The 144179-nt window shown below is 45.3% G+C and overlaps 2 protein-coding genes and 1 long non-coding RNA gene across 7 annotated transcripts; 1 reads left to right on the plus strand and 2 right to left on the minus strand.

The window, feature by feature from the left end:
• Positions 1-5708: 5708 nt before the first annotated feature.
• CDH17 (cadherin 17) lies at positions 5709-87622 on the minus strand. Of its 2 annotated transcripts, XM_002710691.5 has the most exons (18): positions 87467-87622; positions 69803-69873; positions 62474-62572; positions 53075-53209; positions 51679-51817; positions 48969-49127; positions 48664-48863; positions 45484-45615; positions 45018-45168; positions 43373-43588; positions 39548-39624; positions 36999-37190; positions 23513-23757; positions 21200-21330; positions 19030-19269; positions 8538-8654; positions 8289-8402; positions 5709-6655 (listed from the first exon to the last, which is right to left on the minus strand). In XM_002710691.5, the coding sequence occupies exons 2-18, from the start codon at positions 69863-69865 to the stop codon at positions 6555-6557; spliced, it is 2511 nt and encodes an 836-aa protein (XP_002710737.4). In that variant the 5' UTR covers positions 69866-69873; positions 87467-87622; the 3' UTR covers positions 5709-6554. The 2 variants fall into 2 exon arrangements, with proteins under 2 accessions (XP_002710737.4, XP_069931391.1); XM_070075290.1 differs by lacking the exons at positions 48664-48863; positions 51679-51817; positions 53075-53209; ... (1 more) ...; positions 69803-69873; positions 87467-87622 and having other exon boundaries at positions 48969-49025.
• On the plus strand, positions 38698-46515 carry LOC138849938 (uncharacterized). Its single transcript, XR_011389235.1, has 3 exons — positions 38698-40635; positions 43852-44035; positions 45431-46515. It is a non-coding gene; the product is annotated as an uncharacterized lncRNA (long non-coding RNA).
• A 39456-nt stretch (positions 87623-127078) lies between the features above and the next one.
• On the minus strand, positions 127079-141328 carry GEM (GTP binding protein overexpressed in skeletal muscle). Of its 4 annotated transcripts, none has more exons than XM_008255749.4 (5): positions 141147-141328; positions 139470-139809; positions 132428-132504; positions 130033-130237; positions 127079-128428 (listed from the first exon to the last, which is right to left on the minus strand). In XM_008255749.4, the coding sequence occupies exons 2-5, from the start codon at positions 139798-139800 to the stop codon at positions 128151-128153; spliced, it is 891 nt and encodes a 296-aa protein (XP_008253971.1). In that variant the 5' UTR covers positions 139801-139809; positions 141147-141328; the 3' UTR covers positions 127079-128150. The 4 variants fall into 4 exon arrangements, with proteins under 4 accessions (XP_008253971.1, XP_069931953.1, XP_069931954.1 ...); XM_070075852.1 differs by lacking the exon at positions 141147-141328 and adding an exon at positions 140711-141047; XM_070075853.1 differs by lacking the exon at positions 141147-141328 and adding an exon at positions 140436-140662.
• Between the last annotated feature and the right edge of the window lie 2851 nt (positions 141329-144179).

Raw genomic sequence — 144179 nt, forward strand, 5'->3', positions numbered from 1 at the left:
TTAAAACTATCTTTCTCTAGACTAGAGCAGTAAGCTCCCTCCTTATTCCACCATCTCAGAATCCTCCTTTGTACTCTAAATCATTAGTATTTTGATAGGGATTTCTCATTATGGCTTCAATTTGCTTTTCTCTGATGGCTAGTGATAGAGTATTTCTTCATATATCATTTGCTATTTGTGTTTCTTCTTTTGTGAAGTATCCAGCTTCTTCCTCCACTTTACTGTATTATCTTTGTTCTTATGTTTTTGGGTTCCTTTTCTATTCTAGATAGTAATCCTTTGTCAGATGAATAGTTTCTCCTATTCTCAGTTTTTTTGCTCGATTGTTTCCTTTACCTTGCAGAAGTTTGATATAACTCCTTTTGTCATATTTTGCTTCTGTTGCCTATGTTTTTGAGATCTTATCCAAAGAAGGTGTTGCCTATACTAATGTCTTCAAGTATTCCCCCCATGTTTTCTTCTAATACTTTTAAGTCTTGCATTTAGGTCTTTGATCAATTTGGAGTTGATTTTTGTACAGGGTGAGTCAAGCTTGGGTGGGGAGCAGAGGTGTCAAATTTCAATCCTGCACATAGACATCCATTTTTCCCACCACCATTTATGGAAGAGAATATCTTCCTCCAATGTACATTTTTGGTATCTTTGTCAAGAATTGATTGGCTGTAGATGTATGAATTCATTTTGGGATCTACATATTGTTCCATAACTCTATACATCTGTTTTTATCCCAATACCATGCTGTTTTAGTTGCTATAGATCTGTAATATGTCTTGAAATCAAGTATTGCTCCAGTTTTATTCTTTTTGTTCAAGTTTACTTTGGCTCTTCTGGACTTCTATATGAGTTTAAGATTGCTATTTATTTATTTATTTATTTTAGCTATGAAGAATGCCCTTGGTAATTTGATGGGGATTATGCTGTATCTATTAATTGCTTTGGATAATATGGATATTTTAATGATAGTAATTCCTCCAAACCATGAACTTAGGAAGTCTTTCCACTTTTGTGTGTGTCATCTTCAACTGTTTTCATTGGTGTTTTGTAGTTTTCATTATAGAAATCTTTTCATATCCTTGCTTAGATTTGTTCTAAGGCAGGCTTTGGTGTTGCTGTAAGCTATCCTAAATGGTACTACTCTTATCATGTCTTTCTCAGAAAGTTTATCATTGGGATATAAAAATGACACGGATTTCTGCATGTTGATTTTATACCTTCCTACTTTACTGACTCTGTTTATCAGTTCTGTTAGGTTTTTGGTGGAATCTTTAGGTTTTTCTATATATAAAGTCATGTCATCTGTACACAGGGATAATTTGACATCCTCTTTTCCTCCTTGTATGTCTCTTTCTGTTGCCTAGTTGTTCTGCACAAAATTCCTAGCACTATATTGAGTAACAGATGAAAAAAAACCTAAAATTCCTTTTCAGGTTACAGATAATAGAGGAAATGCTTTCAGCTTTTCATCATTTATGATGATGGTGGCTATGTGATTGTCATATATAGGCTTTACTATATTGAGATATCTCCCTTCCATACCTAAAGTATTCAGGATTTTTATTATGAATGGATATTAAATTTTATTATACATTTTTTCCTATTGAGATGATATGATTTTTATACTTCATTTTGTTGATGATGTATTGAATTTATTTATTTTTGTGTGTTGACCCATCCCTGCCTCCTTGAGATAAAAAAGATCACTCACTAATCAAGTGGGATTTATGTGATGTTTGATTCAGTTTTTCAGTATTGTTAAATATCTTTGCATCTGTGTTCATCAGGGATATAGTGTAGAATTTTCTTTTTTCTGTCTTGGTCTATTCTGTTTTCAGGGTAACGCTGGATTCATAGAATGAGTTTGGGAACCCTTTTTATTATTTATTATTATTTATTATTATTTGAATAGTTTGAGAAGAATTGGTGTTAATCTTTCCTTAATAGGGAGAATTTGGCAGTGAAACTATCTGAATCTGTGCTATATTGGGAGACTTTACTTATTTGAATGGCAGAGACAGAGATCTCCCATCCACTCCCCCAATTCCCACAACAGACAGGTCTGTGCCCAGCCAAAGCCATGAGTCCAGAATTTCATCCAGGTCTCCTAAATAAGTGATAGGGACCCAGGTACCTGAGCCATCACCTGCTGCCTCCCAGGGTGTACATTAGCAAGCAGCTGGATTTGAAACAGAGTGAGGATTCACACCCAAGCAGTCCAATATGGGATGTGGACGTCTCAAGCATGTTAATAACTGTACCATAAAGCCCTCACCTTTTGTATTTTTTTGTCTCCATTTATTTCTTCTCTAATCTGTTATTTCTTTCCTTCCAGTAACTTTGGTTCTTGCTTTTCTATGTCCTTGAGATGCTGCACTGCTACAATGTTTATTGGAAGTGCTTATTGCTATTAAATGTCTCTCTTCATACTGCCTTTTGCTCTATCCCATGGGTTTTGGTATGTTCTGTTTCCATTTTTGTTTCCAAGAAATTTAAAAAATTTGCCTTTTGATTTCTTCAATGACCTATTGTTCAGCCTTCATGTGTTTTTGTTATTTCCAAAGTTTGCTTTGTTCTAATTTTAGTCTGTTGTGGTCATAAAAGATATATTCTATTACTTTGGTTTTAATTTATTGGGACTTATAGCTTAATATATATGGTCTTTGATAGTGCTCCATGTACTGATGAAAAGAATGTATTTTGCAGCTACTGGATGAAATGTGCCGTATATGTCTGTCAGGTACATTTGGTCTTCACTGTAGTTTGACTTTTTTGGTTTTTTTTTTTTTTTTTGGTCTGTCCATTGATGAAAGGAGTGGAGGTCATTTTGGCGTTTTCTCTCCATTTAGATCTAATAATGTTTATTCTGTAAAGTTCTGTGCTCCAGCATTAGGTGCATACACATTTATAATCATTATATCTTCTTATTGAATTAATCCCTTAATTATTATAGTAACTTTGTCTGTCTTTACAATTGTTGTCTTAAAGTCTATTTTAAGTCTGCCTACTTTGTTTTCCTTTGCATGGAATTTCTGTATTCTTTCACTTGGAGATTCTGTGTATCTTTATAGTGAAATGAATTTCTTGCAGACAGCATATATCGTTAGGTCTTGTTTTCTTTATATCTATTCAGCCAATCTTAAAATGGCTTTTTAAAGTTGATATTATAAGGTATTATGTCCTTTCAGGTAAATGTTAAGGTTTCCAGTTTACCAAGCTCCCATGATTCCTGTCACATTGCACAGCACCCTGCAAGCAACCATTCCTCTCTTGTATTATCTATTTCAGAGGTAATCTCATCATTCTGCTTGTGAATTTTCGGTACCATGATCCTTCAGCACACCTCCACTCTCCATCTATGGCTCCACAGAAACCCCTTAGACTTCTACACAGCTGCTCATGATCTCCACTTTCATCCCCACCCTACCCCCAGCCCCTTTTTCTCTCACAGCTATTTCCTGACCACCCAGAAATTCTCATTTACCACGATAGCCTACTCCAAGGAAGTTTGAAGAGAGTGTCAGGGTTTGTGTGTGGGGAAAAGGAGTGGGAATTTAAGGGATCTTTGAGAATAAGTAAACACAAAGGATAAGTGGTATGCCATTTCCTTTAGATTTTATCAAATGGGTGGCACTGAAGTGATAGCATAAGTGGCCAAAATGAATTAGCTATTTCATCTATTCTTTCTAAAAATTATGGAAAAGCCATTAGAGGAGCCAGAACTTGCATTCACACAGCAGCATTGAGAGATTCTGAGAAATCCAAGACTCACTGGGAAGTGTATGAGCCAGCCTTTTGGTAACACAACTAAAGTTCCTGAGAGGAGCTTCCTAGGAAAGGAAGCAGGTTTATTTCAGCTTAGAGTTTTGGGGGTTCATAGGCCGAGATGGGTGACTCCGTTAGTTGGAATCTGACGGGGATGTGGAGGGATGATCCCATGGTGAGCCAGGAAGCAGAGAGACACAGAGCAGGCTCGTCTTCTGTGTCCTTCAGGGGCTCCACCCGGCAACCTAGTTCAACTGAACTGTTTCCCAAAAGCCCACTTTCAGATACAGCAGTTGGATGAAGCCTGCACTCTTAATCCCTCAAGTATTAATATTCATCCATTAACTGCTCACATAAGACATTAGGATTTAAACATCTGCATGAGTCTGAGTCGTCGAATTCTGCTCAAACCATACCGGGAATCAGACAGACTGTGGACTGTTCACTGTGGAATAGGAGAAAGGCCAAACATGAGGCAAAAATATCTACTCTTTTGATCGCAAGGGGCAGACATTCCTTGTTTTTTAAGTTCAAAAAATGTATTGGCTGACAGGATAGAAAAGTCCAGGATGAGTTTGCCTTCAGACTCAGCTGGACCCAGGTACTGAACATCTTGAAAAATTTATCCTCTCATCTCTGGAATCTCTGTGGTCTTCGTTCTGGGGAAGACTGATCTCTTACGGTAACCAGAATGTCACAAGTTTACTTCTAGTTAGCTTAGAATTTCCAAGTGATAAATAAAGCTCTTTTCTAAGAATTTCAATGAGCTCAACTCCAGATCAGAGGAAAAACAGAAACACAAGAGGTTGGCTCTACCCAAACCGTACAGACTATGTGTGGGGTCTTGCTCAGATGTTGTCCCAGTGGGAAATCCAACTTCTTTTCCCAGAGAGGGAATGGATCCTGGCTGAGGAAATCATTTTCCTCACCAGAGTGTAGAAATTTAGATAATGCAGTATCCTGATGATCTGGTAGAAATCAGGATGTTTCCCTGAGGGACCAGTACTTAAACCTGTTTGAGCTTTTAAGAAGGATATGATCTGGCCAGAGAAGGATGAGAAAGTTGAGAGAGAGGGGAGACCTATCTGGGGAGGAAACAGAATGAGTAGTGTGAATCCTAATCAGTGATTCTACACGGTTCTGCACGGTCAGCCTGCTGCCAGGTGATACCAGCACCTGCACAGTGTGGAATGGAGCCCAGAGAGATGCCATGAGTCCACCACGGCTGAGCAGCCTCAGGACTGCCTCTGTCTTAGCAATGCTATAAGCAGGACAAGCAATAATGCGAATTGAATTGGTCTAAATGTCCTACCACAGTTCCCCACTGGTTAAAAACATACAAGTAAAACACTTGCAGAGCTGATGAGAAAGTTGCACTACTGCTCAGCTTAGGGCACAATCTGCAAAGTAAATTTGCTTTGGTACTCTTGGATTTTTTTTTTTAGTCTTTGAATGTGAGCTAAGATAGGAGATACCTTTACCATTAAGCTTCCCATAAGCCCTGTGTGAAAAGTCAGGTTAGAGTTTGAAGCACAGTATAATAGAAGAAAGTGATCCTGAGCACTTCAAAACAGACTCTGGATATTTACTTATCTTGCCTTTTAAAAATACAGATCATGAAGAAGATTATTTGTGAAAAGTCCAGCCCTTAGCCTGCTTGAACATCTTTCACAGTTGGGTTCATCATGGTTTAAATTCCATGTTCAAATCAGGAGCTGGAGGATAGCTCCAAGTCCAGAATGCTTTGACATTTCTAAGGTTCTTGGATTTAAAACTTCTGGCATACTTCCCTAGAACACCTGGATCCATTATCAAGGAATTTTATTTTACTGTGGGGCTCTCCACATGTGCTAATTCTACAGGGGAGGCAGTTTTGATAAACAGTAGGTAACCGTTGTTAGGCAGTCCATCCCCTAAACAGATGAAAAGAACCAGAAAACACAGCCAAAGAGACTGAGCAGGGCCACAAAAACCACCACAACCAACATTTATTCTTGACTTTTGTCACTGCTCCTTTCATGCTTCCTCATTTTCTTCCACATGTTAAATATATAATAACCAAAGTTTTATTAATACACAAATAGAGACGACACATGCAGCATATAGCATGATGGGTAGTGAGTAGACTTGAGCCACCTGTTGGCTCCAGTACCGAGGTTTGGGAAGGAGGCCTCTGTGGAAACAATAACTTTGTTCCATACATCCCCAATCCCCAAGTTGATGAACTTCAGTCAAAGAGCACCCATCAGCCATGCGGGGTTAAAGACAGTTAATAACAACACAGAAGAGTTCCTGTTGGTACTAAGGGACAAGGATGCTCTTTTATTTTTTCCTCCTGAGGCCGCTCTTTTTTCTTTTCTCTGACAAATGTTATAAATTCAGTGAGCTCTACCAAAGGAGATATTGATGAAGGGAACACAGGTTGGAATGAGAAAAAGCATAAATGGAATCCAGGAAGTTCTGTAGTAGACAACTGATAAATCTTCGTGATGAAGAAAAAAAAAAATGTACAGGGAATTTAATCAGCACATCCTTCCCCAAAGGAGAAAACCACAGACATTTCTGGTTTGGGGGTTTGCAGAAGGGAAAAATGTCATGGGAAAATGGAAAATCTCTCTAATGTCCATGGCACATGAAACATATAAGTAGTATAAAATTAAATGGCAAGAAGGAATATCTGTAAATATTCCTCTGCTGTAAATATTCATCTGCTGGATGAAAAGTAAAATTATGAGACTAACTGCTGTGTTATTGAAATAGCACTTGATGTATAAACTTAAACATTGCTTTCAAAATCAGCTTCTCAGGGGTCTGGCTTCAGGTGCCTGAGCATTTTCAACATTATCTTTGCTGTTATTCTTCTTCATGCGGATAAACACGACTGCTAAAATTATCCCTAAAAGAGAGAAGCCAAGGTCAAATTGATGGAATCTTAAAATGTACTGTCACATTCATTGCTGAAGCAGTATCTTGGTAGGAAAAAATGACTCATGTAACTTCGTTTTGTTTGTAGTTAAACAAAGTCTCATTGTCTTAATGAATGAGGGACTCGGGCACTGGCTTTTTTGGGTAAGTAAGTATACCACCGTAACTATGAGTGTGCATCAAGTTCAAAATCATTCCTAACCTGAGTCTAAGCATGAGTATAAGCATCTTACAGAGCTCCTGAACATATAGACCCTCAATAAATATTGATGCCTGTCCTTCTTCCCCTTCTTTATGGATCCAGGCTATGCTACTGAGTAGAAAACCTAAAATACCTAAGCTTTCTGGTTTCTCCCATCTCAGCAGTAAATATGTACTGTCAGTCAGGGCCCATGGTGAAAAAAGAGGGTTCTTCAGTTCATTTGTTTTAAAGAAATTGAGTCTGTCAGTAGGTTTACAGGAAGAATCATGGCAGAAAAGACTATGTGCTCAGAAACTCATTCGGAATCTTGCAATAATTCATTCCCTGTTTTGAAAAGAATGGGGTCTGACACTTAAAGTCCTATTGTTTCTATATATCCCCCAAATCATGCAATCTTTACTAGTGGTAATATTATGAGATTAAATGGATAAGAAAATTGGTCCAGAAATTCAATCCATTCAAGATGCGAGAACAAATACTGTAAGAAAAAGCATAGAAGTAGAGCTCCATTGGTATGAAAGGTACACAGTAGTGCATAGGGAGACACGATGGTACCATGCACATGTTAGGGTGGGTCACGGCCATGTCATAAGGACTTTGTACTTAAGAATATAAGGAAATAAGATCCCTGTTAGACCCATAATCAAGAGTTCACATTGGCAGGTTAAGGTTAGAAAAGGCCAGAGGTAGAGAACAACCAGGAATATTTACAATTATCCCAGTTCTTCATTCAAGAGAGAAAGGACATGAAACTGTGCTTATAAATTAATGGAATATATATTTCTAATACATTTGTTTTGAAGACAACAGTTGAAAGAGGGTAGTTACTGTAGTGAGCACTGAGTTGTTTCTAGGGGGAAGGGAGGGAGCGCCAGTGTGAGACAGAAGAGGGGACTCTGCTTTGTGGCCAGGGGCCATAGCAGTCAAGGCTGTGATACAGTAGAGTTATTCTGGGTCATAAAGAACAGGGTCCACAGTCATGAAGATATACAAAGGGAAGTTCTACAGCATTTCAGGTACATTAGCATTTCCATGGGAAAGCTAATGTGTCTCTGTTGCAACAATGACGAACACTGTAAGATCTGGGTATGTCTTAGCCATTGGTTTTTGCAAGCATGGTGCCTGACACATAGCAGGGACACAGCTACTGCATTCCTCTCCCATCATGAAAGTTTGCTAACCAGACATAATAAACTTATGCTTTAAAGCTTTTCCTGTTTCCTAAACTAACCAATGATGCAGTGATAGGTAGAGGGTGGTACTAATGCACTGTCTTCCAACCTGGAAAATATGATGTGGTCAACTCAGGCACTAGGCAGGAATATAAATCACCAGTGGACGTCTGAGCAGCCACCAGACCAGCGCAGGACAGAAATCCTTAACTGTGAGAAGTTATACTCACCAATGATCAGAAAGGTGGTCAGGAGGATTCCAACTGCCATGCCCACAGTGGGTATTCCCGACTGTTTCGGTGCTGGCCGGAAACACCTTTCTTCCACACATGAACAGAAAGTAACTGAAAGCAGAACAGTGTTTGGTAGAGCAAATGTTCAAGTGAAAAGTGGCAGAATCCCATGTGAAACACAAGAATTCCTTCAAACTGCCCATGCTTACAGATACTATCCTAAGTTGCCCATGGCTAAATACCTACCTGGTAAAGTGACAGTCCCTTCCAAGGGTGGCCGGCCCATATCACTGATGCGGACTGAGATGTTATAAACCCTCTCCTCAAAATTTGTGTGCTTTGTAGAGAGTCTGGCATGGGTACCTACCAAAACAGAGCAAAATGAACGTCAGGAAAATGCAACTTCAGACCCCTGGATGGGCAGGAAGAAAACTCATCCTTTGCATGATATACTCAGGTTGCCTGCGAGGTATCACCTATATCCCTCCACAAATATCTTCTCATAGTGGAAAAAGAGCTAAATCTTACCGTAAGTTACAAATTCATGAGTTCTTTGTAGAAATGGATTCTAAGTACAGTTGGTCCTCATGACTTCCAATAATTATGTTGGGTTATTACAGGGTTAGGTTACTGTGAGATGCTGCTCACCTTTTCATCAACTGATCCATACATCACCTCATTTTCTGTGTATTTGTTTAAAGACACCTTATTTAATAATAATGTTGACTCACTATTAAACTCATAACCAACAGGACTGGAATTCATACCTGAGCAAAGCTTATTTAAATTATGTATTTTCTTGTAGGGTGCATACATCATAGCCTCTTGCACACGGGGATAACTAGGCTTTAGCCCCATGCTTTGGAGCCATTTTAAACAACAAAATCACAAGCATGCAAAACGTTGGGTAAAAAGAACCTCTGTTAAAAGAATGACAGCTAAAACAAAAAGGCAGAGTGTCATGTTGGTCTATCTCAGCTGGGAACTTTTGTGTCTGGTAAATCAGATTTTCACTATCCATTAGTGTCCATAATGCTAAAAGCACTTTTAAGTATTGATCTTTGGATTATAAATTTTACTAAGTACTTGAATTTGTAAATATAAAATGTAAGTAATATAGATTGACTGCAAAACAATATAGCATGGGATTTGCAGAATACAGGACAGAGCATCTGTAGACCAAATCCTGAGTCTCAAATCCGCCTCTGGTTAGTTATATAACCTTGGGAAAGTTAGAACATCTGTATGTCTGAGAATCCCTTCCACTGCCAAAACAGGGAATGCATAATTTTTACTTCCTTTTTTTTTTTTTTTTAACAGAAAATTAGTGCAAGGTAACACAAAATTTCAAATTTCTGAAGATAATCTTGATCTTGTTGCAATTCTTTTTTTGTACCATTCCCAAATTTTCCAGAACTTGGGAAGAGGTTTTTATACCTAAAGATCATTGTGGCAGACATTTCCAGTCCTAGCCCAGATGGAGTAACAGAGCCCAGATTTACCATCCCACCAAAAACAACCAAAATAGGTGAAACCACTGGATTTTAGACAATGAAGGATAAGGATCCCTGAAAGCAAATGATAGAAGTCCTACAATTGGCCCAGCTTACTACACAGAGAGAATATCCAGGTGTAGTGCAGGGAGAGAAAACCCAGGCCAAGCCCAGTGATGTCCCTAAGTGGAGGTAATGGAGCTGGAATAAGAGCAGATCAGGACAACCAAAAGTTCACAAAGAAGAATTCAGGGGGAGAGTGAGCCACGGAAAGTGGCCGAGGGGACCCCTCACCCCAACTTGCCTCCAGTCTTTATTTTTATTTTTTTGACAGGCGGAGTTAGAGAGAGAGAACCAGAGCAAAAGGTCTTCCTTTTTCCCTTGGTTCACCCCCGCAAATGGCTGCTACGGCCAGTGCTACACCGATCTGAAGCCAGGAGCCAGGTGCTTCTCCTGGTCTCCCATGTGGGTGCAGGGTCCAAGCACTTGGGCCATCCTCCACTGCCTTCCTGGGCCACAGCAGAGAGCTGGCCTGGAAGAGGGGCAACCTGGACAGAATCTGGCGCCCCGACCAGGACTAGAACCCGGTGTGCCAGCGCTGCAGGCGGAGAATTAGCCTAGTGAGCCGCAGCGCCAGCCCCCAGTCTTTATTTTTTTGAGATTTATTTATTTGAAAAACAAACAGAAGGGACATCTTCCCTCTGCTGGTTCACTCCCTAAATGGCTACATCGGTTAGGGCTGGACCAGACCAGACCTAGGAGCCTGGAACTCCGTCTTGGTCATCTGCATGAGTGGCAGGTGCCCAAGAACTTGAGTTATCTCCTGCTTTTCCCACGTCATTAGCAGGGAGTTGGATTGGTAGTGGAACAAGCCCAGCTCTTGAATTCCTGCTGTGCCACCATGCTGTCGCCATAGTGCCGACGAGAATATGTATATATGAAAACTACCCATAAGTGGGGAAAGCAGCACCCAACAAGACTAGAGAGAACAATCTTTGGAATCATAAAGGACCAGGAATAGCTTCTGTTCCCAAGAGCCACAGTAGAAAAATCTCAGAATTGCTGGGGCAGAGGGTAGAGCACACCAAAGGTTTTTACTTTAGCACATAGGAAAAAATGAGCCTTTAAATAAATATTGCTCTGATCTTGTCTAACAAAATGTAACTGCATTTCAGAATTGGGCTCAAGAAGGTTTCTGGGAATACAAAAATTTTGGCATCCAATATCTGGCATTTAACACTTTTTTAAAAAGCCAGACACGCAATGAAAGGAGAAAATATAATCCTAACAAAGAGAAAACTCAACCAATGGAAACCTACCCAGAAATGACACAGGGCAAGTACAAAAAAGCAGTCAAAAATATATCTTATATATTCAAGAAGTGAGAAGATTGACAGACATGGAAGATATGAAGAAGACCCAAATCTAAAAGGTTTGATTATGACAAATTCACTAGGTAGGGTTAATGGTAAATTGGGCATATAAGAAGGAGAATCAGTGAACTCAAAGATTTTAAATAGAAACTATCAAATTTAATAAAGAAAAACAGATAAAGTGAACATAGCATCAGTGAGTTTGAGACAACCTCAAGTAGCCTAATGTATATGTGACTGGAACCCTGGAAGGCAGGACAGTTGCCATGTGTATTTGGACGGGCAGGAGTGGGACAGATAACATAAGAGCTAATGTTTTTTTCTGAAAACTCTAAATCCTCAGACTCAAGATGAACAAACCTGAGGAATGAGAAAAATGAACAAAACTATAGCAAGGAACATAATTATCAAATTAGAGATAGGATACTTTAAGGCATCCAGAGGAAAACGGATACATATTCAAGAGAACAAAGAAGAAATATTACAAACCAGAACACAATGGAAAAATACCTTTAAAGTCTCGATAAATTTAAAAGTATCCCAGTCTAAAGTTCTCTGGCCATGAAAGAATAAAATTAGAAGTGTGTGATTTGGTTTCCAAATATTTGGAGAATTATTTTCTGTGTCTTTATGGTCTCTAAGTAACCCATGAGTCAAATATAAAGGAAAATAATAAAGTATTTTGAACTAATGAGAATGCATACACATCAAACTTTGTGGAAAGCAGCTAAATTAACAACTAAGATATAAATTTTCAGCACCAAATACTTATATAAAAGGTATCAAATTTATTCCTTCAACTTTCACCTTAAAAAAAGAGAATAAAACAAAACCTGAGAAGAATAAAGGAAATAATAAAGATCTGATAAGTGGAATACAAAACAGAAAATCAATGAAACAAAAAGCTAGTTCTTCAAGAATATTAATAAAATTAATAAACTTGCTAGATTTATGAGGAGAAACCCATAATTTGACAATGAGGTAGTATAACTACATATCTGCAGATAACAAAAGGATAAAAACAACATGCCAATAAACTAGGCAAATAATGAAATACATTATTGGAAAGATAATTAACAAGTGCAACCAAGAATAAATAACTTGAATGTCTACATCTATTAAAGAAACTGAATTTGGGATTGAAACTTCTCCCACAAAAAAAATTCGAGGCTGAAATGGCTTCACTGGTAGTTCTCTCAAACTTTGAGGAAATAACACCAATTTTACACAAACTCTTCCAGATCACTTAAGAGGTGGGACACTTCTGAGTCAATCTACTAGTTTAGCAGCACTCTGATTAAAAAATAAATAAATAAAAAGACACTATCAGCCGGCGCCGCGGCTCACTAGGCTAATCCTCCGCCTTGCGGCGCAGGCACACCAGGTTCTAGTCCCGGTCGGGGCGACGGATTCTGTTCCGGTTGCCCCTCTTCCAGGCCAGCTCTCTGCTGTGGCCCGGGAGTGCAGTGGAGGATGGCCCAAGGACTTGGGCCCTGCACCCCATGGGAGACCAGGATAAGCACCTGGCTCCTGCCTTCGGATCAGTGCGGTGCGCCAGCCGCGGTGGCCATTGGAGGGTGAACCAACGGCAAAGGAAGACCTTTCTCTCTGTCTCTCTCTCTCACTGTCCACTCTGCCTGTCAAAAAAGAAAAAAAAAACACTATCAACCAATAACCTCCATAAATACAAATGCAAAAAAGCTTAAAATTGTAGCAGTTTATTTTAAAATAACAATATTTCATCACTAATTGGGCTTTATCCTGGAAGTGGATGGCTGGTTTGAGATTCAATTGATGAATTACATTGTTCTACTTTTAACAGACAAAAAAGCACAAGCCACCATAAAATTATCTCATTAAATGCAAAAAAAAAAAAATCACTTTAAATAGTATACTATCCATTCCTAACTAAGAAAAAAACAACTCTCAGGAACAGAAGGAAAATCATTAGTTAATATCATAATTTAATGGTGAAAAAAAGGTTTTCTCCCTAAGATCATGAGCAAGTAAAATATTTCTGTTCTCACATGTCTATTTAACATTAGACTGAATATTTTAGCCAATAATTAGGAAAAATAAACTTGCCAGTATTCAGACAACATGATTGACTACGTAGAAAAATCTATGGAATCTAAAATAAGTGATGTCAGCAAAGTTATAGAATACAAGACCAATAGCCACAAGTCATCAGTTACAGTGTCATATTCTAGAAATATTTAAAAATTAAAATTTTAAGATAGCATCAAATATATGAAATGCTGAGGGCAAGCTTAGTAAGAACTATACAATGAAAACTGAAAAACATTGCGGAGAGAAATGAAAGATCTGCATCAATGGAGATGTACACCACCTTCACGAGTAGAAACATTCAATTGTGTTAAGATATCAGTTCTCCCCAAACTCCCCTGGAGATACAACTCAATCCAGTCATGATCTCAACAGGCCTCTCTTGGCCGAAATGGAAGCAACATTCTAACACTTGTTTAGGAACACAGAAGACCTAGAATAGATAAACTAATGTTGAAAAAGAACAAAGCTGGGAAAATTACACTGATTTCAATTCTTCATATGAGCCACAGAGGGGCCAGTGCTGTGGCACAGCAGGCTAAGCCTCTGCCTGCAATGCTGGCATCCCATACAGGTGCAGCTTTGTGTCCTGGCGGCTCCTCTTCTGATCCAGCTCTCTGCTATGTCCTGGGAAAGCAGTAGAAGATGGCCCAAGTCCTTGGGGCCTCATACCCACATGGGAGACCCAGAGGAAACTCCTGGCTCCTGGTTTTAGATCAGCCCAGCTCTGGCCGTTGCAAGCCATTTGGGGAGTGAACCAGCAGATGGAAGACCTTTCTCTCTCCCTCGGCCTCTCAATTAGATCAAAATACATTAAAAAAAAAATAGCCACAGTAATTAAGATCATATGGTTTAGGCTGGCATTGTGGCACAGCAGGTTAAGCCACCTCCTGTTATACAGGCATCCCATATGAGTACTAATTCAAGTCCAGGCTGCTTCACTTCTGATCCATTTCCCTGTTGATCAGCCTGAGAAAGCAGAGGAAGGCGGCCCAAGTACTGGAGTCCCTATCACCCACACGGGAGACCTAGATGAAGTTCCAGGCTCCTGGCTTTGGCCTGGCCCAGCCTCAGCCATTTGGGGAGTACACCAGCAGATGGAAGAAATCTCTCTAATTCTGCCTTTTGAATAAATTTAAAAAAAAAGATATTAAGACATTTGTTTATTTGACAGAGAGAGCAAGATCTTCCATCTGCTGGTTAACTCCCCAGATGGCAGCAATGGCGGGAACCGTGCCAATCTGAAGCCAAGAGCTTCTTCTGGATCTCCCACGTGGGCGCAGGGGCCCAAGGACTTGGGCCATCTTCTACTGCTTTCCCAGGCCATAGCAGACAGCTGGATGGGAAGTGGAGCATCTGGGACTATAGAACCAGTGCCCATATCAGATGCTGGCACTGTAGGCAGCGGCCCAATAAAATATATTTTTTTAATCATATGGGATTAAACAGAAAAGAATGTTTAGAAATAGTACGTGTGTGTGTGTGTGGTCACTTGATTTTTGTAAGGTTAACAATATAATGTGAAAAGGACAATGTTTGAAATTAATGGCATTGGAACAACTAGACATATTAAAAGAAATGTACTGGGGCCTGCGCTGTGGCATAGCGGGTAAAGCTGCTGCCTGCAGTGCCGACATCCCATATGGGTGCCAGTTTGAGTCCCGGCTGCTCCACTTCCGATCCAGCTCGCTCTGAGCCAGGTGAAGTAGTACTGTACCCCAGCCAGCATCCCCAGGGTCAGACATAGGGAAGCTAGCCCACCTCAGCAACAGACAACAGCAGGGTGAGCACTGCCCAACCCCCAGGCTGCATTAGATGTGGTGGTCTGAGGGCTCCCAATGCGATCCAGCATCATGGCATTTTCAGACACAGGGAAAGGAGTCCAAGCCTACCACAGGTCCAGGAAGTAGCTTGTAAGATGGACTACCCATTTTTAGGCACTTCCCTAGTTCATACAAATATTTCAACTGTAGATCTGGGACAAATTCACTTTTGGAAGTATTGCTAAGACCGAGTAAAAACACATCAACAGCAAACCTGGGGGCAAACCACAACTTACGGTGATATCTAGTACTAAAATAACAGAAGTATCACAGGCTCAGAGAAATTTCTGGGACGATCATTGAGTAAAACTGAAAGTAGATCTTTGTGACAATCAAGAGTGGGGATGGGAGAAGGAAGAGGGAGTGTTTCAGCATGGGCAGGAGGGAGGGTAGAGTGGGGAGTATCACTATGTTCCTAAATCTATATATATGAACTACATGGAGCTTGTATAGCTTATAAAAATTTAAATAAAATGTCTAGGACAGCCACTGTCACTATAATAAATCCTTCAATGCTCAGACAATGCTGTATACCAAGAAGCATCAGAAATTTCCAGGGAACCATGGCCTCTCCTAAAGAGTGAAAGAAGGTGCCAGAAACTAGCCATCTAGGAATTTAAACCCACAAATGCCCACATGAATATTTCAAAATAGCTGTTTTAAAGAAATCCAACAAAACTTGAGAGCATACAGGAATTCTTCAATATTCTAACAGATTTGACAGATGGAAGTAACTATATAAGTCGCAGAAATCCTGCAGATGCAAAGTACACTAAGTGAAATCTGAAAATGCTACAGAAGGCGTCAATAACAGAATAGATCAAGCAAAAGAAAGAATACAAACTTGAAAATAAGCTATTTGAAAATACACAATGAAGGAGAAAAAAAGAAGGAATGAAGAAAGCTCATGGGAAATATGGGATAGCATGAAAAGAACAAATATTCAAGTTATTGAGATCCAAGGCAGATTTGGCAACACCAAAGGGGTCAAAAGCATATTCAATAATACCAGAAAACTTCCAAAACCTAGAGAAAGATACAAGGATCCAGGCACAGGACAGTCAAAGGTCACCAGTCAGATTCAATCCAACCATATCCCCCCCCCCAGACATATTATTATCAAGTCCTCCAATGATAAAGATTAAGAGGGGATTCTCAGAGTTGCGAGAGAAAAGAAGCAAATAGCACCATAAAGGGTATTAACTTGCCTGACTGCAGATTTCTCAGCAAAAACCTTATAAATCAAGAGGGAATGAGAAGAGACTTTCATAGCACTGAAGGAAAAAAATTGTCAACTAAGAATACTGAATCCAGAAGTTTCCTTCAGATATGAGGAAGACGTAAAGATACTCCCTGACAAACAAAAGCTGAGAGAATTTATCTCCACCGGACCTGTTCTTCAAACTGGAAAAAAGAGAGGTTAACAAATAAGAAAATATCAGAAGGTAGAGAAGTCATAGGTAACAGTAACTATTGCAAACAAATTCAGAAGGCTCTAACATTGTAAACATGGTATATAAATCATTTATACCTTTAATATGAATACTAAAAATCACTACACTAAGATGTAAAAACACAAGCAATATTGAAAGAGATCAAGTGCAACATAAAATTTAAAATGTAGAGAGGAATGGATCACAAATGTACACATCTTTATTAAGATTTCTTATCTTTGCTTTTTGTTTGTCTTTTTGCCTACCTCTATAAATCAACATTAAGTTATCATTTCAAGATGGCTCATTATAGCCAGAGGAAAATTTTTGGTAAACTTCTTGGCAACCATAAAACAAGAACCTTAACACATTTACCAAAAAATAATAGTATACACTTAGAGGAAATCACTCAACCACAAAGGAAGAGTGTAGAAGAAGGAGAAGGGAACTACGATCAAAATATAGAACAAGTACCAAATTGCAATACTAAAACCTTACATATCAGTAAGTGGCACAGCAGAAGAGGCAGCCACTGTGACTACTGCATCCCATACTGGAGTGCCTGGTTGAAACAGCTGCTCTACTTCTGACCCAACTTTTTTCGAATGCCCCTGGGAAGGCAGCAGAGGATGGTCCAAGTACTCGGGCCTCTCCCACTCATGGGAGACCCAGATAGAGTTCCTGTCTCCCGGTTTGTGGGCATTTGGGGCAGGAACTAGCAGATGAAGGATCTCTCTTTCTCTCACTCTGACCTCCCCCTGCCATTCAAAAAAATGAGTAAATAAATCTTAAAGACACAGGATGACTGAATGGATTAAAAATTGGACCCAAATATTTGATACTTGTAAGAAATGTACTTTACCTCTAAGGACACACATATACTGAAAGTAAAAGCATGGAGCAAGATACTCGTTGCAAATGGAGCCCAAAAGAAAGCAGGAGTAGCCACACTTCTAATACAAATAGATTTTAAATCAAAAGCAGTAAAAAAGAGAAAAGGTCATAAAATAATAAAGGTTCAATCCAGCAAGGAGAAATAAGAATTGCAAACATATATACACCCAATATTAGAGCATACAAATATATAAGGCAAATATTTATGGGCCTAAAGGGAGTTTAACACCTCACTTTCAGAAATAGATCATCTGGACAGAAATTCAAACAAAGAAACACAGTTAAAGTGTACCCTATATCAACTGGACCTAACAGATATCCACAGAACTTTTCATCCAACAGCTGCAGGATATACGGTCTTCTAAACAGCACATAGAACATTTTCCAGGATAGATTTTATGGTAGGTCACAGAGTAAGTCTGAACGAATTTAAAGGAATAGAAATTATATCAAGTACCGTTTCTGATCATAATACAATAAAATTAGACATCAATAACAAGAGTAACCTTGGAAACAACACAATTACATGATAGCTAACCAACTTACTCTTAAACAGTCAAGGAAGAAATCCAGTGGAAAATTTTAAAAATTCATGAAATTAATGAAAATAAAAATACAACTTACCAAAAGCTATGAGAAATAGTAAAAGCAACACTAAGAGGGAAGTTTTTAACAATCAATGCCTGCATCAAAAAAAAAAAAAAAAAAAAAACCAAAAATGTTCTCAAACAATTTATCAGTGCACTTCACGGAACTAGAAAAACAAGAATAACCCAAATCCAAAATTGGTAGAGGGGAAGAGATAATAAAAGAGTACAAGTAAACGACATAAAGACTTAAAAAATAAATACAAAAAGCAATGAATTGAACAACTGGTTCTTGGAAGACATAAACCAAATTGACCCCTAGCTAGACTAATCAAGAAAAAAAGAGGCAAGATTCAAATACATAGAATGATAGGTGAACATGGTGGCATTACAACAGACACCATAGAAATACTTCATCCCAGGGGTTCTACTTTCAATCCAGCTCCCTGCTGATGGCCTGGGAAAGCAGTGGAAGATGAACCAAGCCCTTGGGCCCCTGCACTCACGTGGGAGACCTGGAAGAAGCTCCTGGCTTCCAATCAGCTCACCTCCAGCCATTGCAGCCATTTGGGGAGAAAACCAGTGGATGGAAGATCTCTCTCTCTCCCTATCCCTCAAATAAATAAATCTAAAAAAATTCAAAACTAATAAAAACCATGCCCATATTTCAAAACTTGCATACCAAAATAAGCTCTGAATTCTATTTCCCACCAACTTTTTGAAGTACCTTTACATATAAATATATGTTATTATAAAACTGTTAATTTTATCTTCAAAGTCCTTTTTAAAAATGATGATGAAGTCTGTTTTCAGCATTCATTGGAAATCTTGCAAATGACGCTCAGTTATCTAAGCCAAGGGGCCCCTGTGCAGTTACAATCCCTCCTCCCTCCAAAGCTGGGGGCTTTGTCGCCTTGGAAACCTTCTGTAGGAGAGTTTGCAAAGCATGACCTCCCTTCCTGGAACAGGGAAGCAAGCTCAAGCTCTGTGTTGAGTTCTGCAAACCCCCCAAGGCAAGTAAGTTCATCATCCATCATTGTTTCTCCAGATGCAGTTTTGACAACTCACCATTGATTCTGGAAACTTCCCAGTCTGTCTTTAGGCTTTCACTGCCAAGGGAAAATATGAACTGGTGACCCCGGAATGACAGCTGATCATCATCAGTGGCCTCGAAAATGAGACTTCCAGGTGCACTGAGGGGATGGCAGAAGAACAAGCCTGTGTATTCCTTGGCGAGCCGCGGGGGGTTGTCATTCACATCCTGAAGGATCAGTAGGAAATCCGTGGTGGAGCTCAAGGAGGACCTGCCTGAGGAGTTGAATGATTGAAACGTGGTGTCAGCGTGCTCACTCTCCCCTTAGATTGAGGTAGTACAAAGATGACAAGCTTGAATCATTGCTGGTTTAAAAGTCTTAGTAACAGTACCTAATATCTACGTGCTAATATTTTCCATGCATCACATCAAAACAACTCCGATGTCCATTTGCAGATGAGAATGCTGAGGCTCAAGAAGTGTGTGTGACTTGCCCAGGGTCACCCAGCTACTGAGCAGTAGACGGGTTTCTAATCCAGGAGGTCTAATCCTAGCACTCACACCTTGAGAAAACAGTAAAGAATTGCACGAATGTTCTGTGCTATGCTATAGTGTTGAAGAATACGGGTTCTGCCGCATGATCAGTTGGTAACTGTGCAATCTTGGGGAAGTTTTTCGATTTCTCAGTGTCTGGGTTTCTTTGCTCATAAAATACGTTCAGTGATGGTGCCTGCCCTGTCGTGTGGTGTGAGGAGTAAGTTACTACACTAAGTGCTGACTAGGGGCTGTCAGCAAGTTGTAAGCGCTGCTATTTTCCAGTATCTAATAGAGACTGTTTCTGCACTTTCTGATTGACCTGCGTCCGTTCCAGTGACACCTGCTTTCTTGCTTTTCTTGTCCACTGTCTTCTGTGTCCTGCCTACACCTAACTCAAGGAAGAAAAAAAAAAACCATTGCGCTCTTGAAGTCCTTTCATTTATTCACATTATCTCATTGCCGACAACTGAAAGTTAGTAGAACAGGGTGTGAGACCCCGATTTTGATCTGTGAAACTTCTAAAATGCAAGAAACCCTTAGGGCACATCCAAAGAGAAGTGTTGATCCCCGCGGGATGAGGTAGGGGAGTGCATGGCATAAAGGCTCAGCCAGAAGTCTGCTGCTGATGAACTGGGAGCTTTTAAATCAAGAGTTAAACGTACACAGCGTGACAGTGGAATGCACTCGGAGCAAGTGACAGAGACAGGGAGCCTGTGGCTGACGCCCCTCTGGAAGGCCCGTCCACTTACACCCAGGCCTCCCAGAGTCGGCGCACGGTCTGCCCTTCCACCACTGGGCTTTCATCTCACAACAGGGCTTCTGTTTTTCTGAATCTTGTAATGTGCAGGGACTGGTTTAATGATTTCCTTCTCTGTTCCTCTTCCTGGGCTTCCCATTTTCAAAGCTTATTTTAGGGATCTGCAAACTTTATTTAGTAATAATTTGCTCAACTTTTTTTTTTTTTTTTTTTTTGGTAAATCAAGCAGACATATCACTGGTAGGCATACTATTCCTGTGAGTTTATTTTTAATTTTAAAAAACTCCCTGCAATTCCAAGTTCAGAGCCAGGGAAAGACATAGCATTTCCACAACTGAATTTAAGGGGCTGCAAGGATTCTAAAGAGTGCAAGGATGGCTCAGACATCCTGAATTATCTGTAGAACAGTGTTTCCTTTCCAAAGTTCTCCCTATTTTACAAAAACACAAATACAGTTTCACCCAAATCTCCTGCAGTCCCAAGATTTCTATTCTGCAGGCTCCAGCAAAGTGGATAACACGGCACCAAGCCTCTTCTGTTACGAACAGGATGCAACCTGAGGAGCTGTCATCTGAGGCTGGAGGACCAAGTACTGGTCTAGATCAATAGGGCACTGATTTGACCTTGCTCCCAGGAGAAACCCAAACCCCACAGCCCCTCTGAAAGAAGGAAGGTGATTCAGCCAGAAATGCAGGAACTTTCCTAGAAAAAGCTGTAACCCCTACAGGACACCACCGAGCAGGGGGCATCCCTGTAGCCTGCCTGGAAGAAGCTCTGTTTAGGGGCACATCTTCAATAATAACAGGAAGGCAAGGACACTCCCCTACACGCTTGTATCCTCCTCGTCCTTCCACCTTGATGACATTTGCACCATCCCACTTCCTGATAATCGATTTTTTCTTTTTGCTTACCTTTCTCCGTGGCCACTACTTGTACCTGATACGCACTCTCAGCTTCTCTGTCCAGCGGAGCCACTGTAAAGATATCCCCGGTGGCGGAGTCGATTCTAAGCCACCCTCTCTTGTCGTTTCTCAGTGAATAACTTCATAAAGTAAAAACAGTGGAAAAGCAGCCCACGTTACTTTCCATGAAAACGTGAGCATAGTTCACGCATCAACATAGTATTCTATCATCAGCGTTCACAACATATTAAAACAATCACTCTTTCATTGAATGCTTTATTTGCATAGTGTCTGTCTTCACAAAGAAGAATCATTTGCCCTCACGATGACGTGTTTGACAGGTTTTGTTAGGAGAGGTCCAGTCACAAACTCTGGAAGAAAAGTTAAGCTTTTCTGGCTATTAAAGAAGTCAAAGTAAAACAAGCTAGAAGTAGCATTCAAACCCTCCTCACAGACCTGCCCCTCGCAGGAGCTGGAGCAGCCAGTGGTGGAGACGTTGGGAGGACGCTCTTGGACTTCTGTTGACAGAGAGTCCTTCATGGATCAACAAACAGCCATGGAGTACTTAACAGAATTGGGTTGTGGACCAAGGGAAAGGTTTACAAAGAGGGGCTCTTAAGCCAGTGGGGGAAATGAGACATAAAAGCAGACAATTCCAAGTAAGTGTGGTCAATAAATTGGAAGGGCACTTCTGGAATCCCAGAGAAGTTTATGGGAATCAGACAAGTCTGTCTGCAGGAGCAGATTTTAACAAAGGCAAGAAGAAAGATGACTCAAGCAGAAGGAAGGGCATGAGCTGGAGTAGAGAGGCAAGGAGGAACTTGGTGGGTGTTAAGCAGTCCAGACACTTCAGCAGTGATGGCGAAGGATAAAGCTGCAGAGACCTGAAGATCAGATCCATGGGCAGTTGTCAAATGGTGTTAGACAGGAAGGTGACTCAGCCATGTTTGTGATTCAAAAGGGCTCATCAGTGATGAATTTGAGAGACAAGACAAAGAACCACAGGAGACCCCACCTGTATGCCCACCTGCCAATCAGGCTACGTAACCACTCCCCTTTGGAAGTGGATAAAAGGCCTGGAGCAGAGTGGGCCTTTCCCTTGTTTGGGATTTTATCCTGAAGCAGACAGGAGCCCTTTGGGAAGTTTTGAAAGAGGACAGACTGTATGGTTTACTTTTCCAAAGGACCATTCTCACTGTGGTGCAGGGAACAGGCTCAAGGAATATGGGACTGGCAGGTGCAAGGCTGGACCAGCCCAGAGATGGTAGTACCTTGGACCATGGTAGAAGCAGTGAAAAACATTTGGATTCTGGATATTTTTCAGTGAAAGAATCTGTATTTGCTGATGAATTGCATTAGCATTCATTGAATGCTGGTGGATTCTGTTTGTACGCAGGTCAAAACTTTGGTGTCATCCTCAATTCTCAACTGACTTATTATTGGCATCTGAGCTACTGATTATTCCTCATTCTACAGACCTTTTTCTCATTTATCTTCCAGAACTGTGTCTTAGAGGACCCCCTCTCAGTCTCCTGTACACATAAGGGTACTTCAGAAAGTTGGTTGCAATGTGTATTATGAAAAAAATTATGCATGAATTTTTAAAACCTCTGCAACAACACAATTTTCTGTTAATTCTATTTCCCACTGAGTTGCTGAAGTGCCTTTGTATCTGTCTTGAGCCAACTACTCATCATTGCATCATTTCAAGGTTAATACGTGTGGGTCATATTACACTGTAAAAAACAATGGCTGTGAAATAATTACATTTTCTCAGCCACCTCAGCCTGAGCATGAGCCACTCCGGGGTAGCCTATGGAATGAGTCTTGCTGTTTCAGACCAGCTCTCTAAGTAACTTAAGCATCCTACTTCAAGAGAATCTCTTTAACCCTATAATAGGCGGCCTAGTGTGTGTGGTTGGGCTGTTGCTTTATTCTCTCTGTCCAGAATGGAACCCTCCCCAAACCCTAGCTCATGTGACTGGTTCAGATCCAAGGCCTGGCTCTGGTTTGCTCAGTGTCTGGGAGGTGACCCTCTTCCTGAACTTGCCAGTGCTTAGCCGGAATCTGCAACAAGTGTGCTGGGAAGGGGCCTATGCATTCTCAATGTCTCAGCCTGGATTCCCAATGATGAGCCACCATCCCTTGGAATGTCGCCCAGGGCATTGACCCCTGCCTGAGCCAAGGCCAAGGACACTGCTACAGATTGCTGATGGCCTTGGAGTCCGTGCAAGGCAGCTCCTCTGTCCTCACCCCTTCCACCTTCCCTCTGACCTTGGTTGCAGTGTACAGCTGGGCCTGCCCAGCACTAGTCTCCTTTACCTTACGTCCAGGCCTTCTGGATCCTTGGCAGTCACATTGCCCACTTTGGTGCCAACAGGTGCATCCTCACTGACTGTGGCTTGGAAAGCATACTGGGAAAACTGGGGTGCTTCATTCACATCTGTCACAGTGAGCTGGAATCTGGCTTGGGAGCTCGCGTTGTATGAAACACCAGACACCAGAGGTTCCGGATTTTCTGCTTGGACCACAATGTTGGAAACGGGTGCCGTTTCAAAATCAAGAGGCTGTATAGAGGGAAAAAAGAGGGGAAATTAACAGGGGGAGGTGACCAGCTTCCTTGAAAGATTGATTCCCTAAAGCACCTCAAAAAACTTGCATGCAGAGCAGCAGTTCTTAATCCAGAGTCAGCAAAAACCTGCCTCTCTGAAAGCTAACAGACCTTTGTGTCAGACCTTTAATATGCTAATGTGCATTGTCACTCTCCTGCCGAAACACTCCTCAAATCTCTTCTAACCCTGGGATATTTTCATCCAGCAGAGACTGATTGAGACACTCTAGACAGTTCTCAGAAGACAGCTTAGGAAATATTTACACTGTCGAGATATTTCCAATTGTTTTGTGGAGAATTATTTCCCAGTGGCCCGAAGGCCCAAGTGCCCAAATAAGACTCTAAACTCAGGGAGGGTGGGAGGGGTGAAGAGAAATGATGGAAAGAGAGGTCATCTGCTCTTTTTTCAGGTCATTGAGAGGCCAGACCGGGAATGAAGATCAAGAAGCCAACTTTGGTTTGGTTGGCGAGAGGATTTAATAGTTAGGGTTACCCAAGACACAAATAGAGTAAAGTGCTCGCTCTCGCGCGTGCGCTCTCTCTCTCTGAAAGTTTTTAAGCATAGGCTTAAGGCAACACGTGATGGGCCACCATAGGAAGGACTTACAGATGATAAAAGCAATTCGTTCCATGTGACTCTTCAGATCCCTTCAAGGTGGAGTCTAGGATTTTATGTGGGAACGCTTCCTAATACTGGACACCTGGAAAGTGGAGCAACCTCTACGGCGACCTTCCTACCTGAGACTGACACACTTCAGAGGATCCCTGAAACCTTAGGAAGAAAAAATCTAAATATGGTATATTTAAGGGACCTCCAAAAGTTCATGGAAAATGGAATTAAAAGATAATTTTATTTTAGTGCAAAAATTGTGAAGTCTTGGGTGGGTATTTGGCACAGTGGTTAAGATGCCACTTGGGACACCTGCGTCCCATATATGCGAGTGTCTTGGTTTGAGTTTTGGCTCTACTTCAGATTCCAACTTCCTGGTAACGCACACCCTGGGAGACAGCAGGTGACGGCTCAAGTAGCTGGGTCCGTGCCACCCACGTGGGAGACCTGGCTTGAGTTCTGGGCTCCTGGCTTCAGACTGGCCCAGGCCCAGATGTTGCAGGCATTTGGGGAGAGAACCAAAAGATGGAAGATCTGTCTATCTTTCAACCAAAATGAAAATAAAATTTTTAGAAGCCATTTTTGAAATTTACAGTTATGAATACATATTTGCTATGAACCTTTTGAAAACCCCTAATATTTATGATTTCAAACTTTTAGTTCCATTCTCCATGAACTTTTTAAAGTACCATGCTATTCATCACGTAAGCTGATACAGGCTGTTCAAGCAACAATTCCTCTTCTGCACACAACTGCCTTGAAAGGTCAAGCCTAGTGATTTAGCTTCACTCTGGAAGCACAGATAAAGTGCTGAGGGAAAGAGTATAAGACTGGGGGTATTTAACATTTTCACCAATGATCAGTGATGGGGAAAAGTATGCACATTCATTTTCCAGCTGACGTTCATGCTGGGTAAAAAGACTCATGATCCGAGAATTCAACAGGAGCAGATACAGTGGAAAGGGACACAATTTGCATTTTTCATAAAGCTGAAACCACAACAAACCCCAAAGAGCAAGAAAGTGGATCCCAGGAGAGATACTGATGAGCCACAGGGCTCAAGGGAATGACTTTGCTGCTCATGACCCTCGCTCGGCCCCAAGGGCCCCAAGACTGTGATGATCCATACCCTGCACCTGCAGAGCAGCAGTAGGAGGGCAGCACTGCTCAAACTTGTTTCACCTGCAGCTTTGCTCCGGGCGCACACACGCCACAATTCCTGACCTCCAGGCCTGCCCCTGGAGAGGCCGAGGCAGCAGTCACCAGTGTGTGTAATCCACTATTGAGTTAGGCCAAGTTTGGCTTCCTTGGGTAAGAGATGAAAGGATACCTACCCATAGGCAGAATCCTGACTCCAATAATTAAGGTAATGTCAGACATGCATTGAGTGCTAAGAACTCTATGTGTATTTCCCACTCAATTCTCCAGTATCCTTATTAGAAAGCTGCTACCATTTGGCCAATTTTAACAGACTGGGAAACTAGGACCTGAGTGGTTTCTTCATTTGGTCAAGGTCACAGAGCTAGTAAGTGATGAGGCCAACCTCCACAGAAATCATTTCCTGAGAGGAACCAGGGACTGGGTTCAAATTCCCAGTTCTGGCATTGCTGGGCAGCCTGGTGGCATCATGCTGTGGACTTGAACCCTTGACTGTATGTGGGGGGTTACTTCTGCCTCTCTCACGGTCAGTGTGAGAAGTAATGAGAGGCTGTGCAGAAGTGCCTCATCCTTATCCAAATAATGGCATTCTTCACAGAAATCGGTGAAAGGATCACAGATTTCACATGGATCCACCAGAGACCTTGAAGAGCCATGGCAACCTTAAAGAAAAGAACAAAGCTGAAGACAGCACAGTACCTGATCTCAAGACATACTGCAGAGCTATTGTAACCCAAACAGAATGACACCAGCATGAAAACAGACTCAAAGACCAATGGAACAGAATAGAAACACCAGAAATTAATCCACAGACCTATAGCAGACTTTTTTTTTTTTTGACAAAAATGCCAAGAACATATATTGGACAGAGTACAGTCTGTTCAATAAACAGTGATTGGAGAGTATATATATATTTTTTTGACATGCAGAGTTAGACAGTGAGAGAGAGACAGAGAGAAAGGTCTTCCTTCTGTTGGGTCATTCCCCAAATAGCCGCTACGGCCAAAGCTACGCCGATCCGAAACCAAGAGCCAGGTGCCTCCTGCTGGTCTCCCATGGGGTGCAGGGCCCAAGCACTTGGGCCATCCTCCACTGCCTTCCCGGGCCCCAGCAGAGAGCTGGACTGGAAGAGGAGCAACTGGGACAGAATCCGGTGCCCCAACCGGGACTAGAACCTGGGGTACCAGCACCACAGGCGCAGGATTAGCCTAGTGAGCTGTGGCAACAGCCGGGAGAGTGTATTCTTATCTCTCATTATGTATAAGAATCAACTCAAAATAGGTTATTGACCTAAATGTAACTCCTGAAACTATTAAATTACTAGGAGAAAACATAGGGGAAACACTTCAAGACATTGGTGTAGGCAAGGATATTTTAGATAAGACCCAAAAACTACAAGCAACAAGGGCAAACCCAGACAAATGGGATTAGATTATAAGAGACTAAGAAGCTGTGTATCTCACTTCCCATGTTGGATCATTCTCTCCCTTTTTTATTCTATCAGTATTTGCAGACACTATTCTTGTTTATGTGATCCCTTTGGTTCTTAGTCCTATCATTACGATCAATTGTGAACAGAAATTGATCACTGGGACTAGTGAGATGGCATTGGTACATGCCACCTTGATGGGATTGAATTGGAATCCCCTGGTATGTTTCTAACTCTACCGTTTGAGGTAAGTCAGCTTGAGCATGTCCCAAATTGCACATCTCTTCCCTCTCTTATTCCCACTCATATTTAACAGCAATCACTTTTCAATTAAGTTTCAGCACTTAAGAAGAATTGTGTATTGATTACAGTATTCAACCAAAAGTATTAAGTAGAACAAACAAAAAAAATACTAAGAGGGATAACATATTAAGCTGCTCATCAACAGTCAGGGTGAGGGCTGATCAAGTCACCGTTTCTCATAGTGTTCATTTCACTTTAACAGGTTTCCTTTTTGGTGCTCAGTTAGTTGTCACCTATCAAGGAGAACAAGTGGTATTTATCCCTTTGGGATTGGCTTATTTCACTCAACATAATGTTTTCCAAATTCCTAACAGGGATCACTTTTCAGTTAAAATTTAAACACCTAAGTATAATTGTGTGTTAACTACAGAGTTCAACCAATGGTACTAGAACAAAAAAAAAATACTAAAATGGATAAAGTATTACATCGTACATCAACTGTCAGGACAAGAGATACACAGCAGACCCATAGAATGGCAAATGTCCTAACAGCACTCTGGCCTCATAATCAGCCCTTAAGGCATGTGGATCCGGCTGAAATGCCCATGAGAGTATTTCAGGCATGGAAATCCAAGACACTCTGGGGGGAAAAAAAAAAAACCTAAATGAAAGATCTCCACGAGTGAGATCCCAGTGGAAAGAATGGGTCATCAAAGAAGGAGGTACCTTTCTCTGAAGGGAGGAGAGAACTTCTACTTTGACCATGGCCTTGTCTAAATATGATCAGAGTCAGTGAACTCAGGGGGCTTCCATAGCCTTGGCAGCTCATGACAAGAGCCTAGGGTGATTACTGAGGCCATAACAAGAGTGTCAATTTGTTAAGTCAACTTACTCCTCATGTAGGATCTTTATCCTTAGTGTGCTGTACATTGAGATTTAATGCTATAACTAGTACTCAAACAGTATTTTTCACTTTATGTTTCTGTGTGGGAGCAAACTGTTGAAATCTTTACTTAATGTATGCTAAACTGATCTTCTGTATATAAAGAGAATCGAAAATGAATCTTGATGTGAATGGAAGGGGAGAGGGAGTGGATAAGGGGAGGGTTGCGGGTGGGAGGGACGTTATGGGGGGGGAAGCCATTGTAATCCATATTCTGTACTTTGGAAATTTATATTCATTAAATAAAAGTTAAAAAAAAAAAGAGACTAAGAAGCTTCTACATAGCAGAGGAGTAAAGCAGCAGAAGGGGAGAAAATATTTGCAAACTTCTCATCTGGCAAAGATTACTATCCAGAAAATACAAGAAATTCAAACAGCAAAAATAATCTGGTTTAAAAATGGACAAATTATCTGAACAATTCACAAAAGATATGCAAATGGCCAAAAATATATGAAAAAATTATGATTATTATTAATTATCAAGGAAATGCAAATCATTACTACAATGAGACATCGTCTCACACCAGTTAAGATTATTAAAAAGACATAAATGGAGCCAGCGCTGTGGCACAACAGGTGAAGCTGCTACTTGCAGTGCAGCACCACATATGGGCACGGATTTGTGCCTAGGAAGGCAGCAGAGGATGGTCTAAGCTTGGATCCCTGCACCCATGAGGGAGACCTGGAAGAAGCTCCTGACTCCTGGCTTCAGATCAGCGCAGCTCCAGCCATTGCGGCCATTTGGGGAGTGAACCAGCAGATGGAAGACCTCTCTGTAACTCTGCTTTCAAATAAAAAAAAAATAAATCTTTTTTTTAAGATGACATAAATACTGGCAAGGATGTAGCAAGAGGGGAACTCTCATACATTGATGTGGGAATGTAAATTAGTACAACCACTATGGAAAACACTATGGAGATTCCTTTAAAAACTAAAAGAACCACCATGTGATCCAGTTATCCCACTATTGATTATATATATCCAGCAAGTGAAATTATCAAAGAAATACCTTCACTTTCATGTTGACAGTAGCACTATTCTCAATAGCTGAGATATAGAATTAACTAAGGTGTCCACCAACAGAAGAGTAGATAAAGAAAATGTGGTGTAAGTACACAATAGAATATTGTTCAGCCATAAAAAAATGGAATCCTGTACTTTGCATCAAAGTACATGGAAATGGAGGGTATCAGATTAACTGAAATAAGCCAGGCACAGAAGATTGATAGTGCATATCCTCACTCACTGAAGACCACAATGGTTGAGTGATTACTAATGACTGGGAAGCATGGGAGGGAAGAGTAAAGAGGTGAGATAAGAGACATCAAAACACAGAAAGGAGGTATTCGTTCTGGTGTTCTATAGCTTAGTAGGGTAACTATCATCTGGGATAATCTGTGATCTATTTTAAAACACCTAGAAAAGAGTCCAAAGGTTCTTTGGTTCCCAACACGTAGAAATGATCAGTGTTTGAAGAGATGGAGATGCTCTATTACTCTGATTTGATAATAAGCCCTTGTATACATCTGTGGAATTATCACACTGTATCCCATAAATATGTACGAATAATACAGAAAAACCAGTTGAAATAAGAAACATCTCCAAGGGCCACCTTACACTTTTTTCTCTTTGTAGATCATAAATAACTGTGTAGATTACTTGTTGCTATCCTAATTCTTCCCATCTTCAGAGAGCAACAGAAAACTCTGAAAATTTAACTTTAAAATTGTTTTTTTAACTTTGTTTATTTTTAAATTTACACATAGTAAACTTCACGTTTTGGTGTATAGTTCTAAAATACAAACTTAATCACTTAAAATCATTAATACAACCTTGGAACAATTGTGACTTCATAGGCAGGGACTCAGAAGTTTGGCTAAGCCATACATAAGAAACCACATTGTGGGGGCTGGCACTGTGGTATAATGGGCTTAGCCTCTGCCTGTGGCACCAGCATCCCATATGGGCACTGGTTTGTCTCCCAGCTGCTCCTCTTCCAGTCCAGCTCTCTGCTATGGCCTGGGAAGTAGAAGATGGCCCAAGTGCTTGGGTCCCTGCACTTGTGTGGTAGACCCAAATGAAGCTCCTGGCTCCTGGCTTTGGATCAGTCCGGCTCTGGCCATTGTAGCCATTTGGGGAGTGAACCAGCAATGGAAGACCTCTCTCCCTCTCCCCCTCTTTCCCCCCCTTCTCTTTCTTTGTATCTCTGCCTTTCAAATAAATAAATATTTAAAAAAATCCTTATCATTATTCCCTAAATGATAAAGTATAACAAATATCTACATAGCATTTACACTGTGTTAGGCCTTATACATAATCCAGAGGTTCAAGTATAGGAGATGTAAAGATTCATGGAAACATTACATGATTTTCTATAAGGGACCTGAGTATCCAGATTTTGGTGTTGCAGAGAGTTATTCCTGGAACCAATCTCCTGTGGATACTTGGGGATGAGTGTGGTAAGCGTCTGGTGGGGCCAGCAGCTGTGCCTTTCAAAGTTCCAGGGTTTAGTCTCTGTTCTGTCAAATGTTACCTTCCTACGGATGGTCAAACAAATCCTCTCACTTGAGAACTGTTATCACGATGCCCAAGGGACAGTGATCTGGGACTTCATGGGCCTAAAGCACGAGTTGCGTTATGATTTTTATGCCACTGGTTAATAATTGTCTATGGTACAGCATTCAATTATCCACTCAGTCAAGCAATATTAATTGAACTGCTATATGCCAGGCAATATTCTAGACACTTGGGATATGAACACATTCAAAATAAGGATGTGACAGAGAGTTTGGTCAGAGGCCTACTCTATTGTAACACACTTCCTCATGTCAACGTTGTGTGGGGGAACATACCTACTGCTCCTGGCTACTGTTAATCTTGAGGTTACTAACATCTTCCTCAAAGTGCCTGCTCACCACAAATGGCCACCTTAACTTATATTGGTTTGTAGTGCAGCCGCCAGCACACTGTACTCAGATCCTTCAGCAGCTAACTCTATTGGTAGAGTTTCTATTGCTCTACTTCCGGTCCTTTGTAACTGGGAAGCTTCACTCTTCTCTAGGAAGGCATTTTAACTTTAATTGGATGACACTGAGTGCTGCTTCCAACTGACTCAGTTAATAAATCCTTTTCATACTCAGATAAGGCAGCTACAGAGCAAAGGGTCAAGATTAAGGTGTATGTGGCAGGGGACAGGAGTAGGTCGAGAGGGAGTTGGGAAATCCTATATGAAGAAATAGGAGCTAAGTAGATTTTCAATATGGCTAAGCAGAGATGCCTGGCTGTCCTCCGCAGAGAAGAACCACAGATAAGAAATCCAGGTGCTGATTTTTGAAGTGAGTGCCCGAGGCAGAATGCTGGAATTCTTCCAGGCAAGTGTGCAGGACACAGAGACCTGGGGTGGCAGCACAGGAGAGGAACTAAGTGCCCCCTGACTGCAGCCTGACAGGCATCCCCCTGCATAGGGGAAGGTAAATAGAAGAGCTTTACTAGTGTCCATCCCCATGGATGCCTTACACTGGCAATTCTTGGGACAGGAGTCCACGGTCATTGCCAGCCTGGAGCCCAGTACAGGAGCTACCTGGCATATACAAAGTAGCTTTGCTTCAGAGAAGGAACTCATTCTGTCTCCTCAACAGCTCCCAGGGCAGTTGTGGCACTGACTTGGCAAAGGAGACACAGAATCCATACTGTCCTAGAGGTTGGAAACCTCTACAAGTCCCGACCCATGGGGCTCCACTGACACCCCACCATCCTAGCAAAAGGAACCACAGCCTCACAACCTCGACTACAACTAGCAGAGCAACTTGGACCCCAGTGCCCCGGTCCAGGCAGCACTCAGCACTGCAGGGGACAGGGGCATTCTGCGCCTAGGACCTAGAAGCAGGGACACCTGCCCTACCAGATTTCCGCCCCAACACCCTTGCTGACTGTGGGACCCTGCAAGGACTACCAGCCCGAGACTTCAGCCACTTGGACCACTGCTGTGTCTTCTCACTTCACCCAGACTGCTTGCTAACAGCATCCTGTGACCTGGGACGATGAGCCATCCCGCCCCCAACACGCCCCATCAGGACTACAGGCCAACGCTCCTGGGACCCTGTCCTTTCCACTCTGGACCACAACCAGGACCATTCTCTCAGTCCCAACTGTGGTCTAAAGCTCCTACAGTCCCAGCCACCACCCTGCTAAGAGCAAGCCATGGTCAGAAGCACAGCATCTCACAAGGATAATAGGCTGGTGTTCCTGTGAACCCAGCTGCACAGCCAAAGCCTGAAATGCTTGCCCCACTCAGATCGTCTGCCAAGAGCATTTCTAAAACCATGGCCCTGACCCATGGGCTACCACAGACCCATCTCTACCCTCTTGGGCAGCTGCCAGGACCCAGCAACCCACCAATACTACAGATAAGTGCTTCTGCAGCTCCACCACTGGACACAATGACACCACTGGGACTGAAGAGCACCCCAGGGCCCCACCGCTGTAGCCGTCAATTGCAGCAGAGGAAAGTATAGGGAGAAGACACTGTGTGCTCCCTCTGGAACTAAAGCCAAAGAAGCAGACCAAACTGACACCTGAAAACACATCTTTAGAAAAAAAGCCTTCTACCACAAAAGCCACACTTAAAAAGCAGTAGAGCAAGTGATCTACCCAATGCGCAAATATCACTGCATGGACACAGCAAATATGAAAAAGCTAGGCATTCTGATGCCTCTAAAGGAAAACAATAATACTTTAGTGACAGACATCAAAGAGGAGGAAACTGTGAAATGCCTGACAAAGGATGGTTACAATGATACTCAAAAAGAGGAGAGAGTAGAGGATATTCTTTTGTACAAATATAAGGAATAAAGAAATTAGTAAAACAATGCATGGCATGAATGAGAAATTAAACGATAGAGATCTTGAAAAAGGATCGGACAGAAATCTTAGAAATGAAAAACTCTTGGGCCCTGCACCTGCATGGGAGACCAGGAGGAAATACCTGGCTCCTGGCTTTGGATCGGCACAGTGCGCCGGCCACAGCAGCCACTTGGAGGGTGAACCAACGGAAAAGGAAGACCTTTCTCTCTGTCTCTCTCTCTCACTAACTCTGCCTGTCAAAAAAAAAAAAAAAAAGAAGAAAAAATGAAAAACTCTAAGAAAATTTAAAAATGCTGTTGAAAACCTCAATAAGACTAGATCAAGCAGAAGACAGAACATCTGAACTCCAAGACAGACCTGTGAAATGTCCCAGTCAGGCACAGGCACAGTGACAAAGAAGGAAGACAGCAACTGAGACCTTCACAAGGAAGTGAAAAACCTTCCAAATTTTTGGGAATCCCTGAGAAGGAAGAGAGGACTAAGGGCATGTAAACCTATTCAATGAATAGTTGAAAATGTTCCCAACCAGCCAGCGCCGTGGCTCACTAGGCTAATCCTCCGCCTGCGGTGCCGGCACACTGGGTTCTAGTCCCGGTCAGGGCACCAGGTTCTAGTCCTGGTTGCCCCTCTTCCAGTCCAGCTCTCTGCTGTGGCCCGGGAGTGCAGTGGAGGATGGCCCAGGTCCTTGGGCCCTGCACCCCATGGGAGACCAGGAGAAGCATCTGGCTCCTGGCTTCGGATCAGCGCAGTGCGCCAGCCACAGCACACTGGCCGTGGTGGCCATTGGAGGGTGAACCAACGGCAAAGGAAGACCTTTCTCTCTGTCTCTCTCTCACTGTCCACTCTGCCTGTCAAAAAAAAAAAAAATGTTCCCAACCTATAGGACTATAGGATACCAAATACATATGACCAGAGAAGTAACTGGGGTTCACAAAGGAATTTAAAATACCAGAAGGGTAAAAATATATTCAAAGAGGTAATAACAGAAAACTTGCCAGACCTAGAAAAAGATACAATTCTCTAGGTGTAAGAAGGTCACAGGTCATCAGATTCAATTCAACCACATCTGCCCCAAGAGACAGAATAATCAAGCTCTCCAAGGCTAAAGACAGGATTCTCAAAGCTGCAAGAGAGAAGAAACAAAAACACAAAGAGGTCCCAGTTCATCTGACTTCAGACTTCTTCCTTCAGAAGGAGGGATTAGAATGAAGGGAAAAAAAACCTGACCCCCAAAAACGCTGTACCCGGCAAAGCTACCCTTCAGACATGAAGCTGACATAAAGACATTCCCAAACAAAAACAGAGACTAGACTGCCACCAGACCTGCCTTACAATAAATGCTAAAGGGAGAGTTTTTCCAAATTAAAAGAAAGAGATGCTAAGAAGAAAATATCAGAAGGTATAAAACTTACTGGTAAGAGTAGCTGCATGGACAAATTCAGAATGCTTCTAATACAGTAAATATGGTACATAAGCTAGAAAAGCAAAGCAACTGAAAATAAAAACTACATTAATATGTTGAGAGTCAGGTATTTCTATCAAGATGTAAAATGAGACATCAAAAATCCAAAATATGGGAAGGGATAGAATGTACATGTAAGAGTTCTTAATGTGTATTTCTTAGCTCTTGTTTCTTTCTGTACATTTGTAATCAATGTCAAGTAGATATCATTTCAAAACACCTTGTTTTAAACAAAATAAGGTTTTTTAAGCTTTGTGGTAACCACAGAGCAAAAATCCCATAATAAACTTACCAAAATTAACGAACAGTGAGTCAAAGTACACTACTAGAGAAACTCATTTAACAACAAATGAAAGAGAGAAAGAAACTACAATGAAACTAGAAAACAAGTCTCAAAAAGCAGGAATAAGACCTTACCATCATAATTACCTTATTAAATTTTCCAAGTAAAAGATATATCGTGACTGAATGGATAAAGCAAGATCCAGCTATATGCTACTTAGAAGAAATTCACTTCACCTTTAAAGACACATATAGAAAGTGAATAGGGGCCGGCGCCGTGGCTCACTTGGTTAATCTTCTGCCTGTGGCGCCAGCATCCCATATGGGCACTGGGTTCTAGTCCCGGTTGCTCCTCTTCCAGTCCAGCTCTCTGCTGAGGCCTGCGAGGGCAGTGGAGGATGGCCCAAGCGCTTGGGCCCTGCACCCTCATGGGAGACCAGGAGGGGGCACCTGGCTCCTGGCCTCAGATCGGCGTAGCTCCGACCGTAGCGGCCATTTGGGGAGTGAACCACCGGAAGAAGACCTCTCTCTCTCACTCACTAACTCTGTCAAATAAATTAAAAAAAAAAAAAAAAAAAAAAAAACCTCATTGTGGTTTAAAAAAAAAAAGTGAATAGACAGAATAATATATCTCAGGCAAGGGAACACAAAAACAAGCAAGACTAATATACTTCTATCAGATAAAGTAGATTTCAGATCAAAAGCAGTAAAGAGAGACAAGTAAGGTCATTATATAGTGATAAAGGATTTAATCCAGAAAGAGGAAATAATTGTGATATATATGTACCCAAATCAGAGTATTCAAATAAAGCAAATATTAATATATTTATATCAGATAAACTCTAATGAAATAATAGAAGGGAACTTTAACACTCACTTTCAGAAATCAACAGATCATTCAGGTAGAAAATCAACAAAGAAATACTGAAGTGTACCCTATGGACATGCACAGAATTTTCCATCCAACAGCTGCAGAATATACGGTCTTCTCAGAAGCACAAGGAACATTTTCCAGGATAGATCAAAACAATCTCAACAAATTTCTAAGTCATATTAGCTACATATTCTGATCCCAATGCAATAAACTTAAAAATCAATAACAAGAAAACTTTGGCAATTAAATACATGGAAATTAAGGAATTTACTCCTGAAAAATCAATAGATCAAGGAAGAAATTAAGAAGGAAATTTAAAGAAATTTTTCTTGAAACAAGTGAAAATGAAAACACAACATCTCCAGACTTATGAAATTCAGCAATAACAGGACTAAGAGGGAAATTTATAGCAATCATTGCCTACATCAAAAAGCAGAAAGATCTCAAACAACTCACTATTGCATCTCAATGAAAAAGAAAAGAACTAAAACCAAAATTTAATATAAGGAAAGAAATAAAGCTCAGAGCAGAAATAAATGACATAGAAACAAAAAAATACAAAAAAAAAAATCAATGAAACAGAGTGGTACTTTGAAAAGATAAACAAAACTGACAAACCCTTAGCTAGTCTAAGAAAAAAAGAGAAAAGATTCAAATAAAATCAGAGTCAAGAAGGGAGGCATTACAAGTGAGAACACAGAAATGAAAAGCATTATTATGGACAATTATATGGCAACAGATTTGATAACCTAGAAGAAAGGGATAACTTCACAGACATATATGTACACTTTACCAAGGATGGGGATGAAAGGATGAACTTGTCTTTAGCCTTGAACGAAGAACTACCAATGAAGACTCAAGACCTGGCACTTTAGAAGTATCTGTAGCCTAAAGGACCCACAGGGCTCATCCATCCAAACTCACGTCTGCAAAGGGGCAAGTGAAGTCCTGAGTGCCACTCCCCACCCCTCACAGTTGCTGGAGTTAGCAAATAATAGAGCATTGCTAAGGAAATATGGTGTCAGATAAGCAAGTTTTTAGGGTATGTCCCAAATATTGCATGGAACATACTGATGCTAAAAAATTGTATCATGTTTTATATATTTTACTTGGGAATATTACTTCCCTATAAAAGTCACTTAGCCAGTTAGTGACAGAGCCAAGACTAGAATCCTTACTTTCTGTCTGGCAGGAGGGCAGACATGACAAGTATTCTGGGCGCCCATTGCCATGACCTGAGTGGTCACCGTTAATGTTACCTCTGCTTGCAGGTCTTCACACAATCATAAGTAAATTAATCCACCAAGAAGGACAAATGCAAATGGCTACTCACCTTTTTGATCTTGACATAGCCCACACTGGTTTGGGGATCCGTGTCAACCTCCAGTCGTCCCTCACTGTCTCCCTCTATAATCCGATAGAGGATTTTAGAACTCCCAGTAAACGGCTCATCAGCATCGGTGGCTCGGATGGTTAAGATGACGGACCCCACACCTGTGTCTTCAGCAAGAGTCAGGTTTCCATACTGAGGAAGAACAGGCGAAGAAAAGAATGAGAACATCCATTGTTATCAAATAGAACCATCTCTTTGGTTTCACAATGGACACAAGTCATAGTTTTATTAATATTGATGGGGTAGGTTTTTCCTGTTGATGGATAAATTGCAGTTGATTTTCACATCAGCCATATTCATGAACCAATATCCATGGCACCAAGGAAAACAACATTTCAGAGAACAACTACTAGAATTCTAAAACACATTCCTCCTCCTCTATCCAAGCATGTTTAATCAACTGTAACTATTATTATAGTAATTGTATCAATAAACAGTTGGGATATTTTGAGTACCTACAATGTGGCAGGCACTATTCCTATACTTTTTACATTGATTCTTAAATCAACCAAGGAACAGAGGTTAAAAGCTTGAATTCTGGGACCACATGGCCCAATTATGAGTCCTAAACTTGTTGTTTATTAGTTGGGTGACTTGTAGCAAGTTACCTCACTTTTTAAGGGTCAGTTTCACCATCTGTGTTATGGAGATAATAGGAGCTACCCTACTTCATGCTTGCTGTGTAGGATAAGAGAGATAATACATGGAAAGTCCCTGAATGCCTGGTACACAGTACGTGCTCAATGAAGGCAAGCAATAAAACACCTTATATTATCTCCATTTTTTAAAGAAAACTTTAATAAATATAAATTTCAAAAGTACAACTTTTGGATTATAGCGGTTTTCCCCCCATAACCACCTTTCCACCTGCAAACCATCCCATCTCCTACTCCCTCTCCCATCCCATTCTTCATTAAGATTCATTTTTAATTATCTTTACATACAGAAGATCAACTTAGTATGTACTAAGTAAAGATTTCAACAGATTGCACCCACACAGACACACAAAGTATAAAGTACTGTTTGAAGGCTAGCTTTACCGTTAATTCACATATATTATCTCCCTTTAAAAAAGGAGCAAAGAATTGGAGAGGTTAAACCCAGGATCACACAGCCAGTGAATCAGAGAGTTGGAATTCAATGTCATCATTGTTCAACTCCTAAACCCCTGGCATAGAACATCTCCCACTCCCCCTGCAAGTTCCCCAGGTCAGCTCTCTTGGCATCACATCTTAAAGATGGCAACAGGGAGGCTCGAGAGAGGACCATGGTAGTGACAAAGGCAAGCTCACCCTCTCTATAGCCAGATTTGCACTTCTCATTACGTCTAAGACTCCCAAAGCAAGCTTCCAGCCCTCAATCTAAAAAGTGCCATCTAGATGAAACACAGGGAGATTATGACACTAGGAAGAGATGAGGTGCCCACAAAAACGGGGGCTAAGAAGAAACAAGTCCTTTAAGTCCTGCTTGCTTACTCACAGTCACCTTTTAAAAAATTTTATTTAAGTTGTACAAGTTTCATGTATTTCATATATACAAATTTAGTAACATAGTGATACTTCTCACCCTACCCTCCCTCCCTTTTTCCTCCTCCCTCTCCTATCCCCACTCTTAATTTTTACAAAGATCTACTTTCAGTGACTGTTATACAAGGTAACATCCAGTCACACCTCTTACCTCCCCGAGCCTCCTCAGAAATCAATTCCCTTCTTTGTCACAGCCTTGTCCCTGCTTAGATTTACGAACAGCATCACAGGGCTCTGGCTGCCCCGTAACTGCTTCTAACGTGACCTAACAACCCAGTCAAACGGGTTTCTCTCTCCTTGCAAATAAACAGAGCCATCTCTATCCAGGGAAGCAGTGACAATGCCATCATCAAGTCTTAAGCCCATTTCACCAACAAGGAAAGAGTAACCTGCATTTTTCTTGATGTTCTAAATTAACCTTCTTCTCATTATGCCCACTTCTCCCGATTCTTGCAAACGTCACAGCACATTTTTTTTCCCTTTGGCTCAAGCCACAGATTCATTTATTTCTTCTCTTTTGCTCTTACTCCATTATTACAAAATAACTTTCAGTTGCTGATATTCCAAATACTAAATTTTTGGCCAAAAAATGCTGTTTAAGACTTAGCAGTAATCTATTATCCTAACACACACAAAATAGGTAGTGACAAACTACAAGTAGCTATTCAACTCCCTTCCATTTGACAAAGATTGTGGCTGTAGCTTTTAAGCAGCCCTTGGAATAAATGAAGGCTGGCAGGAATTTATAAACAGTTGCTCCCAGATACAGTAACAGTAAATATTACTGTTCCCTGGAGATTTGCACTGAAGATGGTATCTGGGTTTGTTATTGGTGTACTAAGCAAGGCTGTGTGTTAAGTCTGGCATTTTCCCCCTGGAAATTTATCTGTCTTTATCCCAGAAGTCAGGGTCAAGTATAATATAAACAAAGGAAAGGAAAAATGAACAGTGACAACTACTCACATCTGACTTTTCAAAGATGGGGATCTGATCATTGATATCAATAACGTTGATTTGCACAAGACAGAGGGTCTTGAAATCTGAAAACCAAAGTCACATCACAGAAATTTTCACTGAAAATAATGCATTAAGATCAGAAATCTACAAGAAAAAAAATGACAAGTGAAATAACAGCTATTGCCACAATTTTTGCAACTGACTTGTAATTTACATGGAAAGAGATTTCTCTACTCCTCACCTGCACAAGCAGGTCACCAAGGTGGAGGCGGAAGAAAGAATGGAGAGAAGTTTCCCCGGGCTCCCCATTGCTCTCCACCTGTCTGCATCCCAGGGAAGGGTTGTTCCTGAGCGGGATGGCCCCTTTTTTGTGCAGGAGTCTCTCTCCTTCTGACTAGTGCAACGCATATAGTCTTCAAAATCCACTACAAAACTATCCTGCTGGAAATGCTTCCCTGGGCATTCCAGCGAATGTTTTTTCTTTTCTGAATACAGCCATCCTACATCTGGTCTGGGCTCTCTGATGGGGAGATTCAGGGTTACTAGCCCCCCCGCCCTTAAGAAGAGAGAAAGTGGAACAATTACCTTCCCCTACAGGAGGCTAACGGGCCACCACGGGACCCTGGGAAACAGCCCAGGCTTTTAGGGGCAGGTTTGACCATTCAAAGACCTACTCAGATACAGCAGGTCAACCCCAGACCTGAGAAGAGCATGGAGGCCAGGTGGGCATGCAATGCCTGGGGAGAGAGCCAGCACAAGCAAGAAAATGGCAGGTTCTCGGTTGTGGTTGCCACTGTTATGACCACAGCAAACTGTACTGCATGATGGCCAGGACTCTGGGCTTGGGGATTCTGGCTAGCAGATATGTGAGAGCTTGGATGTGCTACAAAGTGTCTGTGTACCTCAGTTTGTCTATAAAATGTAGACAATAACAGAATCGAGGCTCTCCTCATAACAATGATGAGTGGCATCTATGTGCCAGGCCCTGGATTGAGTGCTTTACCTGTGTTGTTTACCTTCATAGTCGTGTCCTGACCAAGATACTGTTATCATTCCACTTAGGTGACAGATGGAGCCTCCAGGAGATGAAGAAGGTAAGTAACTGCCTAAGGTCACACAGCTAGCGAGGGCGCCAGGACTCAAACCCTGTGCACTTTCCACCACTGCCACTCCTCGCCCTGCTCTGTGCCCCAGGAGGCTGACCTCACCACCTGCATCAACGGATGCCATCCCTCTGGGTAACAGTTGGGTTCTGCCATCAGGAAGCTCTGGCAGGAGACTAAGGAAGGGCAGGAGTCAAGTGGCGGGGGGTCCCCCTCTCCCATGGCTACAGACACGTCTTGCTCCCTTCCCTTGACACCATGGGCTGTCCACCCTGCCTCATACCTCCTGTTGGTTTCCCTTAACCCTGCCTAGAACCTTACAACCTTAACAAATAATCCTTTCTTCAGATTCTTTTTGGTACCCTTTGCAAAGCCCATCACACTCCTGCAGGGATCTGAGATGCTCAGATAGTCTAACCTGAGACCTTGTGATCCATACATCAGATATGATGCTGGGCACTGATCAAATGATCAGCAAGCAGCTACTGATTCAAGTTGGGTCCAGCTTCCAGAATATGTGGAGACACACATGTGATTGAAGACTGGGGTGGTTACAGGCCCTGAACTCATGGACTCAATGCTCCGCTCAAACCTTGTTTGGGCCAACAGCACACTTCTTAGATAACAGGCCCTCCTTGATTTTTATGTAAAGCCATGTTAATGATAGCCTAATCTCTAGTTTTCTGTAGTGTACAATTAAGTGTTTCATTCCATCAACATATACACTATATGTAAGTTTTATAATCTGGTCCATATTTTCTATAGTAGCACTTATGAACACAAGCAATTTATAATCTAATTTCTATTTTATGCTCTTATCACTTTAAACTGCTTCAGGTCTCCCAGCATTAGCATGTGGGATTGTTGCTCTCACAATAAGCCCTACACAGCTTTGTCACTTGTCACACATCTTCCAAGACTCAGCAGTGACACCTTCCAGAAAACCATAGCGCTCTCCCTCCACTGAGTTCCTCATTTTCTTCATGGGCTACATAGGATGTGTCCCTTGAAATGTATTGATTCACATGTCCCTCTCCTCCATCAGAATGACCCTTCTTTCCTGAGGGTCCTTCAGGACCAACCTTGGGTCCTACTCATCTGTATATCCCAATATCCTGCCTGGTGCCTCACAGTAAAAGCTCAATGGCTGTTTGCTGAAAGAATGCATGGCTAATGTGTGAAATTCTTAGTTCATCATAGAGAAGAGCGATTTCTTATAGTAACTTCTGCTGTACCTCAACACAATGTGAGACAAACATTGGAACCTCAGTATTTGTCAGACTGCTGGCTTTCAAATGTTCTACTCTGGGGGCCTGCTAAACACTGGTTCTCCCAGCATAGGAACATCCATGCAAAGGAGATAAGTGTGAAGCCCAGTGTGAAATCATGTTCTTTTCTTTTCTTCTCTATCTCTACACAATCTGTGACTCCCAGTACAACAATTACTACATTATTTGGTAATCTTTGATCTAGTGCTAGTTAACTCAAGGAAGGGTTCTTGACCATCTACACTCATCTGAGTGCCCTGTAAATGACTCACTCACCCTCTCTCACTCTCGCTCTCTCTAGATAAGTGTATTTTTGTGTATCCATGCACTTTTGTCTAACACAGTGAGCAACTATTTGAGAAAACATAGTTTTCATCAGATTCTTAAAGGGTCTTGTGACCCAACCAATATTAAAAACCACCTGCTCTGAAGTGAGGAATTAAGTCTGGTGATGTCATCAAATTGCCAACTGGAAGCACATAGGAGAAGGCAGAACTTCCCCAAAAGATGCATTACTACTCCACCTTCATACAGCGGTCCCAAAGGAAAAACTGGGAAATCTTATGAGCATGAAATGTGCAGGGGGCCGACGCTGTGCTGCAGGTTAATCCTCTGCCTGTGGTGCCAGCATCCCATACGGCCACTGGTTCAAGTTGCGGCTGCTCTACTTCTGATCCAGCTCTCTGCTATGGCCTGGGAAAGCAGTAGAAGATGGCCAAATGCCTGGGCCCCTGCACCCGCATGGGAGACCTGGAAGAAGCTCCTGGCTCTGGATCAGCACAGCTCTGGCCATTTTGGCCATTTGGGGAGTGAACCAGTGGAAAGAAGACCTTACTATCTCCCTCTGTCTGTAACTCTACCTCTCAGAACAAAAGAATGTGCAGACTTCTACAACTGGAATATGAACTGATGACAGCCCCATGGCTGTGCTCTGAAATCCAACGCTGCAGTTGCACTGGGACCTCACTTCCCTGGGACACCCACAGCCAGCGGCTGAGCACAGCAGTGGTACCACGGTAGGCCCATTCGCAGAGATAACAGACTCCTGTGATGGCCTGTGTTGGACTCCCTGACCACCATGATAAACTCTCGATAGACTTCCCAGGGGTCCAGGGCATTCCCCCCAACTCCCATCCCCACTCTCTCCTTCGCTCAGGGTCAGGCTTGTATTATGGTCTATGGGCTCACCCAGCCTTCGCTGTGTACCCGCCTCCCCAGTTGTTCTCAAAAGCATCTGCCTAGTAAAATCCTTATAACTCCAACGCCCTCTTGGCCACATCACTGACCTGTATGGAACAGAACTGGCTGCCTCTGCATGCATGTGTTTCACAAGGAAAGCAAAGAACTGGAGTTGGCCTCCTCCTCTAAGACTCACATATCCAGGGATCAGAGCATCCTAACAGAGAAGAACTAGAAGGGAAGCAGTTTTGTGTACTCACGGCAGCAGCTCCAATACTAACCTTGGTCGGATACTTCTACTGTTAAATTGTACTGAGGGGTATCTTGCTTCTTCAAGGACTGTTTACCCAACTGGAACTTCCCCTCAAATTTTTCAACCAGGAAGAGTTCATCTGCAGGAATTTTGGGGACTTGCTCCACAATCCGGTACATTAACAAGCTGCTGGGGGTGTTTTCCTTATCCCTGTCTTGGGCAGTCAGTGTCCCAATATTGCTGCCTGTGGAGAACAAGAGAGAGAATGCACCCATTACAGGCTCCATGCAATCTTTTACTTTTTAAAAGGCTTTGCTGGATAAATAAGTTCCTAGAAAATCCCATAAATAACTCCAAGGAGCAGGCACAGGCTCTCAGATTTACTTCGGCCCTGTGACCCCTTCCATGGTGTCATGGGTCAAACACTGTAGCATATCACTTTGCTAAGGCTGCCATAAAGTGTCATGAACTGAGTGACTTCAACCATGGAAATTCATTTTCTTCCAGTTCTGCAGGCTGACAGTCTGAGGTCAAGGTGTTGCTTGGGTTCGTGTCTTCGGAAGCCTCTCTCCTTGGCTCGAAGCTGGCTCTCTTCTCTTCCCAGGGCTTCATATCCTCTTCCCTCTGCACCTCGCTGGGTCCACATCTCCCCTTCTATGAGGACACTCGTCATTTTGGATTACGGCCCCTGGTAAGGACCTCATTTTACCTTAGTCACCTCTTTAAAAACCCTATACCCAAATACAGGCATGTTTCAATAAAAATTTTAAAAGACTAAGAGGAGTAACGGGTGAAAGGAGAGGAGAGGGAGGAAGAGGAAGGAGGAGGAGGAAGAGGAGGAAGACAGACAGGAGTTAGGTTTAGTGATTAAGATGCAGTTGATAGGCTAATCCTCCGCCTAGCGGCGCCGGCACACCGGGTTCTAGTCCCGGTTGGGGCGCCGGATTCTGTCCCGGTTGCCCCTCTTCCAGGCCAGCCCTCTGCTGTGGCCAGGGAGTGCAGTGGAGGATGGTCCAGGTGCTTGGGCCCTGCACCCCAGGGGAGACCAGGAAAAGCACCTGGCTCCTGGTTCCTGCCATCGGATCAGCGCGGTGCGCCGGCTGCAGCGCGCCGGCCGCGGCGGCCATTGGAGGGTGAACCAACGGCAAGGGAAGACCTTTCTCTCTGTCTCTCTCTCACTGTCCACTCTGCCTGTCAAAAAAAAAAAAAAAAAAAGATGCAGTTGATACACCTGTATCCTAAATCAGAGTACCTGGGTTCCAGCCCTGGCTCCACTCCCTTTTCCAGCTTCCTGCTAATGTGCCTTGGAGACAGCATACGATGGTCCCTGCCATCTGCATGGGAGACCCTGATTATATTTCAGGCTCCTGATTTCGACCTGGCCAGCCCTGGATATTGAGTATTTGCAGAGTGAACTAAAAGATGGGAGATCTCTCTCTCTCTCTCTCTCTCTGCCTTTCAAATAAATAAATAAATACAAACTTTTTAAAAAAGACTTCTACCCAAGTACTTTTTGATCCAAAATACTGTACCTCCATGACTCCTAAGTTGGGTTCAACATTTTCTATGACCCCAATTAGGTTTACCTACCCACGTTTTAGCCAACAGAGAGAAGGGGTTGCAAAGTTAACACAGGGAGGAAGTTACACGGCACTGAACAGCTCATTTCTTACCCAATCTTTCATTCTCCTGGACCTCAAATACAGTCAGTGCAGATGGACACATAGGTGGATTATCATTGATGTCTTCAACAGTCACATAAATTTCCAGTGGGTATGCAAGTGGTTTTCCAACCTCATCCTTTGCAACTGCATAAAAAACATACTGAAACAGGAAGGCCGGGGTTAAGAGAAGACTCCTTCACTAGCCCCTTTAAAAGGCAGAGAAAAGAGTCGTTTCATTTCTATATCATGAGATCCCTTATTTTCAATTTAGTTACAAATAGGAAATAAGACTAAAGTGAAATGGGTTGGATTTGTGGGGAAATTGCCAAACGATTGTGCCTCTGAGAGCCAATGATATGACGGGGTGTAGAAAACAGATTTTTTTCTTTCTATTTTTAATTTTTATTTTCTCTCAAGTGCAGGTGGCCACTGGACTTTTCCTCGTCGCCTTTGCAACTCTTCCTCTGTTACTCACCGAGTCCTTTTCTTCTCGGTCCAAGGGCTGCGTCACGTAAATGTTTCCTTCCTGGTCGATGGAAAACGGGAACCTCGGCAGCTTCTCTTTCTCCACTAGGGAATACTGTGCACCTGGCTCATTCCACTGCACCTGTGGGGCCGAAAATGGATGGAATGAGAGGCATTTGGATCAAGAACACTGGGAAGGAAGGGAACAGTCTTCTGGTTCTCCATTTGCAGCTCTGACAACCTGGTTTAGAAGTTGGCGGTTTCTTGAAACAAAAAAACCACGTTTTTCACTTTCAACCTAAAAATAAGCCCTTAAAAAATTACAGTACTCAAGAAAACCACAGCAACGGGATTTGTCTTCTATCAAACAATTCAAATCCTCTCAGGAGTCTGTGGGTTGTTTGCATTTGGAAGTCTGACCCTGAAGGATCCCTATCCATGAAATGTCAGTTTAGGAAACAAAATGGACTTTGTAGCAAGCACTGGCTGAGAAAGAAGCTGTGATGTATGATGAGCTTTGAAATTCACCAATGAAGAGGAATAAGAGGAGGGACTTTTGAACTCTCCATACTAGTATCTAAATTAGGACAAATGGCACACAAGGAAGGCCCATCCTGTCCCCGGAATCTTCAGTGTTAAAAACTCCAGGGATGGGACCAGCGCTGTGGCATAGTGGGTAAAGCCACTGCCTGCAGTGCCAGCATCCCATTTGGATGCCAGTTCGAGTCCCAGCTGCTCCACTTCTAATCCAGCTCTCTGTTATGGTCTGGGAAAGCAGTAGAAAATGGCCAAGTCCTTGGGCCCCCACATACACATTGCAGACCCGGAAGAAGCTCCTGGCTTTGGATGGGCGCAGCTCTGGCCTTTGCAGCCAACTGGGGAATGAACCAGTGGATGGAAGACAGACCGACAGACTGACCGACTGACCGACCAACTGACCAACTGACCGACCAGCCGCCCTCCTTCTCTCTCTCTTTCCCTCCCTCCCTCTTCTTCTGTGTAACTCTTTCAAATATATAATAAATAAATCTTAAAAAACTTACTGAAAATGTGTATTATAAAAAATCTATATATGGATTTAAAGTTTAAAAAAATCTTCAGGGATAAGAAAAACTGCAAACTCCTAGAGTTGTTTGGCAAAAAACTTGATAAAAATAAATAAATAATCTCAGTTTTAAGACCAGTCTACTGGCTGTACAGAGTCTGATGTCTCTGATATTCTAATACTAATATTAACTTTTATTAAGAGTTTACCACATGCCAAACATAATTCTAAACATGTTGATATTTTATCTCATGTAATTCTTGCACAGTCCTATACAGATTACTATTATTCCCATTTCACAGGTGAGGAAACTAGGGCGTGTACACACACACACACACACACAAACAAATGCAATCGATCTGCCCAAGGCCCTAGAGCTAGTCGAGGTTTCCATACTAAACGTTCTCTCATGGAGTGTGTGTTGTGGCACAGAGTTAAGCTGCCACTCGGGGTGCCTGCATCCTATATTGTAATGCCTGGCTTCAGGTTCCAGCCACACTGCTCTCAATCCAGCTTCCTGCTAATGCACACCCTGAGAGTCAGCAAATGATGGCTCAAGTACTTGAGTCTCTGCTACCCATGGGAGAGACCCAGATGGAATCTCTGGCTCTTGGCCTCCGCCTGGCCCAGCCCTGACTATTACACTGTTACAGCCATTTGGTGAGTGAACCAGCAGATGGGAGATCTTTCTCTCTCTCCCTCTGGTGCTCTGCCTTTCAAGTAAATAAACATCAAGAAAAAAACATTCTCTCAGAGTAGCTTGGGAAAGTAGCAAGGGAACCACTTTTTGTCCATTGCTAGTTATTGCAGCACCACCCACTGTCCATGCCAAAGACTATGCTCTTCCTTCTAAAGTGAGCACCCCTTGTGTCCTAAAAACTCAGCCTGCACTGGGCTTTCTTGAACTGTGCCTCTCCACCCTTCTTCATGGCTTCAGGGCACACAAAGCACTTTCTCCAGCCCTGAAAACGGCAGGTGGCATCCCCAGAGTTTCTCTTCTTTGACAGTCCCCAAATCAACTAAGCCTGGAGTTCTTTCTAGCACTTATACATTTCTATGGGCATAACCTGAATAATAAGTAGGAAAACTCTAATTCAGGCCCCAATCTAAAATTCTCATGGTAACAATTGTTGACTTGCTCTCTTTTAAAATAAATATAAATGTAAATTCAATTAATTCAAATTCAGTAAGTAAAAGTCCTTTAAGTTAGGCAAAAGATATGACTGGGGCCATTCCAGAGTGCTTTCACAATAGCATCATTGTTTTCATCTTAGGGGAACCATAGACTGGTATCTGTTTATATTATTATAATACTTTTTATCTATTTTCACAGATACTACCTCATTGAGTCTTCACAACAAACATGAGAAGTGTTATTATTCCCATTTTACTGATGAGAAATTATGATTCAGAATGTTACACTACTTGTTTGTAATCGACCATTAAAATAATGGACAAAGAACATGGTTTTGATCATCTTCTTCCAAATCCAGGGCTCTCCCACTAACCCACAGCTTTTCATGCCCAAAAGCCTCCTGAGCTTCCAGAAAATATTAGCTCTGTGTGAAGTCCAGAGTGGATTTCTGGAAGCTAAGGTTAGGAAGGGAGTAAGGAAGAGAATTTGAATGGAAATGGGGAGAGGTACACACAGGAGATGGAACAAGGGTGTCTGCAAGGTAAAGGCTGCCTACTGTGACTCCTTTAACCCTTGGTAAGTGCCATCTCTATCTCTCAGCCTCCAATGGGGTGTGTCTATTGATGAATATTTTTCCCACAAAACTGATAAGCAGGCCTTCAAAAACATTTGCAATCCCAAATTCAAACCATGTGCATGTATATGATGTGTGCACCATACACAACCTGCTCCAAGAGAATCACATCCCACAGTACTGTCTGGGAACAACAAATATCTCTATTACCAATTTTAAGGCGACAGTGAGTGAAATTCTCTCTGTAAGCTGAATCCAAGTTTTCTGTCCATGATGGTGAACTTCAGAGACTCAGGACCAGAGACTATTGAACTTGCTTTATGATTATGTCATGCAAAAAGATGTCTAATAAATGTATCAATGAAGACCATGAGGGTGAATCTCTACAAAGTAAGGCCATTTATCTAATAGGTTCTAGCTGTGATTTTGGTACTACCTGAGTGATTTTGAAGAAGTGAGGCTCCGTGGAGTTTTCTACAATCGTCACGGGTGGTGGTGCTTTCCAGATATTCTCCTTCACCAGAATGTCCACAGATGTGGTGTCACTGAAGGAATTGTCACTCTGGCCTCCCATGTCCTTCACTGAGACCACCAGACTGTAGGAAGGATTCTTAGCAGGATCCAGTTCCTTAGCTCCTACGGGAAGTAGAGGGGAAGAAAACAGAAAATGTCTCTGAAGGCCACAGCTCCAAGCCCCATTCTATGACCCTGACAGTCCTGCGAGAGCCTCGCTTGCCTTACCTTGCAGGGTAAGTGATATCGCCCCCGTTTTGTTGTTGATCTGAAAGTACATGACATCATTGACTTTGGGAAGCTGGATGGCAATCTGATAGAAAAGCTGACCATTGAGAGTAGCAGGATCATCCAGGTCTGTAGCATTGACATACATGAAGGGCTTTCCTGATGAACAAAACATACCCAGAAAGAACACAGAGAGTAATTAAAACCCAAACCAACCACAGCCACTTCTGCCTCTAAGAAGCAGGTATAAAATGGGGTAAAGTTCCATAATTCATGTCAGTGGGAAAATTAACCTTTATTCTACTCCCCTCATCTGGGATAGGATTCCTCAAAGTGTGGCCCAGGGTCCCGTGGGAATCCCTGAGACTATTTCAAGGGGCTTATGGAATTAAAAAACATGCATGCACAAAAGACCCACTCAAAGTGCAAGATAATTTAATGGTTGTTAGTATAAAGGAGTACAAAATACGTCATGGATACATTTTCAGATTTCACATTGCAACTGATCATTAGGAAACTACTACTTGATGAGTTTTGGTGTAGTATCAAAGAATGTTCACAGTTACCAGAAACCCTATCAAAATAGTTCCCTCTTTCTCAACTGTACAGCGTGTCTGCTCCATGAGGCTAATTTTTCTTCATATGCTTCAACCGAAGTAGCATGTGGCACAGAATGCATGCAGAAAAGATATGAGAAGCCAATTGTTTTCTATTAATCCAAACATTAAAGAAATTTGCAAAGATTAAAACAATGCCATTCTTTTTACAAAAATAGTGATTGTCCGGCGCCGCGGCTCAATAGGCTAATCCTCCACCTAGCGGCGCCGGCACACCAGGGTTCCAGTCCCGGTCGGGGCGCCGGATTCTGTCCCAGTTGCCCCTATTCCAGGCCAGCTCTCTGCTGTGGCCAGGGAGTGCAGTGGAGGATGGCCCAAGTGCTTGGGCCCTGCACCCCATAGGAGACCAGGAAAAGCACCTGGCTCCTGCCTTCGGATCAGCGAGGTGCGCCAGCTGCAGCATGCCAGCCGTGGCAGCCATTGGAGGGTGAACCAACGGCAAAGGAAGACCTTTCTCTCTGTCTCTCTCTCTCTCACTATCCACTCTGCCTGTCAAAAAAAAAGTGATTGTTTATTAATACTCTTAAAGGATTTAATAAATATTAAATTTCTAATACAGTAAATATTGATAGATACAACCAGCAGGTACTGGGATCAGCTCATCAGAGCTAACTATTGACTTTTCAGAAATTTTGTGAGTGAATTTTTAACATATTGGTAGTAGAATGGGTAGTGGGATGGTTTATATGATGCAAAGAGCACAAATCAGGGCTTCCCCGTTCCCAGAAGGGCAACTATTAAACATTTACCAGAGTACCACTGGATATAATCTCTCTAAGAGCCCTGGGCAGAACTTGATAATTTTCAGAGAAAATTATATATTTTCTCACACAAAAAGTGTGAGAACCATTTCTCAAGAAGACCTCGTTGGTAAGGAGACAGAGGGAAAGCCTGGAGGATTTCTGTACAAAAGACCCTGTGTAGGAGACTTTTGCAAGCAAATTCAGGGACCTGGATGGGGAAATTATTCCGTGTAATAAAGTGGGAGGATTCGTTTCCCCCTCCACTACTGCAGATGGACACTGAAAGCTGAGAGCAGGAAAATAGGAAGTAGCAGAAAGAGATTCTTGATGGTGAGCTGACGGAAATGATCAGCACTCTGAGAACTCAAGAAGTCTAACGTTCATTCTCGTTGTGTGCTCTGTGTGATGTGCTGCTCCTGTACAGGTGCCTACTGCATTATGCCCTGACAGAGGGCTTTTGTAGAAGTGATGAGTGGAAGGCCGACGTAGCACAGAGAAGGGATGAGCCAGGGCTGGGGGATGGATGCAAGCAAAGAAAAGTCATGGGTACCAGTAGAGACATGGTTATATATGTTCCTTGGAGAATATGGGAGAGTGAGTTCACCTTCCAAGAGTGGTCTGGAGCTCTAGGTTGTCTCAAAACTCAACCTTGGGGGCTGGTGTTGTGGTATAGCGGGTAAAGCTACTACCTGCAGTGCCAGCATCCCATATGGGTGCTGGTTGGAGTCCTGGATGCTCCACTTCTGATCCAGCTCTCTGCTATAGCCTGGGAAAGCAGTAGAAGATGGGAGACCCAGAAGAAGTTCCTGGCTCCTGGCTTTGGATCAGTGCAGCTCCAGCCATTGCGGCCAGTTGGGGAGTGAACCAGCACATGGAAGACCTCTCTCTCTACCTCTCCTTCTCTCTCTGTGCAACTCTGACTTTCAAATAAATAAATAAATCTTTTTTTAAAAAAATATCAACCTAAAACAAACTTTCTCAACTGTGGATGATTTTGTGCTTCTCCAACCCCCACTCAAAGACATGACTGGAGACTTTCTTGTTGTTGCTACTGGCATGTAGTGGGTAGAGGTCAGAGATGCTGATAAATATCCTACAAGATACCCATGCACCAGACAGCGCCAAAGAAAAGAAAAAGTATCAAGCCTAAGATGTCAACGGTGCCAAGGCTGAAAAACCCTGCTCTAGAGCAATAGTGATAATAAAACAACTCCCAGAAGATCTCTGTGAAATTTAAATGATAGAAAGGCTTTGATGAGCAATAGCTGTGCTGTTAGTCACAAAAATCGGACCCTTCTACTCAATACCCTTCCATTTTTCCATTAATATCTCCAGGCACCTGCCTATTACCTGGGCGAGAGTTCTCCCTCACTGAGCCTTCGTACTTTGACTGGAGAAACATGGGCCGATTGTCGTTGATGTCCTTCACCTCTATGGTGATGGGGACTGGGCCCTCCACAATGGTTCCGTGACTGTCCAGGGCTGCAACCTGACGTGGAGGAAAAGCAAACAACCTTGGTGAGACTCGACTCCAGAGCACAGGCCCGAAAGCCGCTTGAAGGAGAGTAGAGCTTAAAGAACCAGTGGTCAGGTGACTTCAGGGCGAAAAGAACCCACAAAAGCCCAGATTGGGAACTGGTAAGACAGGGGCCCTATCAGTTAAGCCTGGCTGTTCATGGCAGTGGCTCTCCAGCCGTCGGGCGTGCTGGACACTGGACGTGCTGCTCTTCCCAGTGTCTGGAGTGAGGGACCTGACAGCACTCTGACCCTGAGACTGTGAAGCACCCCAGCCTCTTACAGAGCCATGATGCTGGTCCCCCTGCCGCGCCCACAGCAGAAGGTGCCTCAGAGAAGCAGACAGCTGTGGACTCGCCCTTTCCCACAGGCAGCTCCCTCCATTCCTAGGTATCCAGATGGAAACCATGAAAACAAATGGGAAAAGAGAGGGAGAAGGATCTCCTTTGTCGGCCTGTGACCACTGGCTCCTCCTGCTTCTCCCAAAGCCCAAAGGAGCCCAATGCCTCTGTTGTGGGTCCAGAGCCCACACAGGAGCTGGAGGCATGCCCTAGTGAAGTATCGGTGAAGTGTTGGCTTGGTTTTGACCCAGGTACCCAAGTATAAGGACAGCATTTCTGAGTAATGCCATCTGAGGGTTATGGCAATGTAAATTAGGTTATTGGGGGGGCAGGCAATGTGGCATAGTGAATTAAGCTGATGCCTGGGACACCCCTATTCCATATCAGAGTGCCAGTGTCAGTCTCAACTGCTCTGCTTCTGATCCAGTTCCCTGTTATTGTGCCAAAGAAGCAGAGGGTGATGGCTCAAATACCCGAATTCCTGCCACCCACATGGAAGACTTGGATGAGGTTCCTGGCTTCTGGCTTCAGCCTGGCCCAACCTCAGCTATTGAAGTTATTCAGGCACTGAACAAGCAGATGAAGAAATTTTGATCTGTGTATGTATATCTGTCTCTCTCCTTCCCATTCTGCCTTCCAAATAAATAACTAAATAACTAATTAACTAAATAAATAAGATTTTAAAGTTAGGTTATTCTGTTCAAAAAGCCTAAAGAAGAGGGTGCTTTGCCATGCCCTCTGTAATTGGTAAGAAACAAACACAATTGGCAAGGCAACCCATTACTGTTAGGAGCATTGCAACGGGATGCAGGGATGAAGGCGCCAGTGCACAGAGGCCCAGGGTGCAGAGAGAGGATGGAGTCAGATGCTTCTGTCTGGTCCCGGCTCACCTGGAGATTGTGGACAGCCCTCGCTTCCCTGTCCAGGGCCTGGACACAATACAGAAGTCCATCTGGTTGTATCTGAAACACGCCATCTGTCTCCCCAGTTAGTTCAAAAGTCACAGCAGGAGGATTGGCCTTAAACTGGGAAAAAGCAAAAAAATTTATTAGGTTGTAAGGAAAAACAGTGCTGTGGAATTTACAGAAGTCACCAACTCCAGGCAAAGTTTTACCTTTGCACAACCACTAAATAAGAAAACCTCCACTTGTAAAGCGGCACATTCTAAAAGCTTGCTTGTGCCTCAACCATGTGACATTCAAGATACTTTCCTCAAAAAAATCAGTGTGTAATCCAACTTATCAACAAAAGCCATTAATGCTTTAAATTGTAGCCGGGATTAAGGGGGGTTTCTCTGGAGTCACCTGAAAGATATGCTATTAGTAGCTTCTAAGAAATTGAAAAAGTAGCTTTGTTGCTGGAATAACAAAAGATATCCCTCTGTTCTTCTAAAAATTGTGGCAGAGATCAAGAGACATGTTAATATTAAGGAAGAAAATTCATAAATGACTTCAACTTGATATAATTCTGTATAACAATCTCATTGTTTCAGATGTGAAAAAATACCAACCACTATTCATGGGACAGCTCTAGCAGTTTTTAAGGCCATTAGAATGGATGATCCACATTAAACTGGAAGAAGACATAAAAGTGATTCAATCTCATTAATAATTTTTAAATATTTTATTAGCTAATTTAAAAATAATGCCAATGTGAATAGTGATATAAATAAGTACATATATTATTAAAATATAAACTCATGCAATTCTTTTGGAAGTAACTGAAGCATAACATCTTTGTGGCTTTGATAGAAAGCCTTATCAAACAGAATTTATCCTAAGGAAATATTTTCTTGAAGAAAGAATAAACTACATATTGGTAGTATAAATAACATTATTCATAGTACTGTAAACTTGGAAACTCCTATATGGTCAAAACAAGAAGATGGTGAAATTATTATGCCATATAAACTTTATAGAATATTAATCAAAAAATGTTGAGTGTGGAACAGCCAATGTTGTGGCACAGTAGGTTAAGCCGCACTCAGGACCCCTACATCCCATTTCAGAGTGTTGGGTCAAGTCCCAGCTACTCTGCTTCTGATCCAGCTCCCTGCCAACGTACCTGGGAAGCAGTGGATAATGGGTCAAGTACTTGAGTTGCTGCCACCCATGTGAGAGACTTAGATGGTGTTCCCGACTCTTGGCTTCAGCCTGGCCCAGCCCTAGCTGATGCAACCATTTGGGGAGTGAATCAGCAGACGAAAGGACAGATCTATTCTTCCCCTGTCCCCATTTCTCCCTCACTCTGTCACTCTGCCTTTGAAATAAATAAATAAATCTTTATAAAGGAGTTCATTGTGGGGGTGAATATTTCGCACAGCACCTAAACCTCTGCTTGGGACGCCCGCATCCCATATCAGAGTACCTGGTTCCAGTTCTGGCTGCTCTGTTGCCACCCAGCTTCCTGCTAGTGCACGTCCTGGGAGGCGGCAGATAACGGTGTAATGACTTAGGTCTCTGCCTCCCGCATGGGAGACCCGCATGGAGTTCCTTGCTGCTGGCTTTGGCCTGGCCCCGCCTTGGCTGTTACAGTCATGTGGGAAGTGAGCTAGTGGATAGAGGAAACTTCTCTCTCTGCTTTTCAAAACAAAAACAAAAGGATAGGAGAATAAATCTAGCCTATGATTGTGACAGTACCAAAATTATTCATAGCAATGGAACAGAACATGAAATTTTTATAAAAACAAGAGAAATTGTGGAAGACATCATGTTGAGTGAAATAATCCAGGCACAGAAAGACAAATACTGCATGTTTTCTCTTATATGGGAGAGCGAACATTTACAAAAAGAAATGCCTGTGTGTATCTGTTCTAAATATTTGCCAAATTGGTAGGAATTCTATACTACCACATTTTTAATGATTTTGCGACTATTTTTAAATTTACTGTATGTGAGTGAAGTTGAACTCTGTTCCTTCAGTGACTGTGCACAGCCCATGCCATATTCCTGCTGGACTGTGGCCTCTTTAACTTTGTGGTTGTTGAATTCTTCACTTATTTAGTAGAGCCAATAAGTCCTTGATGAAAATGTAAATGAAAAGTTATCTCAAAAAATGTTAATGTGTTAGGTGAATAAGACTATCAACAGAATTCCTGTGCGTGTGTGTTTGGTGGGATTATGTTGTTTGAATAATAAATGAAAAATGTTGCTGTTTGTTTCAAGGAAAAGGCTGAGCATCAATGGAAAAGGTAGAGTGAGGGCCTGCACACAATCACTTCTCCATAAAGCCATGAAAACATGAGTAAGCTGTAAATATCAACTTTTTCCCAACTTGGGAAGTTAACCAAATGCTTACAAAAGCCAAGAAATGTTTATCATTTTTAAAACTACTGAACATCTGAAAAAACAAACTTTGTGGTGTTTCTGCTTGCCCTAACCCCATCATTCCTTCCAAAGATCTGCAGTAGTCTTGAAAATCCACAGCTTTGCAACCATACAAGGGGTAGAGGGGGCATGGAGCTTCCCAAAGGCCCTGCCGCCAGAGGACTATTGCTATCTGACTTGCCCGGGAACATCTCCTCACAGGCCTGCCTTTATTTGGCCCGGCTCAGAACTCACTATAAACAACAGTGCACTGGGGCATCTGATGGAAAAAGTCAGCAGTGACTGTTTAAATTGGTAGATGCTTAAGGCTGTGATTATCGTTGAAGCAAATAAGAAGCTGACCACAATACTTAAAAGAAAAGGCTGGGGAATGGGATGTCCTCAGGAGGCGCTGAAAACCTCTGACTGATAGATTTCTGGGACTCTGGAAAGCCACATGCGTGAGCAAGACTGTGCCCCTGTTCAGGAAGGGCTTGAGAAGGGCTGACCTCAGCGCTCTCTACAAGAAGTGAGCCCTAAGGCAAGGCTGTACATTCCTGCCACACTGTTGAAGGTGTGCTCAAACCTACACAGAGTGGCCTCCAGTAAGGGCTCGGAGATGGACTGGCTCCAGACAGTTCAAGAAATTCCCATCTAGTGCTTAGCTGAATACCAAGCTGAGCAGGGTACTTCGACGACTACGCATGACAGAGAATACATATTTTACAGAATTAGTTTCGGAAAGCCACTGAACAAATCACCAGCAATAAACTCTGGGGGAAGGAAAGGATGTGAGTTCTAGAGTTGCCACATTCTATTACTTTAAATGTCCACTTTCAACAAATCACCATGAAACGTACAACTCAGTTTAAAAATAAAAAGCAGTCAATATAAAATATAAACTATCCCCGAGAAGGTCCGACCCTTGTACTTACTAGATAACTATGTAAATCACTGATGAGGGTACTTTAAAAGGTTCATGGGGAATAGAATTACAAGGTAAGTTTATTTTGGTGCAAAAAAGATTTTTAAACTATGCATGAGGAGCATTCAAAAAGTTCATGAAAATTCCTTTATGACAAAACTACACACCTATTTCAAAAATTTTATGCTCAGAAATAAACACCTTTTAATTCCATTTTCTACAACCTTTTGGGAGTACCCCCATAACTTAATAGGTTAAAAAACTAAAGGAAACTATTTCTAATAAACTAAAGTATGAAAACAGTGTCTTACCAGATAGAGAACATTAGTAAGCCAGTGGAAATTGTTTTTTTTTTTTTTAATAAGAATTCTGGAGTTGAAAAGTACAATAACTAAATGAAAAATCCATTTAGTGGGCTAAAAAGCAGATTTGAAAAAAGAATAAAAAAACTAAGTCAATTGAGATTATTCAGTCTAAAGTACAGAGAGAAAAAGGAATAAAAATGAACTGAACCTCAAAGACAATGGAACACCATTCAACAAACCCATATAGTGAGATTACTTGAAGCCATCATGACGAGAAGTTCCCAAATTAAAAGACACTATGGGCCAGTGTTTTGGTGCAGCAGGTTAATCCTCCACTGTGATGTGGCCATCCCACTAGAGAGGGTCAGTTCAAGTTCTGGCTACTCCACTTCCAATCCAGCTTCCTGCTCACACCCCTGAAAAGGCAGTGGAGCATGGCCTGAGTACTTGTGCCCCTGCCACTCAGGTGGGAGACCAGGATGGAATTTCTGGTTTTGGCCTGGCCTAGTCCTGACTGTTGAAGCTATTTGGGGGAGTGAACCAACAGATGGAAGCTACCTCTCTCTCTGCCTTTCAAATAAATAAATCTTTAAAAAAGGGAAAAAAGGAAAAAAAAAAAAACATACACAAATCTATACATCCAAAGTACTGAACTCCAGGCAGGACAAACTCAAAGAAACTGAAACTTGGACACACCATAAGCAAACATCTGAAAGACAAAGCGAATCTTCAAAGCAGCAGGAAAGAACCTAGGAATCGCACACACTCATCACGTACAAGGAGTCCTCAGTGAAATTAACAGCTGATTCCTCAGAGACTAGAAGGCAGTAAAATGACACCTTTAAAGGGATTAAAAAGAAAACTTTCCAAGTAAGAATTATAACTCCAACAAACTCTCCACCAAAATGAGGGTGAAATTACACTATACTATTATCAAACAAAACATACTTTAAGATAGAATTGTTAGAGACTAAAAAGGTTATTCTGAAATTATACACAGACCAATCAAAGAAAACTTAATTATAAACATATAGGCATCTGACAACAGATGCCAAAATACATGAAGATTGATCGAATTGAAGCAAATATATAGTTTAACAGTAATAGGTACAGATTTCAAGACAGAAAGTGGACAAGGAAATAGAAGACTCAACACTGTGAAACTGACTAGAAACTAACAGACACCTATGGAACACTTACCAACAAAAATCAACCACATGGTACATTGTCTGTGATAGATTACACCTCAGGCAATAAACAGGTCTCTTTCACTCCAGCTTCCAGCTAAGATGTACTCTGGGAGGCAGCAAGTTTCGGCTCAAGTGCTTGGGTCCCTGCCACCGACAGGGTAACCACATGGATTTCCAGGCGCCTGCTTTGGCCTGGCCCAGCCCCAACTATTGCAGGCCTTTGAGGAGTGAACCAGCACATAAAAGTGCTTTCTTTCTTTTCTCTCTTCTCTCTCTCCTCTCCTCTCTCTCCCCTTTCCACCCTCCCCCTTTCAAATAAATGCAAATGTAAAAGGTTTGAAGTAGTCATGTAAGGGAAGGCATTTGCATAGCAATTAAGCAGTCAGCTGAGATACCTCCATCCATATCTCCCATACTGAAGTGCGGAGGTGTTCGAGGTGTTCGTACTGGCTCCACTCCCTACTCAGCTTCCTGCTGTGTGCACCTTAGGAGGCAACAAATGATGGCTCAAGTACTTGGACCCCTGCCACCTATGTTGGTGACTTGGATTGTCCTGGCCCAGCCCCATTTATTGCAGTCATTTGGATAGTAAACCAGTGGATGGGTGTGCTCACTCAGTCTCTCTTTCTGACTCTGTATTGCTCCCCCTTCTCTTTCTCAAATAAATTTTAAAATAATTTTTTATTTTTAAAAAGTCATATAAAGTATCTTCTCTTACAACAATGGAATGAAATCAGCAAACAATAATAGGTGGAAATTTGGAGGGTTCATAAATACATGGAAATAACAACACACTCTAATAACCAACAGGTTTTTAGAACTGTAACAAGAAGTTAAATTAGCAGTTAAAAATTCCCATAAAACAAAGCCCTGGACCAGATGGCTTCACTGGTAAAGTCTACCTAACATACAGAGTAATTACCACCAAAGCTTCACAAATTCTTTTTTTTTTTTTTTTTTTTTTTTTTTTTTTTTTTTTTTTTTTTTTTTTTTTTGACAGGCAGAGTGGATAGTGAGAGACAGAGAGAAAGGTCTTCCTTTGCCGTTGGTTCACCCTCCAATGGCTGCCGCGGCCGGCGCACCACGCTGATCCAATGGCAGGAGCCAGGTGCTTCTCCTGATCTCCCATGCGGATGCAGGGCCCAAGCACTTGGGCCATCCTCCACTGCACTCCCTGGCCACAGCAGAGAGCTGGCCTGGAAGAGGGGCAACCGAGACAGAATCCAGCGCCCCGACCCGGACTAGAACCCGGTGTGCGGGCTCCGCAAGGGGGAGGATTAGCCTAGTGAGCCGCGGCAGCGGCCCACAAATTCTTTCTAAACCTAGAAGAATAAGGGATACTTCCTAACCCATTCTGTGAGTCCAATAGTATCCTGGTACCCAGACCAAAAAAACAGACCAATATCTCTTATGCATAGAGATACAAACATTTCAGTGAAATACTACCAAATTGAATCCAGCAATATATAAAAAGTATTACATGTCATTATCAAGTAGCATTTATCCCAGAATGAAAGGCCAGTTGAATATATGAAAATCAGTTAATGTTATTATTATTAATAGAATAAAGGACAAAACCCATATGAGTATCTCAAAAGAGGCAGAAAATTATTTGACAAAATCCAACATCCTTTTCAGATTAAAAATATATACTGGGAACAGGAGGTAAGTTCTCAGCCTGATAAACAGCATCGAAGAAAGCCCTACAGCTAACATCATACTAAATAAAGGAGGTCCCATCAAAGGGAAATAGACAGAGGAAATAAATAAAAGCCATCCAGATTGGAAAGAGAAAAGTAAAACTACCCCTGTTCTCAGAGAACATCATTCTATATATGGAAAATCCTAAAAGAAACCCCCCAAAAATCATAACAGTTAATAAACAAGTCTTTTAAGGTTGCAAGAAAAAGATTAGTTACAAAAAATAACTGCATTTTGATGTACTATCAAAGAACAACCTAAAGATAAAAAATAACCTACTTCAGAATAAATTTAACCAAATAAATACAAGATTTATAAAGTGGAAATTATAAAACATGGTCGAAAGAAATTAAAGAATATCTAAATAAATTCTCCATAGTTATGGATCTAAAACTTAATACTGTCAAGGTGACAATGCTCCCTAAACTGATCAACAAATTCAACACATTTCCTATCAAAATTCCTGTTGCCTTGTAGACTGATCCTAAAATTCATATAGGAATGCAAAAGAGATTCAGAATAGCTGAAACACTCTTGAAAAGGGAGGAAAGAATTGCAGGACTTAACACTGATTTCAGATTTACCACAGGGGTGGGCATTTATCCCAGCACTCAGGACTTTCTGTTGATCAGAGTTTCCACAGGCATCTGTTTCTCATCAGTTGCACAGTGTTGTCTGAGTCTTCTATGTCCTTGTCCACTTTCTGTCTTGAAATCTCTAACTATTACCGTTAAATTACGTATTCTCTTCACACCAGGGAGGACCACCATGTTCTACATCAGAGTAGGTGGGTTCAACGCCCAGTTCCAGCTCCTAGCTGCAGCTTCATGCCGACACAGACCTTGGAAGGTAGTGGTGATGGTGCAGGCAAGTAGGTGCCTGACCTCACAGGTGTGGGGACTTCTGTGCATTGTCTCCGGAGGAGACTCGGGACCACCTGCCGTCTGCCATTTTCTCACTAAATGCACACCCCCACCCATGCCTACCCCTCTGCTGTGCTCGGAGCCTGCTTCCTGTTTGGGAGCAAGCACTTATCTCTGAATATTCAGGTTAGGAGCTGTTGAAAACTTTTCTGTCCACCCACTACCATCCTCATGGAAACATTAGTAACTCTTAGATTTTACTTACCATTAAAAAAAAAATGTGACGTAACGCATGTGGTTAATTGGCTCGATTTAGCCAGCCCACAGTCTACACAGAGTTCCAAGCAACATGTTGTACATGATAGATCCAATTTTCACTCATCAATTTTTCAAAATAAATTTTAAAAATCAGTCACTCTCTTGCCACCTAAGCTTGCCCTTCTGCATCCCACCAGACGTGCTCCAGCACCTTCGGGGCACGCACCTGTGTCCTTGTCACTTGTCACTTGCCTGCCCACTGGGGCAGGCACAGCACCTGGGTCATCCGTATCCCTGGTACCCAGCTTAGCGTCTGCTTTAACAGTAGGCACTCTATACATGGTCAATTAAAAAAAAAAAGTGTACTAGGCACATAAAGTTCTTACCAGCTTGTGAAGCATAATGCACAAACGAAAGGAATTTTAAAAAGAGTGAATCTGCACCCATGGGTTCCCGGGTTGAGCAGAGAAGTAAGCAAACAAGGAGACCGCTCTGGGTGAGTGGGCCGTCTAACCAGTTCCCCCGCAGTGGCCTTTCTCCCTCCCATTTTGTAGCCACAAGGGTCTTTTCTGAACTTGACTGAGGCCCACTGCTTTGGGGGGGAAACCTGAGCACTTTGGGAGCCAGCGCCTGCCTGTCTCCGAAGCCCCCTCTCCCAGCCTCTTTCCTGGGCTCTCTCGGCCACAGCCGCCAGCCTCCTGGAGCCCTTTGCCTCTGCCTGCACAGGGCAGCTGTCCTGGCCATGCCTTTGCCAGACACTCTGCCCTTGCTTCCTCTCCAGGTCAGTCTTGTCCATTTCTGGACTCTCAATGCACCCACCGCGTCCTCAGGGCCCAACCCCCTTTTCACCCCATGCCCGGCAGAGCTGGCCATAGACACACGTGCACCCCTGCCAGTGATTGAGGGGAGCCCCTGTGCAATGACCCTGTACCGTACGTGTCTCCTCTGTGGTCCGGAACTGTCCCCCCAAAACCAATACTCAGTAGTTAATGGAAGGCACCTGCTTTAGAAGGTAGTGTAGCAACCCCCGCGGCTCCCCTGTAAAAGCAGTGAGGAGGGGTCCTGGGCGCCCCCAGAGGCTTGTTAAAGCCCCTCCCCCATCTCTGGGCGCCAGCTGCTACCTGAGGGGACATGTGCCCAACCCAGCCCTATGTTACCGTCCTTCGCCATTACATTTCCAGAATTGGTTCAGTACCGTCGGTAACGGAAGTCCCTCATGCCACCTGCAGTCCGCCCTGATGCCCCTCACAGATATCTAACCAAGTGAGACAGCCACCCACCACCGCTGGCGTCCCAGCCCACAGGTGCGGCCCCAAACCTGGGCCCAGAGGAAGCGGCAAGGGAAAGACCGGCCTTTGGCCAGTCTATTCCAACGCTGAGTTCAGAGAAGCCCGGTATCAGACGCTGCAGGCAGCAAGTCTATGGAGCAGACAGCCCTGGGGGTCAGGGGTCAGATGGCCAGCGCTCTGGCCAGAGACTGAGCCACTCCAATGAACAGGCAGAGTCTGCAGGCTCCAGGCTCCCGCGAGCCGGGTGAGCTCACTGGCTCCGGAGGTGACTGAGGAAGCAGGAGCAGGAGCGGTGCTGCCCTCACTGTGCCCGCCCCGCTGTTTCACTCAGCTGTGGTCATTCTTGATTGATCGTTAGATTTGTCGTGCCGCTGCTGGGCCACAGATAAGGGAGTGAAAGTTCACGCGAGAGCCTGAGAAATCAAGATGACAGGGATCCAGGGGAGCCTTTACCTGGAATAGGATTTGACTTGGTTCTTGGCCTTCATACATGGAAAATGTCATGGGTTTCAGGGGTCCACTAAACTTCCCGTCTTGGCCATATCCAGCTGCCTGTGAACAGAGAGAGAAAGTGAGCATCCCTCATGACTCTGTGTGTGTGTGTGTGTGTGTGTGTGTGTGTGACTTGCTGATTTTTGTCAGGTCTTCCAGAACTGATCCCTGAAACACAGGATTCTCTCACGGCTGCAAACAATGTGAAATCCGATCATGACACACAGGGGCTCCACCGGTCAAAGTACCTTGGTCTGAAGTTTGCATTGCTTTTCAAGTTTAACCACAAGAACAATGGGGAAGAAAAAAACGGGAAGAATATTAACATTCCTGTGTAATAAAAGGGGCTTAGAGAGGTGACGCTGGAGTCCAACTGAGCGAAAGCACAGGGTCTCCCACACTGCCACTCTGCCTTCTCAGTTCTACTTGACTGGCATCAGCTTCTTCAAACACCTCTCACTACTCCTGTGATTGGATAAGGACATTCAAGGCACAGTCTTGGTGCTTTGGAGTTCACAGTCACCTCAAGGATAACCAAATTTATAAGGGAGAAAAAAATATGCAGACATGTTTAGTCTAATGCTTGCTCGGCCCACGGTTATGTGGTAATTTTTGGTCAAATCTGAGTCTGAATTTTGAATCTTAAGAATTTGCACTCAAGAAAAGTTTACTGGTTTTAACACTTGATTAGCTCTTTCTGCTTATTTAGAAAGAAAAAATGAAAACACAAGAAGATTTACTCCAAGCAGTAGTCCCAAGTGGTAGAACCCCTGCTTTGGGTCCAGAAATGCAAAGAGCCTAAACTTAAAAGCGAAGCAGCCCCTCAGCCAGCCACACCCAGGTGGAATCGTAACCAGAGCGTCCAGGACAGTAAGGAAAGCTCTTTAAGCATAAGGAACTCTGCCCTAAGCACGTTTCATCCCAGGGACTATCCTGCCGGAGGGAATGACTACTGTTAGCCCAGTTTTATAGGTGCTGTGACTCAGGTACAGGGAAGTTAAGCAATTTTCCCAGGGAGTAGCCGGAACCAACACTCTTGGCCACTACGCCTCACTGACTGCCCATGGTGGGGGTGCAAAAGTGACCAAGGTGACCCGGAGCGTAGCCAGCCTCACTGGGGACGTGCATGCAGGGTAACTCTCTCCAGCCAGAGAATGGGGAGCACTGAGCCTCCCCAGGAGGGCCCTCTGAAGGGAGCACACAGGAAGAATGAGCCAGTCATGCCCTCACACGGATGTCTTCTAGGACCAGGGACCCAGTGCCCCATACCCAGCGGCGGCAGCCTCCCCTCCTTCCCAGGTGTTTCTCTGGGTCTCCTGTTTGTGGTGGAAGTCAGAGGTGGGAAAGATTGGCATGAGAAGCAGGACATGGCCAGTCAGTGGTTTTTGGAGCAAGATCAGCAAAACCAGCACAGTAAGAACTGGGCAGGGGAGAGGAGAGTTCGTTTTCCACTTTAAGGAGAACAAGGGCGGTCTCTCCATAGAAACTGCTGCCTGCAGGGAGTAGCCCAAGAACAGCCCGTCTGTGGGAGACGCGGGAAGGTCTTACACTACATCCCTCCTTTGCTGAGTCTTCACTAAGTTGATCCTGATTGTCTGATAACAAAGAAATAACAAACAAGAAGCCAACTGTCACTTTCTCGGCTCCCCCGCAGCCACAAGGGTGGCCAAGTGACCCTGTTATTATTCATGAAGCAAGAGGAGGAAGTCTAAGAAGTGGGGAGAGATCCTGGCAAGGTGCTGGTTTTCGATTGAAAGAGGACTGGGGTAGTGTTTGGCCTAGCAGTCAAGATACCACTTGAGACACTTGCATCCCGTATCAGAGTACCCAAGTTCAAGTCCCAGCTCCACTCCCAATTCTAGTTTCCTGCTCTCATACAATCCTAGGAGACGGCAACGATGGCTCAAGTACTTGGGTCCCTGCCGCCCACATTCATAATCTGGATTCAGTTCCTGACACCTGGCTTCAGCCTGGCCCAGCCCACTGGGCTTCCCAGCCCACTGGGAAGTGAATCAGTGGATGGGAGTGCCCGCTTCTATGCATGCTGTCTTCTGAGCATGCTCGCTCTCTCCCTGTGTGTCTCTTTCTCTGCCTCAAAAATAAAATGAAAATTTTAAAAATGAAAAGGACAGGGGCCAACACTGTGGCTCAGCAGGGTAAGCCCCTGCCTGCAATGCTGGCATCCCGCAGGGGCCCCCGTTCGAGTCCTGGCTGCTCTACTTCCAAAACAACTCCCTGCTAATGCACCTGGGGAATCAGCAGAAGATGGCCCAATGCTGATAACCATGTGGGAGACCCTCAAGAATCTTCTGGCTCCTGTCTTCCCCCTGGCCCAGCCCCAGCCGCTGTAGCCATTTGGGGAATGAACCAGTAGATGGAGATCTCTTGGCTCTCTCTCTATCTTGTCTCTGTAACTCTGCCTTTCAAATAAATAAATCTTTAAAAAACATCAAACAAGAAAAGATATGGCCAGCATTGCCATTCCCCTTGATTCTTGCTGAGACAGGGATATATCTGCAGTTTGGGCAGCCATCAGGAACCATGAGGGACAATTGAGCTCAAAAGGTGGTAGAGGGCCAACACCCACATCCCATATGGATGGGGCCTGGTTTGTTCTAGCTACTCTGCTTCTGATCCAGCTCCCAGCTAATGTGCCTGGGGAGCAGCAGATGATATCCCAAGTATCTAGGTTCTTGCCACTTGCATGGGAGATCCAGGTGGAGTTTCTGGCTCCTGGCTTCAGGCTGGCTGTTGCAGGTGTTTGGGGAGAGAAACAGAGCACAGAAGATCGAGCTCTTTCTCTCTCTTTCTCTCTCTCTCTCTCTGTTTTTCTCCCTCTCTGTCACTTTGCCTTTCCAACAAATACATTTTTTTTAAGATTTATTTATTTGAAAGGTAGAGTTACAGAGGCAGAGAAACAGAGAGATAGAGAGAAAGAGAAGGAATGAATCTTCTACCTACTGGTTCACTCCCCAAATGGCTGCAATGGCCAGAGCTGGGCCTGTCTGAAACCAGGAGCCAGGAACTTCTTCCAGGCCTCCCACACGGGTGCAGGGGCCCAAGCACTTGGGCTGGCTTCTACTGCTTTCTCAGGCCATAGCAGAGAGCTGGATCAGAAGTGGAGCAGCTGGGACTCAAACCGGCACCAATATGTGATGCCAGCACTGCAGGTGGCAACTTAACCCACTACACTACAGAGCTGGTCCCATAAATACATCTTTTTAAAAATGGTAGTGGCAAGAGAGATAAGCCCAAGCCTCTGATAACACGGTGGAACTGCCAACCTGCCCTGAGTTGCCACTCCAGGCTCCATGTTACCTGAGATCATAAACCCCTATTTATTTAAAATGCTCTAAAGTCAAATTTCCTGTGACTAGTAGCCAAAAAACATTTTTAATTGTTAATAATAATTTTAAATAGGCCGGCACATGGCTCACTAGGCTAATCCTCTGCCTGGAGTGCCAGCACTCCGGGTTCTAATCCTGGTTAGGGCGCCAGATTCTGTCCTGGTTGCTCCTCTTCCAGTCCAGCTCTCTGCTGTGGCCCGGGAGTGCAGTGGAGGATGGCCCAAGTGCTTGGGCCCTGCACCCGCGTGGGAGATCAGGAGAAGCACCTGGCTCCTGGCTTTGGATCTGAGTAGCACGCTGGCCATAGCGGCCATTTGGGGGGTGAACCAACAGAAGGAAGACCTTTTTCTCTGTCTCTCTCTCTCACTGTCTGACTCTCCCTGTCAAAAAAAATAATAATGGCAATAACTTTGATATAAAAAATTGTACATATTTATGTGCACTATGTGATATTTCAATACATGTATACATAACGTTCAAATCCAGGCACAATCTCTACATCCCCAAATACTTATTGAAAACATTCTTAACTCGCACAATAATTCCGCAGACTTTCAGCTGGCTCTTCCTTCCTCCTCTTCCTCCGCCCTCCCGCTCCATTTCCAGTCTTCACCAGTTCCATTATCTCCTCTGGAAGGTGGGGCACAAGTTCTTGGTACAGCTGGTGGCGTGGTGGCGTGGCGCTGTGGCTGGTGCAGGAGGAGGGTTGTGCTTTGCTGCCTGACACCAGGCACCTTCAGTAACTTTGCCCCCAGTCAGCAGGCGGTCAGCCTTCCCGCCGGCCACATCAGAGAACACTACACTCACCAGCCTGCCTGTGGGGAGCAAGGCTGTGGTTTGCACAGGCAGACAAGCTGCCTGGCTTAATCAGAAAAGGAAGGCTGTGTCTGAGCTCGAGGGTTCAAAGTTGCATCCTTGTATCAGGGCAACGAAACTCTTCCTGCCCATTAGGGCGGCTATTGGGGCTATAAAGATTTCAAAATCCGTGTGCACACCTATGGTGAGTCACCAAGCCTCACCGCCGGAAGTAGGCAGGACTGTGTGGTGGAAACCTAGGAATGAGCAAGAGGGTGGCTCCATGCCAGCCTCGGAAGGAGAGCACCCGCCATCTTTTCAGCAAGAGCTGAACCAAAGGCAAGTGAATGGGATGACACAGCCAGTTTCTCCTGCGTGGCAGCAATGGACTTGGCACCCACATACCTCATCTCTTCTGATCTGTGCTCTCGGGATGCCGTTCTGCAGAGTAGCCCCACAGCAGAGGCAACACACTCACAGATCATTTAGTGCTGCCCCAAGACATGCGCCAGCCCTGGTGCCCCACCAAGTCCCGACTCTCAACCACATTGCCACACTGCCTTCTAAACCAAAGGAGCCACAGCGCCTGCCAGGTCGGCCTGCTTCGGAGACGCCAGCAAGAGTTCAACATATTGATTGTGTAGAATTTGTGCCAAGCCCTCTTCCTCCCGGAAGTCCCAGGCAAATACTACAATCGATGGCTTCTTCTTGGGTTCCCCTGCATCCCTGCTCAGCACCCTTTCTATATCCCTAGGTTGCCTACTTGTTCTCTTCCGTGCTCTGCACTGTGTCACTGCTGCGTTTCCAGTCTCCTATGAAACCAGCTCTTAGCACAGAAGAGGGACCAGTGCTGTGGCATAGCTGATGAAGCCACAGCCTGCAGCACCAGCATCCCATATGGGCACCTGTTCAAGTCCCAGTTGCTCTACCTTCAATCCAGGTTTCTGTAAGTGCACCTTGGAAAAGCAGCAGAGAATGGCATAAGTGCTTGGGCCCCTGCACCAATGTGGAAGACCTGGAAGTTTCTCTCTCTCTCTCTTCACCCCTTCACCCATCCCCTCCCTTCCTCCCTGTCACTCTGCCTTTAAAAGAAAAAAACAAATAAATCTTTAAAAAAAAAAAAAAAAAAAAAACAGAAGAGCCATGCACAGTGTTGGAATAATTGGCTGATGATTCTCAAGTGGCAGGCAGGAAGCTCCAACTAAACTTCCAGTCTTCATAGAAAGGAGTTGGCATATGAGGTGGACAGAGGCAAGAGAGAGAAGTGGTTCCATGGCAAAACCCCCAAGACCTCATCAAGGAGGGAGCGACCTCCTGCCTTCACTCGAAGACAACTCTGCTGAGTCCACCTCCTGGGCAAGGCTCTCGCTGCCAGCGGTGCTTTGGGCCATTGTTTCACTCTAAGTAGAAATCCCATAGGGGTGCAAGTAGAGAGAAGGGAACCTCATTTTCACTTTTGTCCAGGAAGAAAAATGTGTGTTCCATGCTCAGGCAACAAGCAAGAGTCTACTAATATCAAATTGCTGAGACAGAATCTTACCCCTCCCCACAGATCTCAGAGTGCCATTTCTTAACATAAGCCTCCATTTGCATATTTTCTTTCTACCCTGTTGCCACCACTCTGCAGGCACTAAATCTGCAAAGGTGACTAAAATGCAGCCCCTTCCTTGTGGAAATCGGGGCCCATTCAGATGCATGCCCTGAGGACCCAAAATGCTATAGTGATAGACAGCTACTGTTTATTGAGTTCTTAGAGTATGCCACTCACTGATCCAAGAATTTAATAAATGTGGTCTGATTAAATTACAACAGCATCTCTTAAGGCAAGTACTACAGATTGAGTATCCCTTCTCCAGAATTCATGGGACCAGAAATGTCCCAATTTTCTGATTTTTTCAGACTTTGAAAAACATGCATAGACTTGACAGACTGGGCATCCCTAATGCCCCAATCCCAGCTGTATCATGAGACCTGTGTCACGGGGCAGAGATCTGAAGTTGAAAGCTTGGGTGAGTCACTCAGTTTCTGCTTCCTGGTAAGTAGCTGCACTGAGTTTGAAGCCAGGCTTGACTTTGCCACCATCCTGGGATACTGTAAATATCAAAGGGTGTCCAGGAGGACAGGAAGAAGAGGAAGAAGAGAGACAGTGAGTGGGGGTGTGTGAACCAGCCGTTGCAGCGCATCCTGGGGACAAGCTTCGAATCTGCAGACCATGAGGATGCACACTGCTCAAGAAGTTTGAACTACATCCCCCCACCACACACACACACACACACACACATACACACTGTCCAACAGGGACGGCTCTGCTAGCTGTACAAGTCTGACTCTGTTTATAAATATTTTGAAATGTGTAGGCTCTTAGGGCTCTCTGGGATTTGGAGTTTGGTGTGTTATTTGTGGATTCCAGAGAAAGGGAAACAAGATTTGAGGTGTAAGGATCTAGGAACTTCTATATTAGAGAAAGGAAAATACACTCCCATAATCCTGCTTTATAATACAACAAATTTCTTGGCAAGCTTTGGGAATATCAGGAGCCCCGTGGGAAAACAAGGATTGAATCCCACTGTCTAGCCCAAGGATGATGGCTGGGACCCCCAAGTTCCATCCAGCTCTAAGCTCAGGAAACCTTTGTCAACAAATGGCTGAGAACCAATTTAACCCCAAAATTCCAAGCCAACTATGAAAAGAACAGGGTAGGGGGAGTCAAAAATAGAGAAAATGCTTTTCTTGATGTTTGGGTGCAATTTTTTCATTGTCAAAGTAAAAAAAAAGTCAAGTTTAAGGGACACAGACTAATGAATATGTACATATTCATATATATCACTCTAATTTTTTTCTGGATTCCTTGAACTACACCTGAAGGTCTAGCCCTGAATGGATTGTTATGAACTTTGCCCATCAAATGATACTGGCTTTTAAGAGCTGACAAGAAAGTACTTCCCCAGGTTGAAGGAGAGACAGATGATAGGTAACATCTCACTGAAAATATATGATGACAAACTAGTGCCCACTCCATATGGCAACTTAATGTTCATGAGTACATTTTTTTCTTTACAGGGATGATTACTATTCTTTCCCTGGTAAGGGTAGGAAGATGGCAGAAGTATTCTAGTAAATAAATGGAGAAACACATCTACTCTCTTACCAAATAAAGTATAAGAAGACACAGGGAATGAAGATGGGCTTGAGTCATCATGATACTCTTCATTCAAATGCCTGTGAATAAACCAGAGATAAATATGATTAGTTAAGAGTCTGTGAAAATCATGTCTTCCAACCCATAAAGACTCATGGATGTGATTCGGTGATAAATGTAGTAAAATGAGATCCCTAAAGACCAAACTCTCCTCTATAAGGGACGGGTTGACCTTCCAGAAGCTTCATGAAACCTCATCCATGGTAACCTGCAAGTCAACACTTTGAAACAAATGCTCCATAACTTCATTCTTTAACTGCCTCACTCTTAGTCTCCTTCATTCTAAGGCTTACATGATAGGCAATGAATATAATCCCCACTCATTTTTTGTTAATGCTTTAAAATAATTTTACCCTTACTATATGTTTTACTCATTAAATTTTACTATTATACTATTATATATTATATATAATTTATATTATAAATTTTATTCTTAAATATGTGGGTCAGGAACAGCCAAGATAATTAGACACAAGATTTTAGTGGTTCTGGGGCTGAACATTTAGCCCCAACATCTCATATCAGAGTACCTGGGTTCAATTCCCAGCTCTGGCTTCCGACTCCAGTTTCCTGCTAAAGTAGACCCTAAGAGACAGCAGTGATAGCTCAAGTGACTGGACTCCTACCACCAATATTGGAGACTTGGATTGAGTTTCCAGTTCCAAACTTCAGCCCAACCCAGTCCCAGCCATTGCAGGAGTTTGGGGAATGTCTCTGTCTTTCGGTATCTCTGCATCTCAAATACATACATACGGAAGTCAGTGTAAGTTTAATGGTTCTGATTCAAAGCTTCAAATATTAGACTTCTCAGGTGGGAAGCACTGAAGAACATTGGCAATCCTTCATTCAGAGATCTCACTGGCTGTCTCTTTGGCCTTCTATATAAAGTTGATACCTTTGTAATACACTTCAGGAAAAAACGTGTTACCTATGCCTCCAAAAGAGATCAAATAAGAATCCAAAGTCTGCCCTTATTGTCTTCTGTTCAATATTATTTTCCCTTTCTTCCTTGAGGCTCTACATTTCACAGAAATTATACTTTCACTGAGACGTGTCATGACTACTTGATGCGAAAATGTGGGCTACGTTTCCCATGTGGCCTACAAAGCATTGCTGCCCAGCACAATGTTGGACTCCAGAAAGCAAAGCAAAAGACTCAAGGAAATCAAAAATACATCCACTGCCTAAAATTCCAACCACTTTATTATCTCTGGTTATCACTTTATGATCCTGGTTTACTTCTTCATCCTCTTTCATTTTTAAAGCTTTTATGCACTGAAAACATATCACCAGTATATCCATTGTTGGAAAATCATTAAAATTTTAACCACTCTAGGGGGAGATGTTTGGCACAGTGGTTAAGATATCACTTGAAACACCTGATCCCCTATCTGACTGCCAGGGTTCAAATCCCCACTCTGCTCTTAATTCCACCTTCCTGCTAATGCATATCCCAGTAGGCAGCAGGCACTGACTCAAGTACTTGGGACACCTAATGTGGGAGACATGTACTGAGTTCCCAGCTCTTGGCTTTGACCTGGCCCAGGCACCATCTGTTGGAGGCATCTGGGGAGTAGACCAATAGATAAGAGATCTCTCTCTTTCAAATAATCAAATAATATTTTTTCAAATTAACCACTCCAAAAATTTAGATGGTAAAAATGATCATTTCAAAATGTTGTCAAGTGATGTACCATTTTTACATTTTTTCCTTCAATTTTATCCTTGAATGTTCCATATCTGTCTTTGTCACTCACTAAAGAAAGGACATACTACAAGAAATCAAATGGAGAGTAGAAATTTCTCTATAAGAATCAAAATAAAGAAGATGCAAATATAGCAACAAACTTTAAATCACTGAACAAGTCAAATTAACTATAGGAGGAAACAATTCTTTAAAATATAGATTTTATGAGTTTTCTCACATTTTAACTAGTTTGTTTCCTGAATTCACATTTAATAAAATATGCAAGTGGCAAATTTCTTTAGAGAGCATTTAACCATTTTCCTTTTAGCACTTGGTAAATTCTGATAAAAATGTCAGTACTGCTTTTGGAGACTGACAGGTAGAGGCTGATGGAGGGAAGGAAAGGGACTTTGTAGAAAAACCAGGAGGCTCAGAGAGCAATCTGAAGGAAGAAATAAAATATTTGAATTCATTTTCTTATATTCCATTTTTCATTTATTAGAGTTATAAAATAGTTTGATTTATTAACATTCTAATAAAGTATGCCTCAGATACTATGGTGTACAACTATTTTTGGCTCTGCTTATAAACTGACTTCCTGGGATAATTCCTTATCTATTCCATATTGGAATTCTTACACAAATGAAAAAATATATAGAACTTCATAAAAAGGAAATGCTTTTTAGTATTTTACAGATTTTTTTTTAATTTATTTGAAAAGCAGAGTGACTAAGAGAGGGAGAGAAAGAGAGATCTTCCATCTACTGGTTCATTCCTGAAATGGCCACAACAGCCCAGGCTGGGACATACTAAAGCTGAGAGACCGGAACTTCTCTCACATGCATGGCAGGGGCCCAAAATACTTGGGTCGTCTTCCACTGCTGCTTTCTCTGGCACATTAGCAGTCAACTGGATTGGAAGCAATACAGCTGGGTCTCAAACTATCACTCTGAAATGGGATGCCGGCATAAGCGGCAGCTTAACCCTCTGAACCACATGCTGGCACATACTTTAAAAATATCATGTTTGGCCGGCACCGTGGCTCAATAGGCTAATCCTCCACCTGCAGCGCCAGCACACCAGGTTCTAGTCCCGGTCGGGGCGCCAGATTCTGTCCCAGTTGCCCCTCTTCCAGGCCAGCTCTCTGCTGTGGCCTGGGAGTGCAGTGGAGGATGGCCCAAGTGCTTGGGCCCTGCACCCCATGGGAGACCAGAAGCACCTGGCTCCTGGCTTTGGATCAGCGCGATGCACCGGCCTCAGTGCGCTAGCCGCAGTGGCCATTGGAGGGTGAACCAACAGCAAAGGAAGACCTTTCTCTCTGTCTCTTTCACTGTCCACTCTGCCTGTCATATATATACATATATATATATTTACACACACATATATAATGTTTAATCTTGTCTCAGTTTAAAAAATCATTTGTTAAAGCTTGCATTGAAATGTTGGAAGTTTAGGGAGCAGGCATTGTGACATAGCAGGTTAGGCCACCACGTGCGAAGCTGGCATCCCATATGGATGCTGGTTCAATTCCTGGCTGCTCTACTTCTAATCCAGCTCCCTGCTAAGGCACCTGAGAAAGCAGCAGGAGATGGTCCAAGTGCTTGGGCCCCTGTGTGCACATGGACGATCCAGATGGAGTTCCAGGTTGCTGGTTTCAGCCTGGCCCAGCCCCAGCCATTGCAGCCACTGGGGAATAAACCAGTGGCTACAAGATCCCTCTCTCCCTGCCTCCCTTCTCTCTATAACTCTGCCTTTCAAATAAATAAATCTTTTTTTTTTTTAAATGTGAGTTTAGCTTAACAATATATATGGAGTTCAAAAGAAAGTAGCAACTATGACTACATGATTAGAAAATAGGAGATGGGCCGGCGCCGCGGCTCACTAGGCTAATCCTCTGCCTAGCGGCGCCGGCACACCGGGTTCTAGTCCCGGTTGGGGCGCCGGATTCTGTCCCGGTTGCCCCTCTTCCAGGCCAGCTCTCCGCTGTGGCCAGGGAGTGCAGTGGAGGATGGCCCAGGTGCTTGGGCCCTGCACCCCAGGGGAGACCAGGAAAAGCACCTGGTTCCTGGCTCCTGCCATCGGATCAGCGCGGTGCGCCGGCCGCAGCGCACCGGCCGCGGCGGCCATTGGAGGGTGAACCGACGGCAAAGGAAGACCTTTCTCTCTGTCTCTCTCTCTCACTGTCCACTCTGCCTGTCAAAAAAAAAAAAAAAGAAAAAGAAAATAGGAGATGAAATATTAAAAGAAATAAAGATCAGTAAGCCTGTCAAGCACACACACATTTTGTTCTCTCTCTCTCTCTCAAACATACACACACACAGCTGGTACATCACTTGACAACATTTTGAAAGTAGATAAAAGCAAACATAACCACTTGTTTTACAGATTTACCTGGGTCATATCGAGGAAAAATAAATATGGAAGCAGAATGAGGAGTTCAGGCAAGGTTAACAGAATTTTCAAACAACTTTAATGACTACACAAGAAAAGTGGTTTTCTCCTATGGGGAGATTTACATTCATACTAGGAGAAATTTTCCTTTTTCTAATACATTTCAGTGTAGACACACTTGAAGACAAATATAGGGATAATACCATGGCTTTTGGGTCTATTTGTAGAGTTGATATCTGAAATTTAAAGAGGCAAAATTCTTAGGAATGCCCTGGGCGATAAGGAAGAAATGACCACGTATTTAGCAGTGCCAATGAGGCAATTTGTGGAGGGACCTTTCAAAACAGCAGAACCTGGAGCAGGCATTCAGCCTACCTGCTAGGAAGCCTGCACCCCACACTGACTCCTGGCTCCAACTCTTACCTTCAGCACAGGAGGCAGTAGTGATGGCTTAAGCAACCGGGTTCCTGCCACCATTGCGGGAGACCTGGATGGCATTCCTGGCTCCTGGCTCCCACCTTGGTTCCAGGCATTGGGGGCATTTGGGGAGTGAATCAGCAAATAGGGAAGCTCACTTGCTGTCTCCAAAATAACTTTAAAAATAATAAACATTTTTAAAGGAAGGGGAAATGAAGAGAAGGCATTTTGCCTAGTGGTTAAGATGGCTGCATCTCAGGCCAGCGATGTGGAGTAATAGGCTAAGCCTCCGCCTGCAGCACCGGTTCGTTTACTGGCTGCCCCTCTTCCCATCCAGCTCTCTGCTATGGCCTTGGGAAAGCAGTAGAAGATGGCCCACGTGCTTGGGCCTCTGCGCCCATGTGGGAGACCTGGAGGAAGTTCCCAACTCCTGGCTTCGGATCAGCCTAGCTCTGGCCATTGTGGCCATTTGGGGAGTGAACCACTGGACAGAAGACCTCTCTCTCTCTCTGTCTCCATCTATAACTCTACCTCTCAAAAAATAAAATCTTTAAAAAAAAAAAAAAGAAAAGAAAAGAAAGCTGCATCTCACACCAGAGGACCTGGGTTCAATCCCAGCTCTGGTTCCTAATGCCACCTTTTGGCTCATGTAGACCCTGGGAGGCAGTGGTGATAGCTCAAGCAGCTGGGTCCATGCTACCTACCTAGAAGACCTGGATTCTGTTCTCAGCTCCCCGCTCTGGCCAGCCCAGCCCCAGTCATCGTGGGCATTTGGGCAGTAAATAAGAGGATGGGAGCGCTCTCCATCTCAAATAATTTTTTTTAACTTTTATTTAATGAATATAAATTTCCAAAGTACAGCTTATGGATTACAATGGCTTCCCCCCCCATAACTTCCCTCCCACCCGCAACCCTCCCCTTTCCCACTCCCTCTCCCCTTCAATTCATTTTCGATTCTCTTTATATACACAGAAGATCAGTTTAGCATACATTAAGTAAAGATTTCAACAGTTTGCTCCCACACAGAAACATAAAGTGAAAAATACTGTTTTGAGTACTAGTTATAGCATTAAATCACAATGTACAGCACACTAAGGACAGAGAGCCTACATGAGGAGTAAGGGCACAGTGACTCCTGTTGTTGACTTAACAAATTGACACTCTTGTTTATGGCATCAGTAATCACCCTAGGCTCTTGTCATGAGCTGCCAAGGCTATGGAAGCCCCCTGAGTTCACCGACTCTGATCATATTTAGACAAGGCCATGGTCAAAGTGGAGGTTCTCTCCTCCCTTCAGAGAAAGGTACCTCCTTCTTTGATGACCGGTTCTTTCCACTGGGATCTCACTCGCGGAGATCTTTCATTTAGGTGGTTTTTTTTTTTTTTTCCCCCAGAGTGTCTTGGCTTTCCATGCCTGAAATACTCTCATGGGCTTTTCAGCTGGATCCGCATGCCTTAAGGGCTGATTCTGAGGCCAGAGTGCTGTTTAGGACATCTGCCATTCTATGGGTCTGCTGTGTATCTCACTTCCCATGTTGGATCGTTCTCTCCCTTTTTTATTCTATCAGCTAGTATCAGATAATTTTTAATCTTTTTAAAACAGCATAAGAGGATAATGCAAAAGGCAGGCTCCGAGTCAGAGAGCCTGGACAGGAAATCCAGTTCTGCGTTTTCCAAGCTGATCTGCCACAAGTGGATGACGTCACCTCTGTGCCTCAGGCTCCTCCCATGGAAAATACCCAGAAATTACTCAATAATAAATAGATGCTCTTATGGCTTTCTCAAAAAACACATAATGAGTTGGGAATTGTTATTCTCATTTTATAGATGAGGAAATTGAGGTTCAAAGTTAAGCAGTTTGCCTAAGGTCAAGCAATTTGCTGATAAGTAAGCCAGTCATGCTTCCGACAAGATCTGAATTCTAAAGCCCAAAACTTCTTACAATGCTTTCTACTGCATCCCATTCAGCCTGATAGCTACAGAAAATGGATGCAGGCACAGGCGCAGACATACATGTCCTATATATAATGTATATCTAAAATTTTGTACATGCTGTATAAATTAAATAACTTACTCCATGGTTTCAAAGATCTTTTAAGGAAAAGCTAGGATTAAAATTTTTCTGGACTTTTAGATTCATGAATTTCTTGAATATAGAAAATTAGCTTTCCAACCCAATCTGATTTCATGTCCAAATATCATTTTTTAGAATTAACTCATTAAACACAAATATGACTTTCTTGGGGGCTGCTTTACATTGCTTGTTTGATTTGGAAAAACAGAAACAAGCAACAATCCCAGGTTCCAGCAGATTGCGAAATGAAGTCCATGATCTTCTGGAGCCCCAGTTTCCATATTAACAAATTCAACCAACAACACATCGAAAATATTCAGGACAAGAAATTGTGTCTGTGGGCTGGCTCTGTGGTGCAGTGGGCTAGGCCACTGTTTGCCGTGCCAGCATCCTATATGGGTACTAGGTGGAGTTACAGCTACTCCCCCTTGGACCCAATTCCCTGCTAACACACCTAGGAAAGCAGTAGATGATGCCCCAAGTCTTTGGGCCCCTGCACCCATGTGGAAGACATGGAAGAGGCTCCTGGCTTTGGTTTGGCCCAGCCCTGGCCGTTATAACCATTTGGGGAGTGAACCAGAGGATGGAAGATTTCTCTGTCTCTCTTTCTGTAACTCTGCCCTTCAAATAAATAAATAAATCTTTAAACAACTTTGTACTGTACAAACTTTATTTTTCATCATTATCCTCTAAACAATATAACAACTATCTACACAGCATTTACACTGTAGTAGGTATTCTAAGTAACCTAGAGATGGTTTAAGTATGTGGGAGGATTGTTTAGGTCATATGCAAACACTGCACCAGTGAGAGATTTCAGTATCCACAGAGTCCAGAGTCCATGGGGGCAGAGGCGTGTCCTTGAATCAGTCTCCAATGATACAGAGGGCCACATGTATATATACAACTGCACGTATCGGTTTTCCTAAGTCTAACAACGCTTTTACATTAGCAAAATACACATGACCATGTTATCAGCTGATTTTTACTTCACAGAAGTAGAAATGCGGACAATGATGACACATTTGGGGTTCCTTCTCTTCCAACTCTTCAGCAGCCCAGGTCTTTCTCATGCTGTTCCCACCTCTTCTAGCCTTATCTGCCACTCCCTCCCCACACCCAGCCACGCTGTCCCCTGGGATGGACCTTGCACCGAGCTCCCTTCGGTCCATGCGTTAGCACTTGCTGCTCTCCCCGCCTGGCACCGGGCCTGGCCCAGAGTAAGTGAATTGCTTCGTGAGCGTGGGTTGAGATTATCCTTCCTCAGCTTTGCTTCCACGTCTCCTATCTTACCATCTAGGTCCACTTTATCCATTTATTTTAAAAGCAGTGCATTAGGCTTCTAGTTGTTCCAGATACCATGCTAGGAACTGGGGTACCGAAACAAGGGTACAGGGTTGGCCTTTGTGGAGTTGGACCTAAATCCTACTTCCTTCAGCAAATCTTCTTTGATTTTCAGCTAGAATCCTCTTCTTCTTGAAGCCCATCCTGCCAGTATTTTCTTTAATGTTTATTTGCTTATCTTTATCTACTTGAAAGAGAGAGAGAGCAATCTTCCATCCACTCAAATGGGCTAGGAGTCCAGAACCTCATCCACATATCCCAAATAGGTACAGGAGCCCAGGCACCGCATCCATCATCCACTGCCTCCCAGGATGCATTTGCAGGGAGCTGGACTGGAAGCAGAGTAGCTGGAACTCAACCAGCACTCTGACATGGGATGCAGGTGCCCCAAGCGGCAGCTTAACTTGTGCTACAACACTGCCCCTTACCCTGCATTTTATTTATCATTTATTTACCTGATAATGTTACTGCCTCAACTAAAAACTGAAATCCATCAGAGGAGAGGCTACATCATTATTTTACTTAACCTTTCAGAGATCTTTATATACTGTCTTATATACACTAAGCCCTCAACAGATAATTGTTAAATTCTAAAACATTTGTGATTGTCTAGTTAAGTATGGATATCTAGTAGTTTGTTCTCATCTATAAGACCTTCCAGAACTAACATGTCAAAGGAAAATAACTTGAGATTGAAAGCTTTAAATACATAGCTAAGAACTGGTTGAAACAGATCATCTGTACTTTGATTTTTTAAAATTTATTCAGTTGAAGGGCAGAGGGACACACACACACACAGAAAGAGAGAGAGAGAGAGAGAGATCTTCCACTGTTTCATTCTCCCAATGTCTGTGATGCCACTGGGACGGGCCAGGCCAGAGGCCCAAGCCAGAAGACAAGAAAGTCAATCCAGGCCTCTCACGTGGGTGGCAGCAACAGAACCACCTGAGCTGTGGCTGCTGCTCTCCAAGCTGTGCACCGCGAGGAGCAAGAGCCAGTTCAAACCCAGGTTCTCCCACGTGGGACATGGATCCCAGCTGGTGTCCACCAGCAGGCCAAATGCGCCTCTCTGATTTTTTTCCTTGAGTGATTTTAATCCACAAAAGAAATACAAACAAGTTGAATGACAGAAAAGAACATGAAAATAAAGTGAATGTCTTCTTTTAATCTGATGATCAATCAAAGAGGCTGCTGTCTGGGACATTTTAATGGAATCCGAAAATGTGAAAGTAAAAATGAACTTGTCCTTTACATTTAAAGACACAGAAAAGTTTCCAGTGGCAAAGAGGAGCAATCGCCTTCCCCTCCCATGAGTAGGGTGCTGGGAGTTATCCCAGGACAAGCCTGCCACACCCTGCAGTGGTTGGGAGCACAGACCTGGACCTGGACTGGCGGCTCTGGGACCGGCCCCCAGTGCTCTCCTGTAAGGCGGGGATAATAACGGCATCCGTCTCCGTCAAACAAGCCCTACTCGTATTTCCTCTTTGCAGGGACAAAATTCCCTACTGAGCATCATAGCCCGAGTCACGATGACACGGTGAGAAGCTGTCGCTTCAGACTGAGCTCACCTAAAAGCAACAAGATACAGGCACGTGCTAGATTGCTTCATGAACAGCGCCTGGAAAGGATCGGAGTACAACTCCAGATAATTCGGGCCACTGCAGGTGAACTCCTTGAAATAGCTGATCCCACCAACTGCTTAGAATTCTTGCTGCTTGTCAGGTTTCCTTCAGATACAAGGACTGAATTCAGACCTTTTCTATACCAACTATCTGAGAGTCCAAGCATACTCTTAACAACACAGCTAAAAGGTTTTCAAAAATAGTAATAGGCCAGCATTGTGGCATAGTAGATCAAGCCGCTGCCTGTAACACCAGCATCCCATATGGTTTGTGTCCCAGCTGCTCCCCATTCCAATCCAGTTCCTTGCTAATGGTCTGGGAAAAGCAGTGAAAGATGGTCCAAGTGTTTGGACCCCTGCCACTCACATAGGAGACCCAGATGAAACTCTTGGCTCAGGCCTGGCCCTTGTAGCCATCTGGGGAATGAACCAGCAGATGGAAAATCTGTGTGTGTGTGTGTGTGTGTGTGTGTGTGTGTGTCTTCTCTCTATAACTCTGCTTTCCAAACAAATAAATTAAATAAATCTTCAAAAATAGTAAGGGCAGGCACTTGGCACAATGGTTAAAGACACCAGGTGGGATGCCCACATCCCACATGGGAGTGTCAGGGTTTGCATCTCGGCTCTACTTCTTTCCTATTGATGTGCACCCGGGGATGCAGCAGATAATGACCCAAGTACTTAGGTCCCTGCCACCCACAGGAGAGATCTGGATGGAGTTCCTGGCTCCTAGCTTCAGCCGGGCCCAACCCTGGCTGCCACAGGCATTTGGTGGGAGAATCAACAGATGGGAGATCTCTCTTCCTCAAACAAATAAAAATTTAGGCACAAAAAAAAAGAAAAACAATTAGGGGAGGAATTTTTAAGAGACAGTCTCAGTCCTTAAAATGTGGAGGCACCTTCGCTAGCAGATGTCTCCACGACCACCTGCTGTGACTACCAGCTGGGGTCCCTGCAGGCGAGTGCGTGACCAGAGCTGCGCCTGGCATGCAGGGTTGGTGCCTTCATTTAACTCACCACAGCCCAGCAAACACAGGAATCCCTGCGCATCCCAGATCAGTGGCCAGCCAGAACAACAACACTACAGCAGCTAATATTTATTGAAAACAATTTGCACACAGTGCTGAGATGTTGATATGAATCCTCTTATTGATTTCTCAAAAGCTCCTGAAGCAGATACAATTGGAATCTACCTCTTTTGTAAAAAAAAGATTTATTTTATTTATTTGAAAGACAGAGTTACAGAGAGGTAGAGACAGAGAGAAGTCTTCCACCCGTTGGTTCACTTCCCAGATGGCCACAATGGCCGGAGCTAAGCTGATCCGAACCCAGGAGCCAGGAGCTTCTTCTAGGTCTCCCACATAGGTGCAGGGGTCCAAGCACTTGGGCCATCTTCCACTGCTATCCCAGGCCATAGCAGAAACCTGGATCAGAAGAGGAGCAGCCAAGACTAGAACCAGCGCCCAAATGGGATGCCGGTGCTTCAGGCCAGGGCTTTAACCCGCTGTGCCACAGCACCAGCCCCGGAATCTACCTCTTAAAGATTGAAAATCAAGGGGGGCTGGCACTGTGGCTTAGCAGGTAAAGCCGCTGCCTGCCATGCCAGCATCCTATATGGGCACCGGTTTGAGTCCTGGCTGCTCCACTTCCAATCCAGCTCTCTACTATGGCCTGGGAGAGCAGAAGATGGCCCAAGTCCTTGGGCTCCTGCACCCACATGGGAGACCCAGAGGAAGCTCCTGACTCCTGGCTTTAAATCAGTGTAGCTCCAGCTTTGATGGCCATCTGAGGAGTGAACCAGCAGATGGAAGACACACCTCTCTCTCTCTCTCTCACTCACTCACTCTCACTGCCTTTGCCTCTCTGTAACTCTGCTTTCCAAATAAAATAAATAAATCTTTTTAAAAAAAAAAGATTGAAAGTCAAAAGGTGACATTCTAGGAAGTTCAGAGACTTGCCCAAGGTCCCACTGCCTGTGCTGTTAATCATACATGCCTTTTAAAAAGTTGGGGGAGGGGTAGTGTGGCATAGCGGGTAAAACTGCCATCTGTGATGCCAGCCTCCTATATGAGCACCAGTTCGAGGCCCAGGCACACCTCTTCCAATCCAGCTCCCTGATAATGCTCCTGGGAAAAGCAGAAGTTGACCCAAGTGCTTTGACCCTGCATCCACATGGGAGATTCGGATAGAGTTCCAGGCTCCTGGGTTCAGCCTGGCCCAGGCTCAACCATTGTGCTCATTTGGGGAGTGAGGCAGTGAATTGAAGCTCTTTCTCTATCTCTCCCTCTCTCTGTAAGTATGTCTTTCAAATAAGTAAATAAAATCTTTCAAAAATATATTTAAAAAAAAAGAAAAATCATACTCTTCTCCCTCAGGAAACACAAACATTCATATAAAACACCAAGCATCATTCAACCCATCACTTATCCCTCCAAAGAATTTGAAAAGAGTTTTGTTGTGTTTACTTTGTGATTGCTCTTCCTCATCACATGTTAATACCACACACACACACACACACACACAGGGAGAGCTGTGTCAGCCTGGGGCACTGTTCCTACTGCGAATGTCTCTATGTTGCACACTCTCATTCCCCCCACTGAGTTTCACAAGAGACTCCCAATATTTAATCCAGCCAAGTTTTATGGGTTAAATTGTGCTCCATCTCCTCCCACACGACCCTGTTGCACCAAAAAAAAAAAAAAAAAAAAAAAAAAAAAAAAAAAAAATTCCAGGTGTTGGAATCCTACCTCTCAGATACCTTATTTGGAACCTTTATAGAATTAATGAAATTAAGATGAAGTCATAAGAGTGGGCCCTACTCCAAGCTGACTGGTATCCTTACCCAAAGAGAAAACATGGAAGCAGCCTCGTGTATGGAAAGAACACCACGTGCACAGGAAGCCAGGCAGCCGCAGACCCCGAGGAGAGACCTGGAATGGATGCTTCCTTCACAGGCCTCAGGGACTGCCCACACCTTGATCCTGGACTTCAGCTTCCACAGCTGTGAGACTACTCATGTCTGGGGTTTAAGCCATCCGTTCTGCAGTGTTTTGTTACGGCAGCTCAAGCGAACTAATACAAACTAATACTCTGGAGTCACCTGAGGAAGGTGGCCTCCGGGGGGCAGTGCCCACAATGCTGGGGGGCTTCGCCATTCTCCTGCCAGGCTCCAAAGCCTCCAGGAGACAGGTTCAGGCACTTGGGATTGCCCTACTTTTCTAAGGACAGGAATTTCTAGGTCCCAGAACCACAAGTAACTCAACATCCTAACATTGATGTCTTAGCCCCTGCATACAGCTAACCATTAGGCAAATCTTAAACAGAGACAAGTCTATTTGTCCTTTTTCTTAAAAAAAAAAAAAAAAAAAAAAAAAAAGAAGAAGCCTTAAGTGTTTTCCATACAAAAACAATTCACCTCTCATTCAAGTTTATTCATGCAGTTCCAAAGAACAAAGCAAGTGCAGGAGGGGAGCATGGCGCAATTTATTCTCAAATATCCTAAGGTGGTGTGGGCAGGAGAGAAGGTGACTGGAATTCACAATATCACCAGAGCCAAACAGCACCAAATACCCCAGGTGCCACTTATTTCCCCTCTGTGGCACGCACTGCTAAGCACTGCATCAGTTTTAGGCGAGGCCAGATATGAATGAGTTCCAACTCAAAGCTTGCTCACACCATTACTCATCCGGTGATGTCTGTAGTTTGCTTTTGGAATAGAGAGGGGGGAAGAGAAAACGTGGATATGTGGGAAGAGGAAGGAAAAGGGGGAGGGATGCAAGCATCCCCCCCACCCACATACATACATACACACACACACACACACACACACACACACGAGCTCTCTTTTTCTCTCATTAAACTTTGCAAGATAGATATACGCCAGTCTTGGAATACATGAAAATCTGGATTTGCAAGTACACATAACTGGAGGTTGTTATTTACCAGTAGGCTTCACGATAAGGTTGATGGGCTTGTAGGAAGAATAGATACCTCCTCTGAGGAACTGAAAATGGTTGAAATTGGGGCAGGTATTTAGCCTAGTGGTTAAGATGTCACATGGGCCTGGCACTATGGCGTAGAGGGTAAAGCCGCTGCCTGCAGTGCCACATTCCATATGGGCACTGGTTCAAGTCCCAGCTGCTGCATTTCAGATCTAGCTCTCTGCTATGGCCTGGGAAAGCAGTAGAAGATGGCCCAAGTCCTTGGGCCCCTGCACCCACGTGGGAGACCCGGAAGAAGCTCCTGGCTCCTGGCTTTGGTTTGGTCCAGCTTCAGCCATTGCAGCCATTTGGGGGGTGAACCATCGGATGGAAGACCTCTCTCTCTGCTTCTGCCTCTGCCTCTCTAACTCTGTCTTTCAAATAATAAATAAAATCTTTTTAAAAAAAAAAAGACATCACATTAGGGGGTCGGCATTATGGAGGAGCAGGTAAAGCCACCAGTTGTGATGCTAGCATCCCATGTGGGCACCAGGTCATGTCCCAGCTGCTCCACTTCTGACCCAGCTCCCTATTAATGGACTGGGAAAGAAGCAGAAAATGGCCCAGGTGCTTGGGTCCCTACCACCCATGCAAGAGGCCTGGAGGAAGCTCAGGCTGGCCATGGCAGCCAGCTGGGGAGTGAAACCAGCAGGTGGAAGATCTCTCTGTCTCTCCTTGTCTCCCTGAAACTCTGCCTTTCAAGTAAGTAAATAAATCTTAAAAAAAAGAGAGAGAGAGAGAGAGAGAGAGAGAGAGAGAGAGACATCATATCAGAGTTCCTGGGTTTGATACCTAACTCAACTTCTGACTCCAGCTTTCTGCTAACGTACACCCTGGGAGGCAGCGGTTACAGCTCAAGTGGTTGGCTTCTTGTCTTCTTCTTCTGCCTCTCAAATAAGTTTTTTTTAATTGTTCATTACAATATGAATCACTAGCATAATTCTTATCAAAGAAAAGAATAATGAGTTCCGAGGTATATTACTGAAATGTGGTTCTGCTGATGCCCGGTTGGCATTTGCTCCACCCAGCACCCTGCAGACTGAGCAAGGGAGGGGTCAGCAAGGAAGAAGAGTCCCCTCCTCCGAGCTGCAGGCCAGGCCAGCCCTGAGTGGAAGGGAGGCCCCACTCTGGGGGTGACAGGGCTTAGCACTGAATTCCTTGTGCTGTACAGGTTTACATGGCAGAAGCCCCAGGAGGAGGGCAGGGCAGGGCAGGACCTTCCTGGGTCTCCAGCAGAATATCACCCAGGGTCTCACCCAGCCTCATGGGGTCACAACTTCTCATCTAAGGGGCTTGATTAGTTGTGACAGTGCTTCTTCCTGTGTTGTACAACACACCTTGATGTCGCTTAAAGGGTGCAGATGAGCATTTTGTCAAGGTAATAAAGTCACACATTCTGGCCTTAGAAAGTCAGTAGGAGGAAAGTCCAAATCAGATTTCACCCCGTAGGATTTGGACATTGAACAATTAGACAAAAAACCTTGCTGTGATACTAATTCATTTATAAGGTAGCCCGAAGGCAACAATGTGCAGTCATACTCAAGGACAGCAGGTTAACGTCCTCATTTCTGTAATTAAATCATAAGTGACAACTGGGATGGAAGGAGAGAAAGCAAAAATGAATTTAATTTCATGTAATAAACAGTACCAAACCACGAGGAAAGAAATCCAATTCTTGATGAGGTTATCATTGAAACATTAAAAGACTTGCATTTTCTGAGTATCCGCTCTAAGTTAAGCACTTTGAACAACTCATGTCAGCTAAACAGCACAACAATCTTACGATGCAGAGTGACTGCCCTACAGGGCAGGAAACTGAGGAAAGGTTATGAACTGAACAGAGAGCCCAAGCCTGGCACCACTCAGCCATGCGGCCTCCAGGTAAGGAAGAGGGACTCACCTTTAGCTTAAACCAACCTACGTTTTTGAGTCTTTTTGTCTCTTACACAAGAACTTTAATTCCTAATGTTTTCAGACAATTACTAGATTGTAAGAAGTTATTGACTCAGATGCCATGGATGAGACTACTCAACATGTCAGCATTATAGGATATTTTAAGAGAAATTGAGTGTTCTTGGTACCACGTACACAACAATCAGGTATAGCTTAGTCTGCTATATGTTGTTGAAACAAAAACTAATCAACTTTAATGTAATTAAAGCCTCAGACACTGGGTGGATATCTGTTTCTATTAAGTTGGTATGTTTTGTACCTAAGTAAACATTACTGTTGTTTGTTCTCACAAATAACAAATAGATTATCTCACAAGTAACAAATAGATTATCTAAACAAGGAAATAGGAGATTATGTATGAGTAGGCTAGCCCCCATTTGAAACTCAACACCAGGGATTTCTGAATGAATGCAATTTTAGGCCAACAAATAAATCTATGTATCTCTCTCATGTAAACCAGCGCTAGTACGAGTGTTTATTTGTGGACCTTCAGAGAAGTGAGCAGGCTGATGCCTAGCCTTCTCCCTCAGTCATCTCTTGACATGGAAAAAGCTGGGGGCTCATTCCCCTTTCCACAAACTTCCTTTGACAATGGAACAAGAGGCTGAGATTCTGCCAGGATATATTTTGGGTTTTTGAAGAGCAGGGAGGAGGTGATAGAGATGCACCTTCCCTTTGAACTAGGATGGCTTCTTTTAGGGGTCATCACAGTGAATTTCAAAGGACATCATCTGCACACCTCACCTGAAGACATATGGGAACCACAAGAGACTTTTAAGTGCTTCTTACAAAGAAAAAACCATTTTCTTATTCCCTTTTGACACTGTTGTGTCCCACTTCCTTGCTAGAAAAGTGCTTTCCTACAGAACGAAAATCATTCTTTGTCTGGCATCACTTCTGCCTTTCCCTACAGAATCAAACAGTGACTTTTCGGTTTCATCTGAGTCACCAACTTGGACTTCCTCGTGGAAAAGGGAGATGGCATCACTGAATGTCTACCATATGCCTGACAATGTAGTAAGTTATTCAGCTGCTTGTGTAGCTTACCTCTCGCAAATCTCCAGTTAGACAAGTACCTCCATTTTATAGATGAGAAAATCAAGCTTCAGGGAGCAAAGCCCTCTGCTTGGAGCGTACTGGCTGGTCATGACAAACCTGCCCAGCCCTGAGGACTCAGGAACTGCATGTCCTATGACCCACTATAAACCCTGACTCAGGAAAGGCTTCTGCTTCCTGGTGAGAGCTGAATGTCATCTATTCCCCCTGTGGTATTAATGAGGCTTCTTTTTTTCTTGAAGAAAAATAAAGACAATAGAAATGCAATGCATTCCCTGGTAGTTCAATCTCCTGCTTGATATCCCCCACCACAGAGCCCATCTGTCCCCATAAAGTCCTTCATAATAAAGAAAAGACTAAAACAGACAAGGACTAGAGTTTGGAAGACACCAAGCTGAATATAACTTAACTTCACAACACAGTCACTCACCATCAGGTAGCACATGCACCAGCAAGGCCAACAGCAGCACCAGGATCTGACCAACACATACACCACCTTCCTTTCCCAACTGCAAAGGCAGCTCTAGTTCCGTCTTCAGTCCTTACCCCAGCTCTTTTCTACAGAGACTATTTCCCCTCTCTACTCCCCTCCACACTGGGTCCCGGACAGTAAGATTCCCAAGCTCAAGCTCCTTCTCTGGGAAGCAGATAGAACAAATGCTGAATTTGTAAAGACTGCATCTGAGAATCGAAGCCCTTTGCCAGAATGAGAGTCCAACTCCAGTTTCTGGAACACAAGAATCCCAGAGCATCGTTAGATTAGGCACTTTTACAGGTTCATCACAAAGGAGTGGGTATAACACTTGTTAAATCAGAGAAGTCAACCTTCCTTTAACTCCACTACCAACGTTGATTCAGCCAAACCCACTTCTTCACATGAATGCATAAAACATCAACTTATGAAAAGAAATTGTGCCCTGCCAGCAAAACTTGCCACACCAGGAATAAATGTCCCTTCCAGCACAGTTACATAGCCCACCTCAAAGATTAAATTTGTTCAACAACTGCCTAAGTGGTCCCACTCCCCCAGATATTTTGTCATCCTTAAAGAAAAACATTATTGACATAGTTAAGAAATGTCCATCCTTACCTTTCTGTAAGTAACAAAATGATGGTTAAAAAATGCCTTCCATTCGTTTGTTGAGACTCTCACCGTGACTTGAGTCTCTCCCAGGAGGTCACTCCTTCAACTCTGCTCTGTCTCCCGGCCTCTCCCTTCACCTTCGGTCAAACATTAACCATTAACATTTTTATTGATCTTTATGAACCACAGGGCATCATAAAAGGTATCATTATATTCACTCCAGGAAAGAATATAACAAAAGCAGTCTCATTCACTTGCAACACATCTCAAAAATAGGTTGCCAAAGTTTTTAGTAAAAATGAGTAAATTAGAAGACAGGGAGAAGCTGGAGTGAAAAGCTCTTTGTGTATTCAACCATCCCCAGGATGTGAGACCCAAGACATCAAAGACAGTTCTGTTCCCATTTTGCACCCCCCGACACAGGAGACTCAATCAACAAATATTTGCATAGATTCCATTTCAGACACAGAAGGCAGAGCACAGGGTGCCAAGCCCGAGTTGTGACACAGTTCACATAAGAGACAGCATAAATGATTCAGGCATGACCCAAGACGTAAGCTGGCTGCACCTGCTTCTGGAATGCAACAGCCCCCATCACAGTCTACATGAGACAATCGAAAGTAAACTTTCCCCAAAATACAAACTGAGTGCTTTTTTTTCCACAACTCCAAGAGTGAATTTACCCAAAAGTGAGTTTTTTCATTCAAAATGAGGTGCTTAAGTAACTTATACAAGCTAGTACCCTGAGGTTTCTTAAGCCCAGCCCTCTTTTAGACCAATTTCTGATTTCTACTCTCCAGTCATATGGAGAAGAGAGTCCACAGGGAGGGTTAAATGTCACCCCTTCTCCTCTTTCTGTGGACCTTCTTATGTTCATTTCTGGGTGTCTCGTGGGCTGTGCTCCTAGCACACGGAAGCACCAGGTAGCTCACACACTGGATGGGCTCCCTCCTTCCCAGATCCCAGGAGGCGGCTTTGTGAGGGCTCCAAGGCACAAGTGGGAATAGGCCTCACTCACCCTGGGAAACCTTGATATGAAACCACCTCTTTGCATGACAGCGGTTAGAACACTCGTGGAGTCACAGGTCCAGGAAGGACCCTTCTTCCCTTTTCTCACAGCCAACATCCCATTTAGAGAAATGGTGTTAGTGAGGCTAATTACTTCTCAAATTCCGAATACCTCTGCCCTCCCATCATCTGCACAAAAGGACCTGGTTTCAGGAAGTCAAGCAGTTTCCTCTCACTGCTGTGGGTTTCCCTTTCTGGAATTCATGACAAGCATCGCACAGCATTGCTCTGAAAGGAGTTTTCTTCTTCCCTGGAAACCTTTTAATAATGTATGTTAAAAAGTGCTCTTAAATCTAAGTTTCTGGGGCAGGAGTTTAACTACTTGGGATGCTGGCATTCCATACTGGAGTTCCCGGTTCCCGTCCCAGCCACCCTGCATCCAATCCAAGGTTCTCCTATTACATGCCCTAGGAGGCAGCAGATGGACTGAAGTACTTGGATCCCTGCCACCCTTGTAGGAAACCAGGACTGAGCTTTTGGCTCCTGGCTTCAGCTTGGACCAGCCTTGACTACTGTGACCACGTGGGGAGTGAACAAATGGATGGATAATTTTCTGTCTCTTTGCCTTTCCAATAAATGAAAACGGTTTTAAAACTGTCAGATTTTTTTGAAGTGCATGTATTGTTTTTAGTTGTTAGTGCTTTTCAGCAACAGTATTCATGTTGATGGCATGTTAGTACATCAACTGCAAAATATGTTTGCTCATTTAATCTTTGCAACCTGTCTATGAAGTGGGGTTCAGCTTACAGATAGAACGTGGAGGTACAAAGAAGTTACACCTCTTGCCCAAGTCTCACAGACTTAGGGACTATATAATTAGGATCCAAAAACCTCGGTCCGATTCCAAGCCCAAAGGATTTCTCACAACTATAGAATCTATGGATTACTTTCCTCCCAGCTCCACATGAGTAATAAAAAAAAAAAAAAAAAAAAAAAAAATCGAGAGGGAAGAAATCTCTCTGCAGGAGCCCATTCCTGCTGAAGACGGCTAAGACCCGACACTGCGCTTCTTCGCACATCCTGTGCTGTAGCCTCTGGTTTCCTGCTTGGCCAGGCTGATTAAGCTCTGAAAAGGCCAAAATCAGCTACCAGGGAAATCAACAGGTGACTGCAGCCCTGAACTGTGAGGTTTTCCCTGTACTCTTTGGCAAAACAGCTTCACGTGGCTCTCAGAGTTGTGAATACCTCCCTTACGGCCCTTGTACATTCTTCTCGATTAAACCCCAGGAGTTAAGAGCATGCACGTTTTAGGTTGAATACCGCTGCATTTTAGCCATCTGTTGTGCAAAAGTGAGACACTGCTGGTTCAATATTCATGACTGATAAGAATAATAGGTCTAAGGACATGTACCTGATAAATATTATTGATTTCATTTTCCAGAGTAAAGGAGATATGATTCATGTAATGAAAACAAGTGAACAATTAAAAAGGACTTGGGAAATTGCTTCTGATGAACAGATTACTGGTGGTGAAAATATTTTATCACTTTTGTCTATGCAATTATTTTAATTATTCCTCCAATATTAGCTCTAAAAAAAGAAATAATTTACACACTATGTTAGTAACCAATAAAATCTAGATAATCTCCCAGACAATAATGCTATAAAAACTTGGATTTATTCTTGAAATTCAAATTGTGGGAGCAGGCGTTTGCTGTGGCAGTTGACACACTTGGCACACCCATCTTCCATATCTGAGCGTCTAGTTTGAGTCCTGGCTCTACTCCTAATTTCAGCTCCCTTCTGATGCACACCCTGGGAGGCAGCAGGTACTTGGTTCCTGCCACCCATGTGGGAGACCCCGATTGAGTCCCAGATTCCCGGTTTTGGCCTGGCCCAGCCCTGGTTGTTATGAGCATTTGGGGAGTAAGTCAGGTGATGAAAGATCTCTGCCTGTCAAATAAATAAAAATAAATACAAATTTTTTTTAAAAGGTAAGGATATTTTATTAAGCATGCTTAGTAGGGGCCGGAGCTGTGGCGTAGTGGGTAAAGCCGCCACCTGCAGTGTTGGCATCCCATATAGGCACCGGTTCCAGTCCCAGCTGCTCCACTTCCAATCCAGCTCTCTGCTATGGCCTGGGAAAGCAGGAGATGGCCAAATCCAAAGCTTTTGTGGTCATCTGGGGAGTAAGCCAGCAGATGTAAGACCTCTCTCTCTCTCTGCCTCTCCTTCTCTGTGTAACTCTTACTTTCAAATAAATAAATAAATCTTTAAAAAATCCTTAGATTTAAAAAATTTTATAGTTCTAGTATTTCTATTTACAACTCTAAGTAGAATCTATGAATGCTAACTTTTTTCATTGTTCATGTACTTCTATTTTAATGTTCTTTATTTGTACATTACATATTGCATATTTTGAGAATATTTTATCTGAGTCTATCAACATACAAGCCCACCTAGCAAAAGTATTCAATAATTTTAATTACTTAATTTCTGTTTTGCTCTTGTTAACTTGACGTTGGCAGAAACTTTATCTTCTATCAGCTCTTAGTAACTATTTCTTAGCCCTAAAATTCCTTCAGTTATTTAACTCAATAATTCCCAATAGTCAGGATTACCTGTAGGCTCAACCACAGTGATAGGAACACAAATAAGCAAATGATTTTGCACCCCCCCACCACCAGGATTTTAGCCTTCATTGCAGATTTATTTAGTAGGAGGAGGTAAACTAATTTTCTGTTAGAGTTTCAAGCTGGAGCAGAATCTTCCCTGGTTACTTTCACTGACCAGGTCAGAGTTCTTTCCTGATGAGCAAAATAGCTCCCACGTTCGTGTAGTCTTTTGCTTGTTTCTGATTCTCCTAGAGTTTGAGTGTGTTTGTTTATTTGTGTGTTTGGCAGCCTTTTCATTGTTGTTTTGCTCCCAGATCACTTTCGGGAATCATTGAAGGATTTAGAAGCAAGATACAGCAAACCACTAGTTCCCAATAAGAAACACTGAACCACACGTAATACTCTTGCAAAATCTTTGCCAACAGCCAAGCTGCACTTCCTCCTAAAAATATTCAACAAAGACAGTCTGGGCCAGCAAAGATTTTCTGGGGGGGGGTCCTAGCATCTACTCTGACAGAAGTGAACCCACTTTGCAGTGATTGATTCTAAGAATCATTTAACTCCATCTGCAGATGGTGGCTCCAAGCCCCTGTCCAGTAGCAAGGCCCTTTGTTGGGCTCCAGTTACCCAGGCCGAGACGTTACTGAAGAATCCATAGATGGACTGGTTAGTGAGTACTCACATCCTCAGCTGAACACTGGACCAACGCCTTCCAGGGCTGTCCAACCTGGGAGTTTATTGACATTGGGCTATGATATCCTGATTCAGTAGGGCTAGGACGCATCCCAGAAAATCAGATGTTGGATTTCTAATGCAGGTGATAACTTGGGCCCTTCCACAAGAAACATTAGCATAGGGATTCTGTGCTGTTCCTGTCAGTGGCTATTCCTTAGCAACACCTATACTTGACTGAGATGAATTAAAAAAAAAAATCCAGAATAATCAAGACAAGGGAGTAGAGGAGCTGAAGGATAGGTGGTTTCTTTTGGGGATGACAATTTTCCAAGATTTATTGTGCTGGTGGTTGCACAGCTCTGAGAATATACTAAAGACTGTTGGATTGCACACTTTAAGTGGTAAATGGTATGGTATATGAGTATCTTAATAAAGCTACCATTAACAAAAGAAAGATTCCCTGAAACCAATGCCACTTGGATATTCAACATAGAAGACACAGGCTAAACGTTTCTGATCTCTAGCCTCATCCCTGCCTAACATTTGTGACCTATTATCACAGATGTTTGGGGATTTGATCCACTTATTTTCCTTTAAATACAAGGGTACTTTAAAAACTTTGTGGAAAATAAGTATTATGAAAAAAAACTATACAAAGGTTTCAAAACTTTTTCTGCAAAGTAAACTTATTTGTAAATTTCACTTTTTTGTGAACTTTCTGAAATACTCTCATATGTGAATTTTCACTGGTTTTACCTAGTATTTGATATTTATTATGTTCTACTTTTTAAAGAGCATTTCAGGACATGATGATTCTCTTTTCCCTGAGCAAAGCAGGAGAAAAAAAACCGTGTGACCCCATGGCCTTTAGTGCCTGCCCCCACCGGGTAATTCAGCCCAAGCCGTCAACACTAGCTGAACTTCCTGACTTCACTGCCCAAACAGGAGGCCGACTTGCTTGTTCGCTGGCTAAACCTAGAAAGCTGGGAGACCAAGGGGCTAGATGTTCCTTCCTTTGGTTCTCCTTTCAGGATCACATTCAGCCTGATCCCAGAAACAACCCAGCAGAATTTCCGGAAAAGCTGTCTTCTCTTAAAACTAGAATTTTCTGGTTGCTGTATGAGGACACAAAGGAACTGAAATGCCCACAGGAGTGGCCCCGCTCACAGAGGCAGGAGCAGGGAAGGATGGGAGCCCTCTGGGATTGTCCATGAATGTCAGCCACACCTGGTTCCCCCGCAACAAGACAGCGCCGCCGTGGCCCCAGTAGAGGATCCCTGCTTACACCATTGGCATTCCACTTAGCCCACCTGCTGTTGCTTTACCCCTTGTTGGACTGACCAGCTTCTCAGACAGGATATGAGAAGCAAAGAGAACTTCCTGGAGCCAGAATTCTCTCTCACCGGATTCACTAGTATAAGATATGAGTTACCACTGCATACAAAAGAAAACCAGTGTTAACAATGTAGGACTTGACAAAAAGTTAACCAAACGCTACTGTTCTTTTCCATTGCCTATAAGAGTTTTCTGAGAGCAAATAATAAATGTTTAGTCTAGGACCTCTCAACCCTGGCTGCACAGAATCGCAGGGATTCTGAAAGCTGGGGGTTTGGGTGCAACGTGACAGCAATCATGTTTAAAATTCCCTTTGAGCGTAGGTTCTAGTCCCGGCTGCTCCACTTCTGATCCAGCTCTCTGCTATGGCCTGGGAAAGCAAAAGATGGTCCAAGTCCTTGGGCCACTGTACCCATGTGGGAGACCAGGAAAAAGCTCCTGGCTCCTGGCTTCGGATAGGCGCAGTTCCGGCTGTTGTGGTCAATTGGGGAGTGAACCACTGGATGGAAGACCTCTCTCTCTGCCTCTCCTCTCTCTGTATAACTCTTTCAAATAAATAATTTTTTTTAAGTCCCTTTGAGTCCACTGTGTTGCTGAGATTAAGAACTGCCCGTTGAATGCCTACCCTCTACCAGGCACTTTTATAATTGCTCTGTACATATTATCTCATTTAATCTTCACAACACTGGGAGACAGTCGCTATTGCTTAGGTACAAAGAAGATAAAAGTAGATTCTCTGAGGTTTGAATCAAGCTCACATTTGAAAAATAAAACCAAAACGTCCAAGTGCTGTGTTCTGGAGCATTCCAGGAACAGCCATGGAACACGTGGCCTGCAGAGCCCGGCTTACCTGTGAGGAACGGCAGTCGGACAGGGGCGGCTCAAGTGCACAGAGAAGACTGCTCGGCTCACAGCTCCACAGCCTAAATGTCCCTGCCTCCACCCCAGCTGCCCTTCCGCCAGTTGTCGCTGCACTCACTCTCTCCTGAGTTACGTCAGTGGGAGACCTGCTTCAGCTGAGAAACTCGCTCAGGTGGGACTTCTGGCAACTGACCGCACCAACCACGCTACCCCAGACCTCTCCAGCTGACAGGCCTTGATCCTTAACTTCCTGCTGCCCTCCCCTGTCCCAGAGCAAGAGCCTCACCTGGCAGCCACCCTTTGCTCTCCTTCAGCAGATCTGGACGGTCATCCTGTCCCGCAGTGAATAGGAAGTGGTTAGCTTTTCTTAGCACAGCTCAACACGACAGGCAGGCCAGCCAATGTGATGCAGAGGTATATATAACTCCACAAGCACCCCAACCCCACAGCAACTGAATTATCTCAACTCAGTGGGTTTCCTAAGCTGGCTCCTGCCCTCCATACTGAAAATCCTCTCCCGGACTCGGATGGGATGTGGCTCCCCACATAACAATGTTGACCTGCTGATCTCTGTTCTGGAGTTTAACATTGACCTACAAGGACTTTGGACTTTTGAAAACTAATTTTCTGATAACTTTGGATTTGGGGGTCTTTCCGTTGTGATCACAAAGTAAAGGAATGTAGGGAGAACCATCAGGGCCCCAATCCCAATGGGATTCAGTGTCCATTGCCACATTTCCTGAGCCTGGTATGAGGCAGTGAGACTTTATTCTCCCCGTCTTGACTCTGGCCCGTAGGAAATTAGTATTTTCTAAGGTATAATGTTTAAGACCACAGACCCTGGAGATGGGCAGCCTGGGACCTGAATCCCAATTCCAATGCTACCCTCTGGCCTCAGTAGTAATCACCACCATGGATATGGAAATCTGCCATGACTCAGCTGAGGAGGCGAAGACTCAGGTAGAGCAGAGGTGTTGGGGAGCCATGAACCCTGTGTGTCTGAAAGGGGTACGAAGTTCTTTAAGCACATATTGAAGGTGGAAGGAGAGATCCCAACATTGTGTAAATAACTTTTCTAAAGGACTTATAGCTCTGTCCCCCAAGCACACTCAGACCAGAAACCAACAGCAATTAGCCTTATCTGTCACAGCCCAGGCAACCAGGAGGCTGAACACTCGATCTGATGCTATTACGAAGATCATTAGAAAACTTTATCTCATCAACTACAAAGGAAGTCAGAAAGTTAAGTTGAATCCTCGTATAAATTTCTATTTTAAAAATACAATAAAATAAAATACAGCGAACATCAGTGAGGCCTTGAGATGAGTCATTAGACTTCAGAGTGAACAGGATTTGAACCCACTGTTTTTGCCAATGACTTCTGGAAGCCTGGTAGACTCTCCAATTTCTGTTCACAGCTACCAAAAAGCTGCCCGGAATATACAGGCCTGAAGCAGTGTCTTCATAACTGGCAAAGCCTTGGACTCCTTCCAGTGATACCCTGGGACACTTTCCCAAGAAAGGTTACTGGGCAAAGGGACACATCCAGACTGCCCTGCCCAAGTGCACGGTCTCTCTCCGTGGCAGAAGCTGCCTGGAGTCACTATGGCTCTCCTGAGGTCAAAGAAGACAGCCGGAGGTGGCTCGCCTTAGCATTTTCCAGGCCTAAGTCACTGTGCCATGTTCTGTCATCATAAGGAAATGCTTCTCTTATACAAATCTTCCAGCTATTAAATGGGGGAGAGGATGAGAGGTGTGAATATTACCATTTTGTAAACTACAAAAATAGGTCTAGGCAAGGGTCCTTGATGGCTGCCATGGCACAGAGAGACCCCCGGTCGCTGTGCACTTCCTGGTAGACTACTATAATCCAATACTACTTAGGGAGGGCTCTTACTGAAAAAAACTCTGTCTGGATCAGATCCAATCAATTCTAGAACACAGATTAAACAACGTCAGAGATCTCTTTGCTGCGATGGCATAGAAGACACAGAGACATCCTCTGCACGGCACTGTTTTATTCCAGTTTCATGAAAGCAAAGGGTAGCTTGGTGCAGACCGTTCTACAGGAGTTTAAGTTAACAGGGTCCACCTGGGATACAGCTTTCCGGTGATTAATTTCATGGAAGGATAGTGTAGAAGACCCTGAGGAGTATACGTATCAGATACCAAACACCTCAGCCAGGCATTTTCCCATTTTAACAATGTGTAATAGAAAATCGCAAACAGAAACAGAAATAGTGAGGACAACATAACGAACCCTCTTGTTAGATCATGCAGCTTCGCTGATTATCAGCTAATATTTCCTGAACTATAGCATGTACCCCCCTCTTCCAACCAAAGCATCCAAATTGGCTTCTTGGGGGAAAAAAAAAAAGTGGTCTTCTGTGGAGGTAACCCTCTGCACTATTCTGGAGGAGGTAGAGTGGACTTCCCTTCACCAGGAATACAGGCCAGACTTGCCAATTCTTACGAAGAAGTCTTCCAAAAACTTACGGAAAAATGCATATTATAAAAGTTACATGTAGACTTCAGACATTCACTTTTCCTTGAATTTTTTGAAGTACTCTCATAATGTCAAGCATCCACTTTGCTCTTCCCCTGACTGGTTCCAAAATAAAGAAGCTCTTCTACTTAAAAAACGTTGAGTTTTAGAAAGATTTTTTTTTCAAGTCCATCTGTGCTTAAGTCTGAAGCAACACCACTTAAGTTGTCTCTAACACCAACCGCTTGTGGTCAATAATTTGATGAACATTTGTTGTTATTTTTTTAGTTTCCAAAAATTTATTCATTTTCATTTTACATGAAAGGCAGGGAGAGATCTTCCATTCACTTGGTCATTCCTCAGTTGCACACGAGAGCCAGGCCTGCGTCTGTCCAAAGCCAGGAGCCTGGAACTCTATATGGGCCTCGCTTGTGGGTGGCAGGAATCCCAAGTACTCAGGCCATCACCTACTGCCTTCCAGGCTGCACATTAGCAGGAAGCTGGAATCAGAGTGAAACTGGGACTCAAACCAGGCTCCAATATGGGATGAGGGCATACAACGCAGTGACTGAGGCACCGCATGGAACAGCTGCCCCCTGCTCGGACTCCTGGCCGCAGAGTCCCTGTGCGGAAGACAGGAGTCATAGCGGTCACTCCTTCGGTCAGCACCTCGGAGCAACTGCCCTCTGGACTCCAGCCACCTGGCTGAGCCTGCGGCTGCGAATGCCCTGTTCTGATCAAAAACCAAAATGAATATGGGAGAGAACCACTCCTCCTTCCACACACCGCTGTTATGTTTCCCATAGGTCAGAGGCTTAAATGTTTAAAAATAACAAAAAAGGAAAAGGGATCCTGTAAGTACGAGTACCAGAGGAAGACACGGGTGAATTCCTCCAGAACCAGGGAGTAGAACATTTTTCTTATGCCATACCAGCTAAAGCCTATTATCCCACATGGATGCTGGTTCATGTCCCAGCTGCTCCACTTCTGATCCACCCTGCTCATGACCTGGGAAAAGCAGTGGAGGACGGCCCAAGTGTTTGGGTCCCCACCACCCATGTGGGAGACTCAGATGAAGCTCCTGGCTCCTGGCTTCATCCTGGCCTAGCTCTGACCATTGTGGCCACTTGGGTAGTGAACCAGCAATGGAAAATCTTTGACTTTTAAATAAATAAATACTTACTTACTTTTAAATAGCTTAGACCCATGACATCTATGTCAGAAATTCAGAGTTCCAGGCTCCTGGCTTCAGCCCAGTCCAGCCCCGATCATCATGACCATTTTGGAAGTGATCCAGCCTGTGTGTCTCACTCTGCCTTTTAACTAGATAAAATGTTTTTTAGAAAAAGAAATCATATGGTTAGAAATGATATCAATATTTATTATTCTGAAACAGGTATGGTAAAGCATGTTGATATGGTTTTGAACCAAGATATTAATAAAAATGATATACAAATATAAAATAGAAGTTAAATCCTCCAACGTTAAATTCAAATTCAAAATATTAATGAACTGGATGTATTTTATAAGTATTGTTTTTAATTATGCCCACTTAATAAGACTAGAAGCAATGACCAATTCTTAAACAATGGATAGCCCTAATGCCAGCTTGTGAATCATTAGAAATTGCTGACTCTAGGTCTCAGACAGCAAACATACAAGATAATGTGTAGAATGTTTGTCAGACCAGACAGCAAGGAAGTTGCCAAAAGCTGGCCTTGTGTCAGAGCATTCCAAAGCCAACAAGAAGAGGTGCCCACTAGTAAAAGATGGGAAAATGTGAGTATCAGTGATGTGACCTTAAACACGTCAAATATGTTCAAGTCCATGGGGTTGGGTTCCATGCTGTGGCGTAGCAGGTAAAGCCACTGCCTGCAGTGCCGGCATCCCATATGGGCGCTGGTTAGAGTCCTGGCTGCCCCACTTCTGATCCAGCTCTCTGCTATGGCCTGGGATAGCAGTGGAAGATGGCCCAAGTCCTTGGGCCCCTGAACCCACATGCAAAGACCTGGAAGAAGCTCCTGGCTCCTGGCTTCAAATCAGCACAGCTCTGGCCATTGAGGTCAGTTGGGGAGTGAACCATCAAATGGAAGACCTCTCTCTCTCTGCCCCTCCTTCTCTCTCTGTATAACTCTTTCAAATAAATAAATAAATATTTGTTTTTAAAAAACCTGTGAGGTCATAGTTATCCTCAACTGCAAATTCTCACTAACCACCCGTAGAGGATACCAGGGGACCAACTGATTACATCAATACAGGACAAGAAGGATGTAGCCTGCCCTCGCTATGTAAACTGCATCTTGGGTAAATAAGCACTCCTGGTTTTCTCCTAAGTTTCTCTTTATGGAAGTTTTCTGGCTAATAAATAAAGGAATGAAAGAATTAAAATATTACCATTTTACAACCACTACAGAAATCACACATATAGGCAAAACTCAACAGTATATAAGAAGCATTCTTGATGAAAAAATTGGACTTGAATAAGACCCAAACTCCATCAAATGCTAGTCCAAGAAACAGGTTATGGATGAAATGACACTTCAGGGCTGTAACTGGCAAAATTACAATGCATGTGAAACTGCAGGACAAAAAAAAATGCTGTTTCTTCCATATATAATCTGGAAAGAAAAAAAGAAGAAATCTATATATTAAAAGAAATTTAAAAGATGTTTAGACCCTGTTTGAAACAAACTAATTTTAAAAAAAGGAGTAGGATATACGGAAACTCTGTACTACTTCATAAATTGTTTTGCAAATTTAAAACTATCTGAAATGTAACGTTAAAAGAAAAGGAAATATAAAATTAGGGGAATTTTAATGTTGTCCATTTTTTAGGGAATAAATTTTTTAAAAATTTATTGGAAAGGCAAAGTTACAGAAAGGAGGGAGGGAGAGAGGGAAGGAGAGGGGGAGGGAGAGGGGGGAGGGAGGGACAGAGAGGGGGAGGGAGGGGGAGGGAGGGGGAGGGAGGGAGAGGGAGGGAGAGGGAGGGAGAGAGGGGGGAGGGAGAGGGAGAGAGAGAGGGACAGAGAGGGGGAGGGAGGGAGGGATGGAGAGAGAGAGAGAGATATCTTCTATCTGCTGATTCACTACCCCAAGTGGCCACACAGTGGCCAGTGCTTAGAATGTCACCTGGGTCTCTCACATGAGTGGCAGGGACCCAAGGACTTGGGCCATCCCCAGCTGCTTTCCCAGGCACATTGGCAGGGAGCTAGATGGGAAGCAGAACCACCAAGACTTGAATCAGTGCTCACATGGGACGCCAGCATTGCAGGCAGCAGCTTAACCAACTGCACTATTACACTGGCCCCAGGGGTATCCATTTTTAAAAGGAGTTCGTATCACTTGCAGACATATATGAAAATAGTCATGAATGGAAGTGGTTTCCCGTCTGAGATTTGCCTGAAAAGAATTCATCTGGGCTGGCCTAAGGCAGGTGGTGTGGGCTACAGGGGGAACACAGATGAAACAAGATTGGGCATGAGCAGCTGACTCCCAAAGCTAGGTAAAGGCACACAGGGGTTCATAAGATTATTATCCTTGCTTTTACTTATGTTGTAAATTTCCTATTAAAATGGGAAACTTCAAGTCTCTCTCTCATACACACACACACACACACACATATCCTGACTTCCTCTACCTTCTTTCTCTTGGTCAGGTGTTGGTCAATAATAACAGAGTGGTGATTTTTTTTTTTTTTGAACAATCAAGTCTTTTACTACTTTAAGGCTAGTAATAAACACATTCTAGTTAGAAAGCTGCCCAAGGAATGAGTTGTCAACAACAGCATCTTGTGCTGAATCCTCTTATATCATCCTCTGGATCCGGCCCTACAGAAAATTTGAATGAAGACTCCTAAATTAGAAGGTAAATTTGGAAGTAGGTGTTTAGCCAAGTGGCTCAGATGCCAGCCTCCCATATCAGAGAACCCAGTTCAAATCCCAGCTCAAGCTAATGCAGACCCTGGGAGGCAGCAGGTGATGCCCCAAATGACTGGGCACCTGCCACCCCCACATGCGAGATGTGGACTGAGTTCCTAACTTCTAGCTTTAGCTCTGGGCCAGCCTTGGCCATTGCAACCACTTGGGGAGAGAGCCAGAATACAGGAGCTCACTCTCTCTCCCAGCCTCCATAAATAAATCAATAATTGTTTAAAAGATGGTAAATTTGAGGTCCAAGTCTTAAAATGTGAGTATTGAAACTTGAGAATAGTTCTACCTGTTAGCACATAAATAATGTAAGAAGGGGCGCCTGTGCTGGGATTCTGCCCAGGTTGGTGCAGACTGAAATAGACATAGCACCTGCAGATACACAGGCCTGGGAGCACAGGGGAGGTGGGGATGGTGGGCAGATTGCTCACTTGAGACTAAGCACCAAGAATGTGAAGGAATTGGGAAGATGTCAGTAGCCTGTCATAGCGTGAGGTGAGGTTATAGGAAATTTGTTCGGAATCTCCAATTGTCAGGGAACTCAGAATTGATAATGGAGTTACAAGCAATCATACTCCCTGTCACTTGTGAATTGGCATTCCAGGCCACACGCCAGGCATCTGATATCAATGACCTCATTGAAGCTTGGCAATTGCCACTACCACACTTTGGCAAACAAGAAGGAGGCTGAGAGAGTTTAAATAACTTACGGTTGCACAGCTGGCAAGTGACCTGGCTTGCCCTCTAACCTAGAGCAGTCTGCATGCAAAACCCTTTCTCTACTGTCTGGGTTTGCTGGGCGAGAAGGTAAAACTTCCAACCATTGCAATAAAGGAATAGGTCCATCCGGGAAGGCCAGGGAGTTCCACAGACAGCGCCTGCCTCAGTCCTTATCTTGGCAGCAAATCCAGGGCACCCGCATCGCGAGTCTGCCAAGTGAGGGTGAGAAACTAACAAAGGAGCAAGTGTACGTCCCTGCTCCTTTTTCCCATCACCTTACAGCCCTCTGAAACAGATGGTGAACAATGTTCCAGACAAATGCAGGTCTTGTTCCCCTGTGGCAGGCAATTCAATGAAAGTTAATTTATTTAGCATCCTATTGATTAGAAAGTGGTGATAAAATGCAATGAGAATTGATAACTGCAAACATGACCCAAAGGCAGCAAGACATCCTAAAGAAGCTTATGACTCATCACCAAAACATAATTATAGTCCAAAGAGGCAGAGCTTTCAATGTACCTTATTGAATTAAATTTATCTCACTACCGTTCACCCACACAGGATTCTGTGAAACCATAGAACCAAAATACTTGATTGCCAGCATCACACATTCCCTGACCATGACAGATTTTTGTCACTGGCACTCATTAAAGATGACCCTCCGTGCCAGACACATTTACCCCCAGCACTTGAAAATGGTTGCCTGGATGGACTTAGAACTGAATTGGAAAGAATGTGCTAGAAAATGATCAACAGGGGCCGGCGTCGTGGCTCACTTGGTTAATCCTCCACCGGCAGCACCGGTGTCCCACATGGGCGCCGGGTTCTAGTCCCGGTTGCTCCTCTTCCAGTCCAGCTCTCTGCTGTGGCCCAGGTGCTTGGGCCCCTGCACCTGCACGGGAGACCAGGAGGAAGCACCTGGCTCCTGGCTTCGGATCAGTGCAGCGCGCCGGCCATGCAGTCATTTTGGGGGGGTGAATCAACAGAAGGAAGACCTTTCTCTCTGTCTCTTTCTCTGTCTAACTTTATCTGTCAAAATAAAAAAAAAAAGAAAGAAAATGATCAACAGATCAACAGACAACTCTTTCATAAAATACCATGTCCAGGGAGAAATTAAGTGCTACCACTTGGGAGCTACAGTGACGCCCTGTGTATACAACGAGGCCCCAGCATTTATTATTTTGTTTAAGAAATAAAGGCATTTGGTACAGGGGTTAAGCTGAGACACCCACATCCCATACTGGAGAGCCTGTGTCCCAGTCCTGCCTGCACTTGCAATTCTGGCTTCCTGCTAATGGGTACCCTGGGGGGCGGCAGGGACAGCTCAAATACTTGGGTTCCTGCCACCCACATGGCAGATCTGGATTGAGTTCTCTTGGCTCCTGGCTTTTGCCTGACCCAGTTCCATCTGTCGCAGGCATTTGGAGGGTGAACCAGCAGATGGGAGATGATCTTCTCTCCTTCCTTCCTTCTCTCTTTCCCTCTGTCTCTGCCATTCAAATAAATAATTTTTAAAGGTTTTTTTTTTTTTAATTATTTGAACACCAGAATCACAGAGAGAGAGAGATCTTCCATCTGCTGGTTCACTCCACAAATAGCCACAACAGCCAGGGCTGGGCCAGACCAAAACCAGGATTCAGGAGCTTCTTCTGGGTCTCTCACATGGGTGACAGGGGCCCAAGGACTTGGGCCATCCTCCACTGCTTTCTGAAGTACACTAGCAGGGAGCTGGATCAGAAGTGGAGCCGCCAGGACTTGTACCGGCATCCATATGGGATGCTGGCACTGTAGACAGCAGCTTAACCCACTATGCCACAGCACCAGCCCCCCAAATAAATAATTTTAATTTAAATAAGACACAGTAAAGGTAAAAGGCCTGTATATGCTGATATGGTAAGCTACTGTTACTTTCATACTGCAATTACTAAGTCATGATGCTTGCCCCATAGGTTCTTCTCATAGCACTAGGTTGGCAGTAACTGGCTGTGTTGTTTGCATTTTGTCTTCAAAAAGTAGGCTGTGTCTGATGGAACAAGGATGTAAGCCTCAGCCATTTTAGTTCCTTGCCTGAAAGTAAGCCCAGTTCCTGGATGGACTTTCACCTCTACATTCTTTCCAGAGACCAGTTCCATCCTGCACCCTGGATTCTCCCCACCCCACCATCTGCATTCTTTCCCAAGTTTGAAAGGCCTCGAAAAACCCGCACAATCCAGCTCAGCTCCCGCACTGCCCTCCTCTCCAGACTCGTAGCCCACAGTGGTATGTAAGACCCAGCCTGCTGGAAGGGTGTGCTCTACGCCACGTGTTCAGTCTCATGCATGCCGGCAGTTGGCCACCTCTACGAATTTCTTTTTCTTCTTGAATAAATTCATTTTGGCTGTGAATTCATATCCGGTCCCCTCTCTGCTCTGCTCCCCTTTTCCTAACTGTGTCCTTGGTCTCTAAGGTTCCCTTAAGCAGAATGCAATCTAATAATTACCATAGTGTCCCCCATTTTACACTTCTCATCTATCCCAAGTAGGCAAATCAATGAAAAGCAGGCATGAGGCCAAAGGGCTGTGTGCCCCGTGGTCAAGCAGGGTCCCTCTGTCTCCATAAGGTGGCAGAGGAGGCCGATGCCCTCGCTGTCTCTCCATCTCTGTAGGAGCGAGATGGAACCCACAGGACCTGAATCCATGAGGGTGCAGAGACCTGATTTCAAGAACTGGATCACACAGTTCCAGAAACCAGCAAGCCCAGAATCTGTGGGAAGAGCCGCGCTGTGGTGCCAGCCTGACGCCATCTGCGTCAGAGTCCCCTCTCGCTTGCAGGAGGTCAGTCTGGGTTCTACTCAGACCATCAACTGATGGGATGAGGCCCACCATGCTGGGGAAGGCCATCTGCTCTATCAGGGACTTTCATGGTAATTTCACCAGCACTCTCCCACAAATATCTAGAATGATCTTCAACTGCATTATCTGGACACCAGGGCCCAGCCGAGTAGGCGCACAAAATAAACCACCACAATCTGTCTCACACACAGAGCTGAGCAGGGTTCATCACAAAGTGAGGAAGGAAGCATCCAGGTGGGACCCTCCAAGGACCACTCGTATGGTCATTGGATCAACTGCAAGGAAAGGTGCTACCTCTTCTTATTAAACAAAAAGGTCCCTTGATTCTGGAAATGGACAGCGTTTATCCAGGATGCAGATTGAATCCTCTGGGGTAAACATCATTGTATCCTCACCTCACCAAGGAAGAAACTCTTTGCCACCGAGTGACTCACCCCAGCATCCACCAGCCAATAGATGGAAGAACCTAAATGTGAACAAAAGTTCTTGGGTATCCCTTCTGACTTCATGCTGCCCACGGGTGAGGGAAACAGACGGTCAGGGGATGTCTGTAGCAGAGGGCTGTGGTAGAGAGTGTGGAATATTCCATGTTGGTCCACGATTTCATCTTGGGTTACAGGGATTGTGGGAAGGGGCGCTCTTGCGGAAATGAGAGCATTCCAATAAGTTCACAGAAAATCAAATAAAAGATAAGCTTATTTTTGGTGCAAAAAATATTTTGAAATCCACACATATAAGAAGTCTTCAAAAAGTTCATGGAAGCTGTATATTTGAAACAACTCCGCCTGGATGTCAAAATTTTTGTAACAAAATAAATTTATCTTTGGAGTCTATTTGCTATGAACTTTTTTGAAATCCTCTCAAAAAGCCAAAACCTCCTCCTTCTAAATAGATTTGTGGGTGCTTTAGAGAGCGAGATATGGCCCCCATTACCTAACCCACCGCTGTCTCTTGCATGATCACTTGTTAGAGATTCTTCCCGAGGCCCCGAAAGGCTCTCACACAGGCCTCTGATCTCTGCCAGCCACAAGGCCAGGCTCGTCTCTGCCTGTAGTTGGGAACAGCTAATAGCAGAGCTCCTGTTGGTCTCTAGCTGCCCCTGCCAGCGCCCTGGGTGATGCACTCCAGGGCTGCCCTTGGCTCAGGCTCGGAACCGCCCCTGCTCAGGACTGGGTGGTTATCAGAAGAGGCACTTGAGCTGTTTGCTTTTAAAGCTGCTGTGGGGATCTGGGCTGAGAAAGTGGTCCATCTCCCTGCTTCTCTCTGCCCCACCATTTCCCCAGCTTTGTACATTCAAATAGTAATGAGAGTGCTGTTCTTGCTTTAGTTGCTGATCTGACCTTGAGTAGGACCAGCAGCCCGGGGGCTGGGGGAGAGGCCGAGTGTGTGGCACAGCACAGGCATTCCAGACGCAGACACGATTGAAAATCACAACTAGTCCACAGCACGGAACCCAACTGGGACTCCAGGGCCAAGCGCTTCTGCCATGGCTATCTTCTGGTGAGAGGGACCCAGGAGGACCTGCTATCCCCTCTGGAGTGCTTTTTTTGCAAGCAATCACCAATGCACACTTTGCCAAAGCTCTGAAAAACCTAGCTAAGCTGCAAAATACTGCAAGATCAGCCTGTGTAAGCCAAGGCAGCGATGGGCCAGTACCAAAGTACAGTTGCCCCAGTACCAAGGGGCAATCCCAGGCAGCTCTGGACAAAGGTAAAGACCAGAAACTAGGGGAGTGGTTGCTCTAATTCAAAAACCACACCACTAGCAATAAAATGCCAGCCACGGAAGGATCCACGTCAAGAGAATTCTGTATCAGGACACACATAATATGAACTCATTCAGATCTGAAAACAACGTGATCCACGACAAGGAAACTCAGGCAGAGGGAAAGCAAGAAAGCTTGCCCAAAGTGACTCAACTAACAAAGTGCAGCCTCCAAGATATGAACCCAGGAAATCAACTCCCCAGTCTGAACACTGAACCACCGCATTACACCGCATTCTAATTGTGCAATTTTTGGGTGCTTTTGAGACATTATCACTGTTTAATTTTTTAAATTCTCCCATCTTATGTTGTATAATAGTATCACACATACTGCTCAATAAAAGATAGCATGATAAAATTGTATGTTTTCTAAATATTTTATGGCAGCAACATTGTGCTACAGCAGGTTAAGCCACTGCTTAGGACATCCACATCTCATGCTGAGATTGAGTCCTGCCTCCACTTCCAATCCAGCTTCCTGCTAAGGCACACCTCGAGAGGCCTCAGGTGATGGCTCAGATACCTGGGTCCGTGCCACCCATGTGGGAGACTTGGATTGACTTCTTCCCTGCTGACTGGTTTGACCTAGCGCCAGCTGTTGAAGGCATCTGGGGAGTAAACCAGTGGATGGAAGACCTCTCTCTCTCTCTCTCTCTCTCTCTCTCTCTCTCATTCTGTATGTGTGTGTGTTCCTGCCTTTCAAATAAGTAAAATTTTTTAAATTTAGATTTTTTTTCCCACTGTATAAGATCATGTCTCTCTGCCTTTCTTCCATAATTCTCCAAATAAGGGACTTGTATTAGACTGGTCCATTTTAACCCACAGATGGGACTTTCAGTGTGAATCACACACCCGTGCTCATTCTCCCAAATCATATGGCTTCTCTGAGGTCACGAGTCTTTGCTTCGCTCAACAGTCTTTCCATTTTATCAGAAATCAAAACTTTAAGTTCTGATTTATTTTCACATCTCAGTGAATGAGATGAAAAGAACATGATGCGAGGTCTTGGTTTTCCGGTTTTTGCCTTTAGGGAAGAGTTTGTTGTCGTTGTTGTTTTAATCAGATTCCTCCTAACATAAGACCATGAAGACAGTATGAACAGTCTGTTCCAAGAAACAGAAATGTTACAGGATTTTTGTTTTTGTTTAAGATTTAGATATTTGAAAGTCAGATATACAGAGGAATGTCGCTCCCCGTCTTCGTGGAGGAACAACACAGGACCCTGCGCTGTTCTTTTGTCTGCTCGGCCCTCCCCGGGTTTGCTGCTGGTTCTTCCCGGGTTGACTACCGTCCCTTCCACCTCCGTGGAAGGGCGGTTCCCCCTGCCACTTTCCCCACTTCCGCGGGGGAGCGGCACACTGCCGGCCGGCTCTCTCGGGGGCTGCTCAGGTGTTACCTTTAGATGTTCCTGGTGCATGTTGTCTCTCTCCTCCTTTATAGTCCTCTTCCACCAATCCCAACTCTGCTACCCACACGCCGAGTACGCTGCTCTCCTCCAATCAGGAGCAGGTCCTACAGTTTATTGGTTGAACTGGAGGCAGCTGCGTAGAAGCTGTTTCCTCCTCTCCCAGCGCCATATTGTGGGAGAGCAGATGCATAGAATAAGTCTTAATTCCAGTAACTTAGTCTAGTCCGAGTTGCTCCCAGTTGCTCCCCACAGAGGAAGGGAAAGATAGAGATCTTCCGTCCACTGGTTCCCTCCCCAGATGGCCACAATGGCCAAAGCTGGGCCAGGCTGAATCCAGGTGCTTCATCTGGGTCTCCCATGTGGGTGACAGGGACCCAAGTACTCAGGCCATCTCATGATGCTTTTCCCAGGCCATCAGCAGGGAGCTGGGTCAGAAGCAGAGCAATCAGAACACAAATTAGCCCCCATATAGGATGCTGGCACTGCAGGCAGTGGCTCTACTCACTACACCACGATGCCAGCCCCCTTTAGGGTTGCTTTTTAAATGGCATTCCAACACCTTAAATGGTCCCCCTAGTGTTACAGGCTGTATTGTGCCCTGACCCTTCACATACTCATTGTGATATCAGAATACCTCAGTTCTCTAACTACCCAATGGCACTGATAACAAACAGCCGCTTCTATACATTGTGCGGGATGGCCACAAAAGTTGAGATAAAGATTTAACACAAAGCCTGACACAGGGTGGGCCCAGTGGTGGTCGTAATCCCCACAATTCCCCTGCCCGAGCTTCACCCGTCACCAGTTGTGTGACTTTGGATGCACTTAACTCTCCCAGGTTCTGTGTCCTCATAGACGTGTCCAGATGTCAAACAGCCCACTGATTCCAACTCTGGGATTCCAAGACATCATCTGCCACCCCCTCAACCTCCTACCTGGCCCAGGCCCCCATGAGAAGATGTCTGGATCCTTGCTCGTGTCCACTATGCCCAGGACACCCCAGCTGAGCTACACTACTCAATTAATCACACATTGAAATGAGTATTAGGCTCTGGAAAACTCCACCTGGAAAACAAAGAGGAGACCTAAGTACACCAGAGAATTTTCTTAATGCTCTTAATAATCTTGCATTGGCAGAGCTCAGGGCTCCCTGGGCAACAGGAACGGCTCTCTTCTGCTCTCTTCCAACACTAATGTACTCCAGCCCAGTATCAGGGCACCACTACGTCACCCCAGCCACTGCCATCACATTTGCTTTGGAAACTGGACCAAAGAGTGAGCCAGCTGAGGGGTGAACTGAGTGAACAAGACAATAATCCCATTATGTTTTATTATATCTATTATTATTTATATCAAAATATACCCGTCTAGACATCATGTCCTCGTAGCAATCCTAGGCTGTAGGACACAAGCAGTCATGAAGTAGGCATTTTTATAAATTTATTTCTGGTGGAGAAAGAGAGAGACAGAGACAGGCAGTCCTATATCCTGGTACACTCCCCTCCCAAATACTTGCAATGCCCAGGACTGGGCCAGGCTGAAGCCAAGAACCAGGGACTCCATCCAGGTCTCCCATGTGAATGACAGGGATCCGAAGGCCCGAGCCCCCACCCCTGCTGCCCAGGGCTGCATTGGCAGGAAGCTGGAATCGGGAGCTCTGGTGTCTCCGCTGGTAGGCTGAACACCCACCCCCCGAGTCGGGGTTTTCATTTGGTCGTGTTACAGATGAGGAGTAGGGCAGACCACGGTGAAGTGTCTGTCTTCATAACCTCGTTCCTCACCCCTCCCTTAGGTTGCCCTCGGGAGCAACAGTAAAAGCGAGGGCAGCTTGGCTTCGGCAAGTTCCCGCCATGCCCTGGATGCTCCCCCAGTGTGTGACAGTAAGGAGAAACCTGCTCAAGGAAAACTGGTAAAACAAACAATGGCTTCAAGATGTCCATACTACAGGGAAGCAAAATTCATCTCAGACACACCAGACACACGGGGCTTTTACTCACTCCAGTTGCGTTCAGCCCACCTACTATTAGAACCACCGGGGGATTTTTTTTTTTTTTTTACTTTTCTTTAATGAATATAAATTTCCAAAGTACAGCTTATGGAGTACAATGGCTTCCCCCCCCATAACTTCCCTCCCACCCACAACCCTCCCCTTTCCCTCTCCCTCTCCCCTTCCATTCACATAAAGATTCATTTTCAATTCTCTTTATACACAGAAGATCAGTTTAGCATATATTAAGTAAAGATTTCAGTTTGCACCCACATAGAAACACAAAGTGAAAAATACTGTTTGAGTACTAGTTATAGCATTAAATCACAATGTACAGCACATTAAGGACAGAGATCCCACATGAGGAGTAAGTGCACAGTGACTCCTGTTGTTGACTTAACAAATTGACACTCTTGTTTATGGCATCAGTAATCACCCTAGGCTCTTGTCATGAGTTGCCAAGGCTATGGAAGCCTTTTGAGTTCACCGACTCTGATCATATTTAGACAAGGTCGTAGTCAAAGTGGAAGTTCTCTCCTCCCTTCAGAGAAAGGTACCTCCTTCTTTGATGACCTGTTCTTTTCACTGGGATCTCACTCACGGAGATCTATCATTTAGGTTTTTTTGTTGTTGGGTTTTTTTTTTTTTTTTTTTTTTTTTTGGCCAGAGTGTCTTGGCTTTCCATGCCTGAAATACTCTCATGGGCTTTTCAGCCAGATCTAAATGCCTTAAGGGCTGATTCTGAGGCCAGAATGCTGTTTAGGACATCTGCCATTCTATGAGTCTGCTGTGTATCTCACTTCCCATGTTGGATCGTTCTCTCCCTTTTTTATTCTATCAATTAGTATTTGCAGACATTAGTCTTGTTTATGTGATCCCTTTGACTCTTAGTCCTATCATTATGATCAATTGTGAACAGAAATTGATCACTTGGACTAGTGAGATGGCATTGGTACATGCCACCTGGGGATATTTTAAAAAACAAGCTAACAATAGTCAAAGCCTACCACAGATCTGGGCATTAAGATTTATTTTATTTTATTTATTTGAAAGGTAGAGTGACAGGGAGAGACAGAGAGGGAGGGAGAGACAGCTAACATCTGCTGATTAACTCCCCAAATGGCTACAACAACTGGGACTGTGCAGGCCAAAGCCAGGAGCCCTAAGTTCCACATGTCTTCCACGTGGCTGCAGGGGCCCAAGCACTTAGGCGATAGCTGCTGCTTTCCCAGGCACATTAGCAGGGAGTTGGATCAGAAGTAGAGCAGCTGGGACTCGAACCTGTACTCCAATATGGAATGTTGGCACTGGAAGCAGTAGCTCAACCTCCTTTACCACAACACCAGTCCCAGGACTGTAGATAGGGGCGGCCGCTTGCGGTGCCTACATCCCATATGGGTGCCGGTTTGAGTCCTGGCTGCTCCACTTCCCATCCAGCTCTCTGCTATGGCCTGGGAAAGCAGCAGAAGATGGCCCAAGTCCTTGGGCCCCTGCACCCATGTGGGAGACCCAGAAGAAGCTCCTGGCTCCTGGCTTCAGCCTGGCCCAGTTCTGGCCATTGAGGCCATTTGACGAGTCACCCAACAGAGAGAGGATCTCTTTGTCTCTCCCTCTCACTCTCTAACTCTGCCTTTCAAATAAATAAAATCTTAATAAATAAAATTAAATATTGTAGGTGACTCCCATGCCCAGGCAGGCTGATAACTGCTGGTTTACCTTAGTCAAACATACTTTGAACCATTTTCAGTTGTGAACATATTTACAAAGGGGGAAAAATTAATAAAGGAAAACATTCTGTATAATAAAATTATAAGAATGTGGAGTTTGACTGGCACTCTGGTATGGTGAGTAAACCCGCCATCTGCAGTGCTGGCATCCCATATGGGCACTGGTTTGAGTCCTGGCTGTCCCACTTCCAATCCAGCTCCCTGCTGATGGCCTGGGAAAGCAGCGAAAGATGGTCCAAGTCCTTGGGACACTGCACCCACGTGGGAGACCAGGAAGAAGCCCCTGGCTCCTGGCTTCAGCCTGGCCCAGCCCTGGCCATTGCAGCCATTTGGGGAGTGAACCAGCAGATGGAAGATCTCTGCACATCTCTCTCTCTGCCTCTGCCTCCCCCTCTCTGTAACTCTGCCTTTCAAGTAAATAAATCTTTTTTTTAAAAAATGGGTTCTTCTTCAAATGGGAAAAACAACTAAGGCCCTTAGAACAGAAAAAAAAAAAAAAAAAGAAAGAAAAGAGTATTTCGGAAGAACTCTAGACTTCCCAGGAGGAGAGACTAAGGGTCCAGCAGGAGGACAGTAGGCGAGATGATGAGGCAGAAGATGGCGTGATGGAGCACCAAGCCTGCACACAACCCTTCCCTGCTCCCCGTGTCCACGCCTTCTGCAATGCCATGGCCATGCACCTGCTCCCTTCAAACGCAGAATCTGCTTCCCTCTCCCTGAGTGGGGGCGGAAGCTGAGACTTGTTCTGATCAATAGCACAAAGGGGAGCCCCAGTCCAAGAGCTGGCACATCTCCACCCACCAGTCACATCAACAAGTCTCAGCTGGTCAGCTGCAAGTTTACAGCCACTTAAACCAGAGCCCAGGTGTCTGAGCCACGGTCCCAGGCCTATGAGACTCCAAGCATGATCAGCAAATGAGCCCACAGTTCACTGAAGACCCCTGGTGAGAATCCAGTTGCAAGGAGAGGCGAGCCAGTCCTGAATTGTTTTTTGTTTTTTTTTGTTTGTTTGTTTGTTTTTTGTTTTGTTTTTTTGACAGGCAGAGTGGACAGTGAGAGAGAGAGACAGAGAGAAAGGTCTTCCTTTTGCCATTGGTTCACCCTCCAATGGCCGGCGCACCGCGCTGATCCGATGGCAGGAGCCAGGTACTTATCCTGGTCTCCCACGGGGTGCAGGGCCCAAGCACCTGGGCCATCCTCCACTGCACTCCTGGGCCACAGCAGAGAGCTGGCCTGGAAGAGGGGCAACCGGGACAGAATCCGGCGCCCCGACTGGGACTAGAACCCGGTGTGCCGGCGCCGCTAGGCGGAGGATTAGCCTAGTGAGCCGCGGCGCCGGCCGCCAGTCCTGAATTGTTAACGCACAGCATCGCGAGCGCAAGGTTAGGGGCGATTGGTTATATAGAGTTACGAATGGCCCCAGGTGGCTGAGGAAATGGCAGAGACACAAGGAGGCCAGTAAGACTACTACTCACTTGTGGGTTGTTGCTCCATCTTCGAAGCATGCCCAGCTAGGCCGAGTCTTCAGCAGCGCCCATCCTTAATGAATGATGCCTTCCCTGGTGGATAAGGGACAAGCAGGCGTGGGGAGTGAGAAACAAGACAACAGTTATGGCAGGAGAGAGGCGGGGTGGGGGTGGGGCGGGGGGCTTGGAAACGCTGCAGAGGCAGGAAATCTGGGGGGGAAGTCCTCGGTAGGACAACAAAAGCCCCAAAGTTCCCAGGGCTTTGAAGGGGGTGCGGTGGGGCAGTCAGATCTGGGGGAAGAGCCGGCCCTCGGGCGTAGCTCCGATGGCTCCCACACTGGCTCTGTGGATTACCACCATTTTATAAATGAGAAACCTGGGCTCCAGAGAGATTAAGTAGCTTCCCCAAGGAGCTCCGGCAGGTGCAGCCTGGTTTGGCTTACTCGGGCTCTCTGGCTAGATCTAATTAGGTGGTCAGAGTTCAGAACATGTATCCCCAAACTCCAGACTCCCCGCCACGGCACGCTGGCCTTACCTACAGCCTCAAGAAGTGGCGCCAAGTCCCCAGACCTCAATCTTCCCATCCCACCCTGCCCTCGGGGACTTGCCAGGCCCCCACCCCCATCACCAGTCTCCTTGGCTTCCCCAATCCCCTCCACCCTGACTCCAACAGGAGCCAGTGCTTGGCTGTTCCTGGGCCCTCTGGTGGGCCCCGGGGGGTCTCGGCTCAGGGACTGACAGCCAGCCGGGGATCCCATGAACATGCATGGTACAGGCCAGGAATCGCATTCCTGCTGCCCAGGCTCGTGCCCGGGGCCAGCCACACACAGCAGCGTGGTGCTAAGCTTCTGGATTGGGCAGGAGGGCAAAGCAAGAGCTGCTAGGGGCCACAGCCACCCTCATCCAGACCCAAAAGGAGCCCCTCCTCGGCTCCCTTTGCACCCCTCCCTCCTGCCACTGCGGGATCCAAATCCATGTGCACTGGAAATTTCCCTCTTAAAATACTCTATTTCTTGAGCGAGAGGAAAAACCTGCTGCCATATTTCCCTCTTACATTCCAAGAGCACTTGATTTTACCTCCCCGGGTCTCCAGGGGGTGGGCAAGAGAATTAAGCTCATTACTCGCCCATCTGTTCGGCTTTTGTCATCTCTATTTTACGGGGCTGTGACCGCCCCGGGCCCTGGCAGGGAATTCAGTGCTTTCAGCTCGAGCAGGGCCCTTCCCTGGCAGGCCAGATAAAAATTAATCGAATGTGAACCACCAGACTCAGGCTGACGGCAAACCCGGTGCAGAGGCTCCCATTTGCAAGGTACTTTTATGATCATTAATCACGGGTTCTATGGGAGGGCGGCTGTGGACACGGCTTGGTCCGGGGACATGGGTTTCGGGGCATGGCTGCGAGTTTCTCCCACAGTGACTCACAGATGCCAGCCTCACGCCCGTCTCTGTGGAACCCGTGACCTTCCTCTGTTAGCATGTGTCACCCGGGGTGACTTCAGCCATCACAGCCACCTCCTCTGGGGCCTGCAGGGCTTGGCTCACTCCCCCTACAGCTTGCAGCTTCCTCTCAGGCCCTGGCTGCTTCTGAGCCGCCTGGCTATCTTCAAAGGTCCCCCGCAGAGCCGCCACAGGTCCCACACACTTCCTGTAGCTAAGAAACCAGTCTCAGCTTGCAAGGTCAGCGTTCAGCGAGTTAGGAGGCCACCTCCCGGCTGTAAGGCACCCAGGGAGCCTTGCAGGTCGGGAGAATCTCAGGGTGGGGTGGAAGGAGAGGGGATGGGGCGGGGGGTGGGGCATGGTGGCAAATTTGTTCTCAGGGCCTCCCTGTGCGGGGGCAGGCTGTGGGGGGAAGAGAGGCCTCTCTGGCGGGCCCAGGGCAGGGGAGAGAGGCCAGGGCAGCAGGCACCACGGAGAGAAGCACAGGCCTCACCCCTTAGCGGGGAGGATGTTTTCCTGACCGTCCACGGTGTCCCTCAGGGAATAGGGCAGCCTCTGCTGGCTCCCAGTAGGCTCTTCCTTGGGACCGCTGAGCCCCCAGGACTCAGAATGTCTTTGGGGCCTTGAAAGTTGACATTTGGCCCAGAACAGGCCCTGCCCAGGGTCTCTTCACAGCCGGCTCTCCAGGCTCCTCTGTTATTCTGCCTCCTCTAGCAGGAGCCCGGGGAAGAGCCTACCAATGGGACGACCTTCCGATTTCTGGACAAGAACACAGCCGTGTCCTCCCAGTGGTGTCTCGTGATGACTCCAGGAGGCAGTGCAGCATAGCAGCTCCAGACAGCACTGCAATCAAATACTGCAGACAAGCTGTGTGACTCTGGACAAGGAACACAACCTCTCTGAGCCTGTGACAATACTGACAACAGTGGTACCTACTGGGGCTGATATGCATATCCTTGAGATATGCCTGGTACATGTTTGGAAGGTGGTAGCTCTTATGCCACTGGATAGAAGAGTCTGGGAGGAGAGGGGCGGGCAGAGGTAGCAGGCTTCAGAGCAGAGAGCACTGGACTGGGAGTCAGTTACTTAATAGCTGTGTATCCTTAGACCTGTGGCTTGAAGGCTGGGCCTGGGAGGAAGAGTGCCACTGTGCCAAGGTCTTGGAAAGCACCCAGTGTCCCAGAGCTTCTGGGAGTTCAGAGTCCTTAGAAATCACCTTCCCAGGGACACGGAGCAAGAATTCTTTAATGGCACGTCCCTCTATCACAGAGCCTGTGGCATCATCGAAGCTCAGTAGATGTTGGGTTTTGAATTGAGCCTAACTCTTCACTTTATAGAGGACAGGTTCTAGCCACAGAGGTGACCAGAAGCTGGTGGAGGAGCTACAGCTGAACCCCAGATCCTCAGCATCCTGCCTCCCGTCTCACATCCTAGACAGCGCCACCCCGGGGACAAGGACCTTCCCCACTGCCCATGCTCCCTGGTCCCAGATGTCTGCATTCAGCATTGATGCCCAAACCCAGCCCTGGAGAAGCAGGGCCAGCCTCGGAGACCAGAGGCTTAGGAAGCTGACTTTAAACCTTAAGAAGCTCCCAGGGAAGCCCCAAAACCCAGGCACCAAATCACCCTGCCAATCAGCACTCACTTTTAGAATTCAAAAACAGCCATTTCTACCTTACCCGGAGCTGGTGAGGGAGGGGAGCCATGGCCCGGGTGGATGGCCCTGTGGGTCTCACATGCCAGGGTTTATGAAGTGGCAGAAGTACAGATGCCTGCTTGCAAATTGGAGAAGCTGGACATAGTGGGTAGTGCTGGCAGCAGAAACCAAAAACCAATTCTGAAAGTCACAAAAGAAGCCCAAGTCAGCAGTGGATTCATGGACTGGCCGCTGCCCAGCTGCCACCTCTCTCTATGCCTCCAATCTCTCCGAGACTAAGGCCAGTCAGTCGCTCACGACGTAGCCAACCAGACACCTAGCCGAGGCCAGGCCAGTGCGTACCAGGTCACAATAGGCAGACTCTCTCTTCTGTGTTTACAGGGACTTCCTTCCAAAATTCAGCTCTCATGAGGGTAGTCATGGGGAATTTAACTGTCGGAGTAGGGAAGCTGGATCATGTCGGCTGAATGCTGTTGCCTGCATTTGCATTTTTGGAAGCTTGCTAGTGCATTTTGAGGGAACAGCTCTTCCCTTGATCCAGAAGCTTTCTCTGGCCTTTGCCATGGAGCGTAGAGCAGTGTGCAGCACAACGTGATTACAAGGCCTGCTCGCATCAGACTCTCCCAGGGAACCTGCACACATCTGGAGCTGTTTTTCTTAGCATGGCAGAACACTTCTCAACACATGTTCTGGGGAACATTCCTCCTTTAAGCTGTCCCTGAGGGTTTTGTGGATAAGTAGGGAAGTGCTGCACACGCTGTGCCTCCCGGCCCAGGGTGCACAAAGCAACGTCAACAGCGCTGAGGAAGAGAAGTAGTGGGTGTCTGTTGTCTGGCCTGCCCAGGCCGCCCTCCTCCCTGCTTTGGTAACAGCACCTGCGTTTCCTTGGGGAACCACTCCCGCCACCCAGCCACCCTTGCCCTGCGGAGTTTAGGTAGTATGCTTGTTGAGAACATTAAATGATAGTGCTGCCTCATCCTCAGCACGCACACACACACACGTACACACACATGCATGTACCCGCACACGCGCACACACATACACTTCCACCTATAGGCCCCAATGCAACTGTGGTATCCAGCTCGGAATCACACACATAACGTTATTGGAGCTGAGTCTCACAGGTCATGGCTCCCTTAGGAACAGTGTATGAGTTCCTGTGATTAAAGTTCCCAAGTCTTTCCCAGATCCTATATATCCAGAGACGTGACTATTCAGTTTTTCCCTTAATTCATAAATTTCTTTCAATAATTTTCCTTAAAGTAGCCCATCTCAGTTTCTGTTCCTTGCAAACAATAAACTCTAGCTGATGCAAGAAACCTATTCCCATGTGAAAATAAAATAAAGTTGGGTCCTTACCTTACATGACATAGAAGAGTTAAAGCAGATCATAGACCTAAACACAAGAGGTAAGACTATAAAACTCTGAAGAAAGCACAGGGGAAATTGTCACCATGCTGGATTTGGCAACATCTCAGATATGCCATTAAAGGCATAGGTGACAAAAGAAACATAAATTGGATATCATCAAAATTAAAAACTTTTGTGCATCAAAGGCATTAGCAACAGAGTAAAGAGGGAAGTCAAAGAGTGGGAGAAAATATTTGTAAATCATACGTCTGTTAAGGGATAATATCCATAACACATAAAGAACTCATACAATTCAAAAAGAAAACAGTAACCCAACTAAGATATAGGCAGGTTGCAGGCAACCTGCTTTCCCTTTAAGACACCCACATCCCATAGCAGAGCCTGATTCAATCCCTGGCTCTGGCTCCCAGGACCTACTTCCTGCTGATGCTGACCCTGAGAGGCAGCAGGGGATTGAGTCCCTGCCACCTACGTGACAAACCTGCGTTGAGTTCCTGGCTCCTGGCTTCGGCACAGCCCTGTCCTGGCCATTGCAGACATTTGAAGGATGAACCAGTGGATGGAGAGCTCACACTCTCTCTCTCTCTCTCTCTCTCTCTCTTTTTCTCTCCACACCCCATCTCTGCCTCTCAAATAAAAAAAAGAGAGAGAGAGGGGCCGGCGCTGTGGCTCACTTGGTTAATCCTCCACCGGCAGCACTGGCATCCCATATGGGCGCCAGGTTCTAGTCCCGGTTGCCCCTTTTCCAGTCCAGCTCTCTGCTGTGGCCCGGGAAGGCAATGGAGGATGACCCAAGTGCTTGGGCCCCTGCACCCGCATGGGAGACCAGGAAGAAGCACCTGGCTCCTGGCTTAGGATCGGCGTAGTTCTGGCCGTAGAGGCCATTTGGGGGGTGAACCAACAGAAGGAAGACCTTTCTCTCTGTTTCTCTATCACTATCTAACTCTGTCAAATAAATAAAAAAAAAAAAGGAGAGTGAGGAAGGAAGCAAAGTACTCAAAAAATAAAAAGAGTTACCTGATGATTCAGAAATTCCACTTCCAGGTATATGCCCAAAATAACTGAAATCAGGGCCTCAAACAGATTTTTTTAGGCCCAAATTTGTGGGAGAATAATTCACAATAGCCAAAAGGTCAAAGCAACCCAAGTGGCCATCATCAACAAATGGAGAAACAACGTGTGGTAGACACACACAATGGAATATTATTCAGCCTTGAAAAGGAAGGAAATTCTGACACATGTTCCAACATGCATGAACCTTGAGGATACTACGCCACGTGAAAGAAGCCAGTCTCAAACGGACAAGCAGAGTTTGATTCCACTCACGTGAGGCGGCTGGCACTGACAAATTCAGAGAAAACCCAGTCAAGTGAATTGCCAGGGGCTAGGGGTAGGGAGAACCCCAGGGTATTATTCCTGAATGGGCCCAGATTTTCACATTGGATGACGAAAACCTTCTGGATGCAGATGGTGGTGATGGCTGCACATCAGTGTAAATATGCTTAGTGTCACAGAACTGTATGATTAAAATGGTAAATTTTTATGAGGTTTTTTCCCACAATAAAAATAAACCTATTTCATGTTCTTTCATTTTCCCTGGATGTATTTGACTCTGGAGATCTCCTCTTCAGCAGAGTTCACATTAATCCAACAGTGAGCAAGGACCCCAGAGAACATGCTTTGGGAAAGTGGCACGTGGCACAGCGTCTGGACGGTCAAGGGTCAGGCTCGCACCTCAGCAGGAGAAATGTACTAGGCCAGTCCTCTAGGGAAGGGAGATGCCTGGATCTCATTCAGGGACCTAGGATTAAGAAAGACGGTCAGGGCAGCTGTTATGCACAGCAGTTAAGACATCGCTTGGGATGCCACTTCTAATATCGGAGTGCCTGGGTGTGAGTCCTGGCTCAAGTCAAGCCCAGCTTCCTGCTAACACACACCATGGGAGGCAGCGGGGGATGGCTTAAGTACTTGAGTCTCTGCCACTCATGTGGGACCCTGGATGGAGTTCCTGGCACCTGGTTTGGCCCTGGCCCAGCACTGGCTGTTGTGGGCATTTGAGGAGTGAACCACTGGGTGGAAGATCCCCGTCTCTGTGTCTCTGCATTTCAAATACATAATTTTTTACTGAGAGAGAACAGAGAAGGCGTCTAATCCTCTGGGTCTTGATATCAAGATATCCATGAGATCATTCCTGAGTGGGGAGTCCTTAAGGGGAACCCTCTCATAGAGGTTTGGGGGCTTGGAAACAAGAAATTCCAATAAGAGGCCTGAGACAATCTGTACCCCAGCATGTGCCCAAGGGGTTGGGAGCTAATTACCTCTACCATTATGCTCTATCTGGATACATTCAGAAATCAAGTTGCTGAGTGACCTCAGAACTTAATAAAGCTTTTTTTGACATTTTTAGCCTATTCTCAGCTGCCAAGGGAGAAGTTCTTTGGCCATGAAAAATGGTCCACTCTTAGACCAGGACGCTAAGTCAGGTCACCCACAGACGAGAATCAAGACTGCCCAAGGAGAAAATGAAAACTGAGAACAATGGAGTAAGGTGGTCTCCCAATAGACAGCCTTCCTCGCTTCCGGATTCCTCCTTGGACTCACCTCTGATGGCTCTTGGTTTGGGTTTGAATAACGAAAATCATGAAACACTGCTCAAAGTTTTTGAACCTTCACAGGGTGCCAAGGGCTTCTTCGAGTACATAGTACGCATTTTCCCATGTGTTCCCCCGTAAAACCTAAGAAGTTCAATTTTTTCTGCTGTCATTCAATGTTTCCATTCAGATGAAAAGAGCTTTAGAAAGATGCCCAAGTGACGCAGCCTGGAACAGGCGAAGCCAGGACTCCAACGTGGGTCCCTGGATGGCAGAGGCCCCTCCTCACAGCCACCTCATCCCATCTTTTTAGCCACCCACTCTAGTCTGCACCTTCCTTCTCAGGCACAAAACAGGTGGATTCTTTGTGTTCACTGCTGTCTTCAATGCCGCACTCACAGTTATAACCGGAAGGCCCTGTGAAACCCTACGGGCCCATTGGCCTGTTGGATGCAGCCGTGTGCAGCTTCCCAGCAGGAGAACAGACCAGGTCACCAAGCAACCTAATTTTTTTATGAGTCAAACGTCCTCATCTTCACTTAAAATAGCATTTCTCATTGCCCAGTCTGTTCAAAGACACAATAAAGGAAATCAAATTAAGAGTTCCCTTCCTTGGCTGCCAGAGGAGATGTGTGGCATTTTCCCAGCTGCTAATGTTTTTTAACTGGCTTTATACATCCTCAGGGACAATGACCAGGCCAGTCCAATACATCAGCGAAGTAAGTACGCGTCTGTCTATGCGCTGGAATCAGGAGCTGAGCTGGGGTGGCTGTTGAGAGACCCACCTACTCCAAAAGAGCTTTTTTTATCTTTTTTAGGTTTATTTATTTATTTGAAAGTCAGAGTTATACAGAGAGAGAAGGAGAGGCAGAGAGAGAGAGAGAGAGAGAGAGAGAGAGAGAGGTCTTCCATCCACTGGTTCACTCCCCAGTTGGCAGCAATGGCTGGAGCTACACTGATCCGAAGCCAGAAACCAGGAACTTCTTCCAGGTCTCCCACGTGGGTGCAGGGGCCCAAGGACTTGAGCCATCTTCTACTGCTTTCTCAGGCCACAACAGGGAGCTAGAGGGGAAGTGGAGCAGCCGGGACTTGAACCAGCTCCCATATGGGATGCTGGCGCCGCAGGTGGCAGCTTTACTTGCTACACCACAGCACCAGCCCCACCAAAAGAGCTTTTGACCTCACACCAGTTAAAGCAACTGGAGCACAAAAGCCCTGAGCCAGCTCAGGGGTGCACAGCGCTGTGGCAACCTTGTAAGATTTGAACACCTTTCAGGGGTTACAGTTCATCACAGTTACTTATCTCTGTCATCTCCAAACCCCTCTGGGGTTAGTATCCTTATTCTTATTCTCTATGTGAGGACTGTAAGCTCACTAAGCACTAGCAAAGCCAGAACTAGCGTCTCGCCTCGGGCTTCTCAGCGCCAAGCCCGGTGTTCTCTGGAGGGCAGACATTAGCACTTACCAACACTTCTTACACAATTCTTTCACCTGGCAGAGGCCTGAAGCCCAGGACACTTGAGCTTGATCCGGGTGTTCAGGACAAGGTTTGGAGAGTGGCGTAAGGCCCAGAAGCAGAAGCCCAAGCCAAACAGCCAAGTGCTCCTCCCTGAAGAACGGAAAAGGGGGGCAGCTGTCTGACTGCAGTGTGGACCCAGGGAACCGCTGAGCTGGGCCCTGGGGCCCTGGGTTCTAGGCCAGCTGGGCTACTGAGTCATCAGAGCAAATTACACTCATCCGAGTCCCGATTTCTGTCTGCTGTGTACACAGGAGGAGGCGGATCTGATACTGAAGATCCTCTCGCACTCAACCTTGAGTCATCTTTTGGAGACAGCAGGTCTGCGTGCGCTGCTGAATGACAAAGAGGGAGAGAGCTAAGCGTCAGTCACTTCATCCTCATCCACGCCGTCATCGGGGCTGGGACTCAGCTGCTCACACTTGACAGTCAGAACGCGCCCTTTACGCAGGGCGGGGGGGGGGGGGCGCCAGGCCGGGGGCCTGCCCGCCTGCCCGCCTGCCCGCCTGCCTGCCTCTCTAGGGTTGCAGTTCTTGGCCAAAAGACATCTGGAGGCCCTGCTTCCACTTCATTTTCTTTTCCGTCCCAGCTCACCCGTTCCTCAGATAAACCAAGCTCCTCATTCTGCTGTCTTCACATACTGAAGCCCGTTACAGCAGACCACCGGCTCCATCTTAGCATCCAATAGATGAATCACAAGGCCATTTTCTTTGTTTTTGTTAATAGGATTTGCACTCCCACCTCATTGCTTTGTCTAGACTGATGTTTACAGAAAAAGAAATTACTGCTTGTAAATATATCTGCTTATGTTATTTAGGCAAATAAAGGCTGACAAACTGCTCAAATGCTTCCTCATAGCTCTTTGCCCATTTTCTGATAGCCACACACTTGTTCTTCCCTTGTGTCTGGGGTGCCCCCTCCCCAGGATGCAGCCCAGCCCAACAGACACGTGCTGGCTAGAGTTCCCCACCAGATGTTTAAAACATCTGTCATCTGTACCCTCATTCCCTACCTTTAAACAAGACTCATGCAAACTGGTGTGTGTATGTGTATGCGTGTGCAAATACTATTCCAGAAAGGGCTCTCCGAAATCCAATCAAATCATCCTCAAGGCAGCCATACTTCTCCAAGTCTAACAAGTGCCTTGGCACTTCTGGGTGGTACCAGCAAGAGTGCTTCTTGGTCCTCCCGTGCTTCGACCTTGCTAAAAGATTCCCCCTGCCCCACTCTCTGTCATTTTGCAGTGCTGTCTGGCACTTGTGGGCATCAGGTTTTGTTGCTTTCTGAGTACTTCTCATCTAAAATGTTAATACTGCCAGACGTGTGCACCCAGGCCAATAAACACCCCAAGTGCGTTTTTGGAGGCTCCAGTGAATGGCCTCCCTCCCTGCACCCGCAGTGCCTTCTGCGGGCTCTGACCCAGGCCTCATGGAGGCCTCCCTGAGCTGAGGCTGGTGCCTTCCGCTCCCCGCCAGGCTCAGCTCTCCTGGGTCATCCTGAAACAGCTCCTCTTTAACCTGTCACAGCTCTGTTTGGAAATATGCAAGCCCTGGCCCTTGTCTTTGGAACCAAGTCCACTTCCCAGCCTGGAGCTCCGAGCTCCCCCACTGCTCTCAGGTTACCTTTCCTGCTCGCTCACTCCCTGCTGCTCCTGTGACAGGCAGTTAGTATATCAAGCGCTTCACTGTCAGTCCTCCTGGTATTTCTATGAGATGGGCATTAGTATCCTTGTTTCTCGGATGAACAAATTGTGCCTTATCCAGACCAAGTACTTGCCGTTAAATAAACCCATGCACTTAGTTTTCTTATGGCTAAATAAACTCAGTGAGAAACAACAGAAATTTATTCTCTCACAGTCAGAGATGCCAGAAACCCACACAGTGGGGTTGGCAGGGCCATGATCCCCGCTGAAGACTTTAGGGGGACGCTTCTTGTGCCTCCCACTCTGGGGGTGCCGCTCACCCCTTGGCTTGGAACTGCATCTGCCCCATCTCTGTGTGGCCTTCCTCTCTGTATCCCAACCTCTTCCTCTTCTAGGGGCGCCACACAGTGGACTTAGGGCCCACCCTCAATCCAGGATGCCTTAGCTCAAGCTCCTTCCCTAACGACCCCTGCAAAGACCTTTTTTCCAAATCAGGTCACATTTTGAGGTTCAAATACGCACGAATTTTCAGGGAAACCCTATTCAATCCACTATACTCAACAAGTAAGAATTTGAAACTAGATCTATTGACTCCAAGCCTCACACATTTAACACATGCCGGAAACTCCTGGTAGAACAAGATTTCACTCATTTTCTGAATAGGTGTTTCCCGTCCCTCCTCGCTGTCTCTGCCCATGCTGTTTTCTTTTTTTCTTCTTCTTCTTTTTAAAGATTTATTTATTTATTTGAAAGGCAGAGTTACAGAGAGGTAGAGAGAGAGAGAGAGATCTTCCTTCCACTGATTCACTCCCCAAATGGCTGCAATGGCCAGCACTGAGCTGATCTGAAGCCAGAGGCCAGGAGCTTCTTCTGGGTCCCACGCAGGTGCAGGGGCCCAAGGACTTGGGCCATCTTCTGCTGCTATCCCAGGCCACAGCAGAGAGCTGGATCAGAAGTGGAGCAGCCGGGACTCGAACCGGTGTCCATATAGGATTCCTGCACTGCAGGCAGAGGCTTAGCCCACTGCGCCAGCGTGCCCGCCCCATGCTGTTTTCTTTACACAGGTCCATCTTTCCTTCTTTCTTCCTTTCAACCACCCCTACTTGGTCTTCAAGGTTCAGCTCAATGCCACTTCCTCCAAGAAGACATCCGTGACTGCACCAGCCAACCACGAAATTCTTTCTCCCATTCAACTCCCACTGCCTCACCTCCCACATCATAGCCATGACCGTGATGATGCCCTTATGATCATCAATGTCCAGTCTCAATTTGCACACAGCTATCTTCCTTCCACACCATGCCCACTTTCCATGGCTGTTCATCCACCATCAGCTTCTTAAAGGCCAAACTGTCGGCCAGCACCGCAGCTCGCTAGGCTAATCCTCCACCTGCGGTGCCAATTCTGTGCCGGTTGCCCCTCTTCCAGGCCAGCTCTCTGCTGTGGCCCGGGAGTGCAGTGGAGGATGGCCCAAGTGCTTGGGCCCTGCACCCCATGGGAGACCAGGAGAAGCACCTGGCTCCTGCCTTCAGATTAGCGCGGTGTGCTGGCCACAGCGGCCATTGTGGGGGTGAACCAACAGTAAAGGAAGACCTTTCTCTCTGTCTCTCTCTCTCACTGTCTACTCTGCCTGTCAAAAGAAAAAAAAAAAGGCCAAACTGTCTCCATGCACTGTGTGGTCTCCACACCACCTGGCACAGGCAGGAGACACTAAAAATGGCAAAGTGAATCCACAACCGTTTGCCACTCCCTGCCCAGACAGTTCAAACAAAATCAAGCAAAAACACAGGGCGCTGAAAAACCAATCTATCTCAAATGCTCCCACTTCCCCAAAATGGAATTTTTAAAAAATAGATTGATACTTTCCCGCATCTAATCAATACTTTTAAGAATTTTCTTCCTGCTGGCGCTGTGGTATATCAGGTAAAGCCACCACCTGCAGTGCCAGCATTCCATGTGGGTGCCGGTTCAAGCCCCAGCTGCTCCTCTTCAGATCCAGCTCTCTGCCATGGGCTGGGAAAGCAGTGGAGGATGGCCCAAGTGCTTGGGCCCTGCACCCGCGTGGGAGACCTGGAGGAAGCTCCTGCCTCCTGGCTTGGAATTGGCTCATCTCCAGCCATTACGGCCATCTGCGGAGTGAACCAGTGGATGGAAGACCTCTCTCTTTCTCTCTGCCTCTGCCTCTCTGTAACTCTTTCAAAAAAATAAATAAATCTTTTTTTTTTTTTAATTTTCTTCCTTCCTTTATCTAATGTCAGAAAATCCATTTCCTTCCTGGTATTATCTTCCTGCAGCTTTTTCATTTACTTCCCGCCTCCAGTGCCCCTTTTTCTGACTTCTCAGACCAGACTGACTGCTCTGGAGATCTGAGGCCAAGGACAGAGTCTGAGCCATCGCGGGAGTCCCTGCACTGTCAGGGCCCGGGGCCGCACGGTGTCCGAGCAATGCGGGTGCATGAGCCTGTTCTCCCGTGGCGATGACTCACGCTCTGAAAGGTCACACATTCCCTCACCCCTCGAGGAGCTGTCGCTATGTCATGGTACAGATGGGGAAGGTGAGACTGGGAGAGGATGCACATACTTACCTGTGAAGTGATTAAACTAGATGGAGGGGCCGGCGCTGTGGTGCAGGTTAATCCTCCACCTGCGGTGCCAGCATCCCATATGGGCGCCAGTTCTAGTCCCAGCTGCTCCTCTTCCGATCCAGCTCTCTGCTGTGGCCCAGGAGGGCAGTGGAGGATGGCCCAAGTGCTTGGGACCCTGCACCCGCATGGGAGACCTGAAAGCAGCTCCTGGCTCCAGGCTCATGGCTTTGGATCAGCCCAGCTCTGACCATTGTGGCCATGTGGGGAGTGAACCAGCAGATGGAAGACCTTTCTCTCTGTCTCTCCTTCTCACTGTCTATAATTCTGCCTCTCAAATAAATAATAAAAAAATCTTAAAAAAAAAAAAGCCAGATGGAAACCCAGGTCTATCTGATTCCAGATCTGTTAGATTGGCCTACAGCCTACTGGGTCAAGCCCTGCTGTGACAATGCTGAACACACCCACAAGCCTGAGAGGCCTGGGAACTTGGGTCTGATGGCCATTTGGCAGGACAATCTGGAACAGGTGGTGAGCAAGGTTGAGTCTGAGAACAGAGAATAGTGTAGATAAAGGGTGTGTATATTCTGTGTGTTTGTAGCATGCATGTGTACTACATGTATTCTATGTGTGTATGTGTGCTGTGTGTTCGCTGTATGTAAAAGTGGTATGCTTTATGTACATGTGTGTGCTTTGTGTGGGGTGATAGATGGGAATGAAAAGAGAAACCATTTAGGGAACTAGAATATGCAAATGCACATTTCACATCTGAACACACCTGGATGAGTCACTTTGCCCTTGAACTAGTTTGCAGTGAGATAGCCTGTTGACTTCACGGAGCCATGGGAAGAGCCATGAAATTCCAGAGGAAACAGTAAGGAAAGTCCCAATACATGCAAGGCAGCGAACTGAGAGTAGAGGGGTAAAGGGAAAAGCAGTGGTCTCTGGGTTGAAGGAGCTTCCTTCCAAGCTGGAGGAGATAGACATATAATACTAACTGTAATTTAGGCAAAAAGGAAGATGGGCAATAATAAACATGAGCATTTCTTAAGCTCTTTACTGTACAATAGATTGAAACATGCTAATCTCACAGCAATCATAAAAAGAAAAATTGATAGCTAGAAACACTTGACTACCCCAAAGACACACCAAAGTTAATGGCACAGCCGAGATGCACCCAGGCCTGTGTAACCTGAATCTTTACTCTTATCACCTCCCTGGACTGTTTCCTTGAGCAACTCAAAGACATAAGGTACACAGAGATAGAGACCTTGGCTCTTAACTTGGAAAATGAAGAAGAAAGAGCCAATGAAACAGAGCAGGCACACCTTTTAAAACGGTGTCACTTCAGGCAACGTCCAATGACTGTCACTATCACTGTGTGTCTGACTTAAAACACAGGGAGGCAGGCTCCTGAGAGTGAATGAGGTGCAGCAGGGGCCAGAGAAGACGTGACAGGGCAACACCAGGTGGCTCCATTCCAGCAAAAGGGTTGCACAGGCTGCTGGAGCCATGCCCCGTGGTCAGTGTCAAACTGCATTAACGTCAGGGAGAGAGCTTGGGGGAAGACTTGCCCGGCTAAATCTCAGGCTCAAAATCACATTTCATTCTTTTTTTTTTTCCCTCCCCTAATCCTTTACAACCTCCTCTAATGCTTTAGTCAGGCTTAAGACCGTGGGCCTTTGGGGAGCAAAGCAAGGCCCATCTGCACAGTCAGGAATTTACACACCAATGGAAAAGGTCAATCAGGCTTTCACTATAACTTTGCATTTTGATGACCCCAAACACTTCCCAACTGTATCAGGCAAAAATAACTTTGCGTGACTGCAGATCATGATTCCAAAGGAGAGATGCTGCGGACCCTCTGTAAAGCAGGTAAGGATGGCTGGGCTATTGCTAATGAGAAAAAGCAATGAAATAACAGGTTTGTCACTTTAGAACACGCTTGCTCTAAAAGTTATATATGAATAATCATAGTCATCTTCTTGGGGGAGGAAAACATTTAAGAATGCCTTTTTTTCAAATATTTTATTTCTTTTATTATAAGACATATAGGTAAAAACTTGCATATTTTGAAAAAAGATAGAAAATGGTAATAAAATGGACGTTTTCTTGCTAAGAAATATGTTCATAAATATGCTTTATCAAATGTTAAAATGGTTATTTTGCAAAATAATAATAAATAGAGCAGAGCTGTGGCATCCAAGGGTTACCCCAAAGCCCTGGAAGCTTTTGTGTTGTGCGGTTTATAAAAAATTCAGACGTTTGATTATATTGAAACATTTGGCATTTTGCACTGCAGGATATCAGTAATTCAGATTTCTAAAAATTTATATGATGGCTCCATGGGTTAAAAAATAATGAAACACGAAAGGTGGTTTGATTAAGTAGACTTTGATTAATTTGCCCCTAAATAAAAAATGTGAAGACACATAAGATACAATTTCTGAACTTATAGGTGGTACACATATCAGTTCCCAATTCTACAGATCTCTGTGGGTACTGAACAGAAATTGTTGGTACGCTTTAGTTTCCAGCAAGGTCCGCCAGTTCTTTTCACAGTTTGATGGATTAATCAGAGCCATGACCGTGAGGACGAGCCTACCTCTACAAGTCCCAGCTCCACGAAGACAAGGTATGTGGAAACTTCTCCCTCCTTGGAGTAAACTCTCAGATACCTTCCCAATATCTGTTTATGAGTCATTGGCCTCAAATTCACATATCAGAACACTGGGCAAAATTTTTATGAGAAAACTTCTTGTTGTAGATATTCTTCTGTGTGCTTCAATTCTCTACTATCCAAAGGAGAGAAGAAACACATATGAACACCAAACATGTCCTCCCATGAGTCTGGGGTGTTCGGGTAACAAGATCAGGCTCTTCCTGTAAATAAATACTGACTCTGTTCAAGGATCTTTCATTTCCCATGCACCATGTTGCCCAAGAGGCTCGCACGTGAGTTCTGGGCTGCAATGGGGAAAGCCACATCCAGCGATCCTTAAGAATCCAATCTAATATAGATTATTGGCCCCAATGGCCTTCTACGATGTCCATGGGGGGGGGACATCCGGGTCACTCTGGGAGCTCAGAGCACAGAAAGGTCATGGCACGACTTGGACTTGAGCTTGAAGGCCATATTCTTGTTGTTCTTGGCCACGATCTTGCCCCAGAAGCGCCTGGCTTTCCTGGGGATGCTCTCCCTCCTTTTCTGGTAGGCCAGCCGCCGCTCATTCTTCTCCTTGCTGTCCCGCCGGAGGCGGACCTGCCGCACGATGCCCTCAAACAGCTCCTTCACGTTGTGCTGGACAGCCGCTGAGGTCTCGATGAACTTGCAGTCAAACACCACGGCACACGCTCTCCCTTCTGGTAAGCGAAGGCGGGGAGAAGAAGGTCAGAGGGCAAACAGATTAGGATGAGTCCTGACTTGAACTCGTTCTCAAGCTAATTCCAAGTCAAATGCGAACCACTATCGCACACGCCCTCCAAGGCCAGTGTCTTTACAGGAGGGTCCCTGGAAGCAGGACACAGGCTTCCAAAAACTCATGGAAAAGGGATTTCAAAGATAAGGTTCTTCGGGTGCAAAAAATTTTGAACCCCATGCATCTTCTTTTTCCTAATATGCGTTTTTCATGGGCTCCCTGAAGTTCTCTCATATGCATAGTTTTCAAAATATCTTTGTACCAACATAAATTATCTTGTAATCCCATTTCCCACAAACTTTTTGAGGTATCCTCATCTAGTGATGCTAATTAAACCAATAAAAGTACAGCCTTAATGTACTGCAGACCTACCATGTGCTAAGAACTACACTAAGCTACTTCTAAACATTTTCAGTGCTCACAAAGGTCTTGGAAAATATATTAGTAATCTATTACCTAGATGAAAAAGATGAGAAGAGTCTTTTAAAAACTGAGGGAGTTCATATAGCCTGGAAGTGAGCCCAGGGCTGCTTCATTCTCAAGCCCGTGTTCCTAAATCTTTCTTCTGACTTGAAAATAAGGATGCTGAATATCAGAATGCTCCACTATGTGGCTTTCCTCTCTTTATAAAAAAGAAAAACAGTAGGGATGGGATATTTTGAAAAAGATTTGAGGGTTTTGCAAACATGTAAAACACAGCAAACTATCCTAGCTTCTCTGGAAGCATCTCTACTTCAAATGTTTCACGGTTTTCAATGACCCCCTACTGCAGTTCAGCCTTGGAAGACAATGCTTACTGTTGACAGTCACATCCTTGCAGTAAGACCTTGCCAAACTAGCTTAGGGCATTCTCCTTATGAGGCTTCTTTTCTCCTCTACAGGGCCCGGCAATGCAGTACTTTAATTTTACAATCATGGCAAAGACCAAATCTGCATTAGGCCAATAAAGTCCCAGTGGCCCTAAAAGCACTCGAGTCTGTACACAGCACATATGAATCAGCCCTGAACTAAGTGTGAACAAGTGTGCTTGACACCACCAGACTGTGCCTTAACTGGAAGCAGGGAACAGGGAGGAGAAGGGTGTTCCCAGGTTTAGAGGAACCAGAGTCAACCAGAATAAATGATTGCTTCCAGTGACTCTTTCTCCCAGCTCCCCTAAGTCAGAGTTCACTATCCTTCCTGTATGAGGACACTTCTTTCACTTCCCTGAATGCTTGGGATCTCCCTGGAGAATACAAAGGACAAAGAGAAAAGGTCAAGGACTGCCAGTATTTGCTGAGCATGAACTCTTCCCTAAAGGAATTCCAGGAAACCTCTTGGAGCTGGGGAGAGGAGAATCCTGCAGGTAGACCAGATGGCCAATAGAACAGCACCCAGCATGGGAATGAACTGCTGGGGCTATAGGAGTTAGTGGTACACCTAAAACTGTGTAGGACTGTTTTGAGTCCTTGTCCCCAGCCTCATGAGAGAGAGGAGGAAGGGCACCTGTCGGCAGGCAGAAGCACACCACCCAGGATGTTTCCGCAGTCCTGGCACCACCCCTCATACCTGATACAGACACTTCCCGGCACCGCACTAAATCACTTTTATTGCCAACCAAAATGATCGGAATGTCCTCTGTCTGCCGGGCTCTGCGGAGCTGGATTCGCAGCTCAGATGCCTTCTCAAAGCTTGCTCGGTCTGTGATGGAGTAGACAATAAGGTAGGCGTCCCCGACTTGCATGCAGTGGTCTTGCAGCCATTCGTTCTCCCCCTAACGAAATGACAAGATCTGCCGTGAGCTCATGCTGGCCTGGGAAAAGAGGTGTCAGTTTGCAGAGAGGCAGTATTTGTATCCTAAAGTGCCCATGCTGGTAAGAGAAGGAAACTACTTTCAACTCCCCAAAGTACATTGCTCGCCCAGGTCAACCAGATGCCCGGGGGCTGTAACCATGGCTGGTAGTACAGTATTTGTGTCAGAAGTTTTTACTTTCTGATTTCTTCTACAGCTTGAGTTGATAAATTAAACAAATACCCTGCCAAACAAAATTTCCATCTTCTATCTAAACTTCCAAAAAGGAGCCTTTTCTGACTACTCAAAAACATTTTGCTTTTCCCAAGTAACAAAATTAAGAATCATTTAAGGAGAATAGGTGGATTTTCTTTTTTTATAGAAAGCTTTTATTTAATAAATATAAATTTCATAAGTACAAGTTTTGGATTATAGCAGTTCTTCCCACCCCAAAACCATCCCACCTCCTGCTCCTCTCTCATCCTATTCTTCATTAAGATTCATTTTTAATTAGCTATATATACAGAAGATCAACTCTATACTAAGTAAAGATTTCAACAGTTTGCACCCACACAGATACACAAAGTAGAAAGTACTGTTTGAAGACTACTTTTTAGGTGGGTTTTCATTAAACAAAAGGTATAACTTACATGCTCAGAAGCCCAAAATCTTTAAAAAGCAAACATCAAAAACTAGCATTGAGAATAACAACTTCACCTAAGATGGTCTTATATAATTGAAAATAACTGTTCACAGGGCCGGTGTTGTGGCATAGCAGATAAAGCTGTTGCCCACAAAGCCGGAATCCCATATGGGTGCCAGTTTGAAGTCCCAGCTGCTCCACTTCTGATCCAACTCCCTGCTAGTGTGCCTGGGAAGGCAACAGAAGACGGCCCATGTGCTTGGTCCCCTGCCCACCCATGAGAGAGACTTGGATGGAGTTCTGGGCTTATGGCTTCAGCCTGGCCCAGCCCCTACAGTTGCAGCTGTTTAGGGAGTCAAAGAGAAAATGAAAGATTGTTTCTTTCTCTCTCTCTCTCTCACTCTCTCTCTCTCCTCCCCACCCCACTCTGTCACTCTTCCTTTCAAATAAATAAATCTAGAAGAAAAAAAAATGAAGCCATCCAAAAAATTTTTTTTTTATTTTTTGACAGGCAGAGTGGACAGTGAGAGACAGAGACAGAGAGAAAGGTCTTCCTTTTGCCGTTGGTTCACCCTCCAATGGCTGCTGCGGCCGGCGCACCGCGGCCGGCGCACCGCGCTGATCCGATGGCAGGAGCCAGGAGCCAGGAGCCAGGAGCCAGGTGCTTTTCCTGGTCTCCCATGGGGTGCAGGGCCCAAGCACCTGGGCCATCCTCCACTGCACTCCCTGGCCACAGCAGAGAGCTGGCCTGGAAGAGGGGCAACTGGGACAGAATCCGGCGCCCCAACCGGGACTAGAACCCGGTGTGCTGGCGCCACTAGGCGGAGGATTAGCCTAGTGAGCCGCGGCGCCGGCCCGCCATCCAAAAATTTAAAAAAAAAAAAAAAAAACTGTTCATACTTTCATACTTGTTCACACTTCCCCTAAACAAATACCCTTTTCTATATTTTTAATAGAACTAGGAGCGGCCGGCACCGTGGCTCAATAGGTTAATCCTCCGCCTTGCGGCACCGGCACACCGGGTTCTAGTCCTGGCTGGGGTGCCGGATTCTGTCCCGGTTGCCCCTCTTCCAGGCCAGCTCTCTGCTGTGGCCCGGGAGTGCAGTGGAGGATGGCCCAAGTGCTTGGGCCCTGCACCCACATGGGAGACCAGGAGAAGCACCTGGCTCCTGCCTTCTGATCAGCGTGCTGCGCCGGCCGCAGCGGCCATTGGAGGGTGAACCAACGGCAAAAAGGAAGACCTTTCTCTCTGTCTCTCTCTCACTGTCCACTCTGCCTGTCAAAAAAGAAAAAAAGAAAAAAAAATAGATCTAGGAGCAAATCCTGCAGCATGCATATTATTCAGAGCTCATTTGGGGAGGACCTCTTCCTTGGAACAGGCTTGTTCTTCAGAAGAAAGTGTTTTCAATCAAGAAAATGAGCTCACCTTGTTGGAATACCAGGATCCTAGGACAAGGTCACCCTCACAACCAACAGCCTATTGAAAGGCAAGGCCTGGTGAACATGCAGAGAACCTGAGTTGGGCATACCTTATTTTCCCACATATCCAGGAGTATAATGGTTGCACTCTCCCCATCCACAATCAGGGTTCGCTCATATGTATCTTCTGGAAAAGAACAGAACAGTGGTTTTTGGACTCAGGAGAAAATGCAACATTCTTACCTAAGAGAGTCGTGTAAACAATTATGCTAGCAAATAAACCTACTAAGCATGCAATGAATGATGGAAATACACAAATATTTGCAAAGATAAATTACTACGTTTTTGTCACCTTCAACGACATTCTACACACAGTCCGAAAACACCTGACATGCAAGGCATTCATTTTGATCACTCCAGGACCTTTTATACAGAAAAATCATTTATGCAGATAAGCCCACATAAGAGCTTTGTACTCAGAGCCCCTGGCTGATGCTATGAGGCGGCATTAGCTGCAAGCCTCATTTTCATCAGCCTTATGTGCAATCCATTGTACCTTGCAGTGGGTGGTCACTGAATACCTACTGGTCATTTCAGGAGCTTCCAGCTCAGAGAGCTTTCTCCTCTACGGAGAAGTACAAGAGAAAAATCTAGCCCTGTCTGGGCTCCAGTTTGCTTCCTTTAAAATTTATGCAGCTCCCTAGGAATAAACAGGCTTGTTTTTCCATCCTGAGCCCAACAGCAGCGCAGCCTCCGTCTCTCCTTGGTAATGGAAACTTCCTCCCTGCATCTGTGCCCAGACTGGGTGTAGGGGAAGGGTGAGTGTGGTACAAGGGGCCTGGGAGACTCCAGCCTGGACTCATCTGGAGAACGCAGAGGCACGCTGGGATCTTTGCAAGAGGAATTCCCATCAGCAGAACCCACCCCTGCTCTATTTTCACAATGAGATTTCCTGTTTCAAATTTCATCATTTGAAAATAGTGATTTGTACCATGATGGGTCATTTTCCTTGCTGCTCTTGGTGCCTGGGATCTCTTTGCCTAGAGAGCCAAAGGCCTGTGCCCTTGACCGACAATGTCAAATTGCAGCACTGCTCTCCCCCCAATATTCCCTACGCTTTCCCCTGTTCCACGGTTCTCCATTGCTGAGTGCCGTCTGACACGCAAGACGCCCACTCATCCTATTAGTTTCTGTCCTTGCTGCTGCTTAGCATGTGGGCACAGAGATTTGCCTCTGTGCTACTTATTGCCCCCTCCAGTACCCAACACAGCGCCTGGCACACTGCAGGTGCTCAGGGAAACCCTGTGCAGTGAAGACATGAATGACAGATACAGCTCTGTGGCTGTGAGCACAAGCAGACCTGAAGCAGAACCTGGGTGCCACCCTTCATAACTACGTGGCTCTGGACCACCCACTGAAACTCTCAGAGCCTCAGTTTTCCTCGTCTGTGAAATGGGATTGACAACCACATTTGTTAAGCCTGGGAACAAAGCAAAAGCTCAACAAATGTTATCATCCCTTTTTCAGATGGAGGAAGCTGGTTCTTGCCTTACTCAGCATTTCCTACTGCAGGCTAACCCTAGCTTAGGAACGCCACCCTAGGGGCCAGTATTTGGCACAGTGGCTTAAGTTGCTGCCTGGAGTTCCCTACAACCCACACTGGAGTGCCTGGTTCAAGTCCCACTCTGCTTCTGATCCAGTTTCCTGCTCATGCACATCCTTGGAGGTAGCAGATGAGGGCCTAAGTATCCAGGTCCCTTCTACCCATGTGGGAAACCAAGGTGGAGTTCTGAGCTCTCGGCTTCTGCCTGGGCCAGCTTCAGTATCTGGGGAGTGAACTACCAGACAGAAGATCTCTTTCTATCCCTCTGCCTTTCAAATAAGATGAAAATAAATAAAACTTAAAAAAAAAAAAAGAATGCCACGTTAAGAAAACCAGGGAATTTTTTTGTCTCTTATTGGCAAAGGCTTTGGAAAAGCAATGCTTTTGATTGGCTGTTTCTCCTCCCAGGATCTGGAATCAAGAGAGGGGAATGACAGAAAACATGGACGGGGGCCAGCGCTGTGGCATAGTAGGTTAAGCTTCTACCTGTGGTGCCAGCATCCAATAGAGATGTCAGTTCAATATCCAGCTGCTCCACTTCTGATCCAGTGACCTGCTAATGGCCTGGGAAGGCGGTGGGGGATGGCCCTTGCACTTGGGCCCCTGCACGCATGTGGGAAGCCCAGAAGAAGCTCCTAGCTCCTGGCTCCTACCTTCAGACCAGCCCAGCTTTGGCCATTGCAGCCATTTGGGAAGTGAACCAGTGGATGGAATATATCTGTCTCTCATTCTCTCTGTAACTCTGCCTCTCAAATAAATAAATAAATCTTTTAAAAAACTAGAAAACATGGACAAATGAAAAGAAAGCTATCCAGGGACAGCTCTCCATTTCCACGCCTCCTTAAATGTCACTCTTCAAAAGCAGTGGTAACTGTTTTTCATTGGGATTAAGAATCTGCCACGCTCCTTGTGTTTGCCTCACCCACAACATGTGTGCCAATCCCAGTGGGGGGCATTCTGTGGCTTACTGGAGGGTGGGACCCACGACCTCCAGGTGCCAAACCATACAACCCAATAGAAACCATCAGAGCCTGGCGAGGGTGGGGCTGGCCACATCATCTGTTCTCCATACCTCTCCCTGCACTCAGAAAATGCTCCATGAAGCACCTTCCCTGCCCGGGCCCACTATCCACCACCCGAGAGCAGGCACAGGGAACTGACTAAGTTGAATGCCCAGTTGTCTAAAAAGAAACTTGCTGTGTTCCACTAGCTAAGGGCAAAAGCAAACCGAAACGTTCTCTTGGCCTAGAGGTATCAGAACACATCCAAGGGGAAGGGGACTAAGGATCACAGCAGTGAAAGTGGGCACTGGCCACTTAGCCACTCTGCTCCCAAGAGCCACTGCGCAGGAGACCTGGCAGCCTACAACACCTCTGTGCCCGCTGTGTGCCCCATGGACCCTCGCAACACACAGTGTGCCCTGCGTGGCACCTGCCTCTCACCTCGGCTCCAGCTCTCTCCTGCCCACAGGGTGGCTGTGCTCACCTTTTAGCCATTTCAAGCTCCCATCAATGTGAGGAGGTGGAAGTAGAATAGAATATGAAACTCCAGAAAAGTGCTTGTTGAGATTTGCTCTGGATTAAGATGGGTGGGGACAGAGCTGAGTCTGCAGTCTGGGCAGTTCAGTAATCAGTGTGTGGGGACGTCCTCTTCTGTCCAGGGCTCTGGATGGAAAGCGAGGTGGGGGTGGGGGGTGCCCACTCACTCTGCATACCAGCAGTAACCACCTGATGGCCGGGAGGAGGCTCCACAGGGGGCAACTGTGGCCGGGAGCATTTTCCCTGGACCCGGGGCCTTCTGCTTGTCTTTCCTCATTTGATCCCCCCTGACAGACTCTCTCCTCAACCAAACTTTAGTCTGGCTCCTCCAAACTCTCCTCTTGACCAGGCCTCTATCCTGGGCTTCTGTGCCCGTCCCTGCAAAGTCTGTGCCCATCACACCATGAGTCCTGTGTACTCAGTTTAGTGAGAATCCCCCACCATCAGCATCCGACCAAATCCCGGATCCCCCCAGCCGTGGTGTCTGAGTCTGTGGCCTGATTTAGCTCAACTCGTTACATGGACTTAGCATGTACTGGATGCCTCCTCTCAGTAATTTTCCATCCACCAACCTGCCTGCAACCTGCTCTTTGGTCATAAATCCCTCGTTCTAGTATTGGGAGTCTAGAGCAATCTCTCCCCAGATGGCAATAGTTCTGAATAATCTCCCTTACCATGTCAATATTTTCTTTAGTACCCCTTGTGCAGGGCCCTCCTGCCCAAGACTGGCTCAGGCATCCTCACACACTGGATTGTTCTGCAGTCCCTCAAAAGCTCTGAGGCCCTCGCATCCCTTCCCCTTGCAAACTCTCCCTTGCTTCCTGCTTTCATAGCCCAAGGAAGCCCAGGGAACCGTGGCAGAAACTGTTCTCTCCTGTAGTGGCTGTCACTCCTCTGTACATCTGCAAGGGCCCCAGCCAGTGATCAACGTAGACCAGGGCCAGGGGTAGGGGGGATGCGTGAACCTGTCAGTCTGAGAAGATAAGCACACTGAATGGAAACAGCAGAATCAGACTCCACATTCATATCTACCAGGCACTGGGCCACATGCTTCGTATGCTACCTGCTTGAACTTCCCACTATCCTATGAAGTAGGTATTACCCCAATTATTCTCATGAGGTAAAGTCAGCTTGTCTGAGAGTACCAGGTAGGTCAGTGTCAGAGCCAAGGTCCAACCCACCGGGGAGCCTGCAGGCCCGGTGCTGTCTCCCGGACTTCCCAGCCTGTGCATGGAGTGCCTGCTCAGCTCGCTCAGGCTTCCACACCCTACTTGCCTTTAGGGTTCAGCTTCCAGAGCGCTTCTCCCGTGAAACCCTTCCACAGCCAGAAGTCATTTTTCTCCTCCGAATTCCCACAGTCCTCTCCTAGTAACTCTCTCCAGACTCTGAGAACGCCCTGTCTTGATTCAGAGTTGGTACAGATTTGATCTCCATTGCACCCTGGGAGCATCGCAAAGAAGTCCCAGGAGTCCTTGTACAGCCTCACCGAGTCCCGGGCACGAGAGGGTGCTTCAGAAAGCTGGTGGAAAATGGAACTCAAAGCTAAGTGCATTTTGTTACAAAAACAAAAAACCAAATTTGAGATCCATGCATAGTTTTGCCATGAACTGTTTGAAACTCCCTGGATGTTTGGTAATTATTTAGGATTGAATGAATGAATGAATGAATGGTATTAAATGTATACAAAGAGTCGTAAGATTGTTGCAATATAATTGGAATAACATCCACCTTTATTAGAAGAAATGATGAGAATATTGAAGATTCTTTTTCTAATGGTTAATGGTGAATTTAAAAACAACAACAATATGGGGCTGTGCCTTATAAAACCTTCTTCTTCAGAAACATAAAAGCAACAGGGCCTGCAAAGAAGTGATGCGATCCTTGACGGTAGGAGTGAAGCTGCTCCCGAGGACATATTAGATGGGATGGGTCCCTTGGAGCTTTCTCACCGTCAAAGATTCTCTGTTTAAGGAGGTAGGAAAGGGACACTCTCGTCCTCTTCCTTGCCTCCTTCTTTTAACAGGTTTCCCAAGTGCAATGCCTGCATGACATGAACTGGTCTTCTGGGGACACCAGCCACTGGATGCATGCCCCACCAATGTAACAAACCAGTGCTTTTGAAAGTCCAGGATAGACAGATTGTTTCAATTCCCTCCTCTTCAAGACAGCTCTGAGTTGATGTATTCCTATGCCAATTCCCTAAGCACTTTATCCATCCTGCGGTACTCATTAAGTTCACCATGCTCTGAATTACGGCCACTGACAGAGAGCTCCTTCCTAGGATGGGCTACCTTATCCACCACAGGGTACCCCAGAGCCTTGCACAGAGCCAGGCTGATACCCCCACCCACAAGGCTGTGGTTCTTGGCAGCATTTGGAAGCTAAATTCGAGGCTGCAGGAAAGACTGTGAAAGAACACAGGGTTTGGGTTCAACCAAAACTAGGTTTAAACCCTGGCCATCTCATGCTTTGTCACCCTGCCAGTCACGTGATGTCGCAAGTCTCCATTTCTTCATATGTAAAATGTGGATATTAATACCAAATGGGCTCCACTTTAGTATTATCAAAAGTGCACATGGGAAGTACTTGGCACAGTGCCTGGCACACACATGGCAGGTGCCCCATAAATAGCAGCATGAGCAAAGCACTGAACTAAGATGACAAAATTCCAGACTCTACATCAGGCTCCTAAATCCTAAGCCCAGAGTCACTGGGTGATTCTTCATAAAGCAAATAACAAACAAACAGAAGGGACTAAGAAAGCACCCCTCTCGCAGCAAAGGCCCACCCCCCGGCATTGGTTCCTTCCTCTCTTCCAGCGAGAGTCACCCTCCAGCCCCTATGAAGAGAAGATCAATGCTACAACGTCCCCTTGCCTCTTGCTAAGCTGTAGTCCCTGAGATTTCGGAAGGGAGGAGGGAAATCAATGTTAACGTCCATGAGTCATCATTAATAGCCCAGTTCCTGAGCTGCCTCGGGCAGCCGTGGCCTCCCCGACCCTGCCACCGTCAAGAAGAATAAATCCCTTGGATGAAGCGGCTGCCGGTAGTGAGGAGTAGGCTTTGTGTGCATCACACAGAGGGGGCGGGAACTGAGTCATCACTAAGGTACCTTCCCACTCGGCAGGTCTGTGATTCAGGCTGAGTCGCAGCTGAGAGTATGGACAGAACACGTGAGTTGGGCAAGCACTGGACAGTTCTTCCTTTATTTCCACAGCAGCCAATTACCCTGGCCACACATGCTAAGACTGAAGCCGTGGCTGAATGACACTGTATGGATACCACTGGTCATGCGGATCTGCCTATCACTTCCCCGAACACAGGACTGTGGCTGACCTGCCACAGAGGAATACGTGTGCTCGTGATCAGTATAGGAAATAAGCAGGCCTTCTCTAAACATTTTAAATGAGATTACATGAGAAATCTTGTCTTGAAAAGCTGTAAGGCTCTATAGAAAATATGTATCAACATTGTGTACTTTAAATTTGTAACAAATTCTTATACCATTTCAAATATATATATATATATACACACACATATATATATTGAACTCTTTATCTGTACCCTTGAACGGCTCTAATATTGATGGAAACTAGTGAATTCTTGCAGTTTTTCAAATGCTGGGTTCCCTGGTATAACCCAGGGAAAGGCAGCATCTATCCCAAACTCAGGTAATAAGCTCTAGGTCAGAGTCGCCTAAGCCAGAAGTGGGATCCAGACCCCTACTCTCTGCCCTCTTCATCAGCCCACCCCCCCACCCACCCACCACCCCTTCAGACCTGGAATCTAAGACACTCCCTGCTGGCCCAGGTTCAGCAGATATGGGACCTGTCTTGGAGCAGTTCCATTTTCTTGTGCCAAGCTGGACCAAGGCTTTTCTGGGCACCCAGCTCCCTCACCCAGCGTGAAGAATGCACAGCCGCAGCTCAGCTCTCCAACAACCCACCACTCTTGCTCTTTCAGCCTGGACCACCGCTTGATGGATGGAAGCCCACCGAGGTGCACTACCTACCTCCCAGCACCTCGCAGTCGCTGTCCATGCTGTCATGCACGCCCGCAAAGATGTTGGCCAGAGTGGACTTGCCCACTCCCTGCCCCCCGATGAGCACCACCCGGTAGTAGGTGTTCCCCGACTCCGAGGAGATGACGGAGTCCGTGGAGTCGGAGGACCAGCTCCGGCGGCAGTGGTCGTCCGGGGCGGCAGCGGGGCGGTGGCGGTGGCTGTACTGGTGGGGCTCTTTCTGGATCATCAGATGCCTGCCGTCAGCCGGGATGCTCCAGCGCTGCTGCTGGGGCTGCATGCCCACGGTGCTCTGGCGCAAGGTGACATTGTTCAGAGTCATCGTCGGGTCCTAGGGAGCAGAGCAGCCAAGAAGCCAGCATTAGCAAGCATGAGCGAGAGTCAGGGGCGGTCGTCAGTGACGTGGTGACGACCAAGTATCCTAACATCAGTGCACCAGTGAAACAGTCCCCAAACCCCAAGCAGCCAGGCCCTCGCCGGGACACACACCCCACACCATTTGCACAGATTAAAAAGTACCATTAACATGGCCCATTGCCCGTGGGTTTCCTCCATCCTTGGGGACTCCTGTGATCCCCACTCAGAGCTGGCTCAGAGGCAACCAGAGAGAGCCGACAACCTCCCAAGAAGGCTTGAAAAGCAACAAGTTAATGTTGCTGGAGACCAGCTGGCCAGGTTGGGTGCTCTTGTCTAAACAAGGCTCTTACTGCACCAGCGGACAGCGGGCGTTTGTGCCTCGGTGGGAAACACGTGGCCATGACATCACTCTCCCCAACCCCCAACCCCCTACCCCCTACCACCCCCCCACCGTGCGACTGGACAGGCACTTATGGGAACTTCCATGTTTAGTCAAGACGCCCTGATGCTCTCCAGCTGCCTGGACAGACCGTTAGCGGGGGGCAGGGGGATTCTGGAGGGTTACAGTCACCTCCCCTCACCCCACCCCGGGCTCCTCACCCACGTTGGGGAATGACCTGCTCACGTCCAGACCTATCCACTGGCAGAGGAGGCACCTCGCTCTGAGCAAACCACATCCCTCCCGCAGGGTTCTTCGACTCAGACATCTGGAAGCCAATCAGAAGGCCAGAGCCCCTCCTACAACTTTCCCTTCGCAAGACTGCCTCTCCGCACACTCCGCGGCCACCAGAGATGGAGTACAAAAAGGTCGTGGAAAACGGAATCCAAATTGCTAAGTTTATTTGGCTGCAAACAATTGTGCAATCCGTGCATACCGATGGCAGCCCTTGCATTTCCATCAGCGAGATCCGGCCGGTGCGAGTGAGAAAGAACTGGACAAACATTCTGTTCCCCAGCCTCACCCCCAAACTCCGCGCCCCAACACCTCGCCCACTACCTGGCCGGCGATTTTTAACCCAAACGACAAGAGCAGGAGGTGTCCTGAGGACTACCCTCTGTCGGTACGGAACTGTAGGAGGCGGCGAGCCTCCCCCTGAGGCAATCAAGGGGACAGAAGCGACAACCCCTGCACCTGAGGCTCTGCGCCCCCTTCTGCCCCGTCCGCCCACTCCCACAGAAAACCACAGCTCGACTGAGCACCCCAAGGGCTCCCTTCCCAACTTGAAAAGTTGCGCCCGCGGGGGTCACGCCCACTCCCTGCCCGCTAGGGGCCGCGGCTCCCGGGAGCCCCTCACGCAGCGCGCCCCTTACTTGGCACGGCCGGGGCCGGCGGTCCGCGTGGGTATGCGCACACACGCGCACGCGCGTCACTCCGCAGGGGGATCCGGGCAGCCGAGCGCGTTGCTGCTGCACGGTGGCCGCCGTCCGAGCCGCCGCCTGCGGCCGCCGCGGCCCCGCGGTTTATAGCGAGCGCCGCTGGCCCGCGACCGGGCTTTTCCGTGACGTCAGCGTCCCCGCCGGGAGGGGGCGGCTCTGCAGCAAACTCCGGAGTGGCAAGCGGCTTGGCCGAAGCGGTTACTCGCAGTCACGTGAGCCCGCTCCCCCTTTTAAAAGAAAACAATGACAGTTCAATCCTGGGCCTCTTTTGTTTTATTTTATTTTTACCAGGTGCACATAGGAAAATGGAAAAATACATGGAGTGCTGTTTAATCGCCCTTCCCAGCAGAGCACTTGCGAGCTGTCGGGATAAAGGATGGGTCTTAGTGGCGAGCCCAACTCTGCCTCCCCAAAACAAAACACAAGGCCCAGGCCAGTGTTGGTGGGGACGTTAGCCCCCTGCGTGGGGGCCGCAGCCACCTGGAATGACCAGGGCTTGGTGCAGCTGCATTGTCTGCAAGGAACACGGGCTCAGCCTGCCTCCAGTCACCTTCTCTCCCGGCGGCCAAGGGAGGGAGGAGGGCGCCCCACTCGGTTTTATTTCCCTCCTTTGGCAGGGACCCAGCGAGAAGGGGCCAGAGAGAGGTGAGGAAGGAGACCTTGCAAAGGGCAGTTTCGAAAAATAACTTAATTAGAGAACCACGCAGATTGTGCTAAATATTGCCGGTCCTTGAGCCCTGGGCCAGAATGCTGGGGCTTCTCTATCAGGGAATTTAATCAGCATCCCGATCAGCAGCCTCATTGGCAGAGCTGCGGAGCCCCAGGCCTGGAGCCAGAGTGTTGGGACCAGCACTCAGCCCGAGTCCCTTGAGAGCCGCCTGGGAATCAAGCATGCAGGATTATGGGAACCACCACCCCTATCATTTACCAAGTCCCTCCCAGGACCTGTACTTAATAGGTCCTGTTAGGCCTCCAGGAGCCTCAGTGTTTAGCACAGTGCAACTAGGTGCTGATTCTCACATTGCTACTTCATTCTACAGAGGAGGAAAGGGACAGGTGACCAGAGAACCTGCCCAAGGTCACACAGCTTCTACAGGTGGCGAGGTGGGGATCCAAACCCTGGGCTGCCTGACTCTTTGCTGGACACAACCAGGTAACGCGTTCCAGTGACCTCTTCCCAGGGACACGGGTGTTTCTCTGAGGCTCTGTTTAGAAATGGGGCTGGCCATCGCTTTTCCAGCCAGCTTCGTCTCTGGGTCAGCCGGTGGCTTGAGGAAGCACGCAAAGGCATCTGCTGTGACTACGGCTGATTCTCGGTTCTCCTGCAGTCATTTATCTGTGTTGGGGATTATCTAAGTGACCAGTTGCCAAGACCGGCCAGGTCCCCGGCTGCTGGAGGTGGCATCTGCAAAGCAGTGAAAACGTAGAGCTCTTTAGTCTCGGGTGTCCAGCCCCATCTGCTACTGATTCAATGCATTGGGAAGCTGAGACCCAGAGGGATGGCGACCACTCAGGTAGGAAAGTGGCAGAGCTGGAACTAGCTCTGGACATCATAGTGTTTGGGACGATGCCTTTTGCTTCTGGGCTTAGCCACGTGGGAATTGGCCCAGAGTTAGAGAGAGGAGAAGAGGAACAGAGAAGATAGATTTATAGATAAAGAGAGAGGGAGGGAGGGGGGAGATTGTGTAGTACATCACCAGCTCATTCTAAAAACCATGTCATTTGTGAATTATCTGCATTTTAGATTATCTGTGATTTCTCAAGCCTCTACTATCTGCAATGGGATTTATCCATGCTTTCTCCTCTTACTCTGTCAACTGCTCTCAACTGAAACATTACGGGGTTTCAAACTCAGAATAAATCATGATGTATGAGTAACCAGATAGTCTTTCAATTCCACTTCTGCCCACTGACAAGACCCAATACTTCACATTGATAAGAACCCAATTCTCTGCCCAGGCAGCATCCACTGTGGCCTATTTTTTCATTGGTATGTGTAGAATATACCAAAGAAAATGAACTTTAAAGGCTGGGGGCAGGGGCCAGCAATTTTGTGTTTCCATCAAAGAACCTGTCTGTCTAAATTTTCTGTCCCACAGAAGCCAAATGAAGACAAATGAGAAACAGCTTCTTAGGAAAGGTTTTGACTGGGTGACAGTGGAACTACAGTGAATATGAAGAGGAAAAAAAAAATCACAGTCACACCTCACCAAACACATTTGAGAGCCAAATTTTATCCAGCAGAGTCGCAGCTACCTTGTCCAGGCATCCAGCTCCGGGAGCATCTGAGGGTGTGGAGCTTAGGGGAAGAAGGTGGAACCAGGGCATTTGGGCAAGTGGCGAGTTCAGCAGAGGAAAAATTGGCAGCGTATCGTGGTTTCTTGGTCTGTGAATTATTCTATGTTCTTTCTGCAGCCTCTGAAGGCTACCTCGGGTTCTAGCGAGAATGAGCAGCTCAGGAGTACAGCTGGGAGGCAGAACTCAGAGCAATCAAAGAACAGTCACCGAGCAACCAACAGGCCTTGGCTCGGCTCATCTTCATCACCCCGGCAGTTACCATATTTTCCAAAGGGAGTTGCTGAGGGATAAGGCTAACTAACTAGCCAGGGGTCACAGAGCTGGTGGATGGCAGGCTGAGCTGCATTGTCTGGAGCACTGTTCCATTTAGAACAGTAGATTGGCTTCAGCCCCTGGTCCCAGGCTAGCCCCCCCACCGGCGCCCACCTGCTCCCTAACCCCTCTCCAAAGAGGGGCTGGTTTGTCTGGTTGGCCAAAGCCCATGCCTTTCACTGGTCATAACCCTAGTGGGCAGGGTTATGCCACCTACAGGCTCTTCTCCAGGCCCCCGGCCCTGGGTGAGAAGCTGAACTTGGGGTCCTCTGTCATTGTCACTGTCATGTCAGCATGTAGACTTGATCAACCAGGTGCCATAACCTCAACTGGGCTGAGAGAAGGAAGAAAGAGGTA

The sequence above is a fragment of the Oryctolagus cuniculus genome, chromosome 6 (genome assembly GCF_964237555.1).
Source record: "Oryctolagus cuniculus chromosome 6, mOryCun1.1, whole genome shotgun sequence".
Lineage (NCBI taxonomy): Eukaryota > Metazoa > Chordata > Mammalia > Lagomorpha > Leporidae > Oryctolagus > Oryctolagus cuniculus.

Coding starts and splice junctions, on each gene's coding strand:
- GEM (XM_070075852.1), bottom strand. CDS start 140,779: ATGTTTGTCCAGTTCTTTCTCACTCGCACCGGCCGGATCTCGCTGATG. Junction 139,810..140,710: donor AAATGCAAGGGCTGCCATCG/GTATGCACGGAT, acceptor TCTGCTCCCTAG/GACCCGACGATGACTCTGAA. Junction 128,429..130,032: donor CCGGGAAGTGTCTGTATCAG/GTATGAGGGGTG, acceptor TTCGCTTACCAG/AAGGGAGAGCGTGTGCCGTG.
- CDH17 (XM_002710691.5), bottom strand. CDS start 69,865: ATGAAGAGTATCATGATGACTCAAGCCCATCTTCATTCCCTGTGTCTT. Junction 37,191..39,547: donor CCATCTTTGAAAAGTCAGAT/GTGAGTAGTTGT, acceptor GTTCTTCCTCAG/TATGGAAACCTGACTCTTGC. Junction 21,331..23,512: donor CCAGAAGGCCTGGACGTAAG/GTAAAGGAGACT, acceptor TACTTTATGAAG/TTATTCACTGAGAAACGACA.